We start from the raw sequence: 144,179 nt of genomic DNA on the forward strand, positions 1-144,179 counted from the left end.
GATTTTTAAAAGCTTTACACACTTGTCTCCTAAGTTAAACCTTGTCGCTTGTTGCCAAGCTACCAAGGGTTGAGATGGGTTTGATTTATTGAGACCTAATTGGACCTAAGTGGAGGTTAGTGGCCTATTGCTAAGTGAAGGTACTTACCTACCCTTAACAATAATACACTTTCCAACATACAATACATACTGGTTGCACTAGTAAACCAGGTCTAAGTGCGAAACGAGCACCTGACCACTGTATTGGCCACATAGAATGCTACCAAGAAGTGACTTGGGGAGGAATAGATGGCTTCAGTTTGTTAGGAAGGGCACTAATAAAATTTTGTTGCTTAGTAGATTACTCTGCAACACCATACCAATTGTGCTTCAAGTAATGTGACTTACTGTATTTGGTGTCTGTGTAACATGATATGCATTGATCAACATCCCAACAAGTCAATGCCAGGGTAAGCCAACACAGGAGCTGCATCAGAAGTGCCATTAAAACAGCCCTCATGGTTCATTATTTGGAAAAACATCACACAGCGGGCAACATGTATTGCACCACTTTGTAAATATGGCAGGAGGAAAAGGCCACTTTAGCGCCATCTTAGTGTAGAAAAAAATTATGCTAAGGCAGCGCTAACGTGGAACAAGGGGCTCTTAAATCTGCCCCTAAATTTCTCTGGGCATCCCATGGCTTCAAACTGGGACTGGGCTTTGACTTTTTCCTTTTCCCCTTCATAGATGTGATTGTCTCATGTAAAGAATAAGGGGCGCAAGCTAGCACCTTCAGCTTTAATTTGAAATATCCTTTGGAGATTTGAATCATCCTCTGGGAAATTTGTCTGACCCCGTACCATTCATGGACAATGTCTAACAATTTGTTTGTTAAACTGATTTATGAGTATTTTATATTTTATGAAATTTGTGTTTTATTATTTATGGATGTATACGTTTTGCCATTTCTTTGAATTATGTCATGTTGGCTATGTTGCCTACTTGTGGGGCGTGTCTGATTGAGTAATGCAACTATACACTGGTTGTTGTCCACTTATTGTTATGGGGGTAAGGCCTGACAGAATTTGTTCTGATTTAATAAAAACCTTTGTTGATTGATTCCACGCAGGACTTCCTGTTTAAACATATTGATTTTGCAAATTGAGTTTCATATGAATGTTTGTTTGGAAACTTTGCATCCATTAGCTGGCCACAGGCTGTACAAAATTAGAAAGAACAGTAATATGGTAGTTACCTGTGACTATAAACTACACAACGAAATAACACACTTATTAGATGATGTCATCAGTGTTGTCATCTGTGATGTCAATAATGAGGTCATCCGTGATGTCATAACTGATGTCATGGAACATGTCATGAGTGATGTATGTGAGGCCATAAGCAGTGCAAGGCGGGTTCACACGTGAGAGCAACTAGTGAATTTCTGTGTTTTTTTTTTATTCAAAACGTTAATGTTGTCACTGATATATTCTCTTAATTATAACGTTACTTTAACCTTTGTTTTTTTCAGTGAATATATATATATGTATGTATATATATATATATATATAGATAGATAGATAGATAGATAGATAGATAGATAGATAGATAGATAGATAGATAGATAGATAGATATTGCCTACTGGCGGTGGCCAATAGGTAGTTATAGTTAGGACCTTGTTTCTATAGGAAAGGCATTTTCTGTTTTACCAATAACTTTGGCCCCGTTGGCCAAATGCTCACGAAATTTTCAAAACTAGTACACCAGTCAGTTCAGCTGCTGTCTTAAAAGTTTTGGGATGATCCATCAAGCGGGGGCCGAGAAAAAGCAGGGGTCCCAAACTGCGTTTTCTCCACGCATTTTCACATAGGGTCTTTAGACACAATTACAGCTTGAACTGCTGAACGGAATTACACCAAATTTGGCAGGAAGCTAGATCTTGATGCGCAGATTGTTCTTTTTTGTGATATGGTGAAAATCCGTTCAGTCGTTTTTAAGATACTAAAGGAAAAAGAAATACAGATATATAAAGAAGAGGGCCTTTCGTGGATCCATCCGCGGTGGATCTGCGTATTCACGCTCCAAACAAAGAATCTTATTGGCTGGCAGCAACCTCACAGAAAAGTTGCGTCTGACATTTTATTGAATCTGGAAACGGTTCCCAGGGCTAAAATGTGGGCTGCAATTCATATGAAGGGGCCAGAGAAGAGGTTCCCTGACACCATGTTTGCGTTATGTAAGTGGCAAAAGTAAGTCTAATAGGTAACAAAATGAATTAATAGATCCGCCGTGGGGCCCATCCTCCATGTAAATCTGCCATGGATCTGCGAATCTTTCCACAAAACAAAAACAAAATTATACTAACACTCTGACACCAATACAGACACTCTCTAGGGGGTTGGCTGCAGGATCATGCGTGTTGGATGCGTATAACTGTGCGTGATGGGGGCACACGTTATAGTTACCTTAGGATTTTAAGTGAAGAAAAAAATTATATATATATATATATATATATATGTATATATATATATATTTATATATATAAAATATAATCCTTATACATCTCAAGGACAGGGGGAGCTTGCTGGTAGCTTCTATAAGGGTATGGTACAACATAATGCAGACTAAAAATGTGTGCCTCTGTGTACAATACAATAAGACACTTTACATTCACAGAAGCATCTGCATTGCTCACAAGTATCCTTGTAAAAGACCAAAATACCAATGGGCACATGTGAAGGAAGGTGCAGTAGAACAATCAGAACTTTTCTTTACTGTTGCACTATTACAATTTGGGCACATTTTTGTCTGACTCGAGCAAGACTGGAGAGGCCTTTTATTCCTTTGGGAATTTCCCCGTGGGCTGGAACACTTGAAGTTCGGATTTGAAGGCACAGGCCCTCTTCTGTGTCTTACTCGCTCCCTCCAGCCACCTGAAGTTAATTGTAGCAAGCAGAGTCGCTTCAAGGGAGTGCGACAGAGAGGGAGGATGGAGCATGGTAGAGAGAAAGTGGTCTGAAAGGGAGAAGAGAGAGAAGACAAACATAGATAAAGAGATGGGGTGGGTGGAAGAGCGAGGCTGCGTGAGAAACTGAAGAAAGAGGGACTCGATTTAGCATTATTGACATGGCTGCTTTTGGTTCCCTTCCTTGGACTCGAGGGGGTTGTCTGCTCTTAGTTACTACTTAGTAAAATCAACTGAAAAATGTGGCACACATCGGACTTGGCGTTCCATTATGTGTACCTCAGTTTATTAAAAAATACATTGTATGTGGAATCACAGTCCTATTTTGGCAAATATTCTCCATGGGGTGTTTTAGTATCTGTCTTAGCTACCTGCTTTAAAGTGAGCATCCACTCTGATAAAAAAAGATAATGCTCTTTATCCAGTCGTGCATCACTAACAATTACTAACAATAAGCATTCCAGAATCTTCCTTTCATGATGTCACCTCGGGTTTTGAGAAATATTGCGATATCATTCACCAGATGTCCCCTTTAAATGATGGCTTACGAGGACCGAAGACACTAGAAAAACAGTAAGTCAGAGGTAACCAAAAAAATTCATTCCGAATCGGTAGTACACACAGTGGAGAATGCGTTTACTGTAACATTACGTAAGACAGTTCACCCTAAATATGTTATAGTGATTTCTTTCTTTAATCCTTCCTATGGTTTCAAAGATAAATAGATATTCAGCATGCGTTTCGTCCATTACAGGCAGGACTACGTCAAAGCTTTAAGCAAATGATATTCATTGCAAATTGCAAAATCAACAGTTTTTATGCGCAGTCAAAAAACTGTAATGTTACACACAGATCACTAGTCTATAGTAGGTTTTTATTATTGTATAATTGTATGTATTTTTTGTGATAATGAATGCCAATGTCCTTCTAGTCGTGAAGAAGAAAGTTTAAATACATAGAGTTGATGGGACAGTAACAGAAGATTGGGAATAAAACAGCAAGCAAAAGACTACATTCATAAATTGTGTGGAATAGGAAATTATGCCGTATTTTGGATTTGGCAAACTCCTTGTGGCCGTCTCTACATTCCATAGAATAGCTTTCAGGTTGCAACATAACTGCCACGTATTACCACATGGACGCGATCGATAAGTTCAGGTTCTGCTACTGCGCCACTACACCTGTTAGTTAGCATTTGTTAAAGTTTCTATCTCAGGAGGAGAACAGAGTTCAAAGTCAAGGATCATTCACAAACGGGCACAACAGAGCCTTGCACAACACGGTGAGAAACCAGCACCTGGCCTCACGCGTGATATAAATACAGCAAACAGCGAACACCTAACACTCATCTTGGAACCCTACCTTCTCGTCGTTCAGGTAGGTGTGAAAGTATTGTTTATTGAAGCAGGGAGCTTATTTATATCTAATGCATCTTAGGGAAATACAAGAGCATGCATAAGAGGCTTTCACAAATTATGATGGGAGGTGTTGTGTGGTTGTGTCACGTTACAGCCTGCCCTATTGGCTTTGCCAATGCCAGAAAACAATAGCAACAATTATTTTTACCATGATGCTCATAAACAATTTAATTTATTACGATAAACAGCTTGATGAGTGGCTCTATTTCTCTAATGCAAAATAGTCCCACACATATTTAATTGTAACATATAGCAAACAACATGCGAACATGTTCATCATTTTTCTTCAACACTTAAATTCAGTTTCTTGCAGGCATCTTTGTGGAGAATTAGCTGGCCATTTGACCCGTATTTTAACAACTTTTCATAATAGAACATGGGTGTGTTCCAAATGTCGTTGTTGGACCAGTCTTCACAATTCATTGATTATCTGAACGTCCATCCATTTGGTCGACAGTGGTTCAAACGCTTTCTGATCACCTCTGTGTGCTTCTTGTTGATCTCAAACTCCAAACCTGCCACGGTCACCTTACTCTTTAATCTGTCTGAGATAGATAAACTGAGTCCCAATAAAGGGCCAATTGTAACATCTGTTATATACAGAGCATAGAAACTACCAAACGGTGGAATTAGGTGCTATGAGAAAAAATGTTTTATTCTTATGTCCTTTGGTTTGACTTTGAAATGTGTGAGACACCGGGAGCTTCTATATCTTAGTAATATGCACTGTCATCTGTTAGTAAACATTCAAATTTGGGCCCAGATTTAAGCCAAAGTGTCACAGCGTGGTGCTGTCCCAAAAATAGCAGCGCTGCACCACTTTTGAAATGCAGGGATGCACCATATTTTCAGGAATACAGCGCACCCCTGAGTTTCTCCCTGTGCCAGTACTGAATTAAGATGCCTGCACCAACACAGGCATCTTTGCACCTTAGTGGAAGGGTGTCTGCGTTGAGTGGATATATTGTTTAAGTGCAGGAAGATGTCCCTTCCTGCACCCAAACAATCTATAATGGCGATTTGGCATGCCTATGTTGTAAAATGCAGCACACATAGAAGTACCAAAGCGTCATTTTGGAATGATTGTTTATGTGCACGAAGGGACACCTTCCTGCACATTAACAATCAGTGATGGTATTTTACTTCTTCCATGTGTGCTGCAGAGTGCAGCACACATAGGAAAAGTAAAAACCAAGAAGGAATAAAAGTATTCCTCCTCATTTTGCCGTGCTAATACCACCCCTGGATAGGCATTAGTTTTTGGCGCTGCCACAAATTTACGATTTCTTGTAAATCTGGGGCAGCATCAAAAGCAATGGGTGTTGCAGAGGAATGCCCACAGCAACACCCATTGCACGCCCCTCTGATGCAGCAAAAAATGCGTCAGTGATGCTAATATTTACAAGGAGGCAGAATGCCACAAAAAGTGGCGTTACACTTTTTTGTAAATATGGAGCAGTGGTTAGCGCCACCGGAGCATCACCCAAAGTGACGCTCCGGTGGCACTAGGGGCTCTTAAATATGCCCCTAGGTTGTTAGAATTGACTTCCAACATGAAAATAAATAGAGATCCAGCCAGTAGCTGGGGCGGGTTGCACACCAGCTTCTAAACTCTCATACATCATCCATCTCCACATACAGTACTGTACCGACCACTCTTCTCCATTGAACTACCATGTCCTCCCTCAACTCACTTTTTTTGTTCAGAACTCTTGCATAGCACTTACACCCTGCAGACTTCAAACTCAGGCAATAGGAAGCAGCCTTTACCGTGACGGCTGAACCACACACTGCAGATACAATACAGCTGTCACAACAAATGCATCTTTACCACCCATTCCCTTGCCACGCATGTGCACCAAGGAGCAGACTTACATGTCTGCATTACTTGAAACCAGGGGGTGAAGACATCTAAGACAGATGTTTTGAGTTTAAAGTCACTAACAGCAACTTTTTTGCACTGAGGTGGCGATCTCCGCCACTTGGGCGGAGATCTCCTTCCGGTAAACTATAGGGAAAATAAAAAAGTTAATTAATTCTTAAAAAGATTTACAATATTTTAGTTTAAAGTAATAACGTATATTGACTTAAAATAGTTATTATTAATTTAGAGCCCATAAAATAACGTTACACCACATTAACTCATTTAACGAAATATGTCTTAAATAAATAAAACATCAATTTAATTTAATAAAAAAGTACATATTAAATATTTCAAAGTGTAGATAATGTATTTAAAAAATAGGCTAATTATTGCTTTTTAAGTGCATTTTTTAATTTAATCAAACTTTTTAATAACAAAAGCAAATCTATACTTTTCAGGGCAGATTTATCAAAATGTCACACAACGCAGCAAGACACCTTGCTGTACTGCGCTGCTTGACAGGAGAGGGCAGGAATGCTCCATACTTAACATTATATGGTGCCTCATTGACCTCAGAGGTATAGCTTGGTCAGTAAAATTGGGGGCGGAGTGTGAACTTCAGATTTTCCAATAATCACACTGCCCTATAACATAAAAGTACATTTTAAGGAGCTGGGCGCATCAGAGGAGCTTAAGAGCAATGGAAAGGGAGAGGAATGCAGTTTGGAATGGGTGTTAAGTGAGGGAAAACACTATTTTGTAAACTTCCAAATTTTTTTAAGACTTTCAAAACAGAGAAAGAGAGAGTGGGGCTTGTTTTTGTCTGTGTGTATGTAAAGATTCCTGGTGAAATCTGAGAGACTCCTCACCATACCAGACTGAAGGCACCTGTACCCAACTATTTACTAGAAAATAAACTTATTGGGGGGGTGGTGTAACAGCCCAAACACCCCCCTGAAGCTACGCCCCTGCCTGTCCTCTTGTTGCTTTGGCACAGTAGGTGCTGTCTAGCTCAAAAGCAGGCACCCTGGCAGCAAGAGACACATTCCTGTCCCAAAACAATCCTTTGGGGCTTTTTTCTTTTTCTTTGTGTGCCCATCCCTCATGATAAATTTAGGAGTGTGCCAACAACTATGGGTGGATGCATGTAAGCACCCAGACTCCAACCATGGTATGCCTCCCTGTGAAAGACTAACTCAAGGCTGCAACTTGCACTGCCATGCGTTACTCCAGATTTACCAAACCATGCAGGGCCATCCAAGGTGGTGTTGCATGGATTGGTTCATTTCATGCTGGGTTTTGCATTGCCCTACGATCCCTTGCATGATGCAGGGGCGGCACAAAACCTTTGATAAAGCTGGCCCTTATTTTGCAATTATTATTTAATATTTTTTCCTGTGGGGTGTTATATTAAGAGAATTGCACTGAGTGGACATGTGAGGTGCTAGACTTCCTCCAAAGCTGGGTGTAGTACATTTTCCTACTGTTTTGTGACCTTTGGGCTGTAGTAACTTTAAAAGTGTGGTTTGCAAATCGCAGCTTATTTGTTTCCCAATGAACGTTCCCGCGATCAGGCTTGTGTGGTGACCTTGAGCTTTGGTAGGGCTTCACCTTTCACCCAATTCATTTTATGTGAATGTGGGGAAATCTGCTATTATTCCTATGATACAGATGTTCCTAACTTGGTAATAGTGGACAGACTTTCATCCCCCATAATATATTTTACAGTCTCCTGCGGGAGTAGCGACTCCTTTTATTCTAGAGCCACCAAGAACAATAGTGGCAACAGAGGACAGCCCTGGTTCAAGCCACGCTGGATGTGAAAGGGTATGATTAAAAACCTCTTTAGTTTACTTGTGCAGTAGGGGTATTAAAGAGCCCCACACTTTAGCAAGAAAGCCTGTGCCTAATCTTTAATCTTGTTCAGTCCAATGCGCTGAACATGGAGTCCCATTCAGTCCTGTCAAATTCCTTTTTGGCATCAAATGATAGTCCTGAAGTTTCAAATTGAGCATTTTTTGAGAGCCATAAGAGATGTGAGTGCACCTATAGTGCGTTGAGGATCTCCTTGGTACTAATCTCACTTGAGTGTGGTTTTTGAGTGACAGGATTGCTTTTTTAGGCCTACTTGCAATAATTTAGCTAGTATTTTAATATCAGCACTAAGCAATAAAATAATGTGATAACTACTACAATTAAGTGGATCCTTACCATGTTTGGGAAGCAACACTATTAAAGCATTATTTCTACGCTTAGTTTCTGCTTCCTTGAACTCTTCTTATAGTAATTTCCTACGTCTCTTTTTTACACTGTCTATGGGATACGCCTTGGAAGCCATCTTTCCCTAATGTTACTTCACCTTTCATTATTTCTTCCTCCAAAATTTCTCCTCCCTCTTGTGTCAGTTTAAGCAGTTTACGTTCTTGAAAGAAGGACTCTTCAGTCTGTTGGTCATACTCACATTTAGGCATATAGAGTCTCTTATTTGGCAAAGATAGTTTATCTTCTTTTGGAAGGCTTATCAGTTTATCTATCTGATAGTATATGGTTGGTATTGCTACTGCTGCTTCTCTTTTTCTAAGTTGAGTTGCACAAAGCCAGCCTGCATTTTCCTATTCTTCATAATGACAAGCTTTATGCCAGTGGAATCCTTTTCTTTTTTACATGCCTTCAGCTTAGCGGTGTACTGAACATGACAGAAGGTGCTAGTTATGATGTGCATTGGGTGTTGTGCACCATAACAGGTGAATTTGTAGGGGTTTTTGGGAGGGTTCTCTCGCCCACACATTTTAAATCCTGACTGTGTTTCTCTAGACAAGCATTCTGAAAATGTAATGCCTATTAGTTTGGATTATTTGTGACTCCTATACCTCTAATTGTCTTTTGTTACATTTTCTGTGTAGCGGTCTGACACTTTACATTGGGATGAGTAGCACTGAAGAAAAAAGAAATTAAAGAATGAAAAGTGAATTAGTAACTGCTATATATATATATATATATCGCTGTTAGTGTAAAAACATGTACAGAGAGATAAATCTGACTTTCTTATAGTGCTCATAAAACTCTTTCATGGGGTTTTGACAAAAATAAAAACTTGTCTCCAAATTATAGTTTGTCTGTTAAGCACTTGTGAAGTGGGAAGCTGAGTGCCTTTGCTTCCCTTCATTGCATGTGGCAATGACATCATTATGTAAGGCTACAGCTAGCTCACAACCTGGATGAATAATATAAGCACTGATGGCCCTTTAAGTGAGGCATTTGTGTTGGGCCCAGCTCGAGGTGACAATAATAATAATTCCTCACCCTCTCAGGTGGGTGCTTTTTCTACAAGCCAGGTAAAGGCCCATAATTACTTAGGGCTTGTGTTGCAGTTGCGTCACAGAAGAAGATGCAAGCCCTTAAGTCAGATTGCCAATGCCACGCAGAGGCACCTTGCGTGGCTCTGCATGGCATAGTAAATCTACAGTAAAGCAAGGCAGCGCAAGTCACTGCCTTGCATTGATCTGCGCTGGGAAGGTATTTCATGGGTGGAGCGTGGATGTTCCCATTTAACCACACATGGGGGCATATTTATACTCCATTTTGGCAAAATTTGCATCATTCTTTTACACAAATTCAGTGCAAAACTAGCTCCGTATTTATATTTTGAAGTTAGACACGTCTAACTTCAAAATATTGGAGTTTGCACCATTTTTTAGATGCATGAGCCTACCTTGCGACAATGAGATGCAAGTTAGGCGTTCCCATCTAAAAAAAATTGCTAACCCCATACCCCCATATTTATCTCCTATGCTAAAATGACACACAGACGGGAGGAGGGGCTAAATAATGGTGCAAAGCTTGCTTTGCACCATTATTTAACGTCTGGCTCAGACCTGGTGTTAGGGGACCTGTGGACCCATTTTCATGGTTAACACAATAGAATGGGTCCACAGGTGCCCTCCTCAAGCCCCAGGAACACCTCCACCTACACCAGAGGGACACCGAAGGATGGGGGACACCATCCCAGGTAAGTATGGTAAGTATAGTTAAGTATTTTTTTTTTATGAAAGTGCCATTGGGGGCCCAAAGTGGGGCCCATGCATGACACAGGGTGCAATGGCCATGCCCAGGGGACACTTGTCCCTGTGCTGGCCATTGGGGTGGTGGGCATGACTCTTGTCTTTTCTAAGACAGGGGTCATGTAGTATGGATGGTTTTGTGTCAGAAAATGACACTAGGCTTGTTAGAGGCATTTTTTTGCCTCTATCTAGTCTAACCTCATTTTTGTTGTGCAAAATCTGCTTCTCCCATACTGTCACCCCCACCGGCTAACGTCATTTTGTTTTACGCTAGCCCACCCTTTGCACCAGCTTGTGCCATTCCATAAGTATGGCATGCGGCTAGCGCTCAGCAATGGTGCAAGCCGGGGCTAAACTTTTTGATGCAAAACTGCGTTTGTGCAGTTTTGCATCAAAAAGTCTAAATATACCCCATGGTTTTTGGCATGTTCCCAGATTTACTAACACTAGTAAACCCGAGAATGCATCAAAATGCTATGCCTCCCAAGGTGAGGCATATCAGCAAGAAATTATGCATTAATTAATTAATTCTCCTCGTTCTTTCCTCTTTTAACATGTGCTGCATTCTGCAGCACACATAGAAATTGGAAAAACCTAAGGGGTTTGTTCTTGTGCAGGAAGGATTTTCCACTTAAACACCTCTTAACTTGTTGTGGGTGCCACTTCTGGGGAAAAAAAATCAAAAAGGGCATAAGGGTTTTCCCTACACTACAATTGGATATTCTGGCTCCTATCCACCACATCCCAGATCTTGTTAACTGCAAATGAATTTAGAAGTGCTTGTGGGAAGCCCTGCAAATTAGATTTCTATACAGCGTACGCACTCTGTGCGGTGCCTACTGCACCTACAGAGATTACAAACACAAATCATTATTGTCCCACATGGATGGAGGAATGACCTGGTTCCAGTTGATTGTCAGACTAATTGAAAATGCACAGAATTTAAGATGTTCCAATTCAGTAGTATTGAGTGATAAAGCCAAGACTTGGACGAAATATGACTTGTTGTTTAAACTAGCTTTTATTTGTCCCAGGTGACAGTACAATGCTGCAAATGGATACAATGTGACTACAGCGATGTAACTTGGTAAAATAGTCAAAGCATTATGTCATGAACCCAAATAGACACCACTTACCCTCTTTTGTGAGTAGGTAGGGTAATCTGCAGTTTGGAGTGAGAATGCATTGAGGCTGCATAATAGGGATCCTCAAAACATTATATAAATATACATGAGTATTTAATAGCTCAGCTATGTATAGTAAACAGAATCTTATTGTGCAGTTCAAGAAAACATGCATAAGTTTTGGCTGTTGTAGGGTGGTTATAGATGTAAATGAAATGTGGGTAAAATGCGGTCACACCCCAAAGGAGGGTCACTTGGGAGCTATAAAAAAGGCGAATGGACTAAAGTGTAATTTGGTTCTCCAAGGCCCGTGAGCTCCACTGATGTCACCCTTAGCCAAGGCCAGTCTTTTCTCTGGTAGCTGGGGGCACAGTGGCCCTGGGAATTTGGAAGATGGGAAGACGAAGGATCAAGATGGTAAATCAGTGCCTGGATAGGAAGAGAAGACCACAAGTGTAGGCAGCGCACAGCTTACGTGGGTAGAGCATTGGCATTCCCATGCATACACCCATGGATTTTGGGGCATTTCCAGATACACAGACTTGTAAACCTGGGAATGTATAAAATAATTTATGCCTCTCCCCACACTTTTTTGCCTGGTTTCTGAATGCAACTTGGACTGGAGTGCACTGGGATCCTGCTAACCAGGTTCCCAGTGCCAGTGTTCTTTCCCTAAAACACTGCAAAAGTCATTGGATGCACCTTTAGCTACCACTATAAGTCTCTAGTAAGATGTACTTACGTGCCCAGGGCATGGGGTACTATGAGTAAGTCCCTGAGGGCAGCAGCACTGATTGTTCCACCCTCAAAGGCCATGCATCCGGATGCACCCAGCACTGCCATAGCAGGCTGAGTGTCCTGGTGCAAACCTAAAATACTATTCAGCATGGCACACTCCCTGTGTGCCCTGTCCGCCCTACAGTGCATATGTGATGGGTAAATCACCCCTCTAGTATGCCCCCGCTGTGTCCTTGCCATGCCTGGGACATAGTGAGTAAACAGAGCAGCCATTTTAATATATGTGCTGGACTCTGGTCAATACGAGTTTACCAGCTACATAATGGCTACTCTGAACCCTGGGTTGTTTGGTATCAAACAACTCAGAATGATAAATCCAAACTGGTACCAGTACTGGATTTATTATAAAATGTACCCAGGGGTCACCTTGGAGGTGCCCCCTGTAAAAATGAACTATCCTGGCATGGTTGTTGACTGGTTCCAGCAAGTCTGCCACATCCAGACAGCCAATATACAAACCTTGTGGAGAGCCCTGTCTCTCTGGTTTGTACAACAATGCCCTTCCTGGGTGGAGGAGCTAACACCCCCTCCCTCAGCAATATGCACTACCCTGGCAGTAAGCTTCAAAGGGCTATCACCCTTGAAACTCAATCCCCAGGCAGCAGATGGCCTCCCCCTTTGCAAACCCCCACTTTTGGAGAGAGCAAAGGGTAGGAGGAGTGGTCTCACTGAACATGCACCACCCCTAGTGGCTTGCAGGCGAAGTGGACCCTTCAATTCATTATCCTCTATGTTGGATGGCAAGAAAATAGCCAATAATGTTTAGGGAAGTGACCCTTCCCACAGGAAGTGGTCATTGTAGTGGGTGCAGCCACCCAAGGGTAATTGTCCCATTGGACACTACCAGGTTCCCCCTAGAATGGCCACTAAATTTAGTATACAGTGGGCTCCCCTAGACCAAGAAATAGGATTTGAAAAGACGAAGAAGACCAGCACCAAAGAAGGTCCAAAGCAAGAGAACTGTGGACCTGCTGCACAAGAAAAAGAGCCAAACCCTGCCTGCTGCACCCAGGACCCGAAAACCACTGCTGCGAAGGGTCTGGACACTGGACCAAACCCAAGAAACCCAGAGGACCTCCAGGCTTGAAGTATCACCCCAGATCTTCCTCTGAGTGGAGGCACCACTCAAAAACCAAGCAAGAACCAACAAACTGGTGAGGGTCACTTCACTGATTGGCCAAAATCTCTGTAACCCGAAGTCATAGCCGGACGCGACAACACACTTTCAATTGCCTGGATGTTACCTACAAGTGTGCCATGATTGGTGGCACTGGGCTCTCCAGTGGCCGAGTTACTTTAATACCATTGGTACTGGTCAGCAGACATCGGACAACCAGAAGACCAACTCCCTCAGAGCTGAAAAAGGATCAGGAGGAAGCCCCAGTCAAAGGACTTAAGGAACACCCCAGAACTCCAACCAGAGTGCCCCTGTTGTCCTGTGAGCAGCCCTCAAAGAGACTCACCTCCAACTCCTAAGGACTCTGTTGCACACAGCTCCTGGATCTCCAACTCGCCCTGCATTCGGCCACCCTGCAACAAGGATACAGATGTGCCCCACAGGTCCCCAGCCACTTGCAACATCAACAGCCCAAGGGGACCCCAAGGCACCTTCTTTAAATCTGCAAACCAACTCCTTTTCCAAGTGGCCCCTCAGGGTGGCCCTGTGACTGTGCCTAGAGACTTTCCAATGCTGCTCCCGCCGGAACCGAGAGCTGCTCGAGGCTCTCCAGCTGGCACAAGGGGCCCACCAGATGCTGCAACCATCCTGCAAAAGTAGAGACTGGTAACTCAGCTGTATGATTTTTAATCCATTTTTAAAGGTGACTGTGAATTGATTCCAATGGTGCGTAATTATGCCCAGAAAGACTAACTTTATCAATAGTTTGAAAAGACAGAACTCGAAAAGTACTTAACATATTCTAAAGATCTTGGTCCTAAAATTATATTAAATTCTGAAGTATTTTCATAAAATCTGGTATTGAGTTATTCATTGAGTGAGTGTGGTGCATGATTGGATTTTTGAGGACAGCAAATACTTAGCACATCTCCTGGATTAGCCTAACTGCTCGACCAGCTACCTGAAAAATTGGAACATTAGGTGGTCTAATTTTTACCTCTGGAAACCAACGTGTGGTTACCTGGACCCCCTGCATAGTGTGCCTAGTTTTGCACACTACATATAGTGCCAGCCTCCTACAGTGTCCCTTCCTGTGCAAAAACAATCCTGCCTGTATCGCAACATACTTACACTGTGGTGCAAGTGTGCCTGCGTTAGTGCTAGGATGTCACAAAGGCACCAACGCAAGTAGAGAACTGAAGAGCGCCATACCTTAGTAAATATGGTGCATTTCAGCTTTCTTCCATTCATGCAACACAGCACAGCAACTTGTCTTGCTGCACTGCGATGTGTGAATTGCACATAAACATGCCCCCACACATGAACACAGTGAAAAGCTGTTGCTCTTTGGCAGCACAAAAAGCTAGCATCAATGGGCAGGATAAGGAACTGCCATAGGTGGGCAGTAATCTAAGCTGGTAGTCATGGGCAGTGTGCTGTGCTGGCTATTGTAGGCATTGTGTAAAGGTCTGATTGGTTTGGCAGTGTGAAGAGGTGGTACTTATGTGCAGTTGATGGGCCAGCAATTGTAGGGAGTGCCACTAGTGGGCAGTGAGAACCTTGACCTTCTAGTGTGTGGGAGGAGCAGACATTGGTTAGCAGTATAAGGAGGTTAGAGTGATTGGCAATTTGAGGATTTGATGTTACTACCAGCATCAAATGCTTGACTATCGGTAGGGGATGCAGAGTTAGAAGTAGGTAATGTGCTGAGCAGACACTGGGGGCATTATAAGGGGTTGACTCTGTACGTTTTGTGAAAAGTTGATAATTGTAGGCAGTGTAAGGAGCTGTTTCTTGTGTGCAGTGGAAGCCACTTGTATCACCAGGCACTAAGGACAATAGGCGGAGTTCACACCGGTGTGAAAGACTGCAGGACCCAGTGGTCTAGATCCAGCTGCTTTCACAATCACCAATTCCACTCCTAATTCACATTCAAATGACTTTTTGTATAACAAATTAAGACTAGGAGAAATCAAAAAACGTGTTGTGTGCACCAGTAGCCAAATTACTCATTTACCTTGTGACAGCATAATTATAAAATTGAAGAAAAATTTGGAAAAAAAGGGAAAGGGGAACTTGAAGTTAGTTTTGTGTTTTTTATCTTCCGATAGTTTTCAGTTGCCTTTCTGCCATAGTGGATTAACTGAAGAAGCATAGTCAGCTCTACTTTTCTACTTTTATGTAAATGTGTTTTTATATGCATAATGTCATAAGTATGGAATCAGAGGTGTCAAGTTGACATGGATGAAAGAACCTGTGTTTCCTTTTACATTGTCTGTAAATTGTGGAAAGCTTAAATGTCCTCTCAAAATCTCCAATGCATCATCTACTTGCTGACCGTGAACATATTTGAGCTAAGGCTCCATTACCTCGATGAAAGACAAACTGCCCAGTAACAGAAGCTGGGGAAGGCTCAATTCAGTATAGGTTTCTGGGATATGGACTACCCTATATTTTTACAGCCTCTGTTGCAGATTTTGTAGTCCAATCCAGAAAGGCCTCTGAAGATACGTGAGCGATATAATTTGGTAGTGGAGACTATGGATCGACAAGCACACCATGCCTGGGCAAAAAAGAATGCTTTGATGCCTTCTGCGATGCTTCTTCTGGCAATGTTTTTCTCTGTGGTTAAAATCTATATACATAATGAACGGATAAGAAATAGAGGGCCATATGTACAAACACATTTTCCCATAGACACAAAATGGGTAAAACCCTTTGCTACATCTGGCCTAGAGTCTCTATGTACATTGCTGCATCAGTGTTACAGTAAGTTACATCTTTTAAATTGAAGAAGAGGTACACATACTCTTGTCAGAGGTGTTTATTGGCACCTTGCCCTTCACCAATATATCTCAGTAGATGCCCCCATGCTTCTTTGGCAATCACACAAATACCAGTATCAAGCACTCCTGCCTGATCCCATAGCACAGCCCGGTGAACTCCTGGAAACAAATCACTGTACTGGTATGCCAGAAGAAGGTCTGTGTCCGCAACGCACATGAAGGCTCCACCACAAGGTCACCTTGCTCACATATATGTATAAACATGTCAGCCTCCAACCCCCAGTAGGGACATGATGAACATGGGGCCAGTCCTTGGAATGGGTAAGCAAGGTTCGCAAACTCTGTAAAACACATTTTTAGATAGATCCATCTTTTTCCCACTTCTGCTGTAGTGCATTCATGGAACACACTGGAACTAGAATGCAAAGGGCATTACAAGGGCCAGCTTAATAATGGCCCAATGACTTAAAGGAAAGAACACAATTTTTCCAAATCTTTTCCTAAAAGATATCGATATGCACATCAACAGGTATTGTACCTAGAACAACCCATACAACTCCTCAGGCTGAGTAATACTTAATCACATTTTTGTAAAAGAACATGGTATGCATCAGTTACAAGTTAGGATGAGATTGCATCAATCCTTTGGACCACAATGTGCTACATTTAGTCTCTGATTCATTTTGGGTAACTATCACACTACAACACGCAGAAGATAGGAGCATTCTGGATAAAGAAAAGTTGCGATGAAGATAGTTTGTGTTGAGCAACGGTTAATTTTTGTGTAAACGAATTAGAAGGGGGGAAGAGCCATGCTCCGGATCTGCCCGTGTTCTGAGGTTAGAAGTTTCCAGGACAGGTGCATGGGTAAACTGTTCTATATTCCTAACTTAGTTGATAATCCTTCGCCTTTATCCGTTCAACATTTGTCCCGTATCAGTGTAGGTTGTATTGTGAACACAGATCGCTTATTGGGCCTAATTGACAAAGGTCCTCCTCAGTTGCGACAGAGTCCCTGCAGTCGTAGCCGGTTTTCCACACTCGTGGGGGGACCGTGATACAGCAGTTTCCCATTGCAGAGGGCCCACCACGAGTGTGGGACCGATGCCGTGAATGAAGGGCATCCGCTGCGACTGCAGAGGCCCTTCCTGAGTTAGGCCATAAGTGTTTATCCTCAAGTTAAGACTCATGGACCTCCCATGCAGATTCACACCAATAAAACACAATCACCACCCCAGATTCAAACCAATGAATTAAATTCCCCACCCAAATTCACACCAACTATACACATTTCCCATACCAGATTCACACCAGTGAAACATATTCCCCACCCAGAATCACACAAATGAAACACATTCCGCACCTCAGATTCACATGAAAGAAATACATTCTACACATTCTACACCTCAGATTCAGACTAACAAAAAAGGTTGCCCACCTCAGATTGACACCAACTAATTAGATTTTCCACCGCAGATTCACGTCAATGAAACTCATTCCCCACCCCAGATTCACACCCATTAATTACATTCCCCAACCCCAATTCACAGCAACGACACACATTTATATTTTTCGAATTTGCAGTGGTGCACACTGAAATTATGTTTGAAAACATAATATTTAAACAAGAGCAAAAGTAAGAAGAATGTGAGCTAGTTTGCAGTTTTAAGTTACAACCTCTTGACTCGAGACACGACTTCCAGGAATCAACTGTGACTTAAATGCTAGGGCTGCCTATACAAAACTATTGTGCACATTTGACATTTTTCTCTTGTAGATATTGTGTTTCCTACACCAGTTTTATGCACAATGAACTGCTGATTGTTTCAAATCAAGATATGCAAACTCTTCTCCAATTAATTCCTCGTGTTATTCTTTTGGTCCTGTGTTTTCTACATGCATTTTCTTGCTTTCTTCTCTTATTCAGATTCCTTCTGGGCTCTATTTTTCTTTAAGTCTCTGTGCTCTGAGTTAAAAATTAATATTTTTTTCTCCGCCCAGTTTACAAAATCTTTCAACTTTCTTTATCATCCTTCATGCGACTGGATTAGTGCTAATTCCGAGTTTCCATCAAACAACTGTTCCAAAAACGTTTATGAAAATGTTTACTTCTCTCAGGTTTCGAAATGGGTTTCTTGCAATGATTCACTAGACATTGCGTAAGAGCTAGCTAATGATTAATTTTATATTCACGTTATTTCTCATTGCATGTAAGGGTAGAACATCCATTGAACTAGCTTTGCGGTAAGACTTGCAAACATTCAGTTTACTACCAGTTAATCTTGGCTTTTGCCATCTTTCCAATCAGAAGTAAATGCATTACGAAATAAGTGGACACCATGCCATATCCTGTGAGCTTGCTGTGTTAATAACAGAAACTAGTTCGGGGAGAAATATCATGTATTTTACTTGCTGAAGTGACTGTATTTCATTCGGTAATCACCATAGATAAGGACATCTCATAAGGGCTTGTAGCAGGGGTCTGTCAGGGGCAGAAATCGCGTAAATCTAATCATGATCTTTCCATCATCCCATCTGACAGGGACTACACTGGCAGAGTAATGTGGCTGGTGGTTTGAGTTGGAGAGACGATAAGATTATGGGCGACAGATGTCATACCAAAGAGGTGAAAAGCGTATCTGTGTACGAATATGTGACTATTTGTGTGCCTGTGTGTTTAGAGCGGCTCTCCTTAGAATTATGAACTTCCGCGGAACAATAGAACAAGAAATGTGAATGGCATTCGCAGAAATCATTTTTTGTATATATTCTAGATGAAAAACACTGATCGCCACTCAATAAGACATAGCACGAAGTCAAATTACGTAGAGCTGTTATTAATTGGAGTAGATTGCCAGGGACTCCTATAGGTCGATCAACCTATAAAAGCTGAGTAGACACGCTGACCTATAATGACTATATGTTTGAATCACTGATGGGAGAATAACAATATTATCTACAGAACAATTTGCCTTGAACTCTGCTTGTTCTACTGGTTTTATTGCATTGTCGGCCAACCCAGCTTTGAAGATGCTCCATATTACGCATAAACGTTCCCGACTGAGTTATAATTGGGGTATTTATCTATAATTGTTTGGGGGACTACAACAGTCCGGACAATGATGCAACCAGTCCAAGAACTCAGAATCTCTCCGTGTGAAAAACAATATATAAAAATAGCAGCTGAGAGTATAGCCCATAAGGGGAAACATCCTGAACAACTAGGTCTAAACCACTACTTGCCTGAACCACTACTGCTAAACAACTAAAAAGTCTCTACAACTAAGTACTGAACAACTACTGTCTAAACAACAATTGTGCCTGAATAACAATTGCCTGAACAACTAATTTTAAGGTAAGGTTATCCTTTTGGTTTTTATGGTTTATTAGTTGTTTAGAATATATATATATATATATTAGTTGTTCAGGCAATTGTTATTCAGACACAATAGTTGTTCAGACAGTAGTTGTTCAGTACTTAGTTGTAGAGACTTTTTAGTTGTTTAGCAGTAGTGGTTTAGGCTATAGTTGTTTAGGACCTAGTTGTTCTGTCACATATTCGCCCATAAGGTTACCTCTATTCTGCTGACAGGTATGGGAATTTCACGGGGCCACCTCTGAGGATAAATTCTTCAATCTGCTCTCAGAGGGAAAAACAAACTAATTTCCAATTTCAAAAGGTGTGCGTTCAGGCAAAGAGATAGGGGCATATATACAAGCCTCTTGCACCACACTAGAGTAATATTTTTTTTACGCGGAGGTGGCATTAAGGAGGCAATTTCCCTGCACCACATTTGCAAAGTGGCGTAATGCATTCATTGCACCACTTTGTAAACCCTTGCGTCACATTATTCCTGCACCGGGCATAATGTATGAAAGGGGTGCGTTCCCACTTAGGGAGGCCCAAATTCACTGTGTCATTTTTAACATTTGCTCAGAGTAAAAGGCTGTTAAACGATAAGAGGGATAGATGCTCTATTGAGGTCTCTATTATTGTCCCTTATTTTAAGTAGCAGGAATCTTATTCATGCAACCCTTTTCATTGACAACCAGGCCTGATTCCCCATCTCCCTCCTTGCCACGTCCCACCAAGTGAAACTACACAGCACCCACCAAGAATTTCCACTACACAATAGGGCTGATCACAAAGGTCAGTCCGAGGGGGGTGGTATTGAATATGCCAAGTAGTAAGATTGCAAGGCACGAATACTTCCGGCTGCTTTGTGGGGTGGGGATAGCACCGCCTATAATTACTTTCCAAATCTTCTTGTCCATTTTTAGGGTCGAGCCTGCGTTACATGCGCTCGCGCATGCGTAGCAAGGAGACTCTTTAGTGTTTAGAAAAGGGCTTCGGAGCCCTGTCAACATCATGTCAGTGGTTTTTATTGGTTCGTGGGCTTGCCTAATAAAATCTGCTTGCTTTCATTGGTCGAATGCACGCATACGTCATGCTTTTTCCGGTGGCTAGCCCTCCTCGAGCGCAGCGACCAAGTACAGAAAACATGCGAGGCTCGCTGTTTTCCATCGGGCTCGTGGACTTCTTTTTCTCTAATTTAGGAGCGCGATCTCGCTTGGCAGAAGTTGAGCGCTTTACATAGTTAATTTTTTGGTGAAAAGTCAGGTTAGGAGTTTCAACGCTATCAGCTCTAAAATGAGCAAACGCGAGACCCGTATTTCCAGTTTGGGTGGCAAAAAAGAAAAATCCAGTTAGAAATTCACAACACTAATAGCTCTAATGCGAGACCCACTGCATTGCAAATGCTTGTATTTGCTTGAGACATTTCCCCCTGGTATTAGCAATGGGCAGGTTTTATTAGTAACATGTGAAGTCACTGGAGGTCGTAAAAGGCGAACTTTTGAACTTCGGGGAAGGGCCTTGGAGCAATTTTCTGAAGCAACACAAAGGGATTTAGGGAAAGCGAGGAGAGAAAACAGTGCGCCGAGCCCTCACATTTGTGTGTTGGTTCAAAGTGTGCACCTCTAAACAAACCGGAGCTGTGCCAGAACTCTAGCCACATCTGTGCGTTCAGAGTAACATGTTACATCTGTGCGTTGCAAGCAAGCACAAAATTCCGACTGTATCACAATTATACTTACATCTGCGTTTTATAAGTATATTTACATCTGTGCATTCGTTGTGAGCATATGTAGAGCTGTGTGTTGTGAGTGTGACATGTAGAGCTTTGTTGTGAGTTTGATACCTACATCTGTGCGTTGTGAGTGTGATACCTACATCTGTGTTGTGAGTGCGATGCCTACATTGTATTGTGAGTGCGATACCTACATCTGTGCGTTGTGAGTGTGATGCCTTCATCTGTGCATTGTGAGTGCAATGCCTTCGTCTGTGCGTTGTGAGTGCGATACCTACATCTGTGAGTTGTGAGTGCGATACCTTCATCTGTGAGTGTGATACCTTCATCTGTGAGTTGTGAGTGTGATACCTTCTTCTGTGCACTGAGTGTGATACATCAGTGCTCTACTTTGTGAGTGTGATATACATATCTGTGTTGTTAGTGTGATACTTGCATCTGTGCTTTGTGAGTGTTATATGTAGATCTGTGCTTTGTGAGCGTGATACCTACATTTGTGCTTTGTGAGCGTGATACCTACATCTGTGCTTTGTGAGCGTGAAACCTAAATCTGTGTGTTGTGAGTGTGACACCTAAATCTGTGTGTTGTGAGTGTGACACCTAAATCTTTGTGTTGTGAGTGTGATATATAGATCTGTGCATTGTGAGTGTGACACCTACATCTGTGCTTTGTGAGCGTGATACCTACATCTGGGCGTTGCGAGTGTTACACCTACATCTGGGCGTTGTTAGTGTGATTTATTGATCCGTGTGTCGAGTGATATATAGATCTGTGAGTGTGATAGTTACATCTGTGCTTTATTTCTGTGAAATACAGATCTGTGCATTGTGAGTGAGACACCTGCATCTGTGTGTTGTGTCACATCTGTGAGTTGTGAGGGCGATACCTTCATCTGTGCGTTGTGAGCATGACATCTACATATGTGTGGTGTGAGTGTGATATATAGACCTGTGCGTTTCGAGTATGACACCTTCATCTGTGCGTTGCGAGTGTGCATCTTAGGCCCCAGTGGGACTATATCAGAGACATGCCTGTGTGTGTGTCTCAGACCTCACGGACGCTGTTAGCGTTATTTCTATGGGTGCGCGTGCCAGTCTCAACGTTCACTCAACATGCCGCAGAATGGAATGTGTGTTATAATTGTGCTCCTGAGTTTACTGATTATGATGGGCTCCTGGAGGACACCTGTGTGCGTGCTTAAGGTGGCACTGACCTATGAAAAGCCACTGAGGATGTATCAGAAAGAAATCTGTACAGCTGATATTGTAATACTTGGTGGAAACATGTGATAGTGAGCGTATGGACTGACAGTTTAGACCATTACATGGTTTTATTCAATTACATCGGATTAAGAAAATCTTTTAGCAGCCAGTAAGTTAAACAATTGCGAAGCTATCCCCTAAACAAGGAAGTCCCAGTAAATTACATAGCTGTACTTTGCTTTGAACTAACATTTCGAAGACCCCGGGAAATATGGATACTTTGTTTTATTTTACAGAGCTCCCGTCAGCAGTGCAGTCCTTTCAGGGAGCATTGTGACTGTAGCAGGAGAATGAGAAGTTGAGAGCGCGGTGTGTGTGGCCTGCAAACAGCCTGGTTACAAGGGCTGCGGATGCCGCCTTTACACCTTTACACCTTTACATGACACATCTTCAGGGAGAGGCAGGTGTGTACTGACTAACACGTTTTGTTGTGCTTAAGTCAAAAAGACAGGATTGGAGCTCTATCGCCGGGCTCCAAAGTTCCTTGGGACGTCAGGCGTGTTACTTTGTTAAACTTGCTGAAGCAAACGGCCCGCAGTTAAATTACCTGCTGTTAGGTATACTGATGTTGGTCCCTCCTTGGGGCGGTTTGTTACCGCCTTGCAGACTGTCCCCGTTACATGGATAATTGCACGATTGTCGATATGTTTGACTGAGAGCGAAGTTATTTTTCCTTTTTTGTCCCTCCTTCGCACTCATGCTCATGGCAGCCGTGGCACTTTGAATTGGTTTGCTTAAGTTAACTAATATTTTACTTTTCATTTTCAATTTATGTGGCAGGAAAAGTCCAGTTAAGAATTTACAACACCAATAGCTGTAACTGAAGCAAATGCGAGACCCATTGCATTGCAAATGCTTGTTTCTATTGGTCATATATTCTAGGACACTGTTGATAAAGGCACTAGAGGCACATCCAGTTCGTCCAGTATCACTGTTAAATGGCAATGGCTATAGTACCAAAAGCAGAGTTCATTCCATATACCTCTATGTGACTTTCAACACAGTACATAGCTTAATATATAACATAAAGCATGGGCAGAAGAAATCTATAGCATCCAATAGGCTTGTGGAATAAGCACACAGGAGGGCCCAATGGATCGTTATGGAGACTAGTCGTAACTACTTATTACTTATGACTGATTGCATTGCTAGCTATAATGGTGTAATGATGTAAAAATATGATACAATAATGTAGGCATGCCACTCATCTATGAATCTAAATGCCTCTTTTAATACACCCAAATGAAAAAACACCAGGGGCCTCATTTACAAGCCCTTTGTGCCACCACTGCATCATTTGTTTTGACGCAGCAGTGGTGCTAGCAGTGCACTGCCCTACTCCAGATTTACAAACTGATGAATTGGGCCCAATGTTTCAGTTTGTAAAGTTCTGCGTCAGTATATCTCTGCCCAGGTATAATGTATGAGGGTTAGGCATTCCCAGGCAAAAAGCCATGCTGAACTGACACAGTGAAATTTACAGCATTTCACTGTATCATTCAGTGACTTCACTGCGTCAGAGCAGGCGTAACATTGACCCAGGACTTTTTCCAATTGGAGCATCCTTGCATTGCTGGAGTAGCATCATTTTTTCGATGCTGCTCCAGCAATACATGAATTTAGCACTAACAGATGCATCAGAATTTCTGACGCATCTGTGAAAACATGTGCATGGAGCTCTCCATTGTAAATACAGCACATCCAAGGTGTTGTTAGGGGATCTTAGGGATGTGCAATAAATATGACACATTGATGCAGATGCATCAGATTTTTGTAAATGATGCCCCACACGAGGGAGGATCAGCGCTAACCCAAACAAAACAACCTTGGCAAACAGCTGCAGTGGTTATTGTAGTTAAATTGCTAACTCAATCTGCTTGCTGCTCACCACCTTCCTTCTGTTCTTTCCATTTCCTCCAGCTGCTTTGCCCCTTACAATGCCTCTCTCACTGCTGTCACTGCCACAACGCTTCACTTGTTTTCAGAAACTTTTCAAAGACCTTCTGGTCACATCACTCAGTGGCATCAGTGGTAACAGCAGCTTTCACGGTGGGCTCAAACACCACAACATGGCAGCCCACCAAAGTGCTCTTCCCCTGAGAACAGTCAAGTTTACGACTGGGTCTATTTTGGGTCACTGGGCCACGTCTGTAAGGCTGGCACACCGTTTCCCCCCCTGGTGTTATCTAACTGCATCCCACATGTCACTCCATCCTTTGCAGCTCCAACAGTGATGGTGATGTCTCCATTGCACAGTAACAGCCTCTTTCCTTGTGGTGAGAGGGGCATACAGAACCCTTGGAACATCATACCAGAAAGGGATGGGACACAATAATTTGAAACCAAATATTTGGCTTGAGCCTCCCTGTGACCTCTTACAAACATTGGAATGGTTGCCTGCATTGGTTCGCCGATCTCCAGTCATGTATTTGCATTTGCAGAGTGCCTACTTTTTATGTTGCAGTCCTCATCCATAACAGGGACACAGGCTGAAATGGAAAGAATAATATAGACATTCTGGAAACATTATTGGGGGAGCATGAAGAAATCTCCCAAGGAGAGGGCTACGCTCCAGCCAGTGCCAAAGCCCATTTTGCCACATGGACCCTGTCCCTCATTGACAACTTCCACTTCACCAGCCATATACCAACTTTGGAACATGCAGTATGGAATCAGTGGTTTGCAACTGCTGTTGCTGTCATAAAACATTAATACATGTCAATTTGATTTGTAAGAATGGGCTGATGCCCTTTTTACCTCCCTTCTCCTTCACCATCGCAGCCTTTCACAAAGTGTACAGTGCAATTTGGAAAAACATATCCAGCTTGCCATGTGCCTTAGGTACATTAAAACTTGCATTTTTGCAGCCACACACCTGTGGTCTTACTGATCACAGAATTTGTGACCACAGATCATTTAGTGCATTAAACTCCTTGCTTGGTATCAAAGGAACACCACGACCCAAAGAAAATAGACACACATCCCTTTTTTACTTGCATCTAAGGATTATGGCCGACATGCACAATACATATGTACAACATCACAGTACCTTCCATTGTACTTAACCTGGAGTGCAGTCTAAGCGAAATATCTATGCTTATTGCTGCTCTATTCAGACCTGTTGGTGAAAGTGGTGGCTGGAACAGAATTAGTGAGCTTGAAGCCTCTGCAGTAGTGTAGGAAAATGCCTCTTTTGCATGATCATCCCCATTGTTTTGGACTGATGGAGCTGTTTGCTTTACTCTGTGCACTGGGACTCTGCCAACCATGCTTTAGTGCATGTGCCCTGACCCATAAAACATGTCAAAGTTGGCCATACTTCTACTTTGCATTTTTAACTTACCTATACACACCTAGTACATGACACAAAATGTATCCAGGCCTATACGTTAAATGTCACTATTGGACTGCAGCACATATTGTGACACCAGTAAAGTGACAATGAAAAACATGACTGCAGACCTGCCACTAGTCACCTGGCTGTGCATGTTTAAACTGCAAATTTGGCTTGTCGGATTAAACCCTTTGACAGGTCTAAACACTCCTTATAACTATTAATAACTTATCTCTATGTAAGGCTTTACGCCGAATAATGTAGCACTCATGACATTTAAAAGGACATGTAAAGGTTTATTGTAAAACATCCTTACAGTGACCAGGCCCCAAGAGCTATTTTCACTGTAGCGGGGTTAGCTGTTCCACAGCATTGGTAGTTCATTTTAAAATTAAACAATATTATCTCTGGCTAGGAACCAGCTAAAAAGTTGCCATTATATTATTATTATTATTATTATTATATTTTTTTATAAATCCACTGGTAACATCAGATTTGTATTAAACATTTTACAAAAGGTGCTTTAAAAAAAATCACCTTTTGCCTGCTTGATGCCTCTAGAAGTCCATTTGCATGAGCTTCCAACTGTCAGGCAGGAGCTGAATAGCTCCTCGATAAGATGTGTACTTGCTCCTAGAGCACAAGAAAAGGACTTGGGGTGGGGAAGTATTCTAATACTCTGACAGAAGAATCATCTGGGCAGTGCCCATGACCCTAATTATCTTCAAAAAAGCCTACCCTGGGACAAGCAGATGTAGCAAACAACTGGACCTGCCCCTTCTCCCAGAACTGATTTTGAGTGATAGAAGAGGAGGGGTGAATCATTTTCCTGGCCACACCTCTAGTGCAGGCACAAGAGTTCTGCATGAGAGAAGAAAGGTTCTGCTATGTTAGTTTTATGTAGAGTGATACTGTGGGATTGTTTGCAGTATAGCACACAGGAACTGATGTAAAAGTGGGTAAGATTACCCCTGGGAAAGTTTTCCCTTTTGAGTAGGGTGGGGCCAGGAGTCACCACACCCGCAGGCAACTGCCAGGCATAAATGTGGCATCCCTGGACACCCTCTTCAAATCACTACTGGATCTGTGGAAGACAGTAGAAAGAGTGCACCAGCTCCTGGAACAACACTAAGGGCAGGACTTGCTCCCACTTGTAATTAGGACTAAGAAATGGAATCCATGAGTTGGCTGACTGCCAGTTAAGATACAGGGGCACAAAAAGTGCAAGAACCCCCTTTCCTGGAAGAGACCAGCTGACCAGTTTCAACTGAACCTGCCTGGTGCCCTGCGAGTGGCTTCTATTCGAATCAGTCCTGGCCCTCAAGTTCTGTTCTCGAGGTAACGTTGTCATAATCTTGTGTATTCCAGTGTTGATATCCTTTAGAGAAAATATGTGTTATTGAACATGGAACAAGTTATGTACTATGATTCCATCAAATGCAAGTCTCCAGCATATTTTTCCATTCTGTACATGTGTCAGGAAGCTATGATAAGCAAGATTATGCAAATTGATTGTTTCATATAGAAGGCATTCCAGGGATGTCATAAACACTATGACCATTCCCTTTATTTTAATCACGTGCTTTTGTCATAGTTTGACTCTTGCTCTAGGCAACACTCATGGTTTAAGGATGACAGTACTTATGTTTGTAGGCGACTATGCCAGTCCTACAATAAGTCGCAACTGTTGTCCCAAGGGTAGGTCGCTCCCCCTGCCGCTGCAGCTCCTCCAGTTTCCTGAGTTCCTGAGACCCACCTCACAGTAAGTACCCCCCTCCCAGGACCTCGCTCTGCCCCGCGCTACTCACCCTCTCTCCTGCTCCTGCTTCTTTTCTTCTTTTCTTCTTCTCTGTTCTTCTGTTCTTCCTCCTCGCTCCTCGTCTGTAATCTTCTTCTGTACTCTTCTTTCCCCCGTCTTCACTCTTCTTCTCTTCTTCCTCATCTTCTTCTGTGGTCTTCTGCCCTCTGTTCTTCGTTTTTCTGTATCTTCTTCTGTGTTCTTCTGTGTTCTTCTGTGTTCTTCCGGTCTTCCTTTCTTCTCTCCTTCCGGTCTTCTGATCTTCCTTTCTTCTCTCCTTCCGGTCTTCTGTTCTTCTGTTCTTCTTGTCTTCGGCTCTTCTGCCTCCTCCGTCCTCTTCTCCCCGCGCCTTGCCTCCTGCTCCTGCCTCATCCCCCTCCCCCACTCGCATCCCCCTCTCTATCTCTCCTATCTAACCCGTTCACTATCTACCTCCCTCACTCCTCCTATCTACCTATCTCTCTATCCCACTATCTAACTCCCTCACTCTCCACCTCCTCCTATCTTCCTATCTCTCTATCTATTTCCCTATCTATCGATTTCCCTATCTATTTTCTCTATCTATTTCTCTATCTCTCCCCCCCTCCCCCACCCCCTCTATTACCTATCTTCCTATCCTCTCACTCTACCTCTCACCCTCACCCACCTCTACAACCCCCCCTCCCCTATCTTCTCAACCCTACTCCTATCTTTCTCCCTTATCTCCTAAACCTCCTAACACTCACCCCCCTCCACCCTTAAACCCCCCTCCCCAGCTCTTCTCACTCTACCTGTCCCCCCCCTCCCTCGTGCTTTCCCGCCGCGACCTCCTGCACGCTCCCGCCCCCCCAGCTCCCATTCGCCCCCACCTGACCCCTCCCCCCCTCCTACCTCATATGGCGGCCGCTGCACGACAGTGGTAGCGACCCTTGACCCAAGGGTAGGTCGCTCCCCCTGCCGCTGCAGCTCCTCCAGGTTCCTGAGTTCCTGAGACCCACCTCACAGTAAGTACCCCCCCTCCCAGCCCCTCGCTCTGCCCCGCGCTACTCACCCTCTCTCCTGCTCCTGCTTCTTTTCTTCTTTTCTTCTTCTCTGTTCTTCTGTTCTTCCTCCTCGCTCCTCGTCTGTAATCTTCTTCTGTACTCTTCTTTCCCCCGTCTTCACTCTTCTTCTCTTCTTCCTCATCTTCTTCTGTGGTCTTCTGCCCTCTGATCTTTGTTTTTCTGTATCTTCTTCTGTGTTCTTCTGTGTTCTTCTGTGTTCTTCTGTGTTCTTCCGGTCTTCCTTTCTTCTCTCCTTCCGGTCTTCTGATCTTCCTTTCTTCTCTCCTTCCGGTCTTCTGTTCTTCTGTTCTTCTTGTCTTCGGCTCTTCTGCCTCCTCCGTCCTCTTCTCCCCGCGCCTGCCCTCCTGCTCCTGCCTCATCCCCCTCCCCCACTCGCATCCCCCTCTCTATCTCTCCTATCTAACCCGTTCACTATCTACCTCCCTCACTCCTCCTATCTACCTATCTCTCTATCTCTCTATCTAACTCCCTCACTCTCCACCTCCTCCTATCTTCCTATCTCTCTATCTATTTCCCTATCTATCGATTTCCCTATCTATTTTCTCTATCTATTTCTCTATCTCTCCCCCCTCCCTCACCCCCTCTATTACCTATCTTCCTATCCTCTCACTCTACCTCTCACCCTCACCCACCTCTACAACCCCCCCTCCCCTATCTTCTCAACCCTACTCCTATCTTTCTCCCTTATCTCCTAAACCTCCTAACACTCACCCCCCTCCACCCTTAAACCCCCCTCCTCCAGCTCTTCTCACTCTACCTGTCCCCCCCTCCCTCGCGCTTTCCCGCCGCGACCTCCTGCACGCCCCTGCCCCCAGCTCCCATTCGCCCCCACCTGACCCCTCCCCCCCCTACCTCATATGGTGGCCGCTGCGCGACTGTGCAGCGGGCGCGCCAGAGGCAAGCCCATCTGCGCCTGGCCGCGCCTGGCCCACGCCCAGCGCCACGACCCCTGGTCCCCAGCTCTCCCAAGCCCCGCTGACCCGCTACGACCCCACCACCCTCCACGCCCTCAACCCAGGACGCTCCAACACCTGCTTCCAAGCTCACCCCAAACGCACCCATGGACCCTTCGCCTGCAACTCCTGCAAACGTACCTTCCACCACGCAACAACCACGACCACAAGCCCACGCACCATCAACCACCTCAAGTGCATCCTAGTCAACGCTCGCTCCGTCCACAAACACGCCATTGAACTCTGGGACCTCCTGGACTCCATAGCACCGGACGTCGCCTTCATCACGGAGACCTGGATGAACGCCTCCTCGGCCCCTGAAATCGCCACTGCCATCCCCGAAGGCTACAAGATCTTCAGAAAAGACCGCACCAACCAGGTAGGAGGAGGTATCGCCATCGTCTTCAAAGACTCCATCAGCGTCACCACCTCCACCGAAGACACCCCTCTCGCCGCTGAACACCTGCATTTTCAGATTCGCACCGATCCGAGGACCACCCTCAGAGGATCCCTCATCTACCGTCCTCCCGGGCCACGCGCACCTTTCAGCGACGCCATCGCCGACTTCATCTCCCCGCACGTCCTCGCCTCGCCGGACTACATCCTCCTAGGTGACCTCAACTTCCATCTGGAACAAAACAACGACCCCAACACCACCACCCTGCTCGACAACCTCGCCAACCTCGGCCTCAAACAACTGGTGAACACCGCCACCCACATCGCCGGACATACGCTTGACCCCATCTTCTCCGCCAGCAAACACGTCTTCTTCAGCCACGCCTCCGCCCTACACTGGACCGACCACAGCTGCGTCCACTTCACATTCCGACGCGAGACCCGCCACCTCCGCACCCAACCCATCCCTCGTCGACAGTGGAACAAGATCCCCGAAGAGCAACTCTTCTCCGCACTCGCCGCCAACCAACCCACCCTCACCACCGACCCCAACGACGCAGCCCTCAACCTCACAAACTGGATCTCCAACTGCGCAGACATCCTTGCTCCCCTCAAACGCACGCATCGACAGACCAACACCAAAAAACCTCTCCGGTTCTCTGACACCCTCAAAGAATCAAAGAAAACTTGTCGCGCCCTTGAGAAAGCCTGGCGCAAGGACCGCACCGCTGACAACATGACCACCCTCAAGAACGCTACCCGCGAACACCACCACCTGATCCGTGCTGCCAAAAGGAACTTTTTCACCGACAGACTGTACAAAAACAGACACAACAGCAGAGAACTCTTCAGCATCGTCAAGGAGTTCTCCAACCCCAGCGCCAACGCCAACGCCAACGCCGTCACGCCCTCACAGGATCTGTGCGAATCCCTCGCCACTTTCTTCCATCGCAAGATTAGCGACCTCCACGACAGCTTCGGACACCAGACCCAACCATACACCACCGAACCGGCATCCACGGCCATCACCCTCAACAACTGGTCCCACATCAACACGGAAGAAACCAAATCCATCATGAACTCTATCCACTCCGGCGCCCCATCGGACCCCTGCCCGCACTTCATCTTTAACAAAGCCGACGACATCATCGCCCCGCACCTCCAGACCGTCATCAACTCTTCTTTTTCTTCTGCTACCTTCCCCGAATGCTGGAAACACACCGAAGTCAACGCCCTACTAAAGAAACCTACGGCTGACCCGAGCGACCTAAAAAACTCCTGCCCCATCTCTCTTCTGCCTTTCCCAGCCAAAGTAATAGAGAAGACCGTCAACAAACAGCTGACCACCTTCCTAGAAGACAACAACCTGCTCGACCCCTCACAAACCGGATTCCGAACCAACCACAGCACTGAAACCGCCCTCATCTCAGTCACTGACGACATCAGAACCCTGATGGACAACGGTGAAACAGTCGCCCTCATTCTGCTCGACCTCTCGGCTGCCTTTGACACCGTCTGTCACCGCACCCTAATCACCCGCCTCCGCTCCACCGAGATCCAAGGCCAGGCTCTGGACTGGATCGCCTCCTTCCTCTCAAACCGTTCCCAAAGAGTTTACCTCCCTCCGTTTCGCTCAGAACCCACCGAGATCATCTGCGGCCTACCCCAAGGCTCATCACTCAGCCCGACACTCTTCAATGTCTACATGAGCCCCCTCGCCAACATCGTACGCAAGCACGACATCATCATCACCTCCTACGCCGACGACACCCAACTTATACTCTCCCTCACCAAGGACCCCGCCAGCGCCAAGACCAACCTACAAGAGGGTATGGAGGACGTCGCTGATTGGATGAGGCTCAGCCGCCTAAAGCTGAACTCTGAAAAAACGGAAGTCCTCATCCTCGGCAACACCCCGTCCGCCTGGGACGACTCCTGGTGGCCCACGACCCTCGGCACCGCACCGACCCCCACAGACCACGCCCGCAACCTCGGCTTCATCTTCGACCCTCTTCTCACCATGACCAAGCAAGTCAACGCCGTGTCCTCCGCCTGCTTCCTCACCCTCCGCATGCTCCGCAAGATCTTCCACTGGATCCCCGCCGACACCAGAAAAACCGTGACCCACGCCCTCGTCACGAGCCGCCTGGACTACGGCAACACCCTCTACGCCGGGACCACAGCCAAACTCCAAAATCGCCTGCAACGCATTCAAAACGCCTCGGCCCGCCTCATCCTCGACATACCCCGCAGCAGCCACATCTCCGCACACCTGAGACACCTGCATTGGCTCCCTGTCAGCAAAAGGATCACCTTCTGACTTCTCACCCACGCACACAAAGCCCTCTATGACAAGGGACCGGAATACCTCAACAGATGCCTCAGCTTCTACGTCCCCACCCGCCTCCTCCGCTCCTCTGGCCACGCACTCGCTGCTGTCCCTCGCATCCGCCGCTCCACGGCGGGTGGGAGATCTTTCTCCTTCCTGGCGGCCAAGACCTGGAACTCCCTCCCCACCAGCCTCAGGACCACCCAGGACCACTCCGCTTTCCGGAGACTCCTAAAGACCTGGCTGTTCGAACAGCGATAACCCCCCCTTTTTCCCCTAGCGCCTTGAGACCCGCACGGGTGAGTAGCGCGCTTTATAAATGTTAATGATTTGATTTGATTTGTCCCAACCCTCCCGGCTCACAAACAGCACCTCACCAAAAACTCAAACAGTAAAAGGTGATTTGTGGCAGCCTTTACGCATGGACTCCAGAGTGTGACATCACAGGGAGTGTTGTGGTTAAACGGAGATTACCCCTTTCTCACATTAACAACATGTCTCAACCAAACACAGGCAATGAAGAAGATGCAGTAAAGTTTCAGTAGGTTTTTATTTTAGCAAAACTGCAATCTGTGATAAATGCATAGGCTGCAATGATTAGGATAATGAACAGTGCAAGAAATAGAATGGTAAAGACAAGAGTCATTAATACAAAGAACCCCACCATCTTGCAATAACATGTAATGACATGTAGTGTGAAACATGTCCTGATACCCTAGCATAATGAGCCTAACCTATAACCTAAAAGAGAGCTAGGTATGTTAAACCTAATCAGCCAATGCCATTTCCATGAGAAGAGCCCCCAACCCTCGTTACTTTGGAATGAGGTCTCTAGCTCAGACTCCATAAGGACACGAAGACTGGGTCAGCGTCAAGGCGATGTGCAGCATCGATAGCAGCGATGGCATCTGGTCGGAATCCCTCTGACTATCTGTTTAAGTTAGGAGTATTTATACAGATCTGCTTGGACCCCTGACGTAGGTCTGTTCCCAAACAATAGCAATGCATGCTTGGGACAGTAATTTATATAAACAATTCTCTCGAAAGTGTTAAGAGGGAAGGTTCTTCAAGTGAAAACCTACAGTTTGTTTATCTTTGTCGCTTGATATTGACGCCTTAGCGTGGTGGTACTGATAACGCTAACTAAAACATGGGCCTAACTAAAAATAAGGCAGCCATCTTAAAAGATTTAAGTAAATAAATGTGCTAAAACAGAGCAAGCTAAGTAGGATAAAAGTCACTAGGTGACGGGGGCACGAGTCTGCAAGCCAAAGACTAAGCTAAGTCCTGTAACCCATAAAAACAAATTAGGATTCACTACACTTTTAGGCTTCATTAGTTTAGTTTTCCTAGAAAGTTTGAAGTTCTAAAAGACACGCAGAGCAAGTTCCACTTTAGTTACAGTTTCCATTTTACTTAGTCTTCTGCACTTTAGTTCACATTTGTTAGCGTGTCTGACCTTAATAAGTAAACGTACAAGGGGGTGCAAATAGGTCAATGAACCTTTCGCAATTAAGATGTTCTTACCATAGCTCCAGCACATGCAAATCAGTACTCAATAACCAATACACCATATCAATAATCAGCAATAATCAATAACATCAATATTAAATAGAGTCAGTAATTGTCACACACCATGACCTTTCAGTCATGAATAAACACACCTTTTAGTAAATGTTAGAATATTTATTTCCCTATATTAACAGTGATATGGTCATGTAGATTAATCTCAATATCAATGAAACACATACAGAAACAATACTGGCTGTCCAAAGCGGTGGAAGAAACATAATCTAATCAAAACTTGAACTATGACACATTCTAAGGTTATGGTGCAAATTAATAACAAAGTCAACGTACATTTGAGTTCAGCAGAGAAATTAATTGAGCATTATTACCTATTAGCACAATTTCATTAGTGAGGATCCTTAGCTAACACCTGATTAGCATCAGCATGTTGGGCTTCATGCAAAACAATTTAGCAACACCAGTTTGGAAAACCCTCTAACTATGGCTCTATGGAAACAGTGCAGTTGGTACGTAGAAAGAAAGAACAAATAGACATAATATTCAACAGTCTAATTCATAATACCTATCCTCAATGTGGATCAGCAAGCAGAGTCAGTCTTCATCCTCAGGACATCAGTCGATCAGCAAGGCATCAGGATTCAGCATCAAACTTCAGAAAACGCAAAATCTTTAAGCAATAAGGTTAAGCACGTCTCTTGTCAAGACGCAAATTGGGCAAGAATGAGCAATGGCAATTGCTTAAGGCGAAAATGCTAAATGCAGAACGCTGGGTTCTTCTCAGTGCAGTCCTGTTAAATTAAAACTACTAAAACTATTTCCCAAATCCCTATTGGTCAATTAATTGCATGTTCACACTTTGACAATAAAACTAAGACTCCAAATCTACTATTACTCCATTCCCATGTTGTTGATTGGTTATCGTGCAATGTCCTCATCATCCGGCTTGTAAGGTAACAATATTGTTGCAGCTTCTACTCCAGTCAGTATCTCCATTGATCTCCTCCTGAGAAAGTCAGTTTCACACACATTACACCCAAAATGTTACATTAGAAAGAACAGCATCTTCTAGCAGTCGGTTCTCATGAGAAAAGATCTTAGCTAGGAGCACATTTAAATAATGCAATGGAAACTCACAGTTTAACTCCCTAGGACAGCCATTTATTAAACGTTAAGAAATACACCTTGACATGAGGCCTGGCAAATAGGCCAAGATTTTCGCTAAGTTGAGACCAACAATTAATAAAGCTAATACATAATGCATAACCTTTAATATGACATATCACTACATTAATCAAACACATATTCAACATTTCACAGTATTAGAATATTAACAAGTACACTTAGTAAACATTGACGGCCACTCATAGTGATCACATTTTCAAATGCATGGATTATTTTTTCTACGTTATTATTTTCTACACAATCCATTATTCATAATACATGAACACTCAATAATACTTTTATCAAAACACCTGTGCTAGCACAGTCATCATTCTTGTCATATTTCCCAGACCCTTTTGAAAGTATTATGCATGTCTGAATAGCCTTTAGTCTATTTTGTTACACTAGCAGACACCACAAGTCAAGTATATCCTATCAATGTCTACATGTCAAAGCTTTAGAAGTAGACACTTAAAGTAAACTTGCTAAAGATAACACAAATGCTTAGGGGTTTTTGACATAGGTGACGTATTTTGCATTCCACTGGTTTAGTCGGCTTAGGTTTAGTACCTTAGAATTCCCACTTGATTCTGCAATGAAAGCTAAATATCAGTGGTCAATCCTATATCAGCCCCCAAGAACCACTGAGGAGAAAGAAACTTCACCCAGGGCGCATATCCATATGTAGATCCAAATGGTGTAGCACCAGATTTCACCTTAACCGAAAAAGAATGTAGTGAGACTCCTCCAAGGCTGACTGGTACCATGGCAGTGTTTCTCCCTCAACAAACACGTCTTTGCCCTCAAAACAGCTGGAAAAGCTTTTTCAGACAGACTACCAATCATGTTGTCTCAAGTATGTGCACCACCTCTGAAACGTGAGAAACTGGCTTATTATTTATTGGTCTACTAGAACCAGCACAGCACACAGAAATAACACAGCAAGTGTGTCAAGGGTTACAAATTATGATAATGGTGTTAAAATGTGCCCTTTCATTTTTACTGTTAATGAACAGCTTAGATACTTTTAATTTTTATCTTCTGTGATGGTATCAAACAATATTGTGTGGACTAGACTCAGGAGGTTTAAAATAACTATTTTCAAATAAATATGTCGAAATGCATATCCAGTTTCTACTGATTTTTGAGTGTGTAGCTCAGTAATGACAGACTCCTTGGATTACCTGTGCTTCCCTGAATTATTTAAGGGACTGTTAGTATCCTAGAAAGCACAAAAACCACACCAGCAGAAATGCTCAGAGGGTTGTGCAGGGCAGTGATAAGCTGGACTTCCTTGCTCAAGCGAAGGATCACTGAACTCAGTCCCTCCACTGTGGGTTGGGAATCCAAACCTTGTAGACCTGAGCCCCAGAATATGCAACACTGGAACCCTTGGCTGGATTCAAAAGGTACTACCTCTGTTTAACCCTACAACCTGGGACTCAGAATTCTTTTCAACATTCTTTGCCTGGAGACTCGAAAGAAAACCAGGACCAATGTGCCAAGCTGATCTGCAGAGGGTGCGTCCCTGATGAGCCTGACTTTACCATAGTGCCTGGTATGTGATTCTCTAGAGAAGTAAATCTGTTTCAGCAGGTCTGATGCTGACCAAGATCCGATGGCGACAGCCTGCAGTCTTGCCAAGCTGGAGGAATCTGACTTGCAGAAAAGCTTCTAAGTCTGATGGTAGAATGCTTCACTGGGCTCCACACCAATAGGATACCTTATGAACGTCGACATCTTCGTAGGTATAAAATTCTGGCTTTTCTTACTTAAAGCTTCTCCTGCCTTTATCAATGGCTTTACCGGGACTTCAACCAGTGGCAAACTGTCATCATCAATCGCATCTTTGGATCCAGCTTATGACTTGCCCTTTTGAAGACTCTACCTTCTCTAAAAACTCCTAAGTACCAAGGTAACTCTTTGGCCGGGACAAACCTGGGCCTCGTATCTGACCCGCACTCGATCACAGTTGGCCTCAAACCTTACTCAGTGTCACAGTCTAGAGCAACCAGTTGCCAGTGGTTATCATTTTGCACCTTTTGGTGCTATTTTTATTTAAAACTTCTTATTTCTAATGCCCCCTTATTAGATTGTTGTCATTTTGTTCATAAAAATATTCTCTATTTTTATAAACTTGAGTGGGATTGTTATTGTGTTGCATTTTTAACTTTTTAACAGTTTTGGTACTTCTAAATTTTTTCCATGTTTTCTTAAGTTAAGCTTGTCTGCTCTGCACCATAGCTAACAGGGCTTGAACTCAGGTTTAAATTACAGAAACCTTCACCCGACCTAACAAAAATAGTGCCATAATTACTTACTAATAATCAACTTTCTCACAAATGGCAACAATCAAAAAAAGATGAAGAGGGGTTGCTGGTGATGGTGGGACAGTCTGGCTCCCAGCTTTACTAAATTCTACATTTTGGGTGAAATATGACCCCAACACAGTTTTGCCATAGTAAGGATTAGAGACTAGCATGACGCACTAATCTCTATTGCATAGTATGGTATCTCTGCAAACTTTATTGCACTAGATGATTTATCATATTCCTCTGACTCATAAACTAATTAGATTCCTGGCTTTTATTCCCCTTGCTGGGCCCAGTTAATTACTCTATTAGCCAACCAGAGATTCAAAGGATTTCACACTCAATAGAACCATTTGCCGGTGACTGTCCCAGTACCTTGACAGGAAAGAGTAGAAATGGATATGTCAGTGTTAATTACTTTTTACACTGCACCAGGCCTCTGACGGTTCATCCCAAGGGACAAATTCCTGCACAAAAACAATCCTCTGAGGCTTTTTCCTCTTTCTCTGTGTGCTGCAGAAAAAACGAGGAGAAAGAAACATATTTCTACTTGTTATGCGTCCCTTAGAAAGGCGTAGCAGTTTGACACAATCCCAGATCTACCAATCATGGTTAATCTGGGAATGCGCCAAAATCCATGGGTGGATGAGTGGGAACACCCTTACTCCACCCACAGAACACCTCTGTGGGGCAGAGAACACAAGACAGCAACTTACGCTGTCCTGTGTTACTCCAAATTTACCAAGTCACGTAGAGGCATGCGAGGAGCCTTCGGTGGCTTAGTAAATCTCATTCTAGGTTTTGCATCACCCTGTGTTTCCTTCTGTGGTACAAGGGAAACACAAAACCTTTGATAAATATACCTGGGAGAAAACAGGGCTGATTGCAGAGGCAAGAGACTTTTTTCATTTTTCACTTTTTGCTGGTGTTTTCTTGACTCTAAGGTGGCCCTGGGTACTACTAACCAGTCCCAGGGCCTGTGCTCTCTGTAAAATCGGAATGCAAATTAGGCTAATTACAATTGGCTAAGTCAACCTACCTATAAGTCCCTAGTATATGGTAGGGCAAGTAGATTTAGGGACCCTAGCATAGGTGGTGCACCCATACTGCTGAGGTGTCCAATGTACTTTTAAAAGTAGGCCTGTCTTGCTGGCTGCTTTAAAATTAAAGTTACATGCAAATTCGACTTTGGAAATAAAAGTAGTTCCAAAGTCTTTAACTACCTTATTTATACATATAAGTCACCCCTAAGGTGTGCTCCATTTGCCCCTCGTGCTGGGTGCCATGTAACTATAAGCAGGGACATTACACAAATAGTTTTATAAGTCCTGGTGAGGTAAAACAGCCAAATTAGTTTTTCCCTCATTGTAATTAATGGACTCCATAGGCTAGAATGGAAAGACTTTATTTAAATTTATGAAGTCCCCTTAAGTGACAGATACAACAAGTTTGGTATCAAATTAATTGTTATAATAAATCTCACAACTTACAATTGTTGGATTTAACATAACTTGTGCAGGTAAAGAATTTTAAGCTTTACCTGAAAAGTTGCCAACTTCAGCTCTGCAGTATTTTGCTGCTTTGCTCTGATTGGCCAGCCTCTGGCAGCCTGGCCAGGCTGTCTTGATGAGGTGTGAAGTGGCCTGGCTCAACAAAAAGAGATGTGCCTGGTGGAGGAGATCTTTCCTCAGCAGATGGAGAAGCGGGAAGGGGGAGGGCCGCCAACCTGTTCTTCAAAGGCAGGGAAGGGCATTTGGAGCAACCCAGCACCTCCCTCACATCCTGCAATTCCAGACAATTCGGTGCCCCCTGATAGGATTAGGAGTGGGCTGGAGAAGGGTGTTTTAAGATTTTTAGCCACACCAGTGGGTGGGCTCAGCCAGATGTAACCTCCAAAAATCCCTTTCAGCCATGATGGATTTATGAGGAATGTTGCTCCCTGGGATTGATTTTTGCCACACTTCCCAGGAAGTGGTCATCACAGGGGGAAGGACCCTGAACCTGATTGGAGAACCAGGACTCCAATGTTTTTCATCCAGGAGCATGAATAACACTGGCAGACCTGCGCCCACACCTAAGATCCCTACCAGATCCCTACAAGGAAGAACTACAGGAGAAGAAGGGCTACTCTGCTGGACCCCTGGCCTGCACTTGGACACTGCACTCTAGGGGACTGCACCAGCTGCACACTTGGGCTTCACCACAAGAAGGACTTTGCTCAACTTCAACTGGTTAAAGGACAGACTCCCTGTTTGCTACAGGTGAAAACTTGCTAACAAGAGTCCCCTGCACCAACTCCTGAAGACACTGACCAGCTGACCACTGTCCAGTGGCCAAAAATGAGTTTGCCCCAGGTGCATTCTGGGTGTTGTAGTCATCACCCTCAAGGAGCATCTCAGAGCTTCTGGAACCTTGGGGTGAGCTGTGGACCTCAAAAGAACCTTAAAGGAACATCGGGAAGAAGATCCAGAAGTTTGGACAAGTTTGGGGAACTTTTGGAAAAAAGCTCCATGAAGGGACTGATCTGCCACAGCAACTCTAGCCGGCTTGCCTTAACCGCCACCCGGCCTAATTTGCAGGTTCGTCCTGGTGATGAAAATCTCAGAAAAAGTGACAAAGTCCGAACGTAGAAAGTTGACTGTGACCTCTCAGGCAGTGTATCCGAATAGGGCTCCAGGGACATCAGATCAAGATTCAGGTTTCTCCCGGTCGAAGGATTTTCATCTTGATACAACGACTAAGTCCGAAGGTAAAAATCTCCATCGAGGGCTACAGTGACGTGTATCTGAGGAAGAGTTCCAGGAGGTCGGTATATGAACTGGCGACTTGGTCCAGCTGAAGAAAATCTCCAGAAAAACGACTAGGTCTGAAGGTAAACTTTTGATGAGGCCTCTCGCGAGCTGTGGCCGAGCAGGGCTCCACCACGGTTGGCCTCAAACTTTGACTTTGCCCCAGTCGAGGTGCGACCAGATGACCAGATTGGCACTATTCGTTTCTAAGCACTAAAAAGCATTAATTCTTTAAAAATTCATATCTCCGGGTCCCCTTATCTGATTATGATCATTTTGGTGTCATTTTAAAGATAAAAATATAACTATTTTTATAAATTGGTGTTGGATTTCTATTTTCTTTTCTGTTTTACTTATTTACTGTTTTGTGATTTTTAAATGCTTTACACATATGTCTCCTAACTTAAGCCTTGTCGCTCGTTGCCAAGCTACCAAGGGTTGAGCTGGGTTTAATTTATTGAGACCTAACTGGTCCTAAGTGGAGGTTAGTGGCCTATTGCTAAGTGTAGGTACTTACCTGCCCTTACCAATAACCCATTTTGGTGTGAAGCAGTATATATGGTCTCATAAACCAAAATGCAACATGTATGCTTTATGTTACACATTTTAAACAACTGACGCTTGTGTAGCTGACTACACATAGGAATTTGTACTAAAGGGTGTACTTTGAGTACAAAACCTAGGTCTTCCACTTCTGGTTTACCTTTCTGCCATACTATAATGCTGGTTTTAGGGGGTGGGCAGAATGCCCGATCACTCCGGGAGTATTGGGCCAAGGAGTCCCTTATTGGTTGGGCAGCACATGGGAGGAGGTTGAGGAGTAATTAAGGGATGATGGTTACCAGCATAAGATGCAATTTTAGATATCACGCACCGGCTGTCAGGGTCTGTGAAATCTGGTAGGCAGTTTTGTTCGCAGTTTTTGTTCTTGTGGTCGAATTCCAGTTTTTAGGTTTGTCCCCCCTATTTGAGGCTTGGGTAGATATGGCAGGTTCTCAAGATGAATTAGTCGTGCAGGCACTGCAGGAAGGCGCGGATTTGCTGGTGGGTGGGGCCCTAGAGGAGTTGGAGCATGGCAGCTGACCATGGGAGTGGTGGTGTAGTACAGGCCTGCTCTTTCCCGGTGCGCAAGGTCTCAGGATAGGGCAAGGGCTCCAGGGGTGAGGCACTGAACAAGGCGGTGGAAGGATGTGCTGTGCCAAGTGGGCAGGAGAAGGTGTGGGCTTGATGAAGCTGTCAGCAGCCCTGGTGCACTTCCCAGTGTCGGGACAAGAGGAAGAGACTGACGGGTGGGAGCAAAGACTTTACAACCCGCGTGCGTGCCCCAAAATGTATGTAGAGGTCCTTGGGAGGGCACAGGCGAAGGGGGGGCCACACAGCCTTCACTTGCGCTCTCACTTGAGCAGCAGGAGGAGCCGTCGAAGGCAGGAATGCTGGTACTGGCCCCAGCTCGTGCTATAAAGGGCAGCTGGCCAGCCGTCGTGCAGCCTCAGAGTGCGGTAATTCCTCTCAGCTGCACGGGGGTGGCGGTGACAATGTCAGTGGAGGGATGGGCACTGGGGCTGCATGGTCCCTTGGATTTATTGAGCCCCAGGAGACATTAGCAGGCCTCTGGAGTGTGCTATGCTGTTGGGAGGGAGAAAAGGGAGGCTTTCAGAACTGCTGGTGACATGGGAGGGAATGCCTGCAGGGAAAGGGTGGAAGGGGATCAGGGAGCCCAGCAAGATTGGTGCAGAAAGACTCTGGCATTGGGGGAATGAGGCTGGTCCTCCCAGGAGCTGGGAACTGGCTCCAAGTGGGGACTCCTGTAGGGAGCGACATACTTGGGGGCAGTGACTTGTCAGGATGTGTGTCAGTTAAAATTGTCAAGGGGGCAGTTTGGCAGTGGGGGGATTAGTCTCAAAAGGGGGAGGGAAGGAGTATGGTTTTTAGGTGCAGAGAGTATGTTCGATGCCATGGGTGGGCGGTGAAGCTTTTGAGAGAGGAAATGGAGTGGTCTATACAGTTGTCCTCTGATGCTGCGGGAGGGGATGGTTTTGGCATCTTCAGTCAAGGCTGTTGGTGTGCAGAGGAGTGGCCTGAGCCCTGGAAGGGGAGTGCAGGAGTTTTGCTTTCCCTGAATTCTTCTAGCTTGTGGTGCTGGTCTGCTTGCTGGGGACACTTTGCAAATAAACAGGTACTTTTCAACGTAGATAACATGGTGGTAGTCATAATTGTAATTCTAAGGGTGGCAGTTGATGTGTGTGATTGTGCTGAAATACTTGAGAGTGAATGCCACGTATGAAGCGCGCCATGTGGCAGGAGCAGTGAATGAGACTGCGGATGCCCTTTCTAGTTTTCAGTGGGTGAGTACCCTGGAGTTGCTCCATTGACTAATTAGGTTAAGATGGAAATGCACCCCATCTGTGGTCAGTCAGCGAGAATGGATGAGACAGCTGATTTTGGAATCATTGTCAGTTTCCACCCCCACGGCGTACAGACTTGCATTGGAGTATTTTCTGCGGTCTGGGGCAGAGTGGCATGGATAGCAGAGTGCCGAGGATAGCAGGCTGGCTCAGCGCAATGATGTTGTAACTTTCATCTTGTCTTTGATGGAAAGGGGGTTGTTGGCTTTTACCACTGCAGGTAAGTTGACAGGGGTGGCGTTCCAGGGGAAGTTGCAGTGGGGGTACGAGCCGTCAGCAGGGTAAATGGGTAGGAGGATGCTGGAGGGATGCACCACGGAAAGGGGCTAGGGACCCAGAGAAAGGCGCCCTTACACATGTTTGGAGGGACAGAGGGACAGAGGGGAGGTGCTTTGTTTTGCAGTAACCATGGTCTGGTTATTTTGTGGTGCCTTTTGTGTGGCAGAAGTAGTGGGGTCCAAGGTTTGGGCATGAATCAGGTTTGGAGACGTAAGGGTGCTGGAGGATGCGGTTCAGGTTTGGATTCCCAGGTCCAAGACAGATCAGTCAAGCAGGGGCATGTACCTAACTATGAAGGCATACCCGGAAGCAAGGGTTGGCCCTCGAGCTTGGTAGTCAATCTTATGCAGGTAGGGAGTTGGTTCCGGGGAGGTTTTTCTTCATGCGGACGGTAGCATTTTTCTGTGGCTCAGTCCTTGGAGGTTTGGCGCAAGGCATTAAACTTTATAGGCTATGGGTAGTGGGACTTCGGGATGCTTTCCTTCAGGATTGGGATGGCAACGGAGGCTGAATTGAGGGGTTGGTCAGCAGAGGATGGTCGGTGGGTGGGGCAGTGGTGATCTGACTGCTATCAGTGCCATGTGCGTTTGGGGTATGTGTTTCAGGAGGATCAGTAGCACAAGTTTCTTTTCACCTAGGTTGTATTGCGGATCTGGAGGAGGCTGTATTGAAGTTTGGATTTCAGGGCATTGCTTCATGAAATGGGTGGCAAGGCATGCTGACACACGAAAAGAAGAATTTCAATTGGGATTGCCTGATACAGTGGTCCAGTTGAAATGGTTTGCAAAAGGTGGCACGAGTTGCTGCCCAAACTAAATTTCCTTGTAAAGGGTAAGCCTTGTCTGGATATCTTGCTCCTGCACCTTGGAGAAAATGATTTAGTCTAACTAAAGGGTTTGGCTCTTGTAAAGACTTGAGATTAAGGCAGCAAGGGCTGATATTAAGGTGTCCCAAACGAATTCAGGCCCAGGAGGAACTGGCAGGGGGTGGTAAAACCAGGGGCAATTGGTAGAGCCCACAGAAAGGGGAACATGGAATTAAGGAAGTTCTGCAGGGCAGAATGTTTCTTTTTCTTTGAGCACAGTGATCTCTGCAACTAGATGGTATAATTCTTCAGGGACGATGCAGTTCATCTTTCAGATTTCGTGGTGGAGCTGTACCTCATGCAATTCAATTGAGAAGTGTGTTTATGGAGTTGCTACACTTACCTGTGGGTATGTAGGCAGGCATCGGGGTGACATTTTGGACCTGTCAGGTCTTTGTGTGGTATCCCCTGTCATTTTGCTTCTGACCTCCTGTTTTTGATCCTGTGCGGAATTTCATTTAGCTGGCCTTAGGACTCTGGGCATTCTACCACTGTTGACCAGTGCTAAAGTGCAACTGCTCCCTGTCTAAATTGTATTGGTGATTGGTTTATCCGCGATTGGCATATTTGATTTATTAGTAAGTCCCTTGTAAAGTTCACTATGTGTTACTAGGGCCTATAAATCAAATGTTACTAGTGGGCCAGCAGCAATGATTATGCCACCCACCAGAGTAGCCTTGTAAACATGTCTCAGACGGCCACTGCAGTGTCTGTGTGTGCAGTTTAAAACTGCCATTTCGACCTGACAAGTGCACCCACTTGCCAGGTCTAACTCTTCACTTTTACTACACGAACGTCACCCCTAATGTAGGCCCAAAGCAATCCAATGGGCAGGGTGCAGTGCATTTAAGAGGTAGGACATGTACTGGTGTGCTTTACCTATCCTGAAATACTGCTAAATTTGGTTTTAGCTATTGCAAGGCTTATCTCTCCTATAGGGTAACTCTGGGATTGCCTTGAAATTTCTTTTAAGTGTTATTTCCCATTGGGAGCAGACAGAGATGTGGAGTTTGGGGACTCTGAACTCACAATTTTAAAATACATACTTTACTTTTGGTGAGTTTGAAAATGCCACCTTAAGAAAGTGGGCAGTGTCTTGCTTAGCCATTCTGTGCCTCTGTCTGTCTGCTGAATACACATGTGGGTCAGAATGACAGTTGGGCTGTTTGTGTATTCAGTCGGGACAGTCTCATAAAGGGAGCTGAGGTGTGCCCTGCATATTCTGATGGCCCATCACCAGGCTGATTGGTCTTCCTGAGCTAGAGTGGTAGGAGGAGATGACACTTGTGCCTGAATAGGCCTGTACCTGTCCTAACTCAAGGCAGTCTCCAACCGCTTGGAGTGTGTCTGAGGTCAGGGCAGGGAAAGTCAGAGGATTTCTCTTTGAAGTTTGCCTACTTCAAAGACAGAAATGGGTATAAGTACTGGACCTCTGACACCACATGGTTAGAATCCTTCTGGACTGAGGAAATTCTGCTAGGAAGAACAGCTGGATGCTGTAGGAGGGACTGCCACTCTGCCTGTCGCTTTATTGTGCTGGCCTGCTGCTGGCTGCTTCTGTCCTATGAATGAAAGGACTGGACATGGCTTTCTACATCCTGCTTCCAAAGGTTCTCCAAAGGCTTGGCCTGAGCTTACTTCCTGTTAAGAAGTCTCAGGGAGACGTCACCTGCCATTGCCTGGGCTCTTTCTCAAGAGCCCTGACTTGTGCCAAGTGGTGCCAAATCCAGTTCCTGGGTCCTTGGGAGAGAGTTCTGGTGCAACAAGGAAGAAACTAGTGTGTTGACTTCCAGAATGACTTGAGAACTGGTGGCGCTCTCAGATTCTGTGCCTCTGCCTGCACCGGAGCCTATAACACAGGTCTGGCGCCACTGCAGCACCTCCAAAGTCATGCCACAGCGTGAGTCCAGAGTGCAGTGTCACCCATGTCCGTGGCAACCGACTCCGCTGCGGCACCTGTGGCCTCGTGGTATGGTCACAACACAGCAAAATTTACACCTCACTGCTCATCCTGCTGGAGTCATCGACCCCGCCTTGTCGTAAAGAACTAATACCTCGCCGACAATGCCACATCACCTCTTCTGCAACTGTAAAGAACCAACGCCTCACCTTCCCTGCTTAGCAATAAGGAACCAATGCCTCAACTCTCTAGTGGCAGTAAGAAGTCAACCCTGCACCGGCTCCTGCAACCCCTCACCTCCCCAACTCAGTGCAACATCTTTGTTTCCTCATTGTTTTCCAAGGCACTATAAACAGGGTCTATACGACTCTGTAGCTGCCATGCTCCCTCGCGTGTGGTGTCAGACTGTTGGAAGTGACTCCGTGGAGCCGTTGGGCTAGCCCCAGCTGGAGCTATTGTGCTTCTAAGCACCATACTACATTTAATATTTGAAAATTATTATCTTTACTTGTGTATGTTGGATTTTTTTTTAGTTGTGGTCTTGTCTTACTCAGATAAATATTGGCTATTTAGCTAAACTGGTGTGGAGTACTTTTGTGGTGTTTTCGCTGCGTTGCTCTGTGTGTGTACAAATACTTTACACATTGCATCTGACGTAAGCCAAACTGTTTGATCCAAGCTACCATGGAGGTAAGCAGGGGTAATCTTAGCTGCATGACTCCTTTACCCTGACTACAGTGAGGGTCCCTACTTGGACAGGGTGCAAACCGCTGCCAGCTAGACACCCCAATTCTAACACATAAAAACTCAGGGTATTCCTGGTGGCGGGTGTACATAAGTTCTATAAGCTATTACAACAAAAACATTGGGCAGTTGAAGAACAGTTGCGATTTCGGGGAGGGACAAAAGATTTGAGGAACGGAATGAATTCAACAACAATTTTGGATGCAGAAATATGGTTGCAGAGATTTGAGTGGTGAGAGTGGTGATCGGACAGTTGCCTGTTTTTGGTTGTGAAGGGCTACTTAGGGGAGGTAGGCTGGACAGTTATTGAGATGTATAGTGAGGCTGGGATAATATTAGGATGTAAGGCATTAAGGCCAAGGTTTTGAGATAATTATTGTGTACCTGTCTCATTAGAACGGCCTTTTACACACTTTGGATGACAGAGGCTCAGCATCACTCAGAAAGGGCAGATTTAACATAAGTACTACCAATACCATCAGATGACTTCATAAATCACTACTGCACTACTTTCTGTAAGAGCGAGCTGCAGATTTTTAATGCATCTCTTTTTGCATAAAGGGCAGTACATATGGGAGATGGTCATTTACATAGGATGGGACACCGCACTACCAATTTACTTATGCATCCTTCAAAATCAATTTATACAAATAAGATAAAGCAATTTCTAACTTAGTACTGCACGAATTCTGGTGCAGCAGTAGAGTTAAAACCTGTCTTTCCTGTATGTTGTCCTTCACCTAGTTTGTTTAAACTAAAGCGAGTGTTAGTCTAAGGAGTTGGATTAATGAGCTCATCGTAACTCGCCAGAAACGCTGACTCCAATCATGTCACAAGGGAGTTCGGTCTTGTTTGGCGGAGGCTTTGTTACCTTAAAACCCCTACTAGCAGCGCAAACACAAATATAGGAGGTTGTGCGGGGGAGAGCAAGCCAGCTCGAACTGCATAGAGCACAAATGTCAGCAGCTACGTTTCTAATGGGAGGTATGAACAAGAGACAGAAACAGGAACCACAGAGATGAAGCTGACACGGACAAAGAGAGAAACCAATAGACCAAGCATTTGGAAGCTGTCGCTTTGAAGTAAGTACAGAAAAAACGCAAGAGTAGTTGAGTCCAGCACTCCTTGTGCCCTGCCAGTCTAAAGTTTGAGCAACAGCATTAATGCAGTGATTCCGTTCCTATGAGAGAGTTGCCCCCGACTTAATTCTTTCTAAGCACCTGACAGAGCGCGCAGGAGGGCCACAAGCTTAAAACCATTAAGTGCTTGTAAACCGAGAAACTCCCTAGTTCTGGACTCTGCCTGTCACAACAACTCACTCTAATGGGCTTTACGCGTCCTCGCAGTTGCTGGAAGGGGAAGAAAGGTGTTAGATCCGATTTCTATGTCACAGCTGTCGCCAATTATGTTAGCAGAGCTAGAGAGGAACTTTGGCATGTTGGGAGCTAGATGTACTAGTTTTGATTGGGCAGATGTTTTGTTTTTCCACGAATATGTGCTTGCCCCCCCACAGCTGTGGTCATTTTGTTTATTTATCCAGCCTAGGCTTGAACATTCAGGAGCACACACATGCCATTGGGATGCGGCACAGAGGGGAGGAGGGCAGTCATTACCCTACTTGGATTTTTAGGTCTACAGCTGTTACCTGACCTTTTAAAATGCTATTCTACAGTTATTTGCTTCCAAACAAATACATATTTAATCCCATTCTATTTAATTGTAACATTTCACATTACTTTACAACATTTCTTTAAAGCCAGACATATTGGAATTCCTAATTCTTGTTAAGATTACAGCTTCCTACTGCAATTTGTGTGTCATTTTCTGGTAACAGCAAAGGGGCCAGAATCCCTTCCTGAATGAGGATGGCCCCTCTAAGGCCTACTAAGAAGGAGAGAATTCCGTTACAGGATGAATTTAAGGGTAAGAAGGTCTTTTTAACTGGATTAGCCTGTAACCCATCCCCCCTAAAGAGAAAACAATAAGAATGAAATTACATGTTGTCATCGATTTGGCCTGAAACATTTGCATGAAAAAATTTCTATTTTCATAAGTAGACTATTCTAATTCAACTAATAAACAAACTGTGTGCTCCATACAGAAATGCAAAGTCGGTTCTAAATGTATTATAGGGCCAAACTTGCTTTTTTTACACCAGCCAGAAATTCATAAATGGATTCCTTGCATTCGCAATCCCATTTACAAGGGCAGAGATCTCCTTCACTAGTGTGGAGACCCTGTTAGTTGTTAATCCCACGCAGAGGTTGGGAGGTGGCCATTCCAAGGTGTGGTTTGCCTTTGCTAGTTTTAGAAAATCCACATACCTGTGCGTTTGTGGGCATTTCCAAACTCCAGTCAGACCCTTTTCCGCCCTGTTAACGATCGGAGATTTATGCCAGCATGGGGCTGGGTAACTCACCTTCCAGAATGAAAAAGGAAATATATCACAACCAGATTTAGTAAGAGAAGGAGCTTTCTCCATGGTGAAAAAAAGCCCTAGGTAGAAAGAAAAACGTGCATTTCCACAGGGCACTCTTTACTGCTAGGCAGAGTGCTTACACAGGGGGATTTGGAGCTTTCTGGAAAAGTGCCTGGATTTTTGCAGAAGGACGTCTGGAAACCTGTTGGTGCATAGGAAAAAGTTAGAAAAGTATGTTCAGATGATGACGATGACAGTAATCTGAACAGGGCCCAATGTCTCTCCTGTGATTTTTTTCTGCCAACATTTTTCCAAAGACATGGAAGAGTCATCGCTAATCCCACAATCATCTCCGTAGATCAATCGGAGTTATTGATTTCTTCTACCGTTATTAGGAAGCTAAAAATGCAAGCCCTTATAATTTCCTACATATCAAGAGATCAAAATCCTTCGCGACTGAATATGGGGAAATAATACATTTCTATTGGTTGGGAGCAAGTTAAATATAAACGAAAACTATTTATAAGCCAATCACCATGAAAGGTTTAGTAGAATATATGAATAATTCTAATTCGAATGTAGCAAATAGGTAAAGATCAAAATACAAAAATCCCATTTGGAGCAAATGTACCTGAACAATATGAAGACTAAAAAATTGAGAGGAAAACTTGAACATTATTTAAAAAGACTAACTCGGTTATCAAGAGTTTATTGGATATTTAATGGCAGTACGACTATTTATTAATTGTCTCCCACAACTGATACCACTAACAAGTTAAATTAGCACTAAATGGAGTGTAACGTGAAAATGTGCTGCCTCGTATCTTTTTTGTAATTACATTTGGCAAGTTAACACAAGATATATGTGGTTGTTATCGAGCACAAATGCCCAGTGCTGGGACGTGATATGACTGCATTTCGAGCACAGTAATACCTTTTTATTCTGAATGGCAAAGTCGTGTTAAATGTGGTAAATGCCAATTAAGGCACAATTTACAAGATTTGTTCTGCTCTCTAACATTCTGTGACTGAAAGTACAGGGTCTACATAGGGTGAGGAGGTTGTGAGTCATGGTCCACAGGTAAAAGAAAGCCTGGAGGTCTACGAAAAAAACATACTTGGAAATGCATCGATGATCAGTTTTATGAAGGTCAACTAGTCTAAATCCAAGGCGGGTTTACAAGATTAATTCGCGACCAGCCAGCAGTAAATTTGCGACCTTAGTAGAAAAAGGTCATTTTAAAATCGATGCCTTTTGTGCGAAACAAGAAACCATTTGCAGGAATTTCTGGGATTTCAATGGTTTTGCATAAAGATTCACAGTGGAGTTCGAAAGTGGAGCCACTATCATCACATTATAAAATTACCAAGATGGAGGGGTCTTGCAATAACAACTTTTGAAAATGTAATGGTATCTCTGTTTTTTTCGAGTGCATATTACAATTTTGACCTCTGTAGTTTTGGATTCTGTCAGGACCGGAGATTCATCTCTCTTTCCTTTCTTTTATTCAGCAGAGTTGAAAGAAAGCCACCTTTTCCAGAACTCCACGGGAAAGGACTACAAAAAAACACAGCAAACAATGAACACTCTCCTCAATCGTCCATATAGTCCTCTTTCTGCTCAGGCACTTTATCTTTATTGACGCAGGAGTGAAACACCATCCGCATTAATCGCCTTTAGTGGAATCATTGCCTGAGGAAAAGAAAAAACAAGATGGAATTCAATAAAACCTTTGACACGGTGCAAATTAATATATAATTCAACTATAACAGTAGATCACAATCATTGTAGCGCAATCTTAAGATAAAACAATACAATTTTTTCCTGCTAGGAAAAAAATAAGTGCTCTCATTAATACTGTCATGTATAGATTTGTTATTGTGTGGGAAAACGTTTGCCTTTCAGGTGGCGCATTTATACACCGCAGGAGCGTATTCACTGATCCTATAGCTGCTGCTTGTCAATTTTGGGGCCGCTAGGGTGTGGTGAGGCTTTCCTTCCCACAGAGGGCACGGCGGTGCAAGTGACATGCCTTGCGCATCTCATTGTACTGCGGGGTCGGGAATCCTTGAAAGTGTCAGAGGCACTCTCCCTGCAGTTGTGCCTCTGAAACCGCCGATCCCCTTGGAAGCCCTGACGCCCTGTCCCAGGGTCTGTATTTCTTTTACCTTCAGCAGCAAGACGCCCTGTACTGGTCAATACAAGAAATCCTAATTGGTGCCCCCCTTTTAATTACTTTTATAATCACGCTTAACGCTTGTGGACACTGCGGCCGGGCCCAGGCATAAAGTGTCCCATTGATTGCAAGGGAGTTGGCACCAGGGGATTACCCCTCCTTACCTTTGTGCTTGACACACATAACATTTCCTGGCTTCGACCAGCCCAAAAACCAGTGCCTCAGCACACCTTAATTCTTGGCTCCTACAGTAGCCTCTCATTGGCCCGACAGCCCGATAACACTCATTGCTTGTCCAATGCGTCTTTATCCTATAATGCACGTTTAATAGCAGTAATGCGTTTTTTCTTCGGGCAAGCATGCAAGCAGATGAATATGTGGAGGAGGAGACCATATAGGTCCTCCCCATATACAATGAATTTTGTGAAGCAGTGGATGCCTCTAATCACCATGCAGTGGCCTCAGCCATTTAACCACTACAGACGTCTTGTTCAGTTGGCGTATGCATGCCTGGTGACCATCAACCTTACTTTACCCCAGTCCAGGGGTTTCTTGCATCAACCACTGCACCACCCTCCCTATCGCAGGATTGAGTCTGGGGTGGATATGATAGCCTTTGACAAAGTAAAGCAGGTGTTTTTAGTGTGCCTGATTCCCCCTCTACTATCAAACTTCCTGGGTATGTTAGACACCACAGGGGAATCCTTACAGTGTTGCCCTCAGCAAATGCTGCTGATGATGACTCTCATAGGAACTCAAATGATGGGGTGGGCGAGTCATGGCCATGGAGACCCTCCCAGGGGTCCACAGATATCCCCCCAAGGTAGGGCAAGAATCCTCTGATATGTTAGACTCTGAAAAACTAGTCCACCCCAGTCATCTGAATAGTTAAAGTCAGTTCTTATGTCGCTGGCCACCTGAGGAAACCCCCGGAGAAAGAAGTCCATGGCAAACTGCAGGCTGAATGCCCCTGTCCCTCTTTGCCAGGGAGAGTAATCTCCACTCCTGAAATTGACCCAAGAATGGCCCCCTTCTTGCAAAAATTATTTCGCAATCCTAAAAAATGGATTGACCTGCTGGGAAGTCCTGCCATGACAAGCTATTAGACATCATTGGGGCCCTCACGAAAGCCCTAGAACTGGCTGAACAGGCAAAGTACTCAGGTACCTCATTGTCACTGGAGTCGGTTTCCGGTTGTGCCCAAAGGGCAATCATTTTTCTGGGAAATGCTAACTGCGCCCTCTTGGTGGAGAGGCGCTAATCACTACCTATTAAAGTGGATCCAAAACTAAGGGATATAGCTTCCAGGGAGGCGGTGGCAGTGGCACAGGGGGGTCTCTTCGACAATCCTTTCATTAAAGAACTGTCTAAGTTTGTGGCCACCTTCACATCTCTAAGGAGCGATGGGCTCAATTTCTCATCAATTGGGAATCTCTTACCTCGGATCCGTAGGTTCTCCAAACAGTCCACTGCTTTCAAATAGAGATCTATAGCTCCCTGGTTCAACCTTAACGTGTGCGTCCCCTGATTCTTTCACAGGAACAGATAACATTGGTGGATCAAGAGGTTCAGGATTTGCTCAACAAGCTCTCACCAGTCACACTACACCCTAAGGGGTTCCTGAGCAATATGTTCGTAGTGGACAAAAGGGATGGGGGACAATGCCTTGTCATCAATCTGAGGGAGTTCAATGGCTGGATGGTCTACCGCCATTTCAAGATGGAGGGCATCCATCTACTTTACGATGTGTTGCATCCTGATGACTGATGGTGCATCTCGACCTTAAGGACGCCTATCTGACAATCCCAAGTTTTCTACCTCATCATTGTTTCTTACAATTCCAATGGAAGGGTGGGATCTACAAATTCACAACCCTACCGTTTGGTCTTTTCTCAGGCCCTTGGTGCTTCACCAAGGTTTTGAAACCGATGGTGGAACATCTAAGGGTGAGGGGACACAGTCTGATTATTTATCTCGACAGTCTCTTCTTGATGGACCAGTGCCTTTTCAGATGGTGAGATCAGCTGCAGTACACAATATCCCTCCTTGAGAAGCTAGGTTTCCTTATCAACATCAAAAAGTTGCTTTTGTCGCTGTCCAATCAAACTACCTTTCTGAGTTTTGTTATCAATTCAGTGGACAAGACTCTCAACTTGCCTTTCCCAAAAATAGCAAAAATTCACAATATTAGAAATGAGTTCTCTCGTTGGCAGTCATTTTGCACTTTGTCCAAGCAGGGAGCCTCACTCTAGTCAGGGCAATGGAGATACACACTTTAGATAACCCCTGCTCACCCCCTTGGTAGCTTGGCAAAAGCAGTCAGGCTTATCTCAAAGGCAATGTGTAAAGTATTTGTACCACAACACACAGTAATACACAGTGAAAACACTACAAAACGAAGACCACACCAGTTTAGAAAATAGGCAATATTTATCTAAATTGAACAAGACCAAAATGACAAAAATCCAACATACACAAATAAAGTTATGATTTTTCAAAATAATAGATTCTTATTCCATAGAAAACAATGGAAACATTGTTGTTAAACCAAGTACCTAGTTTGTGTAAAAAATAATGCTCTCTGGGTGAGCGTGCATTGAAAAAGTCAGCGGTGTGTCGTTTTCTCACTCGCAAGTGAGGCCGTGCATCGTTTTCGGGACTGGGCACCTCGGGTCCATGCAGGTTTATGTTGATCTTGATGGCCAGCAATGATGCGTGAGAAATCTGGCCACACGGTGAGAGAAAACCTTGCTGCGTGAGGTTTACATCATTTTCAGCAGCCACAAGCAGTTGTTTCTCATTTCTCCAGCCACAATGCAGGTGATGCCCCAATTTCCCAGCCGCGATGCAGGTGGTGTGTTGATTTCAGACGCAAGGCGGGTGGCTTGTCTTTTTTAGAGCCACGTTGCAGGTGGTGCCTTGAAATGTTCCCTGCACAGCTTCCTGTGCATGGAGTTCAGTCCTGGTTCTACCAGCTTCACCTTTCAAGGGCCCAGGGACTGGATAGGGCACCACTTGGCAGGGCAGGAGTCTCAACAGAGAGTCCAGGTGCTGGCAGGGGAAGTCTTTGATGGCCCTGAGACTTCAAAACAAGAGGCACGCTCAGTCCAAGCCCTTGGAGACACTTCACAAGCAGGAATATACCACAAAGTCCTGTCTTTGTCCACTCTCAGGCAGAAGCAACAGCAGGCCAACCCAGCAAATCACAGTCAAAGGCAAAGGGGCAGTACTCCTCCTCCAGCTTTTCAGCTCTTCTTGGTGGAGGTTCCTCTTGGTTCTAGAAGTAATCTGAAAATCTGGCATTTTGGGTCCACTACTTACACCCCTTTATGCCTTTGAAGTAGGCAAACTTGAAAGGACGTCTCTGTTGTTCACAAGATCCTGCCTTGCCCAGTCCTAGCTCCAGACTCCCACCAGGGGGCTGAAAACTAGATTGTGTGAGGACGGGCACAGCCCATTCAGGTGTAAATGACCACTCCTCCCTCCACTGTAGCCCAGATGGCCCATCAGGATATGCAGGCTACACCCTAGCTCCCTTTGTGTCACTGTCTAGTGGAGATTCACAAACAGCCCAACTGTCAGTTGGACCCAGACAGGGAATACACAACCAGTCACAGAATGGTTTAAGCAAGAACATGCCCTCTTTTTAAAAGTGGCATTTTCAAACTGACAATTTAAAAAAACAACTTTACCAAAAGATGTATTTTTAAATTGTGAGTTCAGAGACCCCAAACTCCACATCTCTATCTGCTCCGAAAGGGAAACTGGACCTAAAAGTTATTTAAAGGCAGTCCCTCATGTTAACCTATGAGAGAGATAGGCCATGCCACAGTGAAAACCAAATTTGGCAGTATTTCACTGTTAGGACATGTAAAACACATCAGTACATGTCCCACCTTTAACATACACTGCGCCCTGCCCAGGGGGCTACGTAGGGCCTATTTTAGGGGTGCCTTACCTGTATAAAAAGGGTAGGTTTGGGCCTGGCAAATGGGTACCCTTGCCAGGTCGAATTGGCAGGTTAAACCTGCACACACAGACACTGCAGTGGCAGGTCTGAGTCATGTTTACAGGGCTAATCTTGGGTGGTACAGTCAGTGCTGCAGGCCCAATAGTAGCATTTGATTTACCTCTAGTGCACTTTTCTAGGGACTTACTTGTAAATCAGATATGCCAGTCATGGAAAAGCCAATTAGACATACAATTTACAGAAGGAGCACTTACACGTTAGCACTGGTCAACAGTGGTAACGTGCCCAGAGTAACAAAAACAGAAAAAACAGAGTCCAGCACACAGTCAAACCATGGGAAGCAGAGGCAAAAAAGACAGGGGAGACCACGCCAAGGATGCCAGGTCTAACAGCAAAGAGTCGAGGAAGACGATCTCCAGACAGTCGATTTCCTTACGCCATCTATCTTGAATGGTGGGACTCCTATCTTCCTCCATCCAGGCGATATTTCTGAGCCCTGTGCACTACATGCCCTACAAAAGTTCAAGGCTTTTCACTTGTTCAGGGACCTAAAATACTCTGAATAAGTTCCACTGATGGTAGAGGTGAAGACTGAAATGCTCTGATGGCTGTCTGACATGGAAGCATGGAACGGCCGCAAATATTCGGTTCCGACTGGGAAATTGTCATAGAGTCGAACCCAAGCAGATTCAGTTGCAGTGCATGCTAGGACGACTCCTTCACCAGCAGCAAGCAGTCCTCGGACGAACAGACCCTCACATCCGTTTCCTAGGGCTTATGGTGGGGTCCTTCTTGATCCAATGTAGAACCAAAGATAGGGTGAACTACATTGTCTTGTTACAATAGGACGGCTTGTCCATGGTATATTATATCAGCCATGTGGGTGGTCCCAGTTCCAAATTCCTGGTGGGTCTGCCCAAAGATTTTTGGATGTACTATCTAACCCATAATATATCAGAAATGGCAGAATATGTTCCAGGTACCTCCAACCAGATAGCGTCTTGGTCCTTGAGAGGCTGGCCAGACAGGAGTTTGTGGCATTTAGATCCGAAAGTGATCTCCAAGCTCAATTCCTGCTGGGGTCCATTTGTGATGAGTCTCTTCTCCTCTCAGCTAGATCACCAGAATCCCCCAGTACTTCAGTTGGAAGCCAGACCCTCAGCCTTTGGCGACAGACATGTTTCTTCAAGATTTGCCATGATCACAAGGTTGGAGGCCCAGGTATCGAGGCAAGAGGTACAGGTGGTTGTGATCACACCAGTGTGGAGATCTCAAGTGTGGTTTCCAGTTCTTTTGGCTCTTTCTTGGGATTTTCCAATCCCTCTTCCCAACGCTGCAGATATTCTCAAGGATCCCCTGGGTCTGAGTCATTCACTAGTCCTCCAAGGCTGTCTTCTTCTCATGGCATGGAGGACTACCAGGAAAGATAAGAGTCCCAGGACTTTCACAGGAAGCTGAAAGACTATTAGCCTCAGCCTGGGTGAAATGGACCTCTAAGAAGTACAAATCTGCATGGTCCAAATAGCTGCATTGGTTTGTTCAACACAAAGAGGATCCCATGGGTGTGAAGTTGTTCCCATCCTAAATTTCCTTGCACCTCTGGCTTCTATGGGCATTGCCTAAGGCACAGTTAACTCTTACCGGTTGGCCATCTCCACGGGGCATTTCCCCAATCAAAATCTTCCCATTGGGGAGCACCCTTTGTTATGCAAGCTTCTAAGGGGTATCCATCTTCCTCTGCCACCAGAACCTAAATATTCAAATTTGTGGAATGTGAATGTTGTTTTGAATCTCCTTCAATCATGGCAACAGAATGAGTACCTTTCATATGAGTAAAAGTCAGCAAAGCTAGTAATACTGTTGTGTCTGATTTCTTGTCATTAGGTCTCAGATGTGAGAGCCCTGGATATTTCGATCAAGGTCTTTACCCCTCAGAAAGTAACCTTTTATGTGCCCATGAGAACCAAAATGGATACCAGAGTGATATCTTATCCGACCTTGGATAAGGTCCCCAAACTGTGCAAAGTTTGCTGTCTGAAGACGTATGAGCATGCAACAGAAGACATACATCCCCCACGAGAACGTCAACTAATTATTTCTGTGAGAAAATCTTTTAAAGCGGTTTAATTCCCAACCATTGCTCATGGGGTCCGCTGGGTTATGCAGGAGGCAGGCATCAATGTTACCATCTTTGGAGCCCATTCAGTTAGAGGGGCTATGGCTTTTAAAGCCTTTTCTCTAGGGACTAGACTAGAGGACATTATTAATGTGGCTTACTGGTCATCTAAATCTATGGTTAAAAAATTCTACTTTAAACTGGTGATAGATATGGCATCTTTGGTGGTGGATAAGCTTTAATCGAGCATAATCCTCACCTCTGGTCCTGACGTAGAATGAAAAATGTCCAAGCTAACGTAACGGAAAGTTTAAATTTTATTCAGGACACGGAGGAGAGGATTATTCCCTTCCACGCATTGCATGCTCTTTCCCCTCGCTGGGGAAGGGTATCTTTCTCTACATGGTTAGGAGTAAGTACTTCAATTTTCCTGCAAATTTTGAAGAAATGTTATGTTATTGTTTTATCTAAAGGTTGCTCTACAATGATTGTGATCTACTGTTATAGTTGTATTATTTATGAATTTGCTCTGTGTCAAAGGTTTTATTGAATACCATCTTGTTTCTTCTTTTCCTCAGGCAATGATTCCACTAAGGGCGATTAATGCGGATGGTGTTTCTCTCCCACGTTAAAAAAGAGGAAGTGCCTGAGAGGAAAGAGGAGTATATGGACAATTGAGGAGATTGTTCCTTGGTTGTTGTGTTTTTTTATAGTCCTTTCCTATGGAGCTCTGGGAAAGGTGGTTTTCTTTAAACTCTGCTGAATAATAAAAAGGAAAAAAAGATGAGCATAAGCCTCACCTGCATGTCCTTGTTAGAATTGAAACTTTCTATTCTGTTAGCTAGGACATATTTAATTACATTTAATTTGGATTATTAATTTCAGACTATGGCCCTCATTACAACCCTGGCTGTTGGTGTTAACGTGGCGTTAATACCGCCAACAGGCCAGCGGTAAAAAAAAATGGGATTTTGTCCCTGGCGGTAACCGCCATCAAAGACCGCCACTTTAACACACCGACCGCCAGGGTGGTAACGGCCGCTGGACTGGAGACTTCGGTCTCCAGCCCAGCGGCTGACACAATCCCACCCTTGGGAATATGACCCGGCCTACCGCCATGGTTTTCGTGCCAAATGTACAGCCACGAAAACCATGGCGGTAGGCACTATCAGTTCCAGGGAATCCCTTCCCTGGCACTGATGGGGGTCTCCCCCACCCTCCTCCTCCCTCCCATGCCCCCCGCACATATACACACCCGCACACACGCATACCCACCACCACCCACGCATGCACACATACATCAACACACTGCAACACACACCAACATGCCTTGTCACACACATGCATTCAGACAGCACTCACATTCACTCATTCACGCATACATTCAACATGACTCATACTCAATGCACGCATTCCAAAACATACACACACCCCCCACATACACACAACGTCCCCCACCCCCTTTCCTGTCAGAGAACCCGACTTACCTGCTTGCAGGGGGTCCTCTGGCTGGAGACGGTCCGCGTCGCCGCTGTCAGCAGCAGCGTCTGCCAGCAAAACACCGCCAGGCTGTATCATTGGTCATGATACGGTCGGCGGTGTTTTGCTGGTGTGGGCGTGCTGCTGTCACCAGCGCCGCCTTACCGCCGTCTGCCGCCATGACCGTCGGCGGTGTTCCACCAGCATTCGGGCGGTATACCGTCGGTGGTCATGATACGCATAGATTGCTGGTAGCCACGGCGGCGGTATGTTGGCGGCCCTCTCCGAGGCGGTAGGCGGTAGTTACCGCCTATGTTGTAATGAGGGCCTAAGTTTATGTTGACCTGGTAAATGCCTATGCATTATTTTCACCTACATTTAGTTAGATGTTTTTGCTTTTGTGGTTGTGCTTTCTTATTCTTTCACTTTTTATTCATATAATTAATGAAAAAGTTCCTTACCTTCGGTAATGCCTTATATAATAGAGATTCTATCTAGCCACAGATTCCTTACCTTTAAATATCCCCAGGTATCAGACTGGATCTGGAGGATTTTTGAGCAGTACCTCTGCACGCTGGTAGTTGAAGTTGTTTATTTCTATATCGGCGTTGTTGGCATCATCTGCACCAGAAGTGGCCTGCACAGTACCTATATAGGCTCCACCTTGGCACACTGACGTCAGTTACTTTTGCAACTTCACTCGCCAGGAGCATGGAGCCATAGAACTAACCACTTGTTAGAAATGGGGTCTTTGGTTGGCAGTCAGGTTACCCCCTGTCCAAGCAAGGACCCTCAGTCTAGTCAGGGTAAGTCACACACAATCCAAATTCTCTGCAAGGGACCGCAGAAGAGGAGTTGCGTGGAAAACGGGGAGGTGTACATCGATTTTTCTGGCCACACAGACAATGCGTCATTGAGTTTTCACGTAGTGCAGGCTTTGCGTCAATTTCCGGCACGTAGACTGGGATCCTCCTTGGGTTGCGGGGTTTTCGGACACCCCGAGGATGATGCGTTGAATTCCTGGGCGTGCAGGACGAAGTCACAAGGGCTACGTCGATCCGGTGGGCTATGCGTGGAAATTTCTGCCGCACGGCAGGTGCTGCGTCATTTCCTCTGAGAAAGTCGAGCTGCGTTGTTCCAGCTTTGCGTCCATCCAGTGGGGCGTGCGACGAATTTCCGGTCGCAACGCTGCATCGTTCTCCTTTTCGGGAAATCGGGCTGCATCAATCCGGTTCGGCGTGCAGTGATTTTCTCACCACGATGCAGGCTGCGCATCGTTTCTTGCAGGATGTGAGTCGATTTTTGCTGCACATGGTGTTATCTTGCCGGAATTAAATCTTTTTGGTCCCGAGACTTCAGGGAACAGGAGGCAGGCTCTATCCAAGCCCTTGGAGAGCAATTCTCAGCACAGCCAACAGACAGCAAGGCGGTGTCCTTTGTGCGAGGGCAGGCTACTGTCCTTTGACATGTAAATGTCAGGCCCTCCACCCTTCCAGCCCACGTAGACCCATTGAATATGCAGAGGCGTGCAAGTGTGACTGAGCATCCTGTGTTTGGAGTTTCTCTGAGTGGAATGCACAAGGGAGCTGTCAACTAACCCAGCCAGACATGGATTGTAAGGCACAGAAGGATTTAAGTGCAGAGAAATGCTCACTTTCTAAAAGTGGCATTTCTAAAATAGTAATATTAAATTCAACTTCACCAGTCAGCAGGATTTTGTATAACCATTCTGGCCATACTAAATATGACCTTGTTGCTCCTTTCAGATCAGAATCTACCACTCAAACAGTATATGAGGGTAGCCCTAATGTTAGCCTATGAAAGGAGCAGGCCTCAAAGTAGTGCAAAAATGAATGTAGGAGTTTTACACTACCAGGAAATGTAAAGTGCCCAGATACATGTCCTGTCTTTTATCTACATAGCACCCTGCCTTATGGGTTACCTAGGGCCTACCTTAGGGGTGACTTAAATGTTGAAAAAGGAGAGTTTAAGGCTTGGCAAATGCTTTTAAATGCCAAGTCTAGGTGTCAGTGAAACTGCAGACACAGGCCCTGCAATGGCAGGCCTGAGACATGGTTAGGGGGCTACTTATGTGGGTGGCACAACAAGTGCTGCAGCTCACTAGTAGCATTTAATTTACAGGCCCTGGGCACATGTAGTGCACTTGACTAGGGACTTACAAGTAAATTAAATAAGCCAATTGGGTATGAGCCAATGTCACCATGTTTTAAGGAGAGAGTATATGCGCTTTAGCACTGGTTAGCAGTGGTAAAGTGCGCAGAGTCCTAAAGCCAGCAAAAACTAGGTCAGAAAAAGAGACGGAGGAAGGCAAAAAGTTTGGGGGTGACCCTGCAGAAAGGCCATTTGCTACATCACTGGTCTGGAAGTGACTAAGGTCCTGAAAGGGAGTGTCCCTCATACCTGAACCAGTTTGCAGATCAGGAAGGCTGGGAGGGTTGGTAAAGAATCTGTGGCTAGATAGTCTTTCCCAGATAAGCCATTACTGAAGGTCAGTAACATGTTCATCTGATAGAGACTTCTAGCCTCACATTCCTTACCATTGAATAAATGCTCAAGCAATACTTCCCCAGCGGTGGGTTTACAAGGGCGATCAAACCAAAAAGTCCTGCAGGACCGAATGGGCAAAGTGCATATCACAACGGACCTGACTGTCCAGGCAGTAATGTTTTGTGAACATGTGCAGGGATGCCTATGTTACTGCTCAACAGATATCCAGGAGAGGAACGCCATGCACTAACACAGTGGTTGCAGCCCTGGCTATGGTAGAGTGAGCCCAAAAGCAGTCAGGGGGCTGTTTCTAGACCAGTGCACAGCAGATCTTAATACACAGGACAATCCATTGAGAGATGGTTCTTTCTGGTACAGCTTTCCCCTTTCTTGCTCGCACATAACCCACGAAGAGTTGATCGTCCACTCGTAACTCTTTCATGCAGTGAAGGTAGACCAGCAATGCTCTTTTTGGTGAAGTCTCTCCTCTTCTTTGGAAGGATGAGGAGGAGCAAAGAAGGTAGGCAGGGTGATGTTCTGGCTTACATGGAAAAAAGTGACAACCTTTGGGAAGAAATAGACATGTTTGGTGGACCAGCTTGTCTGGGTAAAAGGTGATAGAGGAAGGGTGTGCTGAGAGCACTTGGAGTTTGCTGGCCCTCTTGGCCAATGTTATTGCCACTATAAAGGCTGTTTAGATGGTCAGCAGTCTAAAACAACAATTATGTAGAGGTTCAAATGGAGTACACTTGAGTGAAGTAAAAACCAGGTTAAGGTTGCAGTGAGGCATGATAAAGGGATTAGGTGGAAACATATTTTGTAGGCCTTTAAGGAACCTAGCCACAACTGGTGACTAAAAGGGAGAAGTTGGTACGGCAACCACAAAAACGCTGAGATGGCATACTGGTAACCCTTAACTGTGCCCAAAGCAGAGCCCTTCTAGGCCAAAAACATTGCACCTAACAGAACTCAAGATAGAGGTGCAGACAGTGGGCCGACATTGAGAGGCACACCATGATACAAACTTTTCCCTATTGCAGGCGCATACCGTGTTAGTGGAGGGACGGCTGGCTGCCAGAATAACATCACTGACTTTGTGAGGAAGGTTGAAGACTGTGCACTGACGCTGCTCAATCTCCACGCATAGAGGTAGAGGGTGCGCAGGTTCAGGTCCGAGACCCTGCCCTACTGCTGTGTATCATGACTCCCTCTTGTGCCACCACCCTCCTTTGTTCCACATACCCCTTCTTGTGCCCTTTGTGCTGTGGGCCTTACACACAAGGCTCATGTTATCATTCCCCTGTGGCACCTCATGGCTTCCTACAGTCCATGGTCTTCCTCCCTGAGCACTTGAACTTGTTCACTGGCTAAGAATCACATATGTCCTGAGTATTTAGCCCCATCACCATGACCTAATGACTCTACCCATAATGCTCTTTGGTTCTTCCTACTATTGGTTACTTGTTTCCAACTGCCTTGCACCTGCCATCTGGAAGTCATATTCATTGTTTTTTTTTAACACATGTTCTCTCCCAGGTTTCTTTGGAGCTTTCCAGTCTCCAACGTGAGATGCTTGCCCTTCTGGAGCTATCTCTCCCATTATGCATAAATACCTTGCCTGAACCTGAATTGGGATTTGACCTCATTCCAGACTTGTGCAAGTGTCTTCACTGCACTCACCTCCTCAGTCACCTAGAACCCTCCAGTAATCTAGTGTTCCAAGCTTTCCTGTTGATCCTGTAACCCTGACTCTGTCAACGTTTCCAGTGTCTTTGTTTCCAGAGCTACGAGTCCACTTCCTCCTGGGGTTCTTGCACCACTGCTTCCACTCTTCCTCCGGATTTCAGTTCCTGAAATTAAGACAAGGCTAAGTATTTTATCTTCAGTTTAGTGCGCACTAATCCTTAGTAAAGTTTGGGATTATCCCCAGACTAATCTCTTTAAAAGTGAAAACTCACTCTTGAGATCGGACTGGGTGTTTTTCTACATTTCTAAAAGTCGTAGCGATCCGGACACTTTAATTTGTGAATTCTCTGAGCTTAATTGCATCTGAACAGAAAGTCTCTGCGTCATTATTTCTTGACTAGCTTGTATCAAGAACTTGGAAAGATTTTAGAGCGCATGATCTATGCATTCAAGCTGTGACTGAACATTGTATGTAAGACATTTTCAGGAGTGCTAGAAGCTCCAGCTCCCTTTTGATATGTACCTGCTCTGAAGCATGTTTTGTGATGAAACCTGTAAGTGACATTATTGTAAATAGTTGTTCAAATATCATATGCTGAGAACTGTTAGTAAACAACTCCTTTTGTTGTTTCTAGTGCGCCTCACCCGCTTCAACAACAAGGAGAACAGATCCTCCTATGCAGTGTTGCAAGGCAGCATACCAGACCCAGTGATGCAAGTCTATCTTTTCTTGTTTTATCCCATCCCCCCTTCCCCTTGGAGGCAATTAGTGAATAGGTTGTGATTACTTGATTTCATTCTCTGCCTCGGGTGGGATTAGAAGTCCAGCATCGTCTCTGCGGGCAGAATAAGGTGAGTGCGTAACACTGTGACAGAAAATTCTCTTGAAGAGGCAGCCATGGAGGACAAATGGTCATGCTCAACAGTTGGGGGTACCAGACTCTCCATGCCCAATCTGGAGCCACAAGAATGATTTTGGCCCAGTTGTTCCTGATCTTCTTTAGAACTCTGAGCAGGAGTGATATCAGCAGATGAATAACATCTCTGAGTGAGAGCAGCCTTGGAAACTGCAGGGCAAAGTTCTGCTGATACTGTAGGGCCTCTTGGAACAGGGTGACCCAACCCACCCTGTTTGTTGCAGTACCATATGGCATGGTGTTGTCTGTGAACAACTTCACCAGCCTTCCCTGGATTTTAATGCCAATCGGATCCCTCAAAGCTCCAGCAGGATTATGTGAAGCATAGACTCTACCAGAGACCAGAGTCCTCTGATCTCCACCTCCCTCTCGAAGACAATCTATCACAGAAGTGACACATCTGTCACTACAGTCAAGTCTGTTCTGGGAAGTGAGAGGGGTCTGCTACTGACACAATCCCAGGTTCGTCAACCACCACTGCAGACCTTTGCAGGTCCCACCGAGATCTGGACCATGCACCCACTGGGCCTTCAGGTCCCACTGCAGAGTCGTCAAATGCCAGGATTATGTCTCACTAGCAGGATGCAAGAGGCAAAAGGCAAAAGGGCCAATAGCTTAGGAGGCAGTCTCAATGAAATCCAGACTAGAGGCTGAAATATTGACATCATAGCATGGATCTCTTGTACTCGCTGCTTGGGAGGATAGGCCCAAAACTGTATTATGTCTGTACGGTTCTGACAAAAGGGAGCGTCTGAGAAGGAGTAAGGAGTGACTTCGGCATGTTTATAGTGAACCTGATTGAGTGCAGGAGGTTTGATGTAGTGTGATGGAGGGGGACAACTGCCTGGGATGAGCCCGCCTTCACCAATCAAGCGTTGAAGTAGGGGAAGACCAAAATCCCTGATCTCTGCAGATGAGCTGTGACCACCACCATCACCTTGTTGAACACTCAAGGGCCACTGGTGAGGCCAAATGAGAGCACAACGAAGGAAAGTGCTTGTGGCTCACCGTGAACCACAGGTAGGGTCTATGGGTAGGCAGGACGGGGATGTGTAAATAAGTGTCCTTCAAGTCTAACACTACCAAACAGTCTCCTGTATCCTGGGCATACAACACTTGGGAGAATGTGAGCATTTAGAATTTCTCCTTCTTCAGGAAGAGGTTGAGAAGATGCAGATCTAGGATAGGAGGGAGTCCTCTGCCCTTTTTGTTCACCAGAAAGTAGCAACCATGATCTGGCCAGTGGGGGAAGTGATGGTGTATCCTGCCTTCAATGGGGTGCCCGTGATGGTGCACTAAAAGGGCTTGGAGGCAGGAGCTGCTGCTGGGGTGGTGGTTTGACCTGAACACTGGCTGCCTAACCCACGTGGTCATTGGGACCTGTGCCTTTGACCACAAAAAGGCTGGGAAGCATGTTGGCTGTGGTGGCTGAGAGGGTATAAGTATGGCTGGAGAGACTTTCCTTAGAAACAAAAGAAACTGAAGGCAGATTGAGGTGGTAGAGGGGCCATATACAACCCCAAAGACCTGACTGTACCTCTGCTGTCCCTAAAGCATGCTAGTTCTGAATCCACCTTGTCTCCAAATAGGCGAGAGCCATCAAAGGGCAGGTCCAAGAGGGAAGCTTGGACAACCCCTGAAAAAACAGATGTTCTTAGCCAGGTGTGACACTGCGAGGCCACCAACCAAGGAATCTTTCTGTCTAATCAGTCAGTCATCCACATCTGATTTTGCTGCATCTCTGACAGAGAATGCCCTAGGACTCCTCTGGAACCATAGGCAGCACTTGTGCAACTGAATCCCAAAGAATATGGGAATAACAGCCCCATAGGCATGAAGTGTTTACCGATCACAGTGCCAGACTGGTGGAAGAGACCATTCTCTTACCGAAGGTGTTCAACCTATTAGATTCCCAATCTGGTGGAGTGGTAGGGAACACTCCAGGGTGAATGTGGTATGAGGAGGCTTGGACTACCAAGTTGTCGGGTGGGGTGCTTGGTAAGGAGACTAGGATCCCCAGGAATCAGGCAGTGGCAGCAGGCAATCGTCTGATTCACAGGAGCCCTGTACAGGGCTTGGACCAGGCCCCAAGTAGGACATCTGTAAGGGCTTCATTAAATGTGTGTAAAGGCTCTGAGGGGGGAAAACTCCCAGCTGAAGTGCCTTATCAAAAAATGTGTTTTGTTTGCCACTGAGGACAGGTCAAGGTCCAGGACCTGAGCTGCCCTGCGCACCACCATAGCAAAATAGACTTTATACTCCATAGTCACAGAGTGCGACACACAGTGTCAGGTAGGTGTCTAATCCACTGGCCTCACCCAGGTCTTCATACCAGTATCCTTCTCAACTGGATCTTTTCCGTAGAAGTCCATAAACCCCATCCAGATGTCTCTCTCTCAAGGCCTACCCATTTAATAAGGCACTGGCTCCACTCCAGGGAGGATGTCCTCAGTTGGACGATGGCAGTCTAGCTCTATGTCGGAATCAGGTATGACAATGAGGATGGCGTTGCCTATGGATGTCAGTGGTTCCAGGGTTGTCGACACTGGAGCAGGCACCGAAGAAGGTCTCAGTCTCACTGACGGCTCCACTCTGGATCCACCAAGGGATGCATGTGGCCTGAGTGCGCTGAGGGCGACCCTACCAGTGTGGTTCCAGTAGGGGCCTTGCCCACACCTGTGGCATCAAAAGCAGTCCAGAGGGGCTGGGTTGGCCACAAATGAGGCGTATCGCCTCATAAATCTCCTGTAACTGGATGTGGGTTACTCTGGCTCTGAGAAAATCAGGAAAGTGCGGAGCAGACACTGGCTCAGAGTACTAATGCTCCCTCATCTTTTCGGATGACTTTAACATACAAGGCGAAGTCAAAGAGTGTTTGACTTCTTCAGGTTCTTATGCTTGTGGGAAGACTTTGAATTTGATGAAGAATTCTGAGAGTTGAGAGGGGTTCTGCAAATGGTTCCAGGAACTCCCACAGAAATCGGAGTTCAATGACGTCAGGTGGCAAGTAGCTTGAGCAATCTCTCCCTCAACATCTTCAGGTGCATAGCGCGGCACTCCTTAAGTGGTGTCCCAGCTGCAGGCACAAAAAACATACAAGTGGGTGTCTGTCACCAACATTTGTCAGTGACAGGCTCCACATGGTTTGAAACCCACTGGTTTCTTAGGTAACATCCTCACGCCAGAAGAAAAATCTCAGTAAAAGGTTGTCAAAAAGCTGAAAAAGGCCAGTCAAAAGGTGACTAAGAGGTAGTGGCATGGAAAGGAAAGAACTGCCGTCAGCACACCAAGGTGATGCCTATATAGATACTGCACTCATCACTTCCAGTGCAGATGATGCAGACCTGAACGATGCCACCTACTGGCATACTGCTAAAAAATCTTCTGGATCCAGCCTGACGCTTGGGGTTCACCGACACCCCACTGAATTATGTTTCACTCTATCACAGCAATCTCACAATATTGGCAGGCTATTTCAGGGTTAAAATTGTTGGAAAGAATTCATTTATTGATGAAGGACATCAGCTCTCAGAGCCATAATGCATTTCTGTAGTTATAGTTAGGATTCTTAGAGAAAGGAATTCTTAGTTTTTTGACCCTTAATAACTATGCGTCTGGTTGACAAATCTCCACAAACCATTGCAGACCTATTTGTTTTTCCACATTGGTAGACAATACAAAGATTGTTCAAGGGGATGCAAAGCAAAAAGGGGGTTCCTAGAATGCCTTTCTTCGCCAATGCATTTTTCATAAAATTTAATCTCATGTGTAGCGGCCAAAAAGCAAAAGGCCAGTGGATTTCCATGAAATTTGCAAGGATTATAGATTATCGTGTGCAGATGATCCTTTTTGGCACTACCAGTAAGTAGGTTAAGTATTTTCAAAATTGTAAGGCATTTTAACTTAGTGATATTTGTGACAACTGCAGTTTTGCAAAATTTCGTGAAAGTACCACAGTACATGCAGAAAACAAGGTATTATGGTGGTCATTATGACATTGTCGGTGAGTGGTAAAGTGGCAGTAATACCACCAACACGCTGGCAGTAATTAAATTCTGAATGTGATGAGAATTGCAATAGACAGCAAATGTACCACACAATCCGCCAGGGCGTTCACACCACACACAATGGCGGTAGCCATCAACAGCCAGGCAGAAGACAAGGTAACACCCTCCATATAATGACACAGCACACTGCCACAATTTCTGGGGTGGTACTAATGCCATCAAAAGCCTGTCGGAAACACATCACAGAAGCCTAAAGACTCACCCACAGAGACACAGAGAAGCTCAATGCCGCCATGGAACTGGAACTTCAAGTCTTCCTGATGCTCTTCTACGCCATGCTCCATCTGGAACACCAATGCTGACAAAGATGACGACAGTGAGTACAGCCACCTAGCACACAAGGGAGGGAGGGAGGAAAAGGAGAGTGACACACAAACGCATGACACACACCATTCACACACACACACCATACACACAGCTAGTTGCAGACGGATGCCAATGGCACACGACACACAACATAATAATACAAGGACTAGAGGTCATCAGTAGTGAAAATGTAAATGCAAGGCAAAAGTCACCATATGAACCAATTTTAGAGCACAGACACATAAACAATTGCCCAGAAAGGGCCACTGCCCAGTCCAAAGTCCATAAGGCCCACATGGCCACAGGGCACAGTCCAAGCCCCAACTTGATCCTGACTAACTATGCACAAAACAGGGGCAACATCACGGAAGTGGACAAGCACCTCAGGGGGAAGGCCAGTGGGGGGCACCTCAGCTGAAGTCGGGAACTTGCCCACAGGTTCAGTAGGGGGCTCCATGCCCATTTCCCAATGCTGGGGAGTGCAAGGACACAGTCTCTGAGGTGGGGAACTTGCCTACTGATCTTGGTGGGGGCTCCATGCCTATTTCCCAATTCTGGGGAGTGCAAGGTCATAGTGTCTGAGGTGGGGAACTTGCCCACTGTTTCTGGAGGGGGATCCATGCCTATTTCCCAATGCTGGGCAGTGCAAAGTCACAGTCTCTGTGGTGGGGAACTTGCCCACTGGTTTTGGAGGGGGCTCCAGGCCCATTTCCCAATGCTGGGAAGTGCAAGGTCAAAGTCTCTAAGGTGGGAACTTGCCCACTGCTTCTGGAGGGGGCTCCATGCCCATTTCCCAATGCTGGTGAGTGCCATGTCACAGTCTCTGAGGTGGGGAATTTACCCACTGGTTCTGGAGGGGGCTCCATGCCCATTTCCCAATGCTGGGGAGTGCACAATCTCTGAGGTTGGGAACTTGCCCACTGTTCCTGGAGGAAGCTCCTTGTACAGCAGTCCCTGGAGGGTGGTCTACATGCCCTCTGCTGGAGGTGAGGGCTGCTGTGTCCCAGCTGGAGGTGAGGGCTTCTTGCCTGTCATTGGTGGTTGAATGGAAACCTTTTCTTGCATTGGTGGTTGAGTGGGAACATTTTCTTGCATTGGTGGTTGAGTGGGAACCTTTTCTTGCATTGGTGGTTGAGTGGGAACCTTTTCTAGCATTGGTGGTTGAGTGGGAACCTTACCCCTCCTGGCTGGTGGAGTGGGATCCTTCCCTTTCCTGGTTGGTGGAGTGGGATCCTTCCCTTTCCGGGCTGGTGTAGTGGGATCCTTCCCTTTCCTGGCTGGTGGAGTGGGACCCTTCACTGTCTTGCCTCCACGACTAGGAGGTGCCTCCACTGTCCCCATGGACTGTTTGACTGAGGTGCTGGGCTGGGACATTGGGACCCTGTTCTTAGGGACAGGGCGGGAGGGGGAGGGAAGAGATCATGAAGTGCAAGGAAAAACGTCTTAGGGGCATTGGGTTGGGATGTGGGAGGAGGGATGGGAGTGAAGGTTGAAGGAAGGGGTGGTTGGAGGAGTACGTCTGCTGGACTTGGAGGGCATTCGCAATGGTTGACTGCCCTACAGAGATGGATCTCAGGAGGTCAATGGCCTCCTCACTCAGGGCAGCAGGGCTCACTGGGGCAGGGCCTGAGGTGCCTGGGGCGAGGGAGATGGCCGCCCTCGTGGATGAATGGGCATGGGCAACTTCGTGAGGGGCTATTGGGAGGTTGGTGCTGGTACAGGGGTGGTGGCTGTACCTGCAGCTGGGGTGGTCACAGAGGTGTCTGCCACCACCAGGGAGCTTCCATTGGAGGAGGTATCTTAGTCAGTGTTGTCACCTCCTGTCTCCGCCGTGGTGCTCCCCTCGCCCTTCGTCCCACTGGTTCCCTCGGCGTCAGTGGACTCTGCCTCCTGTGTCCTGTGGGATGCAGCTCCCTCGGTCGCCGGTGCTCCTGCTCCTCCACCAGATGATGCTAATGCACACATGAACAGGATGACAGAAGGAGAAAGGGGGAGGGAGAGAAAGGGAGAACTGGGTCAATTACAGTACCAACACCACAGTTGGCCTACACAATACTGTCACACAGGGATCAGGAATGAGCACTATACATTGCACTGGCATTCAATTGGCTAGATACCACAGAAAGATGAGGGCCAGCCGCTGCTAAGTGCACCCCACCTGGGGCGCACAAAGCCCTGGCTGATATAGAATGCAACCGAGCTAGGTTACCTGCATTTGCTATAAACCCATTACCCTTGAGCTGGATCACGCTGCAAACTCTGATCTGGCATAAAGAGGCACCCACTAACTCACACCCACCACCCGGATCCCATGCCACCTACCAATTATTGTTGTAACGCCCACTGTACTCACCCCCTTGTGGCTGCTGTGATGCAGAAAATGGCGGTCACGTCTGCGGTGATGTACACCGCCATCGTCGGCACTGATCCCCATTGGCCACTGTCCCCTATATAGCCCCATATTAGCCAATATAGGATTGCACGGCGGTGCAAAACCGCCTTTTGCCATGATGGCCAACGTCGACGGAGTTACCTCACTTCCACCTGTCCCTAGATACAGGACAGGCAGTCGCCATTTCTTGGTGGTGGACTACATACAGATCTTCCATAACTGCACATACATTGCCATTCCCATCAGTCCCATCACATTAATGGTGTATGCACACTGAGGTGGTGCTTCCATTGTTCAAATTAGGATGGCCTACTCAATTTTGTGTCCTTTAGATACCCACCACTGCGGATGAATAGAAGGAGGAGACAAACCCCAGTGTACAGAGCTCTTGTTGACTTGGCTACACTGGAGGACAGGCACATTATACTTACCTATAGACTGGACAGGGCCACAATCACAGAGCTGTGTGCCCAATTTGAGCCTGACCTGATATCAGCTATCCATCATTCCACTGGGATCCCCCTCTCTTGTGCAGGCTCTATCAGTGCTCCATTTCCTGGCAACTGGGTCATTCCAAGTGACAGTGGGCTTGGCAGCAGGAATGTCACAGCCAATGTTCTCTATTGTGCTGGCAAGGGTATTGTCTGCCTTGGTGAAACACATGTGCTGCTACATTTCTTTCCCCTAGGTGGAAGATTTGGACACTGTGAAGGCTGGATTATATGCAATGGGACATATACCCAATATTGTTGGGGCAATTGACAGTACACAAATTGCGTTTGTCCCCCCGCCAGAATGATCAGGTGATAAGGAATCATAAGAGTTTCCACTCACTGAATGTGCAAACGGTGTTCCTGGCGGACCAGTACATCTCCCACGTTACTGCCAAGTATCCTGGGTTGGTGCATGACGCCTTCGTTCTGAGAAATAGCAGCATCCCAAATGTGATGGCCCAACTACGCAGGCACAGGTGAGCCTGAGTCCCCATCCATTGTATGTCAGTGTATGCCTTCAAGTGTTATCACCATAGGATTGTGTAAGGCTTGTCCCTCACTATTTGCAGGTGACTCTGGCTACCCAAACCTATCGTGGCTCCTCACCCCTGTGAGGAATGCCAGGACAGGGGCTGAGAACCGTTATAATGATGCACATGGGCGAACCAGAGGAATAATCGAAAGGACCTTCGGCCTCCTGAAGGCCAGGTTCAGATGCCTTCATCTGACAGATGGATCCCTGTGCTACTCACCCGAGAAGGTCTGCCAGATAGTAGTGGCATGCTGCATGTTGCACAACCTGGACCTCAGACAACATGTGCCTTTTCTGCAGGAGGAGGGGACTGGAGATGCGTCTGTGGCAGCAGTAGACCCTGAGGACAGTGAGGATGAGGAGGCAGAGCATGAGGATGTGGACAACAGAACATCATGTAAACATCAATACTTCCAATGACACACAGGTGAGACAGTGCAACTACTGACTATTCATGTTTTCTGTGTGGCTGTAGCATGAAGGCATTCGCGTCCTTTGCATCTCAACTTACTGTCACCTATGGCTTGTCCTTTTCCAGATGTTGGTTATATGACAACAGTATCCTGATGTGTTTACTGCAGACAGCAACGGGTCATTATTTGTATGCTATCACAGTGTTCTGATCATTTGCACTAGATGTGACTGTTCCCATAAATGCACATTTTCAACACATAAAACGGTGTCACTCAAATTGTGTTCAAGGGTGTTTATTGTAGTGCAAATAATTGACTGTAACGTGCAATGGAATGGGGTGATGGTAGAGGAAAGTCCAGAGTATTGTTTCAGTCTGTTTTTAGCCACAGGTCCAGTGTCCAAGGGACCATGGGAATGGGAGCAAAGGTAGTTCAAAGTGGACAAAGTGACAGGGTGGGACACAAGGGGGACAATCAGGAGAGTCTCATTTCTTGGCGGTGGTCTTGGTCTTGGCAAGCATCTCTGGCTTCTGTCTGGGTCGCAGGGAACGTTTGCGGGGTGGTTCGCCTTCTGCAGGAGGAGGGGTGATGGTGGCCTGTAGGTCCTGTGGAGGGGCCTCCTGCCCACTAGCTGCAGTGTAAGCGGAGTGCTGGTCAATAGACTGGCTAGCAATAGGGGCCCGCTGCTGTGCTGACCATTCCCTCATGATGTTGGCCATGTCTGCCAGCAGCCCTACTACGGAGATCATGGTGCTGTTGAGAGCCTACAAGTCCTCCCTAATCTCCAGATGGTGTTTCTCCTGCAGCCACTTGTTCTCCTGCATGTTGTTAAGGATCTGGCCCATCGTATCCTGAGATTGTTGATAGGCCCCCAGGACATTGGTGAGTGCCTCCTGGAGAGTTTGTTCCCTGGGCCTGTCCTCCCCCTGGCGCACAGCGGTCCTCCCAGTGTCCCTGTTGCTCTGTGCCTGTTTTCCCTGAACTGCCTCTGACACCAGGTCTCTGATTGTCTTGGGTGTGAGGTGTGGACTGGTGTCCCTGTACGGGTGAGCACACTGTTGATTGGCGTGTCCTGGGGACAGAGGTGTGGGGACATTGGGTGGGTGCTGTGGTGGTGGATTCTGTTTGTGAGGCTCTGTGGTTGACTGGAAGTGGGCTGGGGTGAGCGACTGACCAGTGGTCCCTGATGGGCCAGGTAGTTCATCCAGATCCTATAGCTCTGAGTTACTGTCATCACTGGGGTCATCTTCTGTTGGGGGACTGGTTAGTCATGACACCTCCTCTCTACTGAGATTGCCTTGGCACCTGTGGGGATGTAAGTGATGTATTATGCTTCATCTCTGTGACATATTGTACATCTCTAGCTTCCCCTCTATCGTTTCTGTTGCCCTGCCACCTTTGTTTGTGTATGGTGTTCTATTGTGGGATTGTAAGTTCTCCATACTGTGCATGCCTTTGTGATGGGTGTCCATGCAGGGCTGGGAGGGCTGTCCATGCATTGGTATGGCATGCAGGGCTTGGCATTAGGGTTAGTCATATGTGTAGGTGCAATGTGTGGGATGGAGTTGAGTGATGGGAGTGAGGATGAGGGGCTGTGATGGCATGCAGGTATGAGGGGTGATAAGCAATGTTCCCTGCATGATGCCTTTGCCTACCGCGCACACACATTTGGAAAGCGCACACATTTCAAAAGCAAGCAGCGCGAAAATATGCTCTCTTTCCATCAGAGCAGGACCAGAGGATAAATCACTGTTAATAAGGTTTGTGGTTTTTCAGGGCCTCAGAGTTACAGCAGGTCACGGAGTTTAGCTTTATCTGGCTGGAGGGCACCAGGCAGCCTTAAGGGCAATATATCATGCTTATCAGCAGGCTGGCTGGTTTATACAGCTCGCTTGCTAGATAAAATGTTAAAGTGGAAACACAGAATACTAAGGCAGCATAATCCTGAAGCCATCTCAGGCCTTTTCAATCCCGCCTTTCCCATATGTATCTTTTATTCGCAGTAAATGCTTGAGTAAGAAAAATAAGCTCTGGCCCTCAAAAATAAGTGCCAGTGCAGAACAACAAGTAAAACGTTTCTCTTTAAATCAGTGCCATCTTCTTTATGGGAATTCATTTGAAAGTGCAAACATCAGGATGGTGGCCAGCTGTCCCTGGGGATCACGAATTGCGACAAGTCTTCTTAGTATTCATTATAATAAAGTTCCCCGATCTTCATATGCTGCAATATTGTGGATGATGGTCTACATTTTGCTGGGCTAGTATAGGATGCTTATTGGCAGTTCTGTGAAAAAACACCATACCAGAAAACTAAAACAAGATTTAAAGAAATATCAAATGTTGCGCTTTCAGTGATTTTTGGAGTGCTGGTGATTCCTAGTTTGTTAAAAAGACAAAACTTTCTTTTCTTTGAACAGTGTAGTAAGGGAAATTTTCAGCACAAGACCAAATGAAATGGAAATGAAGGATTGCATGGTAAGCAAAAGAACAAGGAAAAGAGGATAACGGAGTTGGTGATGATAAAATTAGAGTTACAGACAAATCCCTGTAATTAACAAAAACACTAAAGGAGGACCCTCTTCAGAATACAAGCTGACAAAGGCCCTCATTCGGACCTTGGCGGGCGGCGGAGTCCGCCCGCCAAAGTCCCGCTGTCAAAATACCGTACCGCGGTCGCAAGACCGCGGCGGGTATTTTGACTTTTCCCCTGGGCTGGCGGGCGGCCGCCGAAAGGCCGCCCGCCAGCCCAGGGGAAAACGACCTTCCCACCATGAAGCCGGCTCGTAATCGAGCCGGCGGAGTGGGAAGGTGCGACGGGTGCTACTGCACCCGTCGCGTATTTCACTGTCTGCTATGCAGACAGTGAAATACTAGCGGGGCCCTCTTACGGGGGCCCCGCGACAACCCCTACCGCCATCCTGTTCCTGGCGGGCGAACCGCCAGGAACAGGATGGCGGTAGGGGGTGTCAGAATCCCCCATGGCGGCGCAGCGAGCTGCGCCGCCATGGGGGATTCAAATGGGCAACGGAAAACCGGCGGGAGACCGCCGGTTTTCCATTTCTGACCGCGGCCAAAGCACGCGGTCAGAATGCCCAAGGGAGCACCGCCGGCCTGTCGGCGGTGCTCCCGCCCCCGTTGGCCCTGGCGGTGCAACACCGCCAGGGTCATAATGAGGGCCAAAGTGTTTAAAAATGTAATGGCATTTGACGTTATGTGTGGTCATCTAGAATATGATGCCACTTCTGCTATCCCAATCTGGAAAAGTCATCATAAGGAGAAGCGGATGATGTCTCTCCATTCTTACAATGTCACTCATGCTTTATTTCCCTGGTTGTGTTTTACCTCTTCTGCTTGTAATAACTTGTACACAGTTGTTAAGATGGCACAGCAATTGTTTACTTTCTTAAAGACGCTGGCGCCCTCAAGCCTTGGACCATATGATTTAAAGACTATAAATAACAGGTCATGTACTGGGGGTGGGCCACCAGGTCACAAAACTGCCTCAATCCCCTATTACATGGAGCAGTGTTTATAAAAATATCCCTTTTTTGCTTTAGTGGTAAAAGAAAGCAACAGAGAGGCAAATGCCAAAGATCTTGGTAGTTATGCGCTGTGCTCGCGTGAATGGTCAATTTCTTGGCGCACATATCCCTGGCTGCAGCTCACAGACACCTTACACTGCCGCACACAGTGGAAAAAAATTTGAGGGAACATTGGTGATAAGTAGTAAATATTGACTCACCAGTGTCCAGTCCTCGGCAACTGAGTCCCTCAGGATGCAGTAATGCCAAGAATTGGTCCTCCCATGCTGGGGGAGGAGGTGGGAGTCCACCGCCAGTCCTATGGATGGCGAGCTGGTGCCTTGCTGCCATAGAATGTACCTTCCCCTGTAGGTCGTTCCACCTCTTCCTGATGTCATTCCTTGTTCTTGGATGCTGTCCCATGGCATTCACCCTGTCCATGATTCTCCGCCATAGCTCCATCTTTTGGCAATGGATATTTGCTGTACCGGTGCTCCAAACAGCTGTGGCTGTACCCTCACTATTTCCTCCACCATGACCCGCAACTCCTCATCTGTGAAACAGGGGTGCCTTGTGGGGACATGGGTGTTGTGTGGTGTCTGTAAGTGTGTGGGTGTTGGGTAGTGTGGTTAGGTGTGTGAAGTGGGGTGTGTGAGGGATGTGTGGGTGTACTTGGTGTGTGTGTCTGGGTATTGCGGTGGTCTTGGTGTCAGTCTGGTGGAAATAATTTGTATTTGTGAAGGGTTGTGGGTAATGTGTGTGTGTGTTTTATAGTGCTGTGGGTGGGTGTGTGTGGTGTGTGTATGAGTGTCAGGTGTGTGTATTTGGTATTGGCCAATGTTGTGTAGTTTAGCCTTTGGTTGGCCATTCTGAGCGTACCGGTGTGTACCGCTAATGGTTTACTGCCATTGAATGTCCGCTGTGGTTATTTGTGGGTCATGATGTGGTGGGCTATGTTCTGTTGGCGTAATGGTGTGGGTGTTGGTTTCACCACTTCAGCATTGACCTTTGGGCCGGCGGATTTGTGTCTGTGGCAGCATTCTATCAGACTGGTGTGTGTGTTTCATAATATAGAGAACGGATATCCACCACTGTGGTGGTATGTTGGAGGCCGTCATTGCGGCGGTAAGTGGGATTTACCGCCAGTGTCAAAATGAGGGCCTATGTGATTGGCTAATGACTAGCTTTTCAAAAGCTAAAGGCAGTCATGTTGTCTTAAGTACATTTTGGCTGTGTTCTTAGGTTAAGGCCTTAGATATAAGCAAATATTAAGTTTTACATTTTTCTCTATCTATTACCACTTTAGTGTGAATCTATATGGAAAATTATTGATAAGTTTCTATATATTTGACAAAAATGGTATAGCTATAATATCTAGGAAGTACTGCAGTACTTAAAAACATTTGAAAAATTAATATGTAAAATAAATAAAAATACACAGTACTACACTACATTTCAGAAATGCAGTGTACTACTGTGTATTTTCAATTTCTTACATACCTTAATCTTTACACAAAAGTCTATGGACAACTGTGGTAATACCTACAAATTTCCGCACAACTTAAAATATTTAAAAATAAAAAATATTTTGTTAATAAACTATACACTGTACTACACTATTTTTGTACTACAGTGTATTTATAATGTATTCTATATATATTTTATTTTTCCTGTAATTACAATGGTACTTTGTAGGTACTAGTGCGTACACCATTAAAAAAATATATAGAAACATGGAAATAAATTTCAATATCTATTACCACTTCAATAAAGTGGTACTAGGTAGGGAACATCAGTAAAACCTACTACTTACCTATTTCTCAGGCCCTAATTCAGGACCGAGCCAAATTGTGCTAAGAACTACATTGATGCCTTTTATGTTTATAAAGACAGCCATTAGCATACCATATACCGCCTTCTCATAGGCATGTACTGCGGTACACGGAGCAGTTACTGCGTTATACCTCAGCACAATATATAGCTAAAGCCCTCATTATGAGTTTGGGGGTCCATGGATCCCCAAACTCACAGTGGTGGTTTGACAACCAGATTATGATCCTGGCAGTCGGACCGCCAGGAGACAACCCCCTCCGCCAGGATCAGGGATCCTGACAGGTTGGTGGCGGTCAAAGTTGTGGTCAGCCACAGTGTTGCTGAATTCAGCACCACTATGCTGATCTCAACTTCACCTTCTGCCAGCCTTTTCATGGCAGGGTTCCCGCCATGAAAAGGCTTTCCAACACCATATTGTTGGCAGTGCAGGGGCCGCAACCAACACCCTCGGAATGCGCACTGTCTGCAATGCAGACACCAAACTCCTCTTTAGGTCACTCTATGCCACTCCACTCTACGTCACTCCACTGTATGCTATTCAACTCTATGCCACTCCATTCTTTGTCACTCCACTATATGCCACTCCAGCTAATCCGCTGTATGCCACTCCACTCTACCCCACTCTACCCTACCTAATTCCACTCTACACCACTCCACTGAGCGCTATCACACTTTACACCACTCTATTCTCGACACTCCAGTCTGTGCCCTCCACTGTACACCCCCACTGTATGCCATTCCACTGTATGCTATTTTACTGTATGCAACTCTACTCTACACCCCTTCCCTCTATGCTGTTCCACTCTGTGCACTCCACTCTACTCCACTGTATTGAACACTATTCCTGGTATGCCACTCCACTCTATGCCACTCCACTCTATGCCAATCCACTGTACCCCACTCCACGCCAATCCACTCTATGCTATTCTACTCCACACAACTCCACTCTATGCCTCTCCACTGTGCACTATTCTGTGCTACAAAGCATGTATAGAACACATAACTACTCAGGGGCACCCTAGCAGTGATAGTTCTAGGATGGCCATGAGTAGCTAGAGAAATCTAGACTCACCAAAGAAATCTAGAGGGCGCTGCTCTGGAAAAGCCATGACCGTTTGAGGGGTGGGAGGGGAGCCCAAGCAGATTTGCCTGCACAGGTTCATAAGAGAACTATGATTTTTACTGAGGATCATTAGCTCAGTTTTATCTTTATTTTTTTTAAGGCAAGAACCTTCATCCATCTGGCAACTTTTTCAAGGCAGGGGCCTAAGGAGTATGAGAGGGGATCTTGGTTATGAGTAAGAGAGAAGACCAATTGTGTATAGGCTGTGTATGAGATTATTGAGATCCCAAATACATTGACGATGTCTGCAATTGGCCTCATATACAAATTAAAAAGTGTGGGGCTCCGTGACGAGACCTGGGATACTTCACATTTTATTGAGAAAATGTATGTTGTATCAGCACCATCAAAGACCTAGGAAGACCTGTCCCCGTGAAAGGACTTAAGCCTAGTGAGGACTAGTCCTGAAATTCCAGCACTTTGATTTTTGTCAACTAAAATGTCATGGTTTACAGTGTTGAAAGCTGCACTATGATTGAGGAGGATAATGGCTGCCATGGCTCCTCAGTCTACCACTGCCAGGAAGGCAGTCTCCGTGCCATGATAAGGTCAAAATATTGTCTGAGTGGGCTGAGGGAAAATTGTAATACTCTATATTCAGATAAGATTAAATTCATATGTTTTTCCAGCACTTAACCCAGGCAGGAGAGACAATGGTCTATACTTTCCTTGGTCAAGAGGGTCCAAATTTGCCTTTTTCAATGGTGCTTTTACCATGGTATGTTTCCACGCCATCAGAACAAATCCTACAGTTAAGGGAAAGGTTTGTATTTCTTGCAGGGTGGGGTTTATCTGATCTTCTGCTTTAACTAGAATACGTGGGGGGTGAATCAATTGGTGATCCTGACTTGACTTTATTCAAGATATCAGAGAGTCTTTCTAATGTTAGAGTAGGAAACTCAGCAAGTGTAATGGTATTGGTGGCATGCCTATCCCCATTATAACTAGAATTGGCACTTCAATAGGCTGTTGAAATGTTTGGATTTTATTCTGAAAACATCTTGCCAGGTCACACACCCCTCAGATGAAGGGGGAGAGGTATTAGAGTAGGAGAGCTATTAGAAAAGGGCTCTAAAAGCTTTTTCCCAGTCCAAAACATTTTGCAAGAAGAATTAGAAGGACAATTTGTTTTTCCTTGAAATACGCTACTTGTGCCTTTTTAATTTCAAAGCGGTAGAGTCTAATGGTGTTTTGATATTTTTGTTTACTAGTCTCCCCATAGTCTCTTTTTCATATCCTTTCTGCTTTTTTGCATTATTGCTTTAGTTTTCAGAGGTTTCAGCTATACCAGGGTGCAGATTTGTCTTTAGCATGCCTGGTATGATTTTTTGATCACTTGATCGATTGTCAATTTCATCTACTGAGAGGTTTTCCCATTTGCTACTGTAGGATCTATGCCCAGATTAGGTCTGGTATTAGGTCCAGATTAGGTCTGGTGCACTATTCACTCTCTTTCACTCCACTCTACCCCACTCCACTCTATGCCACTTCACTCTGCATTACTCCATGTGTGCCCTTTTATTGTTTGCCACTCTACTGTATGCTACTCTAGTCCACACTCATCCACTCTGTGCCACTGCATGTGTGCCATTCCAATCTATGCTATTCTGCTGTATGTCACTCCACTCTAGGCCACTTCACTGTACACTATTTCACTTTATGGCACTCCACCGTATGCAAGTCCACTAAACCCCACTCTACTGTATGTTATTTCACTCTACCCTACTCCACTGTACGTCACTGCACTCTAGGACACTCAACGATATGCCACTCCACTGTACATTAATCCACTCAATGCTATTCCTCTCTATGCTACTCCACTGTACAGCACTCCACTTTATGCTATTCCACTACATAGCACTCCTCTGTACACCACTCCACTCTACACTATATAAGTGTACGCACCTCCACTCTGCACCACTCCACTATTCACCACTCCAGTGAACAACACAACACTACGCCACCACACTCAACAACACTGTACGTCACAATACTCTACGATATGAGACAACACTGTATGACACTGCACTTTATGCCAGTCCATTCTATGACACTTAAGTCTATTCCACTATATGAACCTCTACTCTACTGTATTACACCGTACACCGCTCCAAAGTTACGAACTGTACTCCAATCTATAATTCGCCTCTGTAGAACTCTACTCCAGTCTGTCATTATTCAACACTAGTCCATTCTATGCCACCCTACCAGACTCTACTACACTCTACGACACTCTATGCAACTCCCTTTAGGTCTTTCCCCCAGACTTTACTCCACTCTACTCTACAGGCCCGATGTACAAAGAAATATGGTGGTGACTTCCTAATTACGAATATTTGCAATTTGCAATTAGGAAATTGCAAACAGCGAAGTCCTAATGTGTCTCGGTCACATTTAGTGATACCTAGGTGGTCGCAAATTAACCTACCTCATCAATATTCATGAGGTAGGTCGCAATATGCAACCCATTGGGAATCACAAAAAATCACAGGGTTGGTGACCTGCTGAGGTCAGCAGACCACCATGTCTGTGATTGCTTTTTAAATGAAGCACATTTTAAAAAAATTCAACCTGTTTTCCTTAAAGGAAAATGGAACGCGTTCCAAAACGAAAACTGAAAAGTTTATTTTCATTTTTTAAGAATAGGCAGTGGTCCATGGGACCACTGTCTACTCTTAAGAATGTTTCCACCCACATTCACAAAGGTGAAGGGGACCCAATCCCATTTGCAACTGGGTTACCACCAACTTGAAGTTGGTGGTAAACTGCAAATGTTTTGCAGCAGCATTTTGGTTGCAAAACATTCAAACATCCCACTGAGAGTCACTATTAGGAAGGGCCACACTAAGCACGCCAATTCCTAATACTGAATCACAAACCTACTTTGTGATTTGGTAATAGGTAACCAAATCACAAAATAGGGTTTGTATATCCCAAAATGTTTTTTAGCTGTTGCAATTAGTGCCTTTCACTAATTGGACGATTTGCAACCGCTAAAAACCTTTGTACCTCTGATCCTATAGCACACTACTCAGCTCCACTCCATTATTCCACTCTGTGCCACTCCACTCAACAACAGTGTATTCCAGTTGACTCTAGAACACTCAATGCCACTCTGCATGTACCTCATTCTACCACATTCTACTCCACTCTACCTCTCTCTGTTCTCTACTCTACTCCACTCCACTCTGCTACAGTTTCCCTCACTCTATTATACAACATACTACTCCATGGTTCGACACACTACTCCACTCTATAACACTTTATTCCACTCTCTCTTAATCCACTACACTGTACTCTACTCCATGGCACTGCAGTATATGAGATGTCACTCCACGATCTGAGACTTTAGTCCACTTTAGAATATGCCACTCCACTCGACTACTGTCCGACAGTTTACCCCACTCTGCTCCATTGTATGACACTCAAATGTTCGCACTCCGCTCTATACTCTACCATGTAAAAGTGCACTCTACAACACTCTACTACTGTCTTTGTCACTCTGTGAAACTTTACTACACTGTTTTACACTGTTTTCCCCTATACTCCACTGTACAATACTCCACTCTTTGCCAATTTACAACACTACTCAACTCTATGCCACTCTACGACACTCTATTCCCCTTTAAGATACACTATGGCCCACATTTTAACTTTGGCGATAAGTACAGACTACTGCCACTGTGATGGCGGCCAAAAGACCATAGCCACAGCTAACATCTGTCTGCCATAATATGCCCACAGCCTGATTTCTGCCACAAGAAGGGCCGAAATGAGGCTGTGCCCATGCTGGCGGACAGTGTTAAGGTGGCGCTGCTACCACCATATAACGGCCTGGCGGTGTTCTGCTGGCGGTCGCTGCTGGCGGTAGCAGTGCCCCGTCCTGTCCCCTGCCGGAAGACCCCCTAGATTTAGGTAAGTCGAGAAAACGATGGCAGTAGGCAGGGTCATAGTCCTACCGGCGGAACAGTACCAGCTGCCGGGTTGGAGATTTTTATCTCCAGCCTGGCGGCTGCTACCGGCATGGCGGTCGGTGAGATTTTTATCTCCAGCCTGGCGGCTGCTACCGGCATGGCGGTCGGTGAGGTACATTGGTGGGTTGGCTTCAGTCAACCAGCCAATGTCATAATGTGACAGTATGTACCGCCAACCCGATGGTGGTATTAAGGCACATTTCCATCGACCACCGGGGTCATAATGACCCCCTATGTATCTTCCTCTATGCCACTCCACCACACTGTACTCCACTGTACTCTAGGACATACTACTTTACTCTAGTCCACTCTACTCCATTACTCAACTGTATGTCACACCACTCTATGTGACTCTGTGCCACTCAACTCTACAACACTATACCACAACAGTCTAAAACACTCTGTGACACTGTACTGTACACCACTCCACTCTACCCCACTCTATGCCACTTGACTGTACTCTACTTTACGACACTTTTCAACACGCTACAACACACCACTCCTCTCCACTGTACCATACAGCACTCCATTCTGTGAGACTTTACTACACTGTGTGATGTGCTAGGCCACTCTAATCCACTCCACTCCATGTCACGTTACTATACAAAATAACATTCCACTGTATTACAGTGTAATACACTGAATTCTATGCAACTCCACTGAATTCCACTCCTCTCTACTCCGCTGCACTATCCTTTAGCCCACTCTATCCCATTGTTCGACACTCCACTCTACTTTGGTCCATTGTTCACCTCCCTAATGTACTAAATGCAACTCCACTCTACAAGACTGTACTACACTCTACACTATTATACTCCACCCTATACCCATTCACTGTACACCGCTGTACTACACTGTATGATACAATAGCTCATACCACCCCACTCCTCTCTATGACACGTCACTGCACTAAATGACACAGCACTCCACTCTATGACATTCTCCTGCACTGTATAATACTGTACCACAGTATGACACACCACTCTATGACGCTCCAATATACAGCACTTTACTGTACAATACTTTCTGCCACTTACTGGACGACAATCTACTCCACAACACTCAATTGTACCACTCTTTACTGAGCAGTACTCCACTGTATGCCACTAATTGTACAACACTCTTAACCACTCTATGCCACTGTACAGCACTATACTCAACAACACTCCACTCCACAACACTAAGCTTCACAACACTGCAGTCGGCAATACTCCATTGTAGAACCCTCAGCTTACTGTACGACACGTGACTCCACTGTACACCATACCACTTCACTATATAATACTTTACTCAACTATACACACTCCACTCCACTCTGCTGCACTTCACTGTATTCCACTCTACAACACTAGAGTCAGAGGGCCAGATGTACGAAAAAAGTGATTTGCTTTTTCCTAACACCAAATTTGTCCATTTCGCTATTAGGAAATTGTAACCTGAGATGTACTACAGTGTGTTTCACATTGTTAGCGATTCCTTCATGGGTTACAAGGGATCTGCCTCATCAATATTCATGAGGCAGGTCGCAATTTGCGACCCATTGGGAATGGCCTACACTTACAGGGATGGTGGCCTGCTAGGATCAGCAGACCACCATGACTGTGACTGCTTTTTAAACAAAGCAGTTTTTTTTAAACTGCAGTTTGTTTTCCTGGAAGGAAAACAGGATGCCTTTCAAAAATAAAATTAAAAGTTTTCTTTTAATTTTTTAAGAGTGAACAGTGATCTGTGGGCTGGACTGTTCCCATGTGAACAGGATCAAGGCTGATTTGCATATGGCTGGGTCCAAACTGGGGTGTCGTGGTGAGCAAAATAATGATGGACTAAACCCAGATCTGTGACTGGGGGTGAGTGGTTGAAAAATTTCAACACTCCGTCAATCATTTTATTTTGTTTTGTGATGTTGCTTTGTGTGCCCTAAGTGGCAGGGGTATGACCAGACGTGTGTCCCTTGCTCACTGTGCCACTGGATTCAAGCTAGCCTGGCTGATGAAGGGTGATACCCAGAAGCCAGTCCCAGGATGCTTGTTTCCTGTTTAGGGAGCATCTGGCCTATTAGTTCGGGCTGGACTGTTCCCATGCTTACAGGATCAAGACTGATTTGCATATGGCTGGGTCCAAACTAGGGTGATGTGGTGAGCAAAATATCGATGGATTAAACCCAGATCTGTGACTGGGGGTGAGTGTTTAAAAAGTTTCAACAGTCCTTCCATCATTTTATTTTGTTTTGTGATGTTGCTTTGTGCGCCCTAAGTGGCAGGGGCAGGCCCAGACCTGGGTCCCTTGCTCACTGCGCCACTGGATTCAAGCTAGCCTGGCTGATGAAGGGTGAGACCCAGAAACTGGTCAGAGGATGCTTGTTTTCTGTCCAGGGAGGACCTGGCCTAGCAGTTCGGGCTGGACTGTTCCCATGTGAGCAGGATCAAGACTGATTTGCATATGGCTGGGTCCAAACTGGGGTGACGTTCGGAGCAAAATAACAATGGATTAAACCCAGATCTGTGACTGGGGGTGAGTGTTTGAAAAGTTTTAACACTCCCTCCATCATTTTATTTTGTTTTGTGAGGTTGTTTTGTCTTGCAATATGCTCATCATGTTTGTCAGGGGTACTTTATTCCATATAATACATGGTCACACTATTACCATTCCCACAAACCACTTAAAGCCTTCCATATAGAAAATAGAGCATATTTGCAAACAAGAAGAATGAAAACAGAATCTCTAGTGAATAATTGAACACATCAAGAAAGCTGTTAGATATTTATTGCAGAAAGGAATTAAAATAATTTTAACACAAGTCAGTTTAAAAAAAAGAAAAAAGGCATAGTAGTTCAGAATGTATATAAATATGCAGAAAGGCACTAACAAAAATAAACATGTGGCCATAAATATCTCTGTTCTGCTTGTCACTGTACAGCTAGTAAAACAGAGCAGAAGAAAGAAAAGTAACATTTTGTTTTCTTCCTTGAACAGCTGCTTTAATTATGCTCCGTGCCATGACCTGCCTTTCCTCTCTGCTGCTGATTCTGGCAGCAGGCACTGTGACTTCAGAACTCAACTGTAATAAAGTATTACAGTTGAGGTCTGATATAACTTCTTTATAATAGGCAACTGGGTATGTCACATGTCTCCTGTTGTATATGAGAGATAATACCCCCTGCTGTACATTGTAAGGATAATGCAAGTTACAGAGGAGTTCCAAACCATATAGAAGTATGACACCTATGGGAATATTTAAACAATTAAACAGCTCCACATAATCAAACCAATAAATTATGCTAGATTTACAGTTGTTTCTTTAAAGATGGTAAGGGTAATGCCGTACAAACTCTCCTGTATAAGATTATTTACAACATTTGTATTTCCATTGGTTTTAGTAAAGGTGAGATTATGAGCATTGCATTTGGTGTGCTGATAATGCGTCAATTAAAAAACGTAATTTAAACAACAAAAAGAAAAATGAAGCTAAAATGTAATAATATGAAATGTTTTAACACAGGTACATTGACCCCTAGAACTGCGGTAGTCTGTTTTAATATTTTTTTTAATGGAAAAAGTGCACAATATTTATTTTTATTGTAATAATATTTTTCCCAAATATTCCTATTGCTTTCTATGTGGAGATCCTTGTCCCATTGTTAGAAAAGTTCCACAAACAACAGGAAAGTTGCAAATAGAAACTTTACCATTGTAAAGTTGGCCCTAAGAGTCGCAATACCCTAATTTGAGGGGTGGAAACTCGAAAGTCTACATCAAAGTAGAGATTTCTGCATGGAAATAGTGAATTCCATCCATGAGATCCCTACATAGGTGTATGTGTAGCTCTGCATGTGTGGAAATTTACTGTAATCCTAACTTTGTGAATAGACCCTTGCATGTGCCTTCCAGCAGTGCTACAAAACCATTAAACAAAAAGAAACAGTATAGGTGAGTATTGCTATTTTATCATGTACTAGCTCTAAGAAATGACAAAACATGCATTATTTTAATATGAATAACAACATTAAAAATCAAAATTAAAATTGAACATTCACTGTTGCCAGGAGGATTTAACAATGCTTATTTCTTCACAGGAATTCAAGATGGCTCTACTGCTTCTCAGGATTTGGCTAGGTTTCATGTGCCTTCTGCACATGGGACCTCACTATACAAGAAGCCAGGATATGTTCTTTGGCCTGAACAACTACACAGAATACATAGTTGGCAACATGAGCATGATTATCACTGTGCCACATGGTGGAGATAAGCTGCCAAGTGAAATACCGAACCGAGACGCTGGATGCTGGAACACAGATTCTTACACCTGCCAGTTTACTCACAGTTGTCCTGCAGGATCGCAGAAAGACTCAGTTAAGTGTAAGGTTTCGACGTTGCAAGACAAGTATACCTTGAACGTGGCTTTAAATCTCGCTGAGGAAATCTGCGCTCTCACTGGTGGATACTGCCCTCATATTGTGATAAATCATCTAGGAAGATCCAAATTGGATGCCAACAGGGAAAAGGAAGAGGCTACTTTTGGGGTACCCCAAGCAGAGCTAGCATGGGAGGAGTTTACAGATTTTATAAATGTGTCAAAATCCCAGGTGGGAAGGGGGCTTCTGGTGGATATTCATGGCCAGGTCCATCCTGAACAGTGGATAGAGCTGGGATACACCCTGTCCAAAGCAAGTCTTGATTCTGGAAAATTTACTGCAGCTCAATCATCCATTCACCGACTCGCACAGGATTACAGTGATGTCTCCTTTGAAACACTTCTTAGGGGAGAAAGAAGCCTAGGAAACTTTATTGAAGAGCAGAATGGTATTAACAATTACATTTGTGTTCCTTCTCCCAAAAACCCTGGCCCCAATGGTGGAAACTATTTTGCAGGGGGTTATATCACCGAAACATTTGGCTCTAAGAAGTCAGGTTTGGTGGACGCTATCCAGATCGAGCTGCCCCGGTGGATAAGGGAAAACAATGAGCGTCCCAGATTTTGCAAGGCTTTAGCAAAGGCCATGATGACTTTTTGGCAAACAAACTACTGCAACCAAACTGAATCCAAATTGGTAGGATGTTGAAGAGAGTGGGAATGAATCACTACAGCCTTGTGAGAAGTAGTACATTTCAGCAGACTTGTCAATGATATTAAAAATTGTTAACTGGTAGTCAAAGTGTCTCTACTGTATATATTTGGGAAATAGCTAAAATGACAATTGCAAGTGATTTTTTGTCAGATTCAGATTAGAAACTATGGCCCCAGACTCTACTGAAAGCTTATAAAACTGGTTATTTTCAGAAAACAAAGTCATTGTGATGAACGTTATTGGCAATTTCAGCTAACTCTCTATGAGGAAATTAACAGCCTGATTTAGAGTTTGGCAGAAGGTGTTAGTACCATCGCCATGGTGGAGTACTGTACTCTCATCATGGTGCGGGTACTCAACACAGCTAATTTAGGGATTCTCGCCAGCCCAGCAGATAAGCTCTTGTATTTACAGAAATCTCTGTCAAGGCTCTTCCTGTAAATGCATTGAAAGGGTGCCATGCTGCTCTATGAATATGACGGCGCCAAACTGCACACATTCATTCTCCTTTTTTTTCCCAAAACGAAATCCAAAAGCAGGATTTTGTTTTAAAAAAAATAAAACAAAACACTGACTTACTCATCATGGGAATTTTCTCCCGTGGTGTGGGGGTACTTTCGCATACTGCCATGCGGGGCCACTCTAAATCGGGTGTGCTCACACATGGCTAATGGCAGTGGAGACGGAATAGTCTCAGTCATCTACATACTGAAGATCCGCTCATCTTTATATCAGGTGGGTGACCTTCAGTATGGCAGAAATGGTACTCCATTACCTTTGTGATAGAGTACCCTCCCTACTGAACTCTAAATCGGGCTCTAAGCCTGCTATGTACTCATCAATTTCTCTTTTATTAAACATGAAGATGTTAAAAACATACAGATCTAATTTGTAATTAAATGGTAAGTAGCAATGCAAAAGCAATAAGACACCTTGGTGTAATGGGTTCAGAGCTTTTATCACATCTTGAAGTAGAAAGAATGTTGTGTCAGGTTTCTAAACGTGGGTGAATACGGCTTTAGTAAAGCCAATAGCCAGTTGAAAGATTTATTTAGGACAAGTGTACTGATAAGTAGTGCTTTGCAACTCAAAGTAGTGCAAATGGCAGCACCAATCAAATTTCCACCACAAAATGTATATTTTATTCTCTAAGATTGAGGCATGTATTTTGAGAACTAAATACTCCAAGAAACAGAAATAACTAGTATTGCATAAAAGATCGGGCAAAATATATATATTCCAGCTCTAGTCATTCTAGTGAGCTAGAAATCCTTATAATTCAGTCGGGGGAATACAATCTCTAATATCACTTTAAAAACTATAGTCTAATTCAAGACAGTATCATTCCATGTGTACAATGATTGCATTCAATAGAGTTTTACATGTGTAGTATCTCATGTTGACTTAAATGGAGGCTTTGAATAGATCCTACAGTAAAAAGACATATGGCCTGTTGTATAATATCTACCTTGTGAGGTATAACTAGTGTGCATTTCACAGCTATACTAAGTCAGACCCCAAAGAATCAAGGAAAAAAGATTAGAGGGGAGAACATTTGCAAGGAAAGGGGTCTGGCACTGGAGTAACTTCCCTATGTATTTGACATTAGTGTTGAATCAATTTTATTTCTGTAAAGCTAGAAAGACAATGGTATTTAGCAACCGTTCAGCCACTCAGAACTCCAAAATTTATAAAACTCCTCCTTCACTGTCCAGCTATCTTTCTGGTTTCCACCAGTATCCCAATAATACATAATGAATGATCCCTGGTGGATGCAAGCACTTGGTAGAGGCTCATTATAACATTACAGAGCATTGGTTAGAGAGGTGACAATGGAATCACAGATAGTCATAAAATATGTTATGGTGGTAAGGAAATGCAACTGTTCTGTGTGATCACCCCTCTTTTGTGGCCTTATGCAGTTGGATTTTGGAGTCTGTTCACTGGGAACCTGATAACCAGGCCCCAGTGTATGTGCTGTGACCGCTAAAACCTGTCAAATTAGTTAGAAATTCTAATTGGCACATCTCACCTCAATTAAAACTCCCTAGTTTAGGACCCTGCAAGTTAGAAATCACTAGTGGGCTGCAGCACCTATCGTGACACCACTAAAATGATAAGTCAAAGCATGCCCTCAATCGTGCCCCTACGGCCTGAGTGCCAGTTCAAAACAACAAATTCGACCTGGCAAAATAAACTTTTTGCAAGGCTGAATCCTTCCTTTTTTAATCCTATAACCATGCCTAAACCTTCTTTTTGAATACTTATAAATCACCCTAAATGAGGCCCTAACTGCCCAGTAAGCAGTACAGGGTGCATGGTATTTAAAAAGAAGAATATGTGTACATTCGTTATACATCTCCTGACAGTGAAAAATCTTCAAAGTCATTTTGTTTTCACTCTGGCACAGCTAGCTGAGTTATGTTATAATGCATAGCTTCAGTTTGGAAATAGATAGAACCACGATTCAAGGGCTCACAATAGTAATTTAAAATCCAATTGAATGGTCATGTTGGATTTCAAATTACTATTTTGAAAATGCCTCTTTTAGGAGATTGGCCTTTTTCTGCCTAAAGTCTCTAGTAGCCTTTTTCAGCCTTGTCACCTGGCAGCCTGCTGGTCCCCTCCAAGGAGGTGGGAATAGCTTCCAGGAAAGCGAACCAAAGGGCCTTGTCTTGGGGGAGGTGTGACTTTCTACTGATAGGATGGCCTAGAGGATGTGCCCACCAACTCCACAAACTTCAAAGGGACATCCTCTGTCACAGGCAGATGTAGCTCACATCTAGGCCTGCCCAGCCATTTCTCTAATAGCCAGAGTGGCACCAAACCCAGTGAAAGGGACCTGTTACAGAACTCGTTTTCAGGAGGAAGTTCCTCATTTTCCTTGACACACCTCACGGGGTGTGCCCAGAGCTCTGACCATGGCACGTTTTGCCATGTTGTTTTGCCATGTTGTGTTTTGGCAGAGCAGGGCACTGTGAGATTTTCTAGGACCAAACCACCAGAAATTATGTAAAAGGAAGTAGAGGTGCCCCTAAGACACGTTTCTCTATTGGCCAGGGAGTTTCCCCCACTCACAAGCTAGTGCCAAGCATAAACGTTACACACTTGGGTACCTTCTTCAGAACACCTCTGGAAGACAGAAAAAGTACTGCAGCTGTGGAACGTGTGGAAAGAAACCCTAAGGGCTGGATCTTCTTCCCAAGTTTACCTGGGATAAAACAGTGGCTTGCAATGACTAGATAGGTGGTCTCCTATTCAGCTTCAGAAACACAAAGCTGCAAGAAGCCCAAATCTCTTCTGATCCCAGCTGACCAATTCTATCTGGATTTGCCCTGGACCCTGTTGGTGGCTTTTGGGAGATTCACTCCCAAGTTGTGCTCAAAAGATCCTGGACACTTGGCTGGTACTCTTTTTCCCCAAAATTGCAACACTGGACACTAAGAAACTTTTTCTGAACTTTAACACTGGACACTAAGAAACTTTTTCTGAACTTTCTGTGAAAAGACGAGGGGCTACCTCCTGGCTGCTGCTGAGCAGCTGCCATGGAACTGCTGGTCGGAGTCAACTCGCTGTTTTGCCCTGCTGAAAGGATCCTGATTTCTAGAAAGGTTTGTACGTCTGAACGTAGAGGGTTTCACTGTAACCAAAGCCGAGCAGCAATCCTACATCAACGATGCCTTCCTGGGCTCTGGGTTTAGACTTTGCTCACTTAGAGTTTTCCAGCCATCGAAATCAAGAGCCTCAAATTTTCCACTGGAAGTTAGGCCCCCACCAAGGCCCTATGATTTAAACAGACACCATCAACAAGAGCCTATTCAAAGCCAGCTGGCAACCAGACCTACGGATAACCTCATTGACGAGGACATTTCTCCAGGAAAATTACTAAGTTAGAATGCAAACTTTCCACGGGGACTAACCTGGTGCCTGTATCCAACCTGCACTCCATTGTGGTCAACCTTATCTTTTGATTTAGACCCAGTCTAGCACAACCAGATACCAGCAGTTAGTGATTTGTGATTTTTGGTGCTAGAAACATGTACAATTAAAAAAAAATATTTCTGTGGTTTTCTACATCAAATTCTTCTCATTTTGGTATCCATTTGCTCATTAAAAATCAGGTTAGATGTGTAAATTGGAGTGGGATTTGTATTGTGTTGTGTTTTCTACTTTTTAACTGTTTTAGCACTGATAGATGCTTTACACATTTAATTTCATTTAAGACTGTCTGCTCTGTGCTACAGCTGCCCAGGTGAGCTCTGGTTTAAGGTATTGACACCTAATTGGACATAATAAGGGACAGTGTCAGGCTTAAGGAGGACAGCCATTCATTTCAAATAATAATGGTAGATATGATTGTAATAGGTTCAGTAAAGGTAGAAAAATAGGGGGCCAATTTGACTCCCCTGGAAAGTCATCAAGCAACTCTGCCTCACTGGAGTTATCGATAGTGGGGATATCCGTAAACTGCTAACTTGAAATTGGTAGCCTATTAGAAGCTGCTTGTCCTGATTCCCCTGGTTATTCCTCTCCTAGGTAACTTAACTGGTGATTCCTCTGGTTTTTAGCAGGTGATGTTTCCATTGGAAAGGTTCATAACAACAGGGTTAATGTGGAATTTGTATTTCCGATGGGGTTGGTAACTCCTTTTATTGACTCATTAGAATCAAAAGAGCACTTACAGTGTGGCTCATAGAGGCTGATCAAGCAAAATTGCAGTGGATACACATTGCGAATACAGAATCATTGTGCAAAATAAAAATTACAAGATCCATACTCATTGCATGTGAGTACATCTCATTTAAAAAACACGGCAGATGTTGCAGCTACACTCTTCAGCAATTCAAGCAGTAACCTATGTCTGAAGAAGAAAACACATTTGCATTACCATGCATACCAAAGAATGTAAAGAATGCAATTAAGCGACCAAAGTAAAGACTATAAAAATTACATATCTCTTCTTCACATCATCACACATTGATTCCTACACCTGATAAATCTAAATCCTATGACAAGGTAAATCATATTTAAAAAGGGAAAAAAATATGGTGACTTGTGAAGAAAAGAGTGTATTATCAGCAGAGAACGATCAAAATATGATACCAGACACAAGTTAACATTGTTCACAAAGAGCACCAATCAAATGTTATAACCAAGGTAGGGTCATGAAAAATGCAATGGACCATGCCAATAATGAGTATGCTTGACTAGGATACCTCTTGCTCAACATGCATCTCCATCTGCATGTGGTCTTGCAAAACATCAACAGAATGTCCTCCAGAAAAGAAATGTCGTGCAAAGGGTATAAAATTATTTCAGTAGGGGGACATTTTTAGGTAGGAGGATGATGGTTAAGGAATTTAAGTCTAGGAAATGTATTGGAAAGAGGGCTAAAACTCAAACAGGTCTTAAAGCCAACATAAGATTGTTGGGGTCATCAGACTGCCCTAAGGGTTTACTCTATTCATGAATTGCATTTTTGTATCACATAAAAATAGTCCTACATACTGAAAAAGGGCAGGCCTGATTCACAAACGTCAACTTAGGGCCAGATTTACGAGACCCTAGTGCCACCAGAGTGCCACTTTTTTTGACGCTCCTGTGGCGTTTTGGAGTGTGCCACATTTACAAGGTGGCGCTAAGCCACTTTTTGTGGCTTAATGCCACCATGTAAATATGGGCCCTTCCGACACAGTTTTCTGCATCAGAAGGGCGTGCAATGGGTGTTACTGTGGGCATTCCACTGCAACATCCATTGCTTTTGACGCTGCCCAAGATTTACAAGAAGGTGTAAATCTGTGGGAGCGCCAAAACCTAACACTATCATAGGGGTGGCGTTAACATGGCACTAGGAGGAATACTTACTTTTATTCTTCCTTGTTTTTGCTTTTACGATGTGTGCTGCATTCTGCAGCACCCACATAGAAAGAACGAAAGGCCACGAATGAATGTTTATGCAGGAAGGTGTCCCTTCCTGCACATACAATCATTCAAAAATGATGATTTACTACTTTTATGTGTGCTGCATTCCAACCTCGGGCCAGATGAGGTAATTCTTGTCAGTGCTTACCATCCCCCCACCCATCTCCAGCTGAAACTCCTTAGCCCAGGCCCAATCCCAACCTTGCTGCAAACATAAAAGCAGAGCTGCCACAAACAAACACTTTCCGATCTTTCAACATGTCACTGATTGTGTTTGTTGCTTTGGCCCTTGCTATGTGACAGAAGGATTTGAAGAGGAGGAGCAGAGTAGAGCGGATCTTCAGACAAAGGATAAACCACTTTGAGATATCCAGCCAAGATGTGATGGCCAGATACCGTTTTCCCCCTGATATCATCTTGGAGATGGTTTGTGTGAGGGAACAGGATCTTGACTATGAGACCTGCAGCTCCCACGCCATCCCAGTCTATGTCTAGATCCTAGCAGTCCTCCATTTTTTTGCTACAGGGCTGTTCCAGAGAGTCTCCTGTGACCTTGTGGGAGTCTCCCAGACAACCCAGTCCCGATGCCTGCACCAGGTACTGAGCTGAATCAATAGGAGAACCCATCACAACATGGTCCAATGCCCCATACGCTGGCCAGAAGGCAAAGGGTAGCTAGGGGTTACTACCTCATGTCCCGCTTCCCACTCGTGCTGGGTGCAATTGATTGTACACATGTGGCTCTTCAATCACCTCGCCAAAATGCACACATCTTCTGCAAAAGACACCACTGGCATTCCATCAACGTGCAGGGTGTCTGTAGTGCCAGTGGTAGCTTTATTGATGTGCGAGCAGTGTTCCTAGGCAGTACCCATGACAGCTATGTATACCGCAGGTCACCTCTTGCCTGGCGGTTGGCAGCAGGAGAATTTGGCAACACATGGCTACTGGGTAAGTACCAAGCACCACACAAGTATTATATGTATAATTGTGTTTTAATATGCACAACCATTATACAACACTAATCATCATTCCACATACATGTCCCCAACAGACATAGAATGTACCATGTCATACATCATGTACTGTGCAAATGCAAAGGGGACTTTTACAAATATTATTCCATTTCCCTCCTCAGGTATGCTACATATGCACACTCCCCTCATCTCCTCACACCATACAGATGTGCAACCACTGTACCTCAGCAGAGGTACAATACAGTGCACAAACCATCATTGGGCACAGTTTTGGTCTCCTGAAGTCAAGATTCAGATGTCTTGACTGTACAGGGGGGTTGCTGCTGTACTCCCCTGAAGTTGTGTGCAAGATTATAGTAGCCTGTTGTGTTTTGTTCAACATAGCGTTAAATCACTGCTCACCATCATCTAGGTCTGAATTTGGGCAACCTGGCCATTGTACAATACAAAGGCCAGGGTGTGCAATTGTGTGACCAGCTGGTTGACACTTTTTTCACCTGAGCAATATCTGTCATTTCCTTCATGTGGTTTGCAGTCTGTTGTCAATGATGATCGTTGGACTTTTGACACTGCCCACATATTCCATCTTGAGACTACTTTGTAAACCATACATAATGTCTGTAAACAGCAGCCATTGCCAAGAGTCAAGAGATTGGCCATGCAATACGTTATGTGCACAGGGATCAATGTGGACTACGTCTCTTAGGGCCTCATTGACTCTGGGGGATTAAAGGTCTGCATGTGTGAGACCTCTATGGACAGTTTCACAAGAGGGGTCTGAGTCACAAAGGGCCTCTGCCCTTGGGGCAAAGGTGCCACATGAGAGAGTGAGTTCCTGTACCCAAGGGGAAATTACTGCTATGAGATTTCACAGTATTGAGATCCTGCCTCAAGTGCAGAGACTTCCCCACAACTGTGTGGCCTCTGCCATGTACCAAGCCCCTTGTATGTGTGTGTGTGTGCAAATCATGTGCCAGCTAGTCCATATGTCTGTCATATGTATACCATGGGACAAGCAGACCAGTGTAGAGACATAGTGGAATCTGGGACTTTTGTTCATGTTTCGCTATGGAATGACAAAGACCACAGGACCCAGAGTTCATCATGATCATCTGGCCTGGATCAGCACTTCAGGAATGGACCTGGGAAACAGCAAGGTTATCCTCATTAATCAGACTAATACCTTCTGGTTACATTTAAAATCGTTAGCCATTTTGTATTGTGTGTAATGGAGAATGCATCACACATGCTGGTCTAATGTACCCATATGATGTCATGTCACTGTCTCTTGTCAACTCAACAGGTACCTTGCAAGATACATGACATGGAGTGTCTGCCCCTATCTGAGCAGGAAATGTTATTCTAACACACACACCCTGCTTTAATGTTACATCTAGCCCTTTCACAGGTAAAAAGACTCAGTACCCTGCAGCACGCAGTGATTATCCTATGTTGCCCGTATTCTACAAAGTGTCCCAGGTACGCAATGTGAATGAGCACCTGCTCTGTGCACTCTCAATGCACTTCTGTAGCGCATAAAGGACAGCAGATGCTAGTGCTGGCCTTTCTGTCATATGGATAGTGCTGGTACATATAGAGCCAGATTTAAGAAAAGTGGTGCTACATCCCATGTAGCGCCTCTTTTCTTGCAGCCCCTTGCACCCCCACCACCCCCAAGTGTGCACCGTATTTAAAATACAACGCACCATGGCACATGGTAGGGGACAATAGCATCACAATTTCTGACACTATTGATACAAGGTTGGCTCCAAAACATTTGCGCTAACACTGAACAGTACATAGGGGCCGAATTAATACAATGGCATGCCCCCTTTTAACACCTGCTCTCAGCAGGTACTAAAAATGCCGGAAAAAATAATGCAAAGAAGTCTCTTAGATTTCTTTGTGCCATTTTTAAACCCCCCCCGAAGGGGGTACGCGCCCCTTGCAGATATGCCTGGCGCATGCATAATGTGGCTCAAGGGATTACAAAGTGGCGCAATGCATGCATTAAGCCACTCTGTAAATATGGCTCTGCGTTTTTGGCCATCTAACGCCACATTAGCGTAAAAAAATGATGGTAATGTGTTGTTAGATGGCGATAGGCCCTCTTAAATCTTGGCCATAGTGGCTGTACACGCACCAGCGGGTGTCCAATCATTAGCATGGGGGCCTAGCCCAATGCTAATGATGGAATCACTTTGCCACTGCAGCCATGCCACATATTAGTTGTGGGTGCAGAGGCAAAGAAGCTGTCAGGAGGTGCACTTACAGTGCGCCACATAAAAGGTGGGGCACTTTCAGTGCATACCCTGATGGAAGTCCCCGTTGGGTAAAACACTGGTCCTATGGACACCACAAACATACATTGCAGGTGGGTGTAGTCACTTACTGCACCTGCCTGCAAGGGCATCTCTAATCCTCCTCAAGTGTGCATGCAGGTTGACGTATTCACTGTGCTACAAGGTGCGGCTGCTTTAAGACAGCTCCTCTTTTTCACTTGACTGCACAGCCCCTAGGGCAGCATGAGTGTGAGGCTGCCCTAGAGGCACTGCATTCAATGCAATGGAGCACACTTTTCCGCTCTGCACGTTTTTAAAGCTCCGTCATGGTGCAAACAGAGAAAGTGTGTACTATATGTAATAATGCCCCAGTTATCAATGTGGATATCAGCATGCATATGTTTCTCTGGGCCTCATAATGCTGGGACTTCCTATCAAGCACCCCCTCAGTGAGTATGTCCATATACGTATCACTAAATGTGTAGATTCCTCATCCATAGGTCCTTCAGCCAAGTTGGGTGAGATAGGTTCAACAGTTCAGCAGGATGGCTGAGGACTCTTGTTGGAGGTGAGACTTACTTTGAATGACCATGAAATGGAGGTCATCCCCTCTATGTATTGAAGGGGGTTTGGAGTGCTGCTCCCTACTGATGTAGGACCAAATCCCAAAACACATATATATGCCTGATTTACAATGGGCCCATCTCTTGGACGTCTCATTGTGGAGATTCTGTCCCAATTGCAATGACTGAGGGGCCTCCGCCACTAGTGTGTAGGCCATTTGAAGGGCCAGACTGGCCCTAGGGAGTATCACGTGTTTCTCCTGGGGGTTGGAGGGTGGTGGCTAGTTTTGTTACTGAGTGTTGGTTCAGAACTGGTGCTGCAATTTGGGCCCCCAGTAACAAAAGCAGCAATCCTGCTTAATCTACACACTTGCGTTTTCTATCTCTGTGTGCGGGTTGGTCTGACAAACTTTTCAGCGCTGCTTTGGAATCCCAGACCTGCTCTGGCTGTTTGTGAATATGGCCTTATGTGCCCAGGGATAAACATCACTACCTGCCCGAACTTTGGTGAAACACGACAGTCTACTTTGATGTAAGTGCCATATATTAACCACATGTACCATAATGCAAAGGGCCAAACAGCGCTGGGAAGTAATATAGTGTACTGTGTACCTATAAACTCTTACCTTCCTGAATTAGACTTCCTGCCCTTCTTACACATGTTGACATATGTGATACTTGGTAGACCTTGTTTTCCCGAGTGTGGATTTTATGCCCCGGGTGGGGATTTCTTGCCCTGGGAGGGGAGCGTACTCCCTGAATGTGGAGAATATACCCTGGGTGTGGGTAATCCTCTCTCCAGCATAGAATCAGACAACAGGCCAGAACCCAATACATTTCTCCAGGAAATGACACAGAGGAAATTCATAAGAGGAAATTGCAGGCAGTTATTTTATTGTAATTTTGAGTCATCCCCACCTACAGATAGGATCCTCTGCCATCCTGCTGCTCTGTTTTCTCTAACTGCCCCCAACATGGCTGAGGGACTTAATGAGAGGGCAACCCCACTTCAGTGAGGCTGAATTGGACATTTTAGCTATGGAGGGTGCTTGAAAATTACCCTCAGCTTTATGGGGGGGTCCGAGGACCTGCTGAGCAATGCAGTGCGCGCCCGACCCTTGGAGAGTATCGCTCAGCACTGCATTGCAGTAGGCGTGTACCAATGGCGGGCCAGGGCAAGCGCTGGGAGGACCTGAACTGCTGGGTACATTGGAGATCCCAGGAACTATTGGGCCAGTCCTCACAGCCCCACTTGCACCAGGCCCACCTTACGCCACTGTACAGGCGGGTGAGGACAGCCTGGCCAACCCTCCATGCTCAGCTGGAGGAGTTTGAGCAGCAGAGACCTGGTAAGTGCATGGGCTAAATTATGTGTCCGATAGTATCATGTGAGTGGTGGTTGAGCTATAACATCATGTTTCCCATGCCACGTGCACCCAATCTGAGCAATTACTGCAGTAGTCATAAGGCCAATACCTCACTAGAGCACATTTGATGCACTGACCAGAGAGCATCCTAGAACTTTTAGTGTTCTGAACACTACTTCACTTTTGCATTTGAATGAGGAAATGCAATGCCAATACCATGGTTGGTGAACAGAGAGCCTTATCACAGCTGGGTGCAATGGTAAAGACATGGGCCAGACATTGTCTAGTGTGGGGTCAAGAAGCTTTTGGATGTTGGATGGGTTATCATGCATGACCTTTGTGGGTCTCTCATGTCCGATTTCACACAACTGCTGCAGTAGTCATAAGGCCAATACCTCATTGGAACACATGAGGTCAAGATGCTTTTGGGGGTTGGATGAGGTATCATGCATGGTTTTTGTTTGTATTATCAATGTAAAGTATTTTTTCATGTGTCTTGGAGTTAAGGCTGACATTGGGATACTTGTCTCACATGCAATATTACCAACATTTTCAAGGGAAACCACATGCACACATCTTCCCAACAGTGGCTTGTATGTCATATGTAATGTATACCTAGCCGTACCAACTACGACCCCTCTGACCTCCTGGTCAGTGTCTGTTGTCCTCCCGAGTGTAGCTCTTCCTCTTGCTGCTGCTGCCTCTGCTTGGGACAAACTGAGAGCCTGCCTGAATCTCAGTTCAAGGCCCACCTCCACACACAGGCTCCTGCCTGCACCTCATCCCTTGTGGCCTAGTGGCCATCTGCAAGTAAGTATCTTCTGTCTCTCTTTACTCCTGCCTTTTATTTCTGCCTTTACTTCTATTTTTCACTGCTGTTTATTTTTCTGTCTCTTTCATTTTTCTCCCTCTTGCATTTTTCCCCACGCCACTGCTTCCCCACCACCAGCGAAGCGCTTTTCCCACCCTCCCGCATCCCAGCTGACCTGACCCTCTGCCTTCCTCTCCTTCTTAATGGCGGCTGCTGGCTCACCGAAGGCGCGCCAAAGGCAAGCCTTTCTACGTCCGTCTGCACCTTGACTGTGCCCAGTGCCATGGACCCTGGTTCCCACCTCTTCTTCTGATTCTACGCAGGCACTCAAAGCGTCCTCAACCCAAGGAGATCATCAGCCTGCTATCAAGCTGACCCCAGGAAAACCAATGGGCCTTTTTTATGCCACGCCTGCTCCAGCACCCTCCAAGGACAACCCCATGATCCCGCACCAAGCTCGGATAACCACCTCCAGTGCATACTCCTCAACACATGCTCCCTCGTCGAGCACGTGGTAGAAGTCTGTGACCTCCCTGACTCAACCGCCCCGGACGTACCACAGAGACTTGGATCACCCCACCGCTGCCCCAGCCATCGCCACGTCCATCCAGGACAACTACAAAATCATCCACTAGGACAGAGCCAACCAGCCTCAAGGAGGCATCGCCATAATCTACAAGAACAACCTCCACCTGACTACCACCATTGAGTCACAGTCTCAGTCAACTCACAAGCACCTACATTTCCAGATCCAGACCAACCCAAACACCTTGCTACATGGCACCCTCATCTACAGGCCACCTGAACTCTGACCCCAGTTCTGCTAAGACATCGCCGACCTCGTCACCTGCCCAAGCGCTCACCTCCTCCAACTACATCCTACTCGGCTACCTCAACTTCCACCTTAATTCCCATGATGACCCCAACACCTCAAACCTCCTGGATAACCTCACAACTCTCTGCCTCAAACAACTCGTCAACATACCCACCCACAGAGCCGGACACATTCTCCACCCGTTTTCTCAGCAGGGGACTACATTACCATCTCCCACACTGCCGACCATCATTGCACCAACCACAAGGTCATCCACTTTACCTACACAAAGAACATCGCACGCCACTACACCCCTTGTCCTCCCAGCAGACGCTGGGGTAAAGTCACGGAAGCACAGCTCACCAACATTCTCAACCACTCCCTCCCACTGGATGCAGCACGCAACCTACACCGCTGGTCATCAAACTGTGCCGGCAACATAGCCCCGCTAAGGAAAACAGCAGGTAATCAACAGAGCAAAACACCCAAGTGGTTTACGACAGACTTACAGGGATCCAAGCACTCCTGCAGATGACTGGAATGTAAATGGAGGATCAGCAAATCAACCGAAGACCGCACAGCCTACAAGAATGCAGTCACCACGCACCACCAGAACATACGACCTGCCAAAAAAAGCCACCTTTGAAGCATGACAGTTCTCACAACAGCAAAGAGCTCATCGCCAACATCAAAGAGTTTACAAACCCCGGGGCAGACACCTCCTCCATCCCTCTCTCCCAAGACCTCTGCAATGACCTCGCCATCTTCTTTTAACGTAAGATCCAGTACATCTACGAAGGCTTCAGTATCCATATCCCACCAGCACCGCTCACCACCACAGACCTAGCACCTCACCAGATACTAAACACCTGGACCCCCATCACCTTAGAGGACACCCAAAGACTGATGAACTACATCCACTCTGGAGTACCCTCAGATTCATGCCCTCATCTCATCCTCAACCTGGCCAGGGCCACAATAGCACCGGAGCTCCGCCGAACCATCAACCGATCCTTCGAGACTGCCACATTCCCCTCAGTCTGGAAACACGCCAAAATCAGCCCACTACTCAAGAAACCCACTGCCGACCCTAGGGAGCTGAAGAACTACAGACCCATCTCTTTGCTTCCTTTCCCAGCCAGGGTAACAAAGAAAGCCATCAACCAGCAACTCACTGAATTCCTCGAGACACACCATATCCTAGACCCATCCCAGTCCGGATTCTGAAGCACCCACAGCACTGAAACCGCAATCTTAGCAGCCAACGATGACATACACATCATACTGGACTGTGGAGGCACAGCCGCATTCATCCTCCTTGACCTCTCTGCCAAATTGGACATCGTCTTCCACTCCTCCCTCTGCGACAGACTACACGACAGTGGCATCCGAGACAAAGCCTGAACTGGATCAGGTCCTTCCTCACCGGAAGAACACAGAGGGTCAGACTACCACTGTTCACGTCAGAGCCTAAAGACACTTGCTGCAGAGTGCCTCAAGCATCCTCACTCAGCTCGATGCTTTTCAAAGTCTACATGGCCCTGCTTGCCAAGATCACCAAACATTGTTACCTAAACATGGTCTCCTATGCTGATAACACCCAACTGATCCTCTCCCCCTCCGAGGACCCTGCTCAGTCACTGCCTGGATGGAGGCCAGCTGCCTCAAGCTCAACTCGGACAAGACAGAGGTCCTTGTGATCCACTCCACCCCTTCTGCCTGGAATGAATCCTGGTGGGCCACCTCTCTGGGTAACACCACCTCCTCCAATAACCATGTGAGCAACCTGGGCATCATCCTGGACTCCTCTCTATCGATGACCTATGAAGTCAACACTGTCTCTTTGCCATGCTTCCATACCCTCCGACTCCTGTGGAAGATTTTCAAATGAATTCCCCCGACACGAGGAAGACAGTCACCCATGCATTCATCACCAGCAAACTGGACTACGGCAACGCACTCTGTGCCGGCATCACCAAGAAACTTCAATCAAGACTACAAAGAGTCCAGAATGATGCAGCCAGACTCATCCTGGACACCCCCGACACAGCTGCATCTCCTCCAAACTCAGAGACCTACACTGGCTCCCAGTCAACAAACACATTACATACAAACTCCTGATCCACACCTTCAAGGCACTGCACAACATAGGACCAGCATACCTCAACCACTGCCATACCTTCTACATACCCAACAGACGTCTCCATTCCTCCCAGCTCGCCCTTGCAGCTAACCCAAGATCCGGAAAAGTACAGAAGCAGAAATATCCTTCTCCTACCTAGCAGCCAGGACATGGAACACAGTACCTCCCAAGCTCAGGCAGACCGCATTAATAAAGCAGTTCAGGAAGGACCTCAAGACCTGGTTCTTCAACTGAGCAGCATGCCCACATTTGGCACCTTAAGACCCTACAGGTGATTAGCCATGCTCTACAGATCTATGATTGATTGATAAACTATGCACATGTGTCAACTAGTGTACAGCACCAACAGGCAGTCTCGACATACCAAATGTGGCACTTGCCATATTGATTGTCTGATATTGTCAGGGATATTCCAATACATGGATTCACAGCTTAGCAAAGGTCATAACCAAGGCCAGGTTTGTATGTGTACACCTAATCCAGCATTTGTGTGGAGTCAGACCATGATACACATCAGGTGACATGCAATAGTCAGTGTAAGACTATCAAGTCTGCACATTACAGGATGATCATAGATGCATACTTATGTGTGGAAGATCCATCCAGACTGTGTCCCATCTCCACTTATAGACTCACTTTGGAGGATGACTAGGTAGCAAGGACAGGATACACTGGGCACAATTTACATCTATTTTTACCTTTGTGAATCAGGCCCACTCATTGCAGTAATGCTATAGGTGAGGCTTGATCACTACAGAAGTACATACTCCCCTCAATTGTGACAGATGTTAATGTGTGAGTAATGTCAGGATGTCACAGTGATAGGGCACATACATTTTGGCTCCAAGTTACCTTGAATTGGTTAGTGAGATCAAACGAGAACAAGGTTGGCACTTGCTTCATGTACTTATGTGCCTTGCACTGAACTGTACAACAACTACATTATGTTCTTACTTCTATTGCAGTGGCCCTGGCTGACCAGGAACACCAGAGAGAGGACCAGGGGCAGAGAAGGGCATCATCAGGACATCAGTGGGCACAGTCTCTTTCATCAACCAAAGAAGAAGACGTTGAAGAGAGACCTGGAACATCTTCAGGCAGGGGTGTGCTCCCACCCAGACGGACACTACATAATCTGCCGCAGACCGTGTGAAGGTTGCGGACACTGAAAGAGGGGCACCGAACTGGACATCTCTTGCCAGGGGTGGGAGGAATTTGATTGTCCCCATGACACGCAAGGCCCACCTGAGGTGTCCAGAGTGCAGGCCTAAACAACACCTGGGACTGCCACTGACCTCTCCATACCTCTTGAGGGCCCCTGTCCATCGGGGCACTCAGCTGCACCCCCTGCAACTAGTTACCCTCCATAGGCCTGCCTAGTATCCCCGAAGAGCATCCCTGAACCCGACACCCCACATCCCTCATGTGCGACCCAAAGCCCTCCCTGTGATGTCACCCCTGTGGATGCATCCCAAGATGGGATGGTTGCATCTGAGGGGGAGCCAGGTGTGTCCTTTTGGATTCTATGGTAGATCTATGAAGAACTGCGTAGGTTCTGAGAGGAACATGCCTCTGAGATGGCCACCCTCACTTACTGGGGCGCAGCCATGCTGTCTGCCCAGTCCCATCACGCCTCCCATACCACTCTCCATGTGTCTCCCTCCTCGTTATCCCACACTGTTTCCCCCTGTAATCCTCATATCCCTTGTACTCCCAGTGTGTCCCATTCTCATGGGGTGCCTGGTCCACCAACTGCTAGCCAGGATGAGGCCACCAAAGCACAGGATCTGATCATCATGCAGAAGGAGGATAACCAGAATTATGAGTGAGTGGACTGTGTAATGACAATGGACATTTGTTTTACCCCTTGTAAATAGACTGATTCCCCTGGCATTTCCTGACGTGTTTTATTTATTTTGTCCACCCCCTTCAAAGTCCCCTGCCCATTCTGTGTGAAGAACATTATTTGATTTCCATTCTTTCTTTCCAATGGACGTTTTTTCCCTCTTTTTTATATCAAATTTATATTAAAAACCTTAATCAAAATGCAGTGTGTTGTTTAGTTCCTTGTATTTGTTGGAATAAAAGTATGGAAGTATACATCTGGGGTGCTTTAGCTATGCTTCTTAACATGATACCTTTGTACACAGATGGTTCTACTAATGAACATGTCTTACCCACATTTATTAACACATATGTGGCATACAAACACATTAAGCAACTATCATCAACTATCACTCCACTCAATTTAAATGTGGTATATGTCTTTTATTTACATAGTTCTGTGCAAACATATATTAAAGTGCTCATGGGGGATCCAGCTTGCGTCTTCTCAAGTTTGGTGGTGAGGATCATTGGAGGAGGTGCGTTTACTGGGGTTATGAGGTACAGGGGGGTTTGGTGGCTATGCCTGTGTAGGCAGGGAGATGTCTGGACAGGGTGTGGTAGTGCCTGTACAGAGAAAGCGTCCTGACAGAGAGTGGTGGTGCCTGTACAAGGGGGGAAGGGCCTGGGCAGGTGGTAGTGGTGACTGTGTGAAGGGCAAGCTTTCTAGATAGGGGTGGTGGTGCTTGCACAAGGGGGAAGGTGCCTGGACAGGGGGTGGTGGAGCCTGTACAAGAGGTTTGCTTCCTGGACAGGGGGTGGTGGTGCCTGTACAAGGGGGAAGGTGCCTGGACAGGGGTGGTGGTACCTGTACCAGGGGGAGGTGTCTGGACAGGAGGTGGTGGTATCTGTAAAAAGGGGAGAGCTTCCTGGACAGTGGTGGTGGTGCCTGTACGAGAGGGGGAGCTTCCTGGACAGGGGGTGTTGGTGGTGCCTGTACAAGTGGTGGCACTTCCTGGAGAGGGGGTGGTGGTGCCTATACAAAGGGGGGGGGCCTGGACAGGGAGTGGTGGTGCCTGTACAAGGTAGGGAGCTTCTTGGACAGGAGGTAGTGTGCATGTATAAGGGGGAGGTGTCTCAACAGGGGGTGGTAGTGCCTGTACAGGGGAAGGATGTGACTGTTCAGTGAGAGGCATGTTCAAGGGGAGTGTTGCCATCGAAGATTGGTGGGGGTCCTGTGCAGGTGTTTTAACTAGGGGCTGGGTGTGACATGGTGCAGGTATATGTGTTGTCTCTCCTCCATGCATTGACTGTGAAGGCTGATTTGGTATCAGTTTGAGTATGCCTTCCATCATCATCATAACCAGTGCATGGTGTCTTGCATTATTTTCCCTCTGTATGGCCATGACATCATTAAGAATCTTCCTATGTCTTGCCAAGATGTATCCATCCTCACTAATAAAATACCTGTGTGATTCTGTGCACCAACTGTGGGAGTTGGTAAACGTCCTGCAGTGAGGCGGACATGTCAGACAGTGTAGCCTCTATGGCACAAATTTCCTGCCTCACATCTGACTTCTGTTGGAAGAAATCCTCCTACCACTCTCCACCATGAACATCTGCCAACCCTTTCTGCCTGTGAGGGGCTCAGATCTCACCATCAGGTCCACCAGCAGGTTGGTGGCGGGGGGTTGTGAGGAGGAGATTTGTGCCTACCGGCTACCTGCTTCTCACCAAGGCTGGCATGTACCTCAAATGTTAGAGAGAAGACCTTAGAGATACTGTCAAAGTAGGAGTATGTAGGGGAACCAACACGTCTGACCTGGATGTGGAAAGATGGTGGTTGTATTGAGGGTATGTGAGGAATGGGTAATTCTTCAGGGTGTAGTAGGAGGCACTATGCTGACCAGGGCAGAAGTAGATTTAGATGTTATGCTGCATGGGTCAACAATAGTGGGTAGGGGATCGCCCTCTGCATCCATTGAAATATGGGCCTGACTTCCTGCCTCTACTTCGTCGTCCTCTTCCTGTGCATTTCTTGCAGCTGACAAGACAGCTTGGAAGATGAATGGGTTCTCCTGTTGGACTGCCCGTAGCCCGCCACTGGTGGATGGTCATTCTTCCTGATTCAACTCATCATCGTGAGCACCTGTAAGACAGAGTTTGCAACAGGCTAAGTATTTGCCTTAGAATAGCATGCGGTGCAACACAAGGATTGAGTCAATTTATCTTGACATCGACAGATGTTACACATGTGACCTGGTTTATGTACACCTACATGTGACAGCTCACACTGTGGCATTGAGGTGTTCAATGCGGATATACAATGTAAAAGCAAACTCACCTGTTCCAACCACAGCTCTGTGTGGTATTGAGATCCCCCATGATGTCAGCTGCTGGACCTGGCACCTTGAGTGTGTAGCAGAAGGTATGGTCTTTGATCCAGCAGCTTGTGAATGAAGTGACACCATAGTTAATGTTTTGCATGATGTATACATGGATTTGCACACTTGACACGCACATCACTGATTATGCTGGGTACCTTTTACACACCAACTCCAGATGTGATGTTAAAGTGGCCATATCTGCTTATGCCCTTCCACAAGTATTTTGTTATTGGTTATGGGTAGGGTATCAGTTGTCTACAACATTATATGGCACACTTACCTGATGGACTGGTGGTTCTAGGTTTGGCTGCTGCAGCCAGGTTGGCGCCCAAACCCCTGGTTTATGTCATGTGTCTCACTTAAGGTTGTCCTGGCAGCAGCTGAAATGTAACATACTTGTCCATATCTAAGTGCAAAAGATGATGGTGATGATTCTACATGTACATGTCATAGGTATGGACGAGTGATCTACAAGTTATAGACGGATGTCCACATGTGTGCCTCCTGACCCTCACATGCGGTCCCCTAGTCAACGGCAACTCTGGTCAGCTGTTAATTCAACACAGCCCTCACATCAACCAGGTATCACACTTACAGGCAAACATGTATCTGCTGGTTACTGAGAGCTACAGGAGGGAAATGACTAGGGTGTCCTGCACTGCCTATCCTTGGACAAACTTTCATTTTTAGGGGCATCATGCATTATGAGTATGATGTGGTATCTTCAAATTTCTAAAGGAGTCTTCTACAAAATGCAGAGCCGGTTCATTTTTGCACTTCAGATTGTGTTAGTGCCTTGCAGAGTACAAGTATAATACACACAACATTGCCCATTGGGGGCTGGAAGGTCAACCATTTCTGCTGTCCATTCTTTTTTTGGCCTATGTTCCTGACGTACATGCACAACATCATGGTCTATTTTACCTGACACTGGATACGGTAATGTAAGCACACATCATGGAGTCCTTCATTCCAAGGTTTACTCATTTGAGATTATGCAGGAAGGGGAGGCAAAGTGAAATGAACATTGGTCTAGGATCACACAATTTGGTCTAGTGGAGAAGCTGGGCTGATACCCACCTTTACTGGTGTCACGTTGTGCAGTTCAACCACTATATGTATATGCTTTTCCTCCTCTACACCCACCTTACCAGCCATAACCCCTGTAGGAGGCTGGCCCTCAATGTAGTGTGTAAAACCAGGCACACTGTAGGGTGTCCGGGCAACCACATGTTGGTTTACAGAAATAAAAAACTAGACCACCCGATGCTCTAATTTTTATGGTAGCTTGGTCGAGCAGTTAGGCCAGTCTTGGAGAAGTGCAAAGCATATGTTGTACTCACAGTAACAATAAAGCACAACACACACTCAAAGGAATAACTCGAGACCAATGTACAAAAATACTTCAGATTTTTATAAAATGTTTAAGATCAAGATCATCAAAACTGGATAAGTACTTTTAAGTTATGTATTTTTGATGTTTTAATAAAAGTAGTATTTTTGTGAATTAATTACTCACTATAGTCATAAATGGAGAAAGTACTTTGAAAATGCAAATAAAATCAGGCAATGTATTTACCAATGTCTCCTTTATCAGGTATATCGAGGTTGTCGGTGGACACCATAGACCAGCTGCAGAAGTTTGAGTGGCTCCTGGTTTTGTAGGGAGCAGCTGCAGAAAGCTGTTGGAGCTGGTGCCAGGCCACTGCAGGGGAGCACTTGGAAAAGTGCTGCACAGTTGGGCTTACAGGTAAGTCTAGGTGATTCCCTTGGAGTGTCGAGGTCAGAATGGGTGGGGGACCCTTAGGGCACAGCTGGATCTTCGATGCATGGCACAGGGTGGCTGGGTGCAGAGGGAATCGGTGAGCCAGGAATTGTGCGCAAAGGTGCCGTTGGAAGAAGGAGGTAGGTCTCTTTGAAGGTCACTTGCAGGTGAGCAGGGGCATTCTGGTGTGAGGTCCTGGTGGTTTCTGAAGTCCCTTGGCTGGGGCTTCCTCTTGGTCCTTTTTCAGTCCAGAGTGGACTATCCTTCTAGGTGTCCGACGTGACAGTAGACAGTACCTAGGGTTATTGCACAGTTTGACCACTGGAGGGTGCTATGCCACCAACCTTGTCACATTTACAGGACTTGACCTTTCACTTCATTAGTTGGAGTTGGTCCAGGTGTGGCATCCGGTTCCTTGGTCAGCAGCCAGTCAAGTGAAGTGGCCTTCACTGGGTCTTTGGTCTTGGGATGGAGAAGAGTGATCTCTTTACTCTGGAGGGAGATCTTTTCCAATTTTCGAAGAGTGGAGGTACTCTGGGGGTTTGTAGAGTCTGTTCAGTGTCCAAGCAACCCCTTAGGGGCAATTGTTGAGTTCTGGGTGCAGCAGGCAGGGTTCAGTGCCTTTTCTTTGTGCAGCGGGACTTCAGTTTTTGAGCCTTGGGTCTTCTTTGTGGCTGGTCATCTTTTTTCATGGAATCTAATTTTCTTGGTCTAGTGATGCCCACTAAATACTGAATTTAGTGGGCATTTAGGGGAGTACCTAGTAGTGACCAATGGGTCATCTATCCTATGGTGGCAGCACCCACTAAGTGACCGCTTCCTGTGGGCAGAAGTCACTTCCCTAGAACTGATTGGCTATTGTCCTTCCATGCAAGATGGAGGAAAATGAAATGGAGAGGTCATCTCACATGAAACACCTTAGGGGTGGTGCATGTTGGGGCTGACCACTCGTCCTGTTCTTTGTGTGGTTTCCCGCTGTTGTTCCCACCAAAAGTGGGGGTCTGCAATGGGGGCAGCCTTATGCTGCTAGCAGCAGGCTTGGGGGTTGAGATTCAAGAGTGCACATTCCGGAGGCAGGGGATGATTGCACCTCCACCCAGGGAGGGCTTTGTTTTGGGACCGAGAAAGCAGGATCTCTCACCCCAGGGTATCAGAATCTTGTCTGGTGGTGGCAGGCTGGTTGTGACTGGCCAGCAACCATGCCAGGGTAGTTAGCTTTTGCAGGGGACACCTCTAAGGTGACACCTGGGTACATTTTGCAATAAATGCAATACTGGTACCAGTTTGGATTTATAGTTTTGAGTTGTTTGATACTAAACAACCCAGGGTTCAGAGTGGCCAACTTGTAGCTATGAAACTCATACTGATCAGTTCACTTACTATGTCCTAGGTTTGGCAAGGACACAGTAGGGCATTTTGCTCATGCATCTATGCCCGCATATCCAATATAGTGCACCCTGTCTTAGGGCTAGAAGGCCTGCCAGAGGGGTGATTACCTATACTGCTTGCAGTGCAAAGTGGACAGGGAACACAGGCTGTGTGCCATGTCAAGTTTGTATTTTAGGATTGCATCAGAACACCCAGCCTGCAATGGCAGTGCTGGGTGCATCTGTATGCATGGCCGTAGAAGGTGGCACAACCTGTGCTGCTTTCCTCAGGGGCCTACCCTTAGTACCCCATGCCTTGGGTACCTAACTACCATTTACTAAAGGACTTATAGCGGCTGCTAAAGGTGTTGCCAATTGTACCAATGCATCATAACCGGGGGTCTCCTCTTTGATGCAAAACGTGTTCTTGCGTGAACCAAGGCTTGTTGGTGGCATCCAGCGATGCAAACAGCCTGCATCCAACGACTTGACGTGGGACATCTCTTGCACCAAGCAGGAACCCGCAGCTGTCTTCTTTGGTACATTCCTGACTTTTTCTTCTAACCCGAGAATCCACTTTTGCACCTTCATCCGAGTTAGCAGGGGCTCCTGTTCTTCCTGGACTCTTCATCTGTTCTTGGACATGGTCTCCTCTCTCCACAGGTCTTTCAGGTCCAGGAACCCATTGTTGGTGTCTTCAGTCTTGCTTGGTTTTTGCATAATCCTTTACCACGACTCCTACTCCTGTTTTCCTCTGCTCTGGGGTAGGGTACTTTACTTACCTTTGGTGTTTTCTTACATTCCCAGCGCCTCTCCACACTCTACTCTTGCCTAGGTGGGGAACAGACTTTCTCATTCCACTATTTTAGTATATGGTTTGTGTTGCCCGCTAGGCCCATTCTAGCCTATGGTGATTTTCACTATTTGCAGTACCAGTACTGTATTTATTACAAAATGTACCCAGGGGTCACATTAGAGGTGCCCCCTGCAAAAGCTAACTACACTTGCATAATTGCTGGCCAGTCACAACCAGCATGCACCACTAGACATGATTCTGGACCCCTGGGGAGAGAGCTATTGCTCTCTGGGGGCCAGAGAACAAAGCCTTCTTGAGCAGATGTGCTACCACACCTCCCTCAGGAATATGCACAGCCCTGCCTAAGAGCTTCAAAGGGCTTACCACCTTTTAATATCGACCCCCAAGCCTGCTGCCAGCAGCATATGGCTTCCCGCAATGCAAACACCCACTTATGGCAGGAGCAACAGCAGGAAAACAAACAAGGGACAGGAGCAGTGGTCAGCCCCTTCTTGCACCACCCCTAAGGAGTTGCATGCAAGGTGACCTCTCCATTTCAGTTACCTCCATCTTGCATGGAAGGAAAATAGCCAATCAGGTATAGTGAAGTGACCTCTGTCCACAGGAAGAGGTCACTTACTGGGTGTAGCCACCCTAAGGTAGGTGCCCCATTGGTCACTACTAGGTACTCTCTAAAACACCCACTAAATACAGACTTTAGTGGGGATCCCTGGGCCAGGAAATCAGATTCTAAAGAATCAAGAAGACCAGCAACAAAGAAGACCCAAGGCTCAAGAACTGATCACAAAGAAAAGGCGCCAAACCCTGCCTGCTGCCCCCAGGACTCGACAGTCGCCACTGAGGGGTTGCTTGGACATTGGATAAACTCTAGAAACCCCCAGAGGACCTCCATGCATAACAAATCACCAAATATCTCCCTTCAGAGTGAAGGCATCATTGAACAACCACAAAGAACTTACAAGCCACTGAGGTCCACTTCACTGACCAGCTACTGACCGGCTACTGACCACCGAACTGGATGCCGCAGTTGGACCAAACTCCACCCGTGGACTCTGAGGACAAACCCTGCGAGTGTACCAAGTTTGGTGGCACTGCACCCTCCAGAGGCTGAACCAGACCATAGCCCTGAGTTTTGGTCACTCCATGTCAGACACCAAGAAGGACAGTCGACTCCAGAATGTAGAAGGACCAGGAGGAAACCCCAGTTGAAGTACTTAAAAAAACACCAGGACTTCCCACCAGAGTGCCCCTGCTGACCTGTAAATGACCATCAAAGCGACATACCTCTTGCTTCCAAAGGGCAACTTGTGCAAAGCTCCTGGCTCACCAATTTGCTCTTCACCCGGCCTCCCTGCCCTGAAGATCCAGCTGTGCTCTGAGCCCCCACCACTTGCGACCTCAACACTTCAAGGGGCCACCAGGGTTACCTTTAAGGCCGCTTGTGCAGCGCTTTTCCAAGTGGATCCTTGCAGTGACCTGACACCAGCTCCAAAGACCACTTCACGCTGCTCCCACCGGAACCTGGAGCCCCACAAATTTCTGCAACTGACCAATAGTGGTCATCTTATTGACTTACCTGCAAAAGGAGAACTTGGTAAATGCACTGCCTAATTTAAAATGTAATTTTAAAGCATATCCACCACTGATTCTTGTGGTGCGTAATTACGCACAAAAAGACAAATTGTATGATTCTTTAAAAATTCATAACTGAAAAAGTTCTTACCTGATTTTGATGATCTTGATCTTAACAATTTTATACAAATCTGAAGTATTTGTGTAGATTGGTCTTGAGTTAGTCTTTTGAGTGTGCGTCTTAATTTATTGATACTGTGAGTACAACAAATGCTTTGCACTTCTCCAAGATTAGCCTAACTACTCGACTAAACTACTATAAACATTGGAGCATTAGGTGGTCCAGTTTGTACCTCTGTAAACCAACCTGTGGTTGCACAGACCCTCTGCACAGTGTCCCTAGATTTTCACACTACATAGAGGGCCAGCCTCCTACACTTTTCTGTAGGCAAACAGCAGGCAAGGAAGTAGGGCATTGGATCTCCTTCTGAGTTTTTCAGGGAGTCCTCCAATCATGCCTTTTAAGGTCAGGGGTAAACGTTCAACCAACCCATTCATTTGAGGATGGTACTGGTTAGTGAACTTATAAGTCACACCACATTCTTTCCACATGTGTTTTAGGTATGTAGGCATGACGTTTCATCCTCTGTCTGATGCTACTTCCTTAGAGAACTCTACTCTTGTAAAAATACCCAAGAGGTTTTTTGCAACTGCAGGGGCAGTAATGGTCCTAAGGGGTATAGCGTTAGGATACCTAGTGGCACGATCCAAGACTACTAGGATATTTCTGTGTTGTGATGCTGTTTGAGGGTCGAGGGGGCCAACAATGTCAACTCCTAACCTTTAAAAGGGGACCCTAAACACAGGCAGTGGTATTAGGGGGCCTTTAAGTGTCCACCTGCCTTGCCACTGGCCTGGGAGGTAGTGCAAGACTGACAAAAGACCTTCACTTTTTGGGACATTCCTGGCCAATAAAAGTGCTTAACCAACCTACTCAAAGTTTTGCTTTGGCCCAAATGCCCAGCTAGGGGAATGTCATGGGCTAGAGTCAGGAAAAACTCTCAGGACTGCTGAGGTACTACCAGTCTCCTGGTTGCACCAGGCTTGAGATCTCTGGCCTCAGTGAGCAGGAGTCCATCCTCTCAATAAACCCTTTAGGTACCACTTACACTACACTTTTCGTCCTGTGCAGTTTGCTGCCTCAGGCCTTCAAGAGTGGGGCAGGTTCTCTGCCCCAGGCACAGATCTGCCCTAGATGGTTCCCCTAGGCACAAGAGCTCTGGGTGGCAAGGCCCAAGCTCTACAGGCTCAGTTCCCTCTGGGAATTGCAAGTCCTCTTCCTGGGAAGAGGAGTTATGACTTGTGATCAGTTGGGAAGCTGCCTCTCCAGTCTTCCTGCCCTTTGTTTTGAGAGGTTGGTCCACTATTCCAGGACCCAACTCTGCTTTCTCTCTCTGACGTTCATTTTGTGCTCTGGTCTTGACACAGGCCCATTCTGGAATCACAAGCATGGCTGTATCGGTCTTCTGTTCCACTTCAGCCAGGGGGAATGCTCCAGGTCAAATCCAACCAGGCAATCGACTGGGATGGATGAGGATACAACCACTTATTTTTTCCCTACTACTCAGTCTATCAAAGGTTACCATAGCCATGGGATATAATTGTGTCTCTTTGTCAGCATTGGTGACATGATAAGACTTCCCTGGCAGGTACTGATTTGAAGGGACCAAAGGCTGAGTTACCAGGGTAACTCTTGCTCCTGTGTCCCTCAGTGCTCCCACTTTCTCCCCATTAATCAAAGGGTACTGCTTGCATTTTTGCATATTACTTGGCCAGGCAGCACAGAATAGTTCTATCCCTCCCTTAGTGACAATGTTGCGTCTGTGGGATCACTGGCATGGTCAGGCAACACCTCTGATCCCATCTGGATATTAGCAACTGCATAGCACCAAGCCTTCTTGGGATCAAATATCTTTCCTTTGTACCCACCCCTAGACTGTGAGGAGCCTCCAGGGCCACCCTCCTGTACCGTTTTTTGGCGACCTTGAGAAGGCTCTTTTTTGTTGTTTTGGCTCCCATCTTCCCTTTGGGTGGTGTTTTGGCCTCTTTGTTTAGGTCTTCCCCACCAGCTGTAGTTTTGGTTACCCTTGTTTTGACCCAGTTTTCTGACTTCCTCCCCAACTCTTGAGAGGAAAGTGTACCTTAGTCTACCAGGTATTGATGTAGCCTCTCATTGTAACAATTACTCAGCAGATGGTCTTTCATGAATAGGTTATACAGCCAATCACAGTGGTGTACCTTGTTACCAGCTAACCAACCACCCACCATTTTTACTGAACAGTCCACAAACTCTACCCAAGTTTGGCTCTGGGTTTTTCGAGCCTCTCTGAACATTATGCAGTACTCTTCAGTTATAAATCCAAAGCTCTCAATTAGGGTACCGTTTATGAGGCCATAAGATTTAGAATCAGCCTCATTCAATGTCAGGAGCCTATCCCTGCACTTCCTGAGAATAACTCCCATAACAGTGTGCCCCAGTGTTTTTCCTCAATTTCCCACCCAATGTAGGATCTTTCAAATGCAGAAAACCATTTCGCTATATCATCCCCCTTTGTTAAGGGATGGGCAACTCCTTTTGGGAGTTTAAGATTGAATGGTCTCCATTTCAATACATGGATGCTGCCACCAGAGATGGGTCCTAGGGCCAACTATTTTCTCTTTTGTTCATGTTCCAAAAGCTGACTCTCCAAAGCCAGTCTTGTGGTCAGCCTGGCTAAGACCAGGTCTTCCTCTGAGGGTGCACTAGTGCTGTGGTAAGAGAAGCTACGCTGATCCCCATTCTGTACAGGGCCTTCTTCTCTCCCAGAGATTTCCTCATCTTTTTCATCTGTACGGTTATCTTTTTCAGCCTGGGCCACCAGTAGCCTAAGCTTATCTGGACTGAGGCTTTTTCCAGTGTGCATTTGGTACAGTCTGCAGAGTTTCCTCAGCTGGTCACAGCTAACTGCCTGCTAGGGGGCCAGGTCGAGTTCCTGGCTCTGTCTCTCTGCATCAGACATGTTTACTTTACCAAAGTTGGGATCTTTTTATAAATTTTGAACCCTTTTTTATATAGGCCAGCTAAAGTAAGGACATTTAAACTTTAGCTTTTGTTGTAGAGATCTAACTGGGGCACTAACAATTATTTTAAACAATTGTAAAGAATATTTAGCCAATTGAAAAATAAAAACACTTAAGCTAAAGACAATTTGGAGAGTTATTTGTGTGCTCACAAAATTGACAAAGTGGTATCAGCAAATGCAAAGTCTTTTTCCCACTGCTGATACACTGGATGTAGGAGGCTGACCCTCTATGCAGTGTGCAAAACCAGGCACACTGTGTAGGGGGTCCCAGAAACCACACCTTGGTTTATGGAGGTAAAAACTAGACCACCTAATGCTCTAATTTTATGGTAGCTAGGTAGAGCAGTTAGGCTAATCTTTGAGAAGTGCAAAGCATTTGTTGTAATCACAGTATCAATAAAGCAAGACACACACTCAAAGGAATAACTTAAGATCAATTTACAAACATACTTCAGATTTTTATAAAATGTTTAAGACCAAGATCATCAAAATTGGGTAAGTACTTTTTAGGTTATGAATTTTTGAAGTTTTTCGAAAAATTGTCTTTTTGTTTGGAACTACACACCATAGGAATCATTGGGGAAAATACTTTGAAAATGCACATAAAATCAGGAAATGTGTTTACCAAGGTCTCCTTTGGCATATGTGTTGAGGTCGTTGGTAGGCACTATGGACCTGCTGGAGAAGTTCAGCCGGATCCTGGTTTTGACGGGAGTAGCTGCAGAAAGTCATCGGAGCTGGTGCCAGGCCACTGCAGGCGACCACTTGGAAAAGCACTGCTCAAGTGGAGTTAAAGGTGAGCCTGGGGAGGTCCTTTTGGAGTGTCGAGGTTGCAAGGGGTGGGGGAACCTTATGACAAAGCTGGTTCTTTGGTGCTGGGCACAGGGCAGCTGGGTGCAGATCAAATCAGTGAGCCAGGTGCTCTGTGCAAACCAGCCCTTGGAAGCAGGAGGTAGGTCTCTTTGAGGATTGCTTGCAGGTCAGCATGGGCACTCTGGTGGGAGGACCTGGTGGTTTCTGAAGTCCCTTGACTGTGGTTTCCTCCTGGTTCTTTTTCAGTCCGGAGTGGACTGTCCTTCTTGGTGTCTGATGTGAAGTGACCTGTACCTAGGGCTATTGCATAGTTTGGCCACTGGTGGGTGCAGTGCCGCCAAACTTGTAGGGTTTGTCCTCGCGGTCCATCGGGTGGAGATTGGTTTGGCTGCATCATCCGGTTCATTGGTCTGCAGCAGGTCAGTGAAGTGGCCTTCACTGGGTCCTTGAAGGTCCTCTGGGAGTTTGTAGAGTCTGTCCAGTGCCCAAGCAACCCCTCAGTGGTGATTGTCGAGTCCTGGATGCAGCAGGCGGGGGTTGGTGCCTTTTCATTGTGCATCAGGACTTCAGTTCTCAGGCCCTGGGTCTTCTTTGTTGCTGGTCTTCTTTTGGCCTTGAAATCTAATTTTCTGGGTCTAGGGATGCCACAAAATACTGTATCTAGTGGGCACTTAGTAGTGACCAATGGGTCATCTACCCTAGGGTGGCTAACCCACTAAGTGACCACTACCTGTGGGCAGAGCTCACTTCCCTACACCTGATTGACTATTTTCCTTACATGCAAGATCGATGAAAATGAAATGGAGAGGTCACCTTGCATGCAACACCTTAGGGGTGGGTCAATCTGGGGCTGACCACTCCTCCTGTCCTTTGTGTTGTTTTCTGCCGTTGCGTCCACCAAAAGTTGGGGTTTGCAATGGGGATGGCAATCTGCTGCTAGCAGCAGGCTTGGGGGTTGAGTTTCAAGGGAGATAAGCCCATTGAAGCTCGCTAGCAGGGCAGTGCATATTCTGCAGGGAAGAGGTGTTTGCACCTCCACCCAGGAAGGGCTTAGTTCTGGGACCCAGAGAGCAGGATCCCTCACCACAGGGTTCCATAATCTTCTCTGGTGGTGGCAGGCTGGTTGTGACAGGCCAGCAACCATGCCAGGGTAGTTAGCTTTTTCAGGGGGCACCTCTAAGGTGACCCCAGGGTACATTTTGTAATTAATCCAATACTGGTATCAGTTTAGATTTATCATTCTGAGTTGTTTGGTACCAAACAGCCCAGGGTTTAGGGTGGCATAATGTAGCTGTGAAACCCATACTGACCAGAGTCCAGCACATGTATCAAAAAGGGTTTGGCAAGAACACAGTAGGGGCATATTGCTCATGCGTCTATGCCCACATGTTCAATATAGCATGTCCTGCCTTAGGGCAAGAAGGCCTGCCAGAGGGAAGACTTACCTATACTGCATGTAGTGTATACTGGACAGGGCACACAGGCTGTGTGTCATGTTGAGTTTGCATTTTAGGATTGCATCAAAACACTCAAAGGCAGTGCTGGGTGCATCTGGATGCATGGCCCTAGAGGGTGGCACAGCCTATGCTGTTTCCCTCAGGAGCCTATCCCTAGTAACCCATTCCCTGGGTACCTAAGTACCGTTTAAGAGGGAATTATAGTGGCAGCTAAAGTTGTTGCCAATAGTGCCAATGCATCACAACCATTTTAGGGAAAGCGCGCTGGCCCAGGGAACCTGGTTAGCAGGGGCTCTGGGTACTACATCAAATACCAGGCAAAAAGTGAGGGCTAACCGTGACAAAGGAGGCCTTTTCTCAAAACCACCTCCCCAAACGCAAACCAGCTGGCATCAGTGTACACCTCATCCGCATCATTACTTTAGATTTTGGTTCCTGGGATTTTGTCATCAAGTATCCATGTCATGGACTTACAAATCAGTTGTGACTACTCCTTTCTATGAGAGGCTTGGGGACATATTTATGAGCTATTTGAGGCACCGGAGCATCACTTTTTGTGTGAGTCTGGCTGTGCACACTTGTAAAATATTTCTATGATGCCAAGCCACTTTGCATGGGTTTGGATAGCCTCCTAGCCATGGAGTGAGACAAGGCTTCACAAATCACTGTGTTGCCTTACTCTGCACTTGAGTGGCATCCCATGAACATTGCGGGGGTATTCCTACACAACACCTATGGATTGTGACACTTCCCCCAAGTGACGGAACCACGTACACCTGGGGAGGCACAAACACCTTACACCTCCTGAGTTGAGGCATAATGACTTTGTAACATATGACTTGCTGCACTGACCTTCACAAAATCCACTGATATGAGAGCTAATCTGAACACTTATGTACGTACTATACACATACATGTTAGGTCAACCTTTCATTACCTAGCATACTAGGATGTCGTATATTCTTATGTGCCATATGTGAGCATATGGAGTTGAGTGACAACAGTGATAATAGACACACAGCAAGTGCTGCTGTCAATTAATCCACGGTTTAGGAGCATAAGCATTTAGGAAAGTCATTTTTAGGCATACTTACCAGTGTCTGACATCCACCCAGAGTGTGGTGCTTGACCAGATGTCACACCTATATATGGGGCAGAGGTCACAGCAAGCTCTGCATTTCTGGACAACGTCACAGGGCCTACAATGATAGGTGTGTTTTCAATTTGTATTCTACTTGACACGTAATACACAACATTGCCTAGTTCATTTCACAGGTTTGGCACAGTTTATAGATTCCATGTAATGTAGCTATGAGTTGACAGATCACATTGTGGGAGTTATTACCCTCTTCTGGCCATATTAACGTACCAGTTTGTGCTAATGGTATAGGTTGATGTGTTCCATTACTTTGCCTCCCTGATGGTGCAGGGACCTCTGCTCCAGTGTGTCACTGTACTCTGGCTGTATGTGGCAACAAAAGGGAAAGGTCATCGGACACAGCCAAGTTGTTTGAATATGTGCAACCTGTTACATAAGTACGCATTTGCATCTACATGCCAACAGCAGTGGTAAGTGAATGAGGGATGTTATCTATTGCCATTTACCAGTGTTAAGTGGCTGAGGCAGCAGTGATGGGCCACTGTTTGGGACTGAGGATTTGGATGTTGCAATTGCCATCAGAAAGGATTATGGGACTTGCAGCGTAGTGGACTAGATGAGACACATGAGGGTCTAACTCATCTGGCAGATTGCACATTCCTGGGGCAATATTTGTGATCACATTTGTGGACTATCAGAGACATTGCTCATTTAGTGTCATTGTTAGTATCACATATTACCTGGCAACACTTTGAGGACATCATTCACAGGCAGCCCATGGAGCAGGTGGGGTCTATGTTGGAGGGGACGTCCTTCTCAAGTGGGGTGAGTTAGAGGCACGGTCTAGTTGGTACACCAAGAAGAGCTCCGGGCGCCTCTATCCTGCTCTATCTCTTCACCCTCCTCTTCTCATCCTGACGCTTCTTTTTGATATCGGTGACAGTCCGTATATACCTTCCCCAGTGCAGTGAGAGAAATGGCCAACTGCTGCCATAGAGATGCCTTTTGTGAGGAACAGCTGCTAGGGGGGTAGACTATGCAGTCTTTTGTAGTTCCTCACTATCAATTTGAGAATAATTGTGGTCTCTTCCTCTGTGTAGTTTTTCTTCCTTCTAAGAGGAAACATGTCTTCTGAGTATTCAGAGCAGGCAGGTACAGTGTTATTGTGGCAAAACCAGAGCCTTGATTGTGTGCTACTTTTATCTGGTTATCATTGCAGGTGGCATTGATAATGCGCAAGTGCAAGTAATTACAGTGATTCCGGCCTAACTTCAGATGATCCGCCTCGAGTGCAGATGAAGATGATCCGCCCAAGTGCGGATGATCCGCCCCTAGTGTGGATGTAAAGATACTACTTGTAACTTACTTTTGTGAATAGCAAAAAGTCTTAAACTTACACTTTTGGTCTAAATTTAAACCAAACGTTTAAGTTTACCTTTGTGAATCCGGCACGTAATTCTCAAACCTATGAGTGAAAATCTCCATCACTGCTTCTGTCTTTTCTGTGCAGAGATATCCACCCTGACGGTGGTCATCTCTCTACACATAAGTAATTTATTTTATAGCAAAAGTGGGAGGGACCATGAGGAATGGCTTGAAAATGGGGAATAATTACTCTAATTGGATGGGGATGATAAAAAATTAAGGAGAAGCTTGGAATGACACGCAGAAACAAAATGCAGACCCACAGAGGAGTAAGCCCATTACTATTCAAAAATACACTTCTAAAACTACTATAGTCCTTATAGTGTCAGCCCAGTCTTGGACTAAGCAAGCACCACACATGATGAAATATATTTCCATACGAAATAGTGGAGGCTGCAAATACAACTAACACCCCTTAAGATTTTATATATATATTTTTTTAATGTAATAATACAGTTAACTATAACAAATCAAAAAAAACGTTTAACACGTTTTCAAAAATATGAAGCATATTTAAATGTGTTAATCAAATCACTTTTGACCAATGTTGCTACCACCTTATTAAAAATAAAAAAAGTGCTAGTGAGGGTGGGTATTTCTTTAATATTATTTTTATTTTAAAAGTAATATTTACAAATTAAATTAATATATTTAAATTAACTTATCATTAAAAACACATTTAATTTGAGGAGTTTAATTGCTGTAATGTTTTCATAATTTAGATCCTGATCATTATTACTAACTTTAAATTATTTTACATTTAAAAATATGTTATTTTTAATCTAAATAAACCTTATTAACATTTCCTATACTTCCCATTCGGACATTTCCACAACAGGTGAAAAGTTACTTGTAGTGCCTTGAGGGTCCAGCCCTTCAATGGAGTGGATTAAGACATGTAAGCCTACACCAAGGTGTAAATCTCCGTCAGACATGGTTCATATCATAAAAGTGAATAGTTATAAATAGGGATAGGAGTATATATACACGTGAGATCTACATGTGTAAATCTTACTTTGTGAATCTGGCCCAGGGGATGTTATCATGATCGACTTCCTTGTCTCAGCATAAAGCTGAGAGCTAGCTTTTGTGCACTTCCAGTGTGTAAAGAGAATTCTTTTAACCCAATACTTCTCTGAGTTAGTGCTGAATCTTACTAGAGCTCAGCAACAGAGAGAGGCAAACTGTGCGCTCTGGTTCCAAACAGCCCTTTCTGAATATCAAGACCTAACTCAGAAAAATATTGTAGTACAGAATTTCTGCAGGTGCACAAAAACAGGTCCATGGCTCTGCACCAAGCCATAGCAGCTGATCATGATGCAGCCTCCAGTGCTAAAGAAGGTATTTGAAGCTGAAGGAAGAGCCAGCACAAGGGCTGATAATGGGGAAATTATGTTTACAAAAAATACTGAGAGTTCTGAAATAAATTCCTACACCCTCAGTTACAAGATCATGTCTTGATTTAATTGAAAAAATAACTTCAACAAGAATACAATCTCCTCAAGTGTTGTTTTTAAAACTTAAGTATACCCTGTCATTAAGCACTGTAGTACAAAGGAAAAACCATTGGCATCCAGTGCTGAAACTTCAAAAGGTGTGCTCCGCACTCGAAAATCAAATGTTTCTGGTCAAAAGTCAGAAACATTTAAAAAAAAAAAAAATCTAAATTTTGATGCAAGCTTTCCCTCATGTCCCAGGTTTGATTATTTGTTATTTCAATGTCAAGGCTGCGCCCAGCATGGTAAAATTTAAGAAAACAAAGTGAAGGTAGACTGCGCTAACGGTATGGTCTGCTTTTTCTATTGAATAGTGCAAGGGGCGTAACTCTGCCCCAAGCTTTGATTATCACAGGAGAGGGAGTGCTGGAAAAAGGGCAGTGTACCCCTTTGCAGCATTATCTCTCCCTATTGGAACCACACTGTTCCCTCTACCTCCGGGGCAAAAGACTCTTGTGGCTCCACCTCTCGGAAAGATAGAGGTTGTTTACCCACTGAACCACTAAGGAATATTTTTGAACTACTATTTGGGGGGAGTGGCACTCCTTGTCTTGGGCCTGTGCTCCCGCAGCACAAGAGTTGTGGGGGCTGTAAGAGATTGTTTTCCTCCACTTTGTCTCCTTGGGTTGCTGCCAACTCACTAAGCAACAAGGAGTGTTTTATTTACTGCTTGTGGGGTGAGTGTCCTTCTTCGGCTTAGCCGGTGCTCCCCACCCCCATCTCTGCACAAGTGCCTTTCTGTAATGTATAAAACCAGGGACTATACAAACCTAACCTGGTCCCTTGTTTGATCCATTCCTGATGAGTGCACTAGGCCTAACTACACAAATGGGGTATTGTTTTTATCTGTGTGAGAACGTGGGTGGTATAAAATGTGTGGATCGATGCAGATTCTTTCCAAACAATATGAGAAAAATGCATGATTTCAGGCAAAGTTTGAGGTTTGTGTGTAAGATACGTTTGTAGGATCTGTTCAAGGTACACTCCCTGGACTTCTGTGAGTGTCTAGTATTAAAAAATGTCTGACCTTGATAGGCTTCTTTGGGAGGTGGCTAAGCCCGAGTTGAAATATCTCAGCTACTTCCATTTGCAAAACAGGTCCTTTTGTGACAGGATTGTTGATGTCCCCATATTGTGTTTTGGGGCTTTTTGTGTCCCAGGACCTAAGACGAGTCATACATGTGGGATATGGGCGGTCATTTCGCCGTGTTCAGGCTAGCGGTCTTTTTATCGACCGCCAGCCTCTTGGAAAACCGGCCGGCTGTATAATGTTTCCACCACCAGGACGGCGGGTGGAGACAGTGTCTCTGCCCGCCGACATGGCAAGGAACACGCCCGCAACGTTGAGGGCGGTCAATGTTGGTGTGCGGCGGGTGCAGCAGCACCCGTCGCGCATGTCACTGCCTATAAATTGGGCAGTGACATGCGCGATGGGGGCCTGCACGAGGGCCCCTGCACTGCCCATGCAGGCAGGCAGGCACTTTGCATGGGCAGTGCAGGGGCCTCAGGGGTGCCCCAGGGCACCCCCTACTCCAGCCTTTTCCTGGCGAGATATCCCGCCAGGAAAAGGCTGGCGGCATATGAAACATTATCCGCAGGGTAGCGCAGCTACCCTGGCGGATGGTGTTTCATCCGGCCGCCAAGCTGCCTGGCGGCGGGAGCATGGCGGTGGGTGACTACTGCCTCTGGCGGCCGTCAACCATTTCATTATGTGGCGGTTCGGCCCGCCATGCTGGCTGGCGGCTTCAGCTGCCACTGCCGGCATGGCGGGCCGAACCGCCATGTTCATAGTAACCGTCATAGTGTTTATCAAGAGAAGTGTGGGAATGCTGGATGGTAGGAATTTTATGCTGCTCCACAGATTCCAGATGTTTCATGAAAGAAATGTGAGGAATATGTGTGATTTTAGGCAAAGTTTTAGATTTGCAGGGTATTGTTGGAAATGCTGATGTTTCCACGTTGCATTGTGGGTCCTTATGTGTCGGGACAGTAAACCCAGCCATACAATTAGTATAGAATTGATTGGTAGAAGTGTACAAACCTAAAATATCATAAAATTTGTTATTATAAATTTAATTTTTCTCCATTACTAGATTCTACATCCACTGAATAGGAAAAATCACATTTTGCAAATTACTTCTGAATCACATGATAGTATGTTTAACCCCAAATTCAGAGCTGTACAAATACCCACTATTCCTAAACTCAGTATTTTGTGCACGTTTCAAAAATACATATGTTTTCTTCATACTCATTTTTCATTCATTGGATTTCACCTTATGAATTGTTGCTCATACATCATTACAAGCTGCAGCTCAATTGTTGGCTTTGGGTATTGCATGTTTTTGAACCACCATCAAACGCTGTACTTCTCTGTGCCGAAAAAGTGTCTGATGGATGTAATGGCATTTTAATTTGGCATATCAGTGCAAAAAAATTACAGTTAAAACATTGTCACCTATTGCTATTTTTTCCTACATCTTTGCATCATATTTTGATTCCAACAACTAGGTTTTTTTTGGAAAACCATGAGCAGCATACATAAATGACCCCTTTGTGAATGTGGAATTTTGTTTAGTTTTTAGAAATGTATAGCTTCCTGGGTTTACACATATGTTTCACACCTCTTTCCACAACAAAATATGAGAAGGTTCAAACTGCAAAATTGGAAAATTGGGCTACCAGTTAGAAAAATGAAAAAAAACTTTCATAATTGGCTTTGTTTTAAAACTCTGCCCGATCCTGAAATCTGGTAAGGTGGTGATTTTAGTACAGCAAACTATTTGTTGATTTTTTTAGGAAAACAAAACATACACTTTCTTGCCATCCATAAACCCTGGGTACATTTATAATCCCCAAGATATGTGAAAAAAGGATTAACATTTGGCTTGGATTCTTTTTGTGGAAACGATTTGTGAAACCCTAAGTGCAAAATGCCCCAAACATCAAAAAAGGGACTAAACACTGATGGCAAAGCCTCAGGAGCTTACAGGTTAAACTTAGTTTAATTATTATTAGCCACATTCTCCCTGATAATCATTTTGGTTCTCTGTGGGTTTTGATAACTTTAAAGATAGTGTGGGAAAAGATCTGCTTATTAGTACCCTGGTGAATTCACAAAACATGTTTTTAAACTATCTGTCATCTTTTCCTTACTTTTTTGTTGGATGCTTCTGTTTATCAACCAGTGGATTTTCTACAAGTTTCCTCTACACTTCAGCGTGATTACTATTTACTATGGAACTCAGACTCACAATAATTAAAGCAAAGAACCTTTAAAGTTAGTTTGGAAGTGTAAGTGAATCAAGGCTTGAAATTAAAGTTAGATAGTCTTCTGTGTTGATTAAGTTAAAGAAAAGGCAGTCATATCTTGCAATGATGCATGAGCATAATAGTAGATTGTTTATGTACATAGTAGGAACTGGTGATTTGCACTTAAATATTCATAGTGGGCAGGGTCTTCTACCTGAACAGCGTATTTGCCTGGTGAGCAACTCTAACTCTATACAAATAAGTTCCTAGCCATTTTCTTTTTATTAGTTTTGCTTTAGAATGTAATCGGCGAAGATTAATGTGTCCCATATTGTTAAATTGCAAGATCCAAACTATCACAGAAGCACTAGATTTTGACATATGTACCTTTTTCTGTTCATCTTTGATCGTCTTTTTACATTTTCACTAGGGGCCAGATGTAGGAAACTCCCAAATTGCGACTTGCAATTTGCGAGTCCCTTCAACTCGCAAATTGCAAGTCTCAAATTGGGATGCAGAAAGGTGTCTCAGACACCTTCTGCGAGTCGCTATGGGGTCGCAAAGACCCACCTCATTAATATTAATGAGGTGGGTCGCAATTTGCGACCCCATAGCGACTCAGGGCACTCACGGGGATGGAGGCCTGCTGGGAACAGCAGACCTCCATGTCCGTGACTGCTTTTAAATAAAGCAGGTTTTTTTTTCAAAGTGTAGCCCGTTTTCCTTAAAGGAAAACAAGCTGCACTTAGAAAAAAAAAACTAAACCTTTTGTTTCTGATTTTTTCAGGGCAGGTAGTGGTCCCTTGGACCACTGCCTGCTATGAAAAAATATTTTTGGGTCCATTCACAAAGAGGAAGGGGTCCCATGGGGACCCCTTCCCGTTTGCGAGTGGGTTACCATCCAATTCAAGTGGATGGTAACTGCGAGTCCATTTGCGACCGCGGAATTGCATACCACTGCGACTCGCAAATAGGAAGGGAACACCCCTTCCTATTTGCGACTCGGAAATGCATTTTGCGAGTCGGTTCCGACTCGCAAAATGCATTTCTACATACCAGATGGGGTTTAGCGACTCGCAAACGGCGTTATTCGCCGTTTGCGAGTCGCTAAACCTTTCCTACATCTGGCCCTAGGATTCTTACTCTTTAGTGATTTGCCTGTCATTGTTTATATGTTTGCGCCATTTATATGTTTTTTTAATTGAACTTCACAGAAGTGATGTGTACCAAAATTCAGACCGACAGAGGACACCAATAATGACATTCTATGTGGGGGGTCATACTCCACACCATGCCCGGAAATTATGTCTCATTTAATATGCCTCAAAATATAGCTACTGTTTATTACAACACTAGAATATAAATCTTATAACATAAATAAATGTATTGTTCAAGTTTCCATAAAACTATATGCAATATTAATTTACGCAGAATAAATCCACGCGTAATAGATACTTTATCATAGTTACATTAAAATGAAAAGGCCAGATGTAATAGAAATAAAAACTGATGCATAATAGCTACTTTTTCAAAATTGCATTCAAATGTAAAGGTCATAGACAATATATATTAAAACTGGTACATCAAAAGAGAACCGCTCAAACACACTGCAAATTGTTCTCGCAAAGCTTGAGAGCAAGACTCAACAATTTGACCCACAGATGTATGTGTAGAGCCTTTAAAACAAAACAATAGCTCCTTCTGCATTAAAAATGGGTTTTAGGTATTTTCTTTTGGGTCTCAAGCAGCGATGGGCACAAATGGATTATGTGTTGAATGGACTCCTGGGCTGATTTACACATCATGCACAAACTGTAGGTTTGACCCACTGAATTCCAAAATCTGTCAAAGTTCTTAAAGGGGAGATAAACAAGCCTAAAACGTAGGAAAACCCCCTTCTCGCAAGGCTACATGGCAAAATCAAGTTAAGATTGTCTTGAAGAAGTGAAAGTTTTGATGGTGTAGTTGTACACATTTTTATTTAGATTATAAATATGATCATAAAAGAATAAATAATGGAAGTATATCACAGTCAAGTTAAAAACAGAGTACATCACAAAAATATAAAACATTCTAAACTGTTCATCATAATAAATAGGAATAAAACACACGGGGCCTGATTTAAGGAAAGTGGTGCTGCACCCAGTGCAGCCCCACTTTCCTTGCGCCCCTTAGCGCCCCCCCTAACGCCACCATGTGTGCGCGATACCTAAGATACGGTACACCATGGCTGTAGTTAGGGAACTAGTGTGAACATTTTTGTTGAGGCTAGTTCGAAGTTTTGCAGGATTAGCATTACAAATGTTGACGCTAAATCTGCAAAGCCCATTGAGGCCCATTGTAAACAATGGTGTGCCTCCTTTTAATGGCTGCTCTGAGCAGGAGTTAAAAGTGCAGAAAAAAACTGCAAAAAACTCTAAGAGATTTCTTTGCGCCATTGTTTCGGCCTCACTAACAGGGTAATGTCTGCTTTGCACTACATTATGCCTGCGCCAGGCTTAATGAGGTTAATGAGGTTATGAAGTGGCGCAATGCAAGCATTGCGCCACTTTGTAAATTTGGCACAGTAATTTTGTCCTTGTTGGGCCACATTAGCGTAAGAAAATCATGCTAATGTGGCACTAGGAGGTTCAAGGAGGCGCTACGGGCTCTTAAATGTGCTCCACAGTGCTACTCAAGAAATCACCTTGGCCTTCATGACAAAATACCAAAATTCATCACTTTTTTCCAATAGAGGGCACTTTTCCAAAAGGAACAGACGCAAAAGCAACTGTGTGATCATTTAACAATTGCAAATAGAGGGAGGAAGGACAACATTGATTAAAAAAAACCTTGCTTTGAGGACAGGCAACAAATACCTCTTTCTAGGGGGCTTGTAATGCCCACAAAATATCACCAAGTTCTCGAGGTCTGGGGTGAGTAATCATCACAGGGGCAGATCTTAATGAAACTCAACTTGTATTGCCCTGGAGGAAAGCAGAGGTTAGATAGAATTTAACTAAGCCAAAACCTCGTAAGGAGTGATCTCTTCCACGGATTTCTAACAAAGATAAGATATCGTTCCAGGCCAGCATTAGTTTTCAAAAGCAGCAAAGAGTTGGTTTTCCCATGGCCATGTTCTATCTATGCTCTCTGGCTTGCTTTAAGAACAGCTTCTTAACTAACTTTCTGTCTCCTTTGGTTATCTACTGGGGATTGTGAAACAACTCTGGACACCCTAGAGATAGAGAAATACTTCTTATATAATCTAGCCACAGGATTTTGTACCCTTGCTCACACCAAAGCCAGTCTTTGATCACCTCTCTGGTAAAGTTAAATGCAGTGTGCTCACCAGTCCACACTGCAACCCACAAAAGAAATGGAGGAATTTTGTCAGAATCTTCACCATAATCAAGGTGTAATTCATCATCAGGTATAAAGAAGCTAGTGTTTGTGGGGCCCAAGCCCAGCAGCCTTCTGCATAATTGATTCTCTCCACGTTGGGAGGCCTGGTAGTTATAGTACACCCAAACAGCAGCACCATATAGCAAAACTGGAAGGCATTTAATTCTGTAAATCTGGAGCAGTGGTTGGATAGGTTTACTGCCTACCATTGCCGCAAACCTATAGAGAGGTCCACATGCTTGGTTAAATTGTGAATAGTGGATTGCGAGGCATGGAATCCAGCTATTCTGCTGGTTAATCGTGATCCCTAGATAGGGAAATGTGGTCTCTCTTATGATAACCTGCCCCTTGATATTAATTAGGGTGAGTTTAGGTGACCGTTTCCCACAAAGCATATAATGTGTCTTTGAAATATTAATCTCCAGCTCATCCATAAATTTAAGGAACATGTCCACCAAACCTTTTAAACCATTTGACATGCAGGAGATCAACAGAGCATTATCTGCATACAATAGGAAGGGCACAACAGTGGATTTAACCCTACGCATATCTTTCCCATTAGTTGCCAAAAAATAATTTGAACTATCTATTTATAACAGGAATAAGATCGGCGCAGAAGTACAGCCTCGCCTGACCCCTGCGACAAGCTAAAGGAATCAGAGCATTCCCCCTCAGTGCCGTATCTAACTGAAGCCTTGACATCTGCATGTAGGGCATGTAAGAAGTCAATCAGTGGCTGGGGCAACCCAAGACCCACTAAAATACCCCAACGTTCCAAGCAGTAACCAAGTTGAAAGCGTAACTCAGGTTCATAAACGCCACATAAATGGCTCTCTTCTTACCTGCCACATATTTGCCCATTAGCAAGTTTAAATTCAAACATTGTTCCATGGTCCCCTTGCCATCTCTGAAGCCATATAGGGCTGAACAAAAGAATGTTATTAGCTTGAACCCACTCTTCAATGCGTTGCAGGATAATATGTCCCACAATCTGGACAGCAGAATCAAATAGAGAAATTGCTCGGTAACAACCTAGGTCCTGCCTACAACCCTTTTTAAAGACAGGGACTATGACTACTGATTTCCATGACTTGGGAATTTCAGTTGTAGCAGCAGTATTTAAGACACTGGTTAACTAAGGGAAATGTTTCCCTTAAAAAGGTCCATAGGGACCCCTTCAGGGTCGGTACTTTATGCGATGGACTAGCTTAAATACCTGAAGGGACCTCCTCAATTCCAAAGGTGATAGCGACTGGGAATAAAGGGGGACCTTCAGCATCTGTCAGAAGACCATCTGCACCCAAGGCATATACCTTTCTGAAATGGGCCACCCATTGTGGAGCAGTAATATTAGTTCCTATATCATTGAGTGAAGCAAGGTAAGATGGTTTTCTATTATCTATATGCCAGAAGCCCCTTGCATCACCCAATTTAAAGGCAGTAAGTAACTTTTCCCACATCTCCTCTTTAAGGATTCACAGCCTGTTACCAATGGCTTTTTTATAGGCAGCTCTAGCGGTCCTGATAAGTTGCGGATTCCTGGGCTTCACTCTAAGGGCTTTGTGTAAATGCTTGTTTGCCATCCTACAGCTTTTATCAAATCAACCAATCAGGGGGCTCTGCAAGGCCCTGATAATTCAAGAATAACAGTTCTTAAAGTGTAATTTAACCACTGTAAGTCAGCAAAAACATGAGCAAAAGGGGCCACGAAAGAAAGCTAACAGAGTGTTTAAAAGCATATTTGGATTTGATCTAATTAAAGTTTCGGGCAAAGTAGGGATGGGGATATTTCGCCATTTAAGCCTATGGCCTTGATCTTTAGGAATCAGACCAAACAGATCCAGAGCAACTATAGATAGGACACTAGCTGGTATTACCATCCTAGCCTTGATAGGGTTATGGTCGCTGTAGCACAATTTATGCACCTTCCCAAAGCTAATAAGAAGCTCAAGGGCTTTTGAGGTCAATGCATAATCATTGGTTGACCCCTTTGTAGGAGGCTGGATCTATGTATAGTGTACAAAAATGATGTACACTGTGCAGAGAGTCTAAGCAACTCCAACTTGGTATCCAGATGTATTAAGTAGACTGCCTAATGCTCTATTTTTAGTGGTAGTTTGGTCAAGCAGTTAGGCTAATCTTGGAGAAGTGCTACGCATTTGTTGAACCCCATGTATCAATAAATGTGGACACACACTCAAAAGAATAACTTGATACCAGTTTACATAAATACTTCAGATTTTTATAAGATGTTTAAGACCAAGCTCATCAAAACTGGGTATGTACTTTTTAAGTTATGATTTTTCAAAGTTTAGCCAAAATAGTATTTCTTTGCGTAATTACGCACCATAGGAAGCAATGGGAGAAAACTTTAAAAATGCATGTAAAATCAGTCAATGTTCTTACTCGTGTCACCTTCTGTTTTTAGGTTGAAGTTGTTGAGATGTCTTGTGAGCCAGCTGGAGAAGTTTGGGTAGTTCCCGGTTCAAGCGGGAGCAGTGGCTGAAAGTCCTAGAGCTGGAGCAGAACTGAGAGGTGGGCCACTTGGAAATGGACTGCACAGATGGACTTCGAGGTAAGTCCAGTATGTCCACTTGGAATGAAGAGGTCACAAGGGCTTAGGGACTCCTAGAGCACATCTGGTTTTCTGATGCAGGGGCCCGGGAGGCCAGGTGCAGTGCAGATATGTCAGCCAAGGGCTGTATGTAAAGGATCCTTTGGAGCCAGAGGCCGGTCACTTGGAGGGTGGATTGCAGGTCAGCAGAGCCACTCTGTGGGGTAGTTCATCCGTGTCCTGAAGACTCTCGACTGGTGCTTGCTTCTGGTCTTTGGAGAGTCCAGAGGGGACGTTTCCTCTGGGTGTCTGATGTTGGGGGTTCAGTACCCCTAGCTATTGCAAGGTCGAGCCATTTGAGTTTGAAGTGCCAAAAAACTGGGCACACTTACAGAGCTTGTCCTCTGAGTCCATCGCATGAGATTTGGTCTGTCTGCAGTGTCCGGTTCATTGGTCTGTGGCCGGTCAGTGAACTGGACTTCACTAGATCACTTGCTTGCTGCTTACAGCGAGAGATGCCTTCACTGTGGAGGAAGGTTCTTTGCAATTTTTAGAAGGCTGGAGGTCCTCTGGGGTTTCTTAGAGTCAGTTCAATGTCCAGTTGACCCCTCACTGGCGATTGTCGAGTCCTGTGTGCAGCAGGCAGGGTTGTGCACCTTTTTCTTCTTGCAGCAGGACTTCAGTTCTCGATCCTTGGGTCATCTTTGTCACTGGTCTTCTTGTGTCCATTGAATCTGATCAGTAGATCTAGAGATGCCACTAAATACTGCATTCAGGGGGTGTTTAGGGGAGTACCTGGTAGTAGCCAATGGGCCACTTACCTTAGGGAGGCTACACCCACTATGTGACCACTTCCTGTGGGACGAGGTCACATCCCTAACCCTGATTGGCTATTTTCCTGCCATCCAAGAAGGAGGAAAATGAAATGGAGTGGTCACCTCACCTGCCACACCTGTGAGTGGTGCAGGCTGAGGGTGGTCACGCCCCCTATCCTTTGTGCAGTTTCCCACCATTTCGCCTGCCAAAAGTGGTAGTTTGAAACAGAGGTGGCGATCTGCTGCTAGCACTGAGTTTCAAGAGTGGCCAGCCCTTTGATGCTCACTGGCTGGGAGGTGCACATTCCTGGGGGAGGAGGTGTAATACCTCTGCCTAGGAAGGACTTCGTTTTATGGTCCGAGAGAGCAGAGGCTCTCTCCCCAGGGATCGACAATCATGTCTGGTTGTGGAAGGCTGGTTAGCACCTCTAAGGTGGCCCCGGGATTCATTTGATAATTCATCCAACACTGATACCAGTCAGGGTTTATTACTCTGAGTTGTTTGATACCAAACAATCCAGGGTTCAGGGAAGCCATCATGTAGGTGGGGAACTCGCAATGACTAGTGTCCAGCACATGTATTTGCTATAACTTCCCTGTACACTTACTATGCCTTAAGTTTTTTGTAAAGGCATAGTAGGGGCATATTTTCTCATGCAAACATATGCCCTCACATGCATTATAGTTCACACTGCCTTAGGGCTGTAAGGCCTTCCAGAGGGGTGACTTACCTATAGTGCATGCAATATAAGTATATAGTGCACTCTTGGTGAGTGCCATGTCGAATTTGCAACTTTCAAATACACCTTGTCATGTGCTTTCAATGGCAGTCTGCATTATGTTGGTGTGGGGCCTCTCAGACGGCACAATCTGTGCTGCAGCTGTGGGAGGCCCTCTTCAGTACTCATGCCCTAGGTACCAGGGGTATCAGTTACTAGGGACTTACAGGGGTGACTGAAGTACAAATACATAGGACAGTTTTGGGGAAAGAGTTCTGGCTCAGGGGACCTGCTTAGCAGGGGCTCAGGGCACTTATAACTTTGAAACCACATAATTTTCCAGGCACAAAGTGGGGGGCTAGCCATGCAAAAAGAGGATTTTTGTCACACCCTTGCCACATCCTACAAAAGTGGGCTGACAATGGGAGGAATTCCTGACCATATCCAACACGTTACAAAGGCCCGCCTACCCATGGGCATTGAGCAACTGCCTCCATCTGGCATCAGAAGCCTCTGGATAAAAAACAACATCACCGACAGAAAAAGGATCTGAGGTGATAGGATTCGAATCCAATTTAGCAGTAAAACCTCTTGCTAAAATAACATTAAAACAACCAAGTTTTTAAAAAGACCTGACCTCCAAGATGGACAGTATTTGAAACAAAGTGTCAGATTTATGGAAAGTGGCGCTGCACCAAGTGCAGCGCCACTTCCCTGTGCCCCTTAGCGCCCCCCTACCTTCACCATGTGTGCACCGTATTTAAAGTATGGCGCACCATGGCGCATGGTAGTGGGCAATAGCGTCATTCTAATGTGATGCTATTGATGTACTCTGCAGGAGTAGCACCAAAATGTTAGAACTACTCACGCAGAGTACATAGGGGCCCATTCTAAATAATGGAAGCCCCCTTTTAACACCTGCTTCGAGCAGACGTTAAAAGTGCTATACGAAATGGCACAAGGAAATCTGTTAGATTTCCTTGCACCATTTTTCAGCCCCCCCCCTTACGGGGGAAAGCCCCCTTTGCATACAATATGCCTGGAGCGGGCATAATGTGCCGCAAAGTGTTACAAAGTGGCGCAATGCATGCATTGCGCAACTTTGTAAATGTGGTGCAAGGATTTTGGCCTCCATTGACCACATTACTGTAAAAAAAAAGGACACTAATGTGGTGCAATGTGGTGTAAGGGGATTATAAAAATGCCCCAAAGTCCCAATTTAACATCCTGAGTAACATACTGGAATTATAAATATTGACTAAAAAAATTCAAACTCTCGAGAATAAACGACCCACAGGATTTGAATTCCACTATGCTCGAAAGGGACTGGTATGATCCTGAGATGTTTTGAAATGTGAAACAGAGTGGCTAAACCACATCATGCTCTATGTCCAGGGGAAGGGATAGAGTGGTTACATGACATTTAAAACCATCCACAGTAACACAGCTTCTGCAACCAAGTTTCTTGAAATATAATCAAAATTGTAATACCCACATTCAACGTAAAAATCTGCTTAGAGCTGTAAATCAGTTACCAAGCCCGGCTGGGTGATCTACAATTGGTCACTACACAATCCTTGTCCATCCTTTTAGCCGCAGGGCCAACCCGATTGACCATTCTCACAATTAGAATATCCCTGTACTCCTTGATGCTAAAGTCGGCATTGTGACACAGCCAGTGACACACTTTATTTTTGAGGTTATTAGTAGATTTCTCACTTGCTGAACTGCAACATATGGACATCATTCTGGTGGCAAGTTAAGACACAGAAGGCCTTTGTCAAACTTAGGCCAAACTTGCCCCCCTATGCACTGAACAGGCCCTTCCTCGGGCTGATTAGTCAGGACCCTCTGAGACAGTCCTCTGCAGAACTCTATCACCAATAGATACAGAGGATGTAGGCATGGTGACAGTAACAGCAGGTGTAGTATTTGGACCAAACATATAGGCTCAACATTTTGGGGCCTACAAGTGACCCCTGATGGAACGTGGGTAATAGGGTGGATCGTACTTATGGAAGCAAGAGTGTTAACATTAGCAGCCGACTTGGACAAAGCTAAAACAGCCGATTCTAGACTATGCAATCTCTATCAGAGGAGCCACACATTGAATAATCACAGATTTAAATTTATCTAATCTAAGGTCCCAGTCTGGAATATGTGCTTCCCATGCATTCAAAGGGCCCCTTTCACTTGTGGTATGGGCCAGGGGACTGCAGTTCACAGGTTGGTTTGATTGGTGCTTTCTCTTAGCTGAGGGGGTGCAGTTACTGTCATTTAAGATATTCTTGATGACAGTCCCTGTAGGGAGTTCACACAGTAATGGGGGGAAAGGCAGATATGCAGGGTCAGTAAGGTCTGAACTAGATTGTGGATCTTCTTGTGATGTTAAAATGGGGCTTGGGACTTCCCCTGCATCGAATGATACACGCCGCTAAGCAAGATCAATCTCCTTGGCAACCACCCCCATTGCACGAGCTAAGAAACAGTCAAGGGTAGTGCCCTGAGATGGCTTGTTAACGGGGTCCGTATCCCCTTGCAGTTTTCGTTTGCCCATAATACCCCCTTGACTGGCCCTAAAGCCTGGACGAAGTCAACAGTGGGGAAATGCAAAGTGAAGTGACCAGGCAAGTCTGATAATTGACAAAAAGAAAGGTCCCTTCTGGGATCAGAAGCTAACGGAAACAAAAGAGGGGAGACCCAGTCTCCACCGGTCGATGATTGGCAAAGACAGGTGCGGACTTAGCCCGGGCGTGTCCCGTGAGTGTCCTGTGCCGCATATCCCAGTAGCACTTTTTGTAGTGCAGAGCATCAGAGCTGCAGACCCCTCCACCAGGGATTATGCAAGGCCTGCTGGGGGATGAGGTCCCACCCAGCAGAGTCTTTCAGGCACATCCCATGCCTCGGTTCCCAGTAGCGCTTTTTGTAGCATAGAGTAGCAGCTCCCTCTGCCAGGGATGATGCATGGCCTGCCGGGGGATGAAGTCCCACCCAACGGAGTTTCTCAGGTGCGTCCTGTCCCATGGTTCCCAGTAACACTTTTTGTAGTGCAGGGCAGCAGCCTCCTCCACCAGGGATGCTGCAAGGACTGCTGGAGGATGAAGTCCCACCCCAGCAGAGTCTCTCAGGTGCAGTTGATGGTGTCCTCAGTATGCCTGTATCTTGCTCCCGCCTCAGTAACCCAGAACAAATATGCAGATTTTATATCTTTTTTACCACTGACTTTCAAGGTGCCTAGAAATGTTTTACCAACCCCGCCATAGGGGAGGAGATTATAGTCTGCCTGTAACTTTGTGACAGAACTTTCTGACAGAAAATCCTCATTCATAGGAATGGCCAAGGCTTTGTTAATAATTACTCGTAACATGTTGGTTCCTGCCATCTTACAATCTATAAAGTAATTATTTCGATTGATATCAGCCACAGCAAAAAGAGGAATAATGCCTAGTTCTAGTCTTAAACGTCTCTGTGGGTTTGATTGCCCTAGACCTAGAAGTTTTTCGCATACAATTCAAGAAGATTGAGTCTAGATTTTTAATTATTTTACAATTCCAAGTTAAGGAGCCATATAAAAGGTTAGGTCTGATTTTCGCTTTTGAGACATCTAACAAAGGACCGATTGCTCCATTCACATCATCTGAAGAAAACTTTTTTTATTGCTCCTGTAGTACTTGTAATTCTGCTTCTTGGTTTATCAACAAGGGTTTTCAATTGTATTTATGAGGTCCTAGTGGCACAAAGCGACACCAGAGAGTAATTTTTTTTAAAGCTCTGGTGACACAGTGTGCTGGCCCCTTATTTACGAGTCTACGCAAAGCTACCTTGCTTAGCTTTTCATGGCCTTGCAAGTATGGACCCCTTTCACGCATAACATTGCGTGAAACAGGAGTTCCATGGGTGTTGATGTGGGTGTTCTCATGCAACAGCCTGGAATCCAAAGCAATCTGAAGCACTCCCAGATTTACTAGTTGAGGAATGCATCAGATTCCTACGCCACCTGAGGGGTGATGTTAAAGTGGCGCAACAGGAAGAAATACCATTATTTCTCCCTGTTTTATCCTCTTTCTATGGGTGCTGCATTCTACAGCACACAGAATGAGGAAAACACCATTAATGACTGTTTATCTGCACATAAACAATCATCCATGAAATGTAGGCACACTTGCACCATGGTGTATGGGTGCGTGCATTGGCGCTAGACAGCAATTTGTGCACCAGTGCAGGGGACAAGAACAGTAATGCGCCATATACTATAGATACGGCTCATTCCTGCCCTTTTGATTTGATGCAGGGGGGTGCAGCAAAAAGGCTGCGGCTCTTCTCTGCGCCAAAACTTAATAAACGAGGGCCTTGGATTGTTATGTAAGATGACTCTCAGATAAGTGCATTCTTGGACCTCTTCTATCTTAGTGATGAGTATTGCCCACATAAAATTAGATCTCCATTGTTCAAAGGACATTACCTTAGTTTTATTGATGTTAAGGTAAACATTGTTTTCCGTAATTAAGTATTGCGTTCGATCCAGATACCTTTGTGGGTGTACCTGAGTGGTTGCCAAGATGACCATTTCATTGGCGTAAGCTAGAAAAGGAACTTTGCCCCTCCTAGGTTTGAGACATCATCAAATCTGTGTACTAATAAATCTGCAAAGTCCGATATGTGGAGATTAAAGATAAGGGAGGCCGTAATATATCCTTGTTTCAGACCATTATTTGGTGAAGATTTTCGGGGATATCCCATTATCATCACACAGTTTAGCTCTAACCCAAGTATTGCTATGCAGTTCTAAAATAAGCTGTAAAAGACCAGGGGTCGATTCGTGTAACTTCCACCAAAGCCAAGTTCACTTCACCCTGTCCAATGCTGCTGAGACGTTTTGGAGCAAGAAAGAGATTACTTTTATGGCTGCAAGCTTTCTGTCCAAGCATTGTTAAAGCCACAAAAATATTAATTGTGGTACATTTCGGACAAAACCCTTTTCAATGGGAAGTTAATTTAGTTGATTGTTCAATCAATGCTTCCAAATGAAATAACAGATGTTTTGCAAATAGTTTTCCATCTGCATCCAGCAGGGCTATTAGGTGGTAACTACTGATGGAATTGTTTGGGCCCCTTTTATAAATGAGATGCAAAATTGACCCTTTCCAAGAAGGCAATAACGGACCCAACTGCAAAGGCGCAACTAGATTTGAATTTCGGAGTGGGGGGGCTAGTAGTTCAAACCACGGTGGTGGGGCTACCACTTCACACAATCCTCAGAGCTAGTATGAAAAAAGACATTAGGAAAGGCACCTTTCATGTGCTAACGCATACAAACAGATTTTACACATGCCCATTTTTACATTTAAAGGCAGATCTATTGGCTTTGCCAATGCTTTCTCCTGAGACTTTTGGCACTGCTGGAGCTTTAGGAGTGTCCACCAGACCGGCGAGCATCACATGTCTGCAAGATGGCACCAAGCGAGTCTTTTGTCTGGGCTTCATGTCTGACACACAGAAATGAAAACACTGAAGCCTTATTGAAAAGGTGTATTTTCTTAATAAAAGCCACATAAGCTACATTATAAACAAATACTTCCATGGAACAAGAAGATGTTTGTTGGAGGATCTCCCAATGAGCACATGAATATGCTCCCACAGACATAGTGGTAGACTTATGCGAATCCCGTTAATGATGTGGAGCATGTACTGAGATTAAATTATGAGGGTTTTATATCTGTCTGTCACAAAATAAGGATGAGTCAGCAAGAGCTCAAGCAGTAGGGAGTTTCACAAAACGGAGTAAAGTAGAATTCCCATTCACAACCGTACAAACAAGTATGTGTTGATATTTATGTTGCACAGACCTAGCTGATCAGCACAGGAGAAATACAGGTTATGGGAAGTGATCTCAAGTGAAGAGTTAACATTTTGAATTGCATACATTTGCACTAGCATCTCACAAACTTGAACTTTAGGCACAGTGAGATTAAGGGACTTGCCCAAAACTGCGCAATTTTCAGTGAAGTGCCAATCTGAATTCAAACCCGGATCGCCAGGTGTCAAGTAGCTGGAGTTCAACATGTTACATTGCAAACTGGTTCCAGTGACATCCACTGCCAGCACTGGCATCACCCACTAACAAGTTGACATCCGGATGTCTGGTGAAGAAGGGAGCAAAGGGAATCAGTGAAATATGCTGTATAATGTGCCTTAGCATCATCTTGTGCTGCTTGTTCACACATCGCTCACTCTACCATCTCCCATTTCATACTCCTCTCTCCTTTGCTGTCTCAGCCACATTCTCCTCTCATTTCTTTCTCCTCTTTTCCCTCCATATTCCCTCACACTTTTGCTTTCTTCTTTTTCACTATTCTATATCTCCTCTCTCCAGCTCATTCCACAATTTCTTCAATGAATCCCTTCTCTCTCACTTTCATCCTCCTTCCCACCTTCTCATCACTTCCAATCAAAGATTGGCCATGTCAGCATCTTGGACATAGAGTAGATAAAGGGACTACTGCTTTTGCCTCAGTATAATCGCTGAAGCCACAATAACCACAATCACTAAGGGGCCTATACCTTACTAAAAGAGGGTCATCAATTGCAAGAGCATACACATATCGCGCTGCGAGGCCCCTGGGCAGTCAGGCGCTATATAAATCCATATAACATAACATAACATATCAGTGTAAGTTACATTACACACCAAACACTGTAATGGGGTAACGCTCATTGCAGAGTACACTTACTCTACCAGAGTGAAGATTAGGAGTGAAGAAATGCCACTTGAACTATCTTGGTGATATTAACATGAAACATCTCGACCTCACACTAAAAACTATTCATTGGATTACACCATTTCCAAACAGGAGAAGCCTGGATACTTATATCCCCAAGCTTCATTTACCTTTTTAACCTTGACATAGATATTGGGCCTCATTATGAGTCTGGTGGTCTTCAAACCACCAGACCCACAGTGGCAGTCGGACCGCCGCGGTTGTGGTGTTCCGACTGCCACATTATGACTTTGGCGGAGCTGCCACGGTCCGACCGCCGACACCACCAGGCTGCCAGCTGTCGGCAGCCTAGCAGACCCAGCGGTTGTCCCAACGCTGCCCTGGGGATTACGAGTCCCCATACTGCCATAGAAAGGCTGGCGGAATGGGGGCATCGGGGGACCCCTGGGAGCTACTGCACTGCCCATGCACTTAGCATGGGCAGTGCAGGAGCCCCCATGGACAGCCCCGTCACGCATTGCACTGCCCGAATTACAGGCAGTGGAATGTGCGACAGCTGCTGCTGCACCCGCCGCACCGCCACATTGGCGCCAGCTCCATTAGGAGTCGGCGTCAATGTTCAGGCCCTGTTCACTACAGGGCCGGAGGGCGGAAATGCTGTTTCTGCCCGATGGCCCAGTGATGTTCAGGCCACACAGGGGGCCTTATGGAGGAACGAGTTTGGCAGTCGCCGCCCGTCAAAATCATAATGAGGCCCATTGTCTTTTGCATTGAAAAAATCTTTTTAGAAATATCTATAGTCAATTTTAGATAACACCTTTCTCCAATCTTCCCACCATTATACTAAGATATATGATATATCCCCATATAACTTTGGCAAATTGAAAAGAGCTCCAGCAAAGAGTCCCCTTGAGGGGCCCGCTGGGCATTGCAGCGCAGCCCAACGAGGAGCAGACTCGATGATGAAACATGCCACCTTGAGGCGGGTGAGGGCACTTGCTTCTACAAGCTAATGGTCCTGGTGATCACAATATTACTGGCCTCTAAATTGGATGCTTTGTTAATTGATTTCAGAAAAGAATACCTTATTGTTATTTTCATGTTAGAGTCTAACCTGGGAAAGAGGTCTGTGGTACTTCCACTGAATGAGCTGGTGCCAAGTATCTCAATCCCCACAGAGATCAGCTTTTACCTTGTTGGAATGAGTACTGAAAAAACTCAACTCAGCCTGTGAGGTGGCTCTCTATGTATACTTGGGAACCAGCTCTAGTTCAGTGCAAGAAATCAACTGTCTGTAAATGAGCTTTACAATAGATTTATTGATGTCTGATCCATCTGTGCTTGGAGTCTGCTTCATCTGGATTCAGCTAATCCGCCTCTTTGGTCTATTATGTGTCCATCTACTAAACACGCAGGGTGACAGGCACACAAGGTCCTTCTCTGAAGTGAACTATGATAAGTTAGCACCCAATACTCCTCGACAAAGGCATAGGGAATACTGCAACCTATGTGTGTCTCTTCTGCAGTGTGCATATCCTGCTCTAGACAAACATAGCTACAGAGTAAGTATGAGGAAGAAGAGCACAGTGACAGGCTCTTCAGCACCACTGCTTGAATATAGACTGTTAGATTAACTGTGTGACATGATGGTATTGTCAAGCTATCACCCTAAAACCTTAACTCAGATGCATAAAGAATGACAAAATATTGAAGTAATATTATCACAAAATGTGCCACATTACACCGCATAGTATCCCTATTCTTGCCAAATAATTTAGTCAACCCTGCTGCATAATTTAGTCATCTCTTGTTGTATAATTCCAGTGGCCCAGTTGTTGATACCATCCACCAGCAACCACTGAAACAAAGTACTGCCCATAACCCTATTTGCTGAAACCAATGTGCAGGTTCTTAATTTTTTATCCAATACTTCGATTTGTTTTAGATGAAACACCACAAACCCCTCCGCCCCAACAGGAATGGAAGATATGCTGCTTTGGATAGAAAAGTCTGGACTGTCTGGTGAACACTGAATCACTGCAAACCTATTCAAAAAGAAAAAAATGTTTCTCCTTTATTGCGTTTATATAGTGCTTGCTACCACTCCTCATGCGTATGTATAAATTCCACTGCATACTAATTTTTTGTTTTCTGTAAATCCATTTAAAAAGAAAAAAAGATATATCCCCTTTATTGGGTTTATGTAGTGCTTGCCACGACTCCTCATGGTTAATAAGTGCTACATATAGATGCAAGTACAAACAATTATCCATTTTCTGCCCATTTCTGCCAATTTGTCCTTTCCTTTGCTGCAAACCCATTAAAAAAAAAAGCAAATCTCCCCTTTATTGTCTTCATATATTTCTTGCTACCTCTCCTCATGGGTAATAATGCTATATAGAAATGCAATTGCTTACAAGACAATTTGTCATTTTCTGCCTTGTTTTTTTTAGAAACTCAAAGGGTATTAGACAAGCTGCAGAGGGGGCAGAGATCACCTTTTAAGTGCAGATGATGGGCTCTCTCATCCCAGTACTAATTGGCAACCATTGGCTCTACTTTAAAACACAGTGACAGATCAAACAGTTTGCACTGTCCTGCGAGAGCCCTCACCATGAGGTCTGCACCCTAGGATATTGTAACTCACCAGCTACCTCCACCTCTTTCCTGAGAAAACATTCAGTAGCAGCAGGAGTCGCTGAATCCGCCTTTTAAAGAACATGAATCGGCCTCTCCGACGTGCTTGCCGAGCAGTTTTAGCCCGGGCTGTGACCGATGACGGCGAGGACTGAAGCCCTTTCAGCCCAATGGACGTTGCGCTCCTGCCTGACTGTATACCCATGTTATACACTAGAGATAAAACGAGGCCTCAGTTATGTGAATTGAGGTTCATTACTGCTACAGGGACACCATCAGGACCAGGTGCACGTGAGGTATTACAGGTATTAATTAGTTTCGTAACTTGTGTGTGACTAATCCTAAATTGAAACCTATCCTCCTGGCCCACCTTAAACAACGTATTCATGTCCACAGCTCCATATAATGAAATTAAGGCCCATATTTATACTAATTGACGCGAAACTGCGCTAACAAAGTTTTGCATCATTTTATTAAGCCCATTCCATAGTGCCAGCCATGCGCCATATTTAAGGTATGACGCACAACGGCGCTAAGGAATGGATAGCGTAAAAAAAAGACACTAACAGCTGCACAATGCCGTAAGTACAAATGACGTTAAGGCTGAAAAAAATTTGTAACACCGTTTTACGGCACGTAAACATGTCGTAAAAGGGTTAGTACCATATTTACACAGCATTAGCGTAAAAAATAAAACGCTAATGCAGGAAAGAGTAAAATTACAACCAAAAATTGAAGCATCCGGCCTTGAGAGACCCAAGGGAGACCCATAACCCATGTACAAGCCATGAGGGTACAGAACAAGTACAGGAGAAGCAGAAGAGAAAGCGCAAGTGGTGCTTCACTAAGGAGGAGCATGACATCCTGGTAAGAGAGGTGCAGGAGCACCAACATCAGCTATTCGTCACCTCCAAATTGCCAGTTGAGAAGATAGATGCAATATAGCAGCAAATAGTGGACAAAATCAACAGCATGGCACCGGTGAGGAGGACTGTCACTGACTGCAAGAAGATCTAGCACAATTGCAATTGCAGGACAAAGGAGAAACTTGCCAGGAACCATAAGGTAGCACTGCAGACTGGAGGTGAAAGTCCTGGACCACAGGAGGACCTGGATGAACTGGAGGAGATGGTGGCAGCGCTCATCCCTGAGTAGCTGGTCACTGGAGTCGCAGGACAGAGCAGACTACCAGGAAATACCTCTAATGCAGGGTAAGTTGCAGGAAGTATGTCTGGAACGCCACCAGTGGTAGAAGGGGGAGGTATATAGGACACCCTCAATGCACTTTAAAGGACTGCATCAAGACAGGCCATGAATCAAGATGCAGCATCCTCACCCAAGCCAGACTTGTACTGACGCTTTGGTTGTGCTTTGCACACCAACATATAAACAACGTTGCCATAGGCCACTCACTATGGCTAAACTTCACCATATAACTAAGCACCACATTGCCTGGTAGGCACATGCAAATAGTGTGGCTGTGCCGTTACAACACCAGTTGCATATAGTCAAAGCTCCTGTACCAACACAACCTACACATCAGAGACTAGAATGGAAGTCAATACCACCCCAGGGATGGTGTCACTGGCCAAAATGCTTCCCTTCCTCAATGTTGCATTGCCTGTACTCATGTGTGCTGCACCTTGCACTCTCAGTGCAGCGTTGCGCTCAGTCATTACCAATAACTATGAGCTTGACCTATGTGAGCTGCACAATGCTACACAAAAGTATAACCTCAACCTTGGGTCAGTGACATGTCACTGAGTCTCCAGTGGCAAATACATGATGTACCATGACAACAGCCAATGCAATCCAAAATTGGTATTGCACTATCTCATTGCAGAGGATGATGGCTTACCTCCTGCCGACCAGCCTGTCCTGGACTTTGAAGATGACATGGATGACCAGCTGGCAACCATCAATCAACTGACTCTACAGGATGTCCTAGGATCCCTACAGATATCACCTCCAATCACAGGGGGGACAGACAGTGTTGTGAGGTCGCCACGTGAACCACCCAGCCACCAACAGACACCACCAGTCACTCCATACACAGCCCTGGACTCCGAGGACCCAGGGATCAGCTTTCAGAGGACAGTGGTAGGAGCCCAACATGAGCTGGCAAAACAGGTTCGTGGGGATGGAATGCATGGCTAGCAGCCTAGAGGGAGTGAGGAGGTGCCTCGGTCCAAATAAGGACAACGTAGCTTAGAGGTGGACATAGCTGTTGGCAGACATAGCTGTTGTGATGAACCAGATGCTACAACAGATGGCCTCCCAAAATGCCAACAGCATGCAGAGTACCCTGGAGTTCACACAGCGGGAAGTGACCTCCTTCAGGGAAAACATGGCTTCCTGCCACTGTGAGGTTGTTGCGGTCTTGAAGAATCAGCAGTTCCTCCTTGCAGCAGTGATGCCTTATGTGTTGCCACAAATGGAATCTGCCGGGTCCCTTGACTCCACATCTCTATCCCCTGAAGTGTGGTGTGTGCCCGCCTCTACCTATACAACGGCATCATCCATGGCACAGGAGGCACCACACACATCAGAGGATGAAGATGTGGAAGGAATAACAATCAAAAGGAAAAGCACCTGGTAGCACCAGTCTGTGCCACATGGACAATTTCTCCTTAGTTCTGGGCTTAAAATCATGCCAGTGTTGTGACAGTAGGAAATGTGGCCTCTTCACCTAACCACTGTTGAAATGTCTCCTATTTTCTGTCAATGTCTCTACGATACTAATTGGAAATGTCATGCACTCCTCACTACTCATAAG

The 144,179-nt window shown here is 45.3% G+C and overlaps 1 protein-coding gene across 1 annotated transcript; it reads left to right on the forward strand.

Moving 5' to 3' along the window:
* The first annotated feature begins 4,215 nt into the window (after positions 1–4,215).
* LOC138295893 (uncharacterized) lies at positions 4,216–87,381 on the forward strand. The gene is made up of 2 exons (XM_069234504.1): positions 4,216–4,325; positions 86,308–87,381. Exon 2 carries the CDS (start codon positions 86,317–86,319, stop codon positions 87,292–87,294), a length of 978 nt encoding a protein of 325 aa, XP_069090605.1. The 5' UTR covers positions 4,216–4,325; positions 86,308–86,316; the 3' UTR covers positions 87,295–87,381.
* The last annotated feature ends 56,798 nt before the right edge of the window (positions 87,382–144,179 follow it).

Source organism: Pleurodeles waltl, chromosome 5, assembly GCF_031143425.1.
Source record: "Pleurodeles waltl isolate 20211129_DDA chromosome 5, aPleWal1.hap1.20221129, whole genome shotgun sequence".
Taxonomy (NCBI): Eukaryota; Metazoa; Chordata; class Amphibia; order Caudata; family Salamandridae; genus Pleurodeles; species Pleurodeles waltl.

Excerpts from the sequence above, each read along its gene's own strand:
- LOC138295893 (XM_069234504.1), top strand. The coding sequence starts at position 86,317 with ATGGCTCTACTGCTTCTCAGGATTTGGCTAGGTTTCATGTGCCTTCTG.